The sequence below is a fragment of the Calonectris borealis genome, chromosome 11 (genome assembly GCF_964195595.1).
Source record: "Calonectris borealis chromosome 11, bCalBor7.hap1.2, whole genome shotgun sequence".
In the NCBI taxonomy this organism is placed as follows: domain Eukaryota; kingdom Metazoa; phylum Chordata; class Aves; order Procellariiformes; family Procellariidae; genus Calonectris; species Calonectris borealis.
In genome coordinates, this window is record NC_134322.1 from 9,290,901 (window position 1) to 9,429,128 (window position 138,228).

A 138,228-nucleotide genomic window follows, 5' to 3' on the forward strand; every position below is an offset into this window, starting at 1 on the left:
TCATACTCAGTGGTTTGCAGGAATTTCACGTGGTGGCTCAGATTCTGCTCCTGTACATGGGGTGTATGTCAAAGAGATTAGCAGGAGAGGTAGGAGCACACACAAATATCTCCTATACGTCCTGCTATGCCCAGCACTGTGGCCAGTGGGGGGACAGTGGCAATGCATCCTTATGGTCAGAAGCCCACTTCTCCCTACAAAACTAGGGTGGACGGAGCTGCTTTTAACCATTGCCACTGCACATGCGTGTAAGGCCTGGCACATGCTGAGCTCTGCCTCTCCCCAAATGCTCTGCATGCCCATGCATCTTGCCCACGCACCGCGCCCTGCTCCCTAGCTCTCTGCCTATACCACTACCTTGCATACCACCGCCAGCCTGGCTTTAGCCCTAAATCTACCTGTTCTGGGCTCAGCACTAACTGTGGTTATGGTGTAGGACCTGCCATGGAGATGGACCTTTGGTGGGACAGCTCTGCCTGTGATGGAAAGGAAAACTACCCCAAAGTGGCCCAAGCTGATGGGAGCCTGTGGGAGAGGGACAGATACCCAGCGAGCCTGGGGACAGGCCTGCACCCTGGCAGGCTCCTCTTAGTCAGGAATAATTAATTACCTTCTTGAGGATCTTAGCTTCAGCCCTTCCCTGCTCATGCCCCAGCCCAGTAGAGGAGGGAAGGAGGAGACGGCAGCGAAGAGGGTAGAGAATTAATTGGACATTGTGTTGGGAATCGCCTCCTGGTCGCTGTCAATCTTGGGAGTGAACAGCCTCTTGTCTCACTCAATAGGAACTTTATATGCTCCTTTAATCCTTCAGTCCGTATTGTCAGAGCTTCCCCCCTCCTCCTGTCTCTCCTTCCCACCGCAGGACTTTTGATGACCCCAGCTGTCTGAGGCAATACAAAGAAGCCCCTTAACTAACACCCTGTGATCTATACAGGCAATAAAGAGCTCCCCTTGACAAGGATTTGCAGGCAGAATATATGCAAATGCTGGGAGGTGCGCGGGTGGGGAGGTGTGCCGAAAAAGCCGCCGCGCGGCAGGGCACGGCTCGCGGCCCTGGGGATGCATTGGCCCAAGCGGGGATACGGTGCAGGTGAGGGATGGCCGGAGAAAACCAGAGCTGGCCGGGGCTGGCTGGGCATTGCACACCCCGCCATGGGCGAAAGCAAACAGGAGTGCCCCGTTCGTCTGGGCTGCACGGCCAAGGCACCCGTGGGCACATAGACGGGGGGCTCCCGGCCCGTGCCCCCCTGTGCTTTGCTCCTGGATGGCCACCTCCCGAAGTCAGGAGGCCATGCTCCTTCCCACATTAGCACATGAATGGGGTTAGGGGTGGGGGGAAGGCGGGAAGGGGGGCAAGCCCCCACTGTCCACTCAAGCAAACAATTTGGCTAGCAAATTGACATAATTACAAGGGACAGAGAGAAAAGAAAGGCGAGCCCCCTCCCCTGTGCTCCAGAGGGCCCGACCCCTGCCGAGTTACTTAGACCCTTTGTGCGACTCAATGCTAGGTACTGATGAGGGGACGTATGCCCTTTTCAAGGGCCCTAAGCGACCGGCTGCCCTAATCTGATTACAATTTACAGCGCTCCTTCAGAAGGGGCTGGAGCGGCGCTCACGCAGCCGTGGACACGCCGGGTCCGACACGCACGCGCTCGCGCTAGCGCAACGGTAGACGGACGTGCAGGGCAAAGGTAGATGGATGTGCATAGCGATGCAGCGGCCGGCAGGCTGGCACGTGTGTGTGAGGGCACGCCGACACCGCCAGCAACGGGGACAACGTGGTTTTCAGTGTGTCGGCTGCGCGTGGTCAAGAAGGCACGTGCGTGGGGACGCAGGGCTTTGTACGCATGGGCGCACCACCAGCGGGAGATCTGCTGTGGCCAGCGCCTCAGGCATGCAACGAGCCCATTTCAGCCCAAATCTGGGGCTTGCACCATGTACCTGCACCCACGCACACCAACACACACGTAGGCACAGATGTAAGCACACAACCCTCCCCCCTCCCGCGCAGGCCCGCAGATGGGGACCCTCTGCAGAGGCATGGGGGTCCCCACCAGGAGTGGGGGACAGCAGAAGCGAGCAAAGGCCTTCCCCAAAATCTCTGCAGCAGCTCGCAGGAGCGGGAGTGCAAGCAAAGCCCACCACCTGCTTATTAAAAGCAGGATTAAACAATGCTGTTCCCCCCCTGCCCCCTTCCCGCTTTCTCTAACATCATCCCCTTGGGGAAACCACCACCTTTACATGAGTTTTTCCTTTTTTTTTTTTTTTAACCTCTTTTCTGCTCCATGCCCCATAGATCCCAGGGGATTAGCAGCCAGGCTGGGCCTTCCAGCCTCCTTGAAGGCGAGTTGTTTCAGCCAGCCCCCCCATGGGAACCTGCCCCAGGACAACTTTGGTCAATGCCTCCGGTGCTTCCCAGCCAATTTGTACCACCTAATCCCCGCGGGTATCGACAGCCCCTTTCTCACACGTCCTCCCGCCTGCCAGAGCAGCCCAATCCTCTGCTCTCTGCGCTCCCCCGTTGAGAAGCCCTCTGTCCACCGCTGGGGCCGCGACCGCACTTCAAACGCGCCAGCCCAACCCCGGCATTGTTTGCCAGGGAATTAAAACTGTGAGGCCAGCCCCAGCGAGTGATTTAGGTACTGAGACCAGACTGAGCCCCGCAAGAGCACGGGCAATAAAACGCTTCGCTGCCCAGCAGCCTGGGCAATTTAGGTGTCTTCCCACGAGGAGGAGGCAGAGCCTGGAGGGATGGGGAGCGGCGATGGGACTCCTTCTGCCGGCATGTGCGCACGGGGTAGGACCATCTCCTGGCACTCACAGACCTGCCCCAGCTGAGATGCGGGCTGGCCACCTCGCTAAAGCAACGAGAGTTGCTCAGTCTTTGCAGTTACTGATCCCCGCAGCCCCTTGCAAGCTGCTGGGAGGAAAGACCAGAGGCCACGGGGGCTGGACACAGTATCCCCACGGTGGGACACTGCCTCCCTGGGGGCTGGCACGGCTGAATGCTGGCTTGTCCGGGACGTGGCCAGAGGCTCAAATGGGGGACAGAAGGGCACTGGTCCAGTGAGGGAGTAGGAAATGCAGTGCCCAAGAGGTCTGCTTCTGCTTTCAGGTGGTTTTGAAGAACTTGGGGCAAAAAGTTTAGGACTCCACTTTTGAAATGAGATTGTCTACAGCGCCTGTCAGTAAATGTCCCCGTGATGGTTTCTGATGGGCTCTGTGGATGAAGATGTGAACAGAAAATGGCTGTTACATCCTTTCCCCAGTGCAAAGGGGCTGGGAGAAGATCTCCTTCCTTCAGCAGATCCCAGCACAGGGAAATCAGGAATTGCTCCCCATTTTCCCATCCCTGCCCTAGGGAGAGGGTGCAGCTCAATGTACTCTCAGCCTCTGCAGGGATCATTCTCTGGAGACCATTTCTAACCCCTGTCAGACATCTCCTTTGCCATCATAAAGGAATATACAATATATCACCAGCTGGCAAGGGGGCTAGAGCTCCTGACAGCCAGCTACAATATTTCTGAATTTCCCCTTAGCCAACAAGCCCTTTCCCTGCATCCCACACTGCTGCCGTGCTCGAGACCTTGCCTACGGAGGATTTTTGGCCTTTTCTTATTTTGTTACTCTTCTTTTTTCAACGGCCAGGTTGTCTCAGGCCAAACAGAGGCAACGCCGGTTCAGAAGAGAGCATCTCCTGCGCCTGGCTGTCCCCGTCCCTGCGCCATGGCAGGGGAACACAGTGTTTCGGCGCCTCCTCCTCTGTCACAATGTTTTTCAGCTCCACCAAGCAAAGTGTCCAATTAGAGCAGAGCGTCTTGCTTCCATCTTTGCCGACATTTAATTAACATGCTGCTGCTGGCAGCCGCTGACAAATTCCAGAAACATGTTGTAAAGGGTTTTTGTCTTTACCCAGCATGGAAAATGAGGGTGTCATATCCCAAGGGGATATGAATAGCTACTTTTGACTCCCCCCCTCAGGTGTGAGAATTACAGCTCGACGCGGTGAAGACACCTATCAGCCCTCCTACCTCCTCTTTCCCCCCCCTTTTCCTCTCCTGCTCCTCATATTGTATCATCCTGGAAAACATGCAGGTTTTGGGCCTGATTTTCATTCCTGTCTCCTCCAACTCTGGCTGAAGCCTGATGGTCCGGTTAAGAGCTGGGGGCTGTGCTCTGGCTTTGGGCTCTTCCCATCAGGATAGCACCCGTAAGTGGAAGGAGTGGTCTGATGACACTGGAAGAAATGGCTGAAACCAAAGAAGAGGAAAGGGTCTTGCCAGCCTGCACCGTACGTGCAGACAAGGCTCCCAAGGAGCTGATGGAGGCCTCAGTAGAGCAGTTGAGAAGGTGATGGTGGAGGCATGTAAAAGTGTAGCCAGACTCAAAGCTGGCCCTTATCCAGGCCTCGGATGGCAGCGTGAGCACGGCGACAGCCACTGCACCCCACACCCCCCCTCCCCCAAAAAGCACCAGCCCAGGCTGTGCTTCCCACAGAGGCTTTCCCCCCGCCATGGAAAGCCTGCCTGCTGCCTCCAGCTGCTCTATTTTAAGGTACCAGGTCTGAAGCCAAGCGTCTCCACAGCCTGCGCTATCCCCGCGTTGCCATCGCTCGTGCATCTGCTGCGGCCCCCGGGCACCGGCAGCGTCCCAGCGCCTGCGCTTTACCCCCAGCAGCCAAGGGCTCTCCCAGGAGCTGCTCTATGCCGCCAGCGGGAGAGACGGGGTCTGGGGGACATCCCGTCCTGCTCCACTACTCACACAAGGGAGCACAGGCCTGGAAAGAAGAACACGTTTTTATTTTATTCACAACAGCTTGTTACAAAAGCGGGAGAGAAGGGCCAGGCCGGGTGCCTCGTCGCCATGGGGAGAAAATGAGCCTTCGCTCCCCCCCAGGAGTGGGGCCCGGTGTCCTGTGGTGGAGGAAGAGGCGGTGGGGGCAGCCCCGCGGGCGGGAAGATGGCGGGCAGCCCCGCCGGCCCCCTGAGGAGGCAGCGTCCTTGGCGGGGGGCGGCGGAGGGCTGTGGGCGGCTCAGGGCGAGGCGGGCTTGTCGGGGTTGTGCATGTGGTACACGTCGCTCTCCTCGTCCTCCGGCACCTGCGGCGCGGCACAGCCCCCTCAGCGCCGCGCCACAGCCCCCTCAGCGCCGCGCCACAGCGGCCGCGCACGCCGCAGGGCGACAGCGCCATCTTGTGCCTCCCGCCCCACTCCGCCCCGCTCCCGCCGCCGGCCTCGACCCCACACCCCGCCTCAGCGCCTCGGCCCGCGGCCGGGCCAGCCCGCCCGCCCCCCGCCTCACCTCCCAATAAATGTCGTCCTCAAAGCAGTTCTCGGCGGCGGGGTCACCCCAGACGGGCAGCTTCAGGATGGCCCCTGGAAGCAGCCGGGCAGGGCGGTGGGCAGGGGGCCATAATGCGTGTGGGATGCAGGTGGGGTGTGGATGGCCGGAGTCCACCCGTCGCGGCAGCAAAGGGGGGAAACGCAGCCCTGGCACAGTGCTTGGTGTCCATCCCCCCGCTTTTCTCCAAACCCATTTGAGCTTGCTCCCCCCTTGGCTCCCTGGTTTCCCCGGCTCCTGTGGGCTTTGGGGTGGTACCGCTGCAGGGCATCCCAATGCGAGCAAGCCAGGGGCTGCAACCCTCGCAATGCAAGCGGGAAGGACGCATCCAGCCACAGAAGGACACCTCCATTTCAGCCACAGGCTGTACTCAACCCGCCCCTCTCTGTGCTCCCCTCCTGCTTACCCACAAGGGCCCCCCCGGCGAAAGCCATCAGCAGAGACACTACAATGCCGGCTGCCTGGAACCCTCCTTGGACACTGGCTGTCCGCGTCCGGTACGTGCCAGTGAAGTCAAACGCCTTGATAAACCTGCCGAGGGCAGAAATGGCGAGGATTGCTCCTGGCAGGAGATCTTCCCTGGCTCTGGAGGAGCCGTATGGCCCTGCTCCCTCAGGGACTCCTCCCTAGCCCCATCCCTCTTCTGCAACGGACCAGGAGAGTGTCGCAATGACACAAAACACCGCTCCTTCCTTCTCCTCTGGCCCCTGGCAAAGCTTTACCTAGGAGGAGCGCAATATATAAACATTTCTTTTGTATTTCAGACCTTCAGCCTTACCTGACCCCCCAAAACAATGCAGGAATGGAGGGAGGAGCACTTCCCCGCCCACCGTGCCCCAAAATAATGCCAAGGAGCTGGGTTATGGCTCACTTTTTGAGGCCACCAGAAGTCAGCTGAAAGAGATGAGTCTTTTACACTTCAGTAAGCCTGACACAGTCAGTTGAAGGGGAAAGGGACAACCCTGGACAATTAACAAGGGCTGTTAATTACTCCTTGCTCCCAGCCCAAGGACCCCCAGGTAAAATCTATTCTCAGGGAAGATTTTCAAGCTGTCTTACCCTTCCTTTCCATATACATCCTCCGTGGCTGCAGCTGCAGTGACGGCCCCCACAATGCCCCCAATAAGGCCCGGCATGGCGTGGAGGTTGTGGATGCCACATGTGTCCTGGATGTGCAACCTGGATTCCAAAAAAGGCTGAGGAGAAGGGAGGTACAGAAAGATCAGGGACGTGAGCGCAGCCCTGGAAAGGATTAGTTCCTTCCGTGGAGGACTGGGATAAGCAGAGAAGGAAGAGTGATATTGTGTCTCATTTAAATGCTAAGGGCTCGTAGACAAAGATGTGAGCCAAGCTCAAGATAAATAACAACATATCCTCCAAACGCTCTCCTGTTGGGAGACTGAACCTTCCTGAGCATTTTGGGGCAGTAAATGGAGTCAGAAGTGCATCTATGTAAGGGATGGTGGAAAGCAGGAACCCTCAAAGAGAAGTGAATCCATTTCTGGTCTCCTTAGCAGGAGTAGGGCTGCAGACCCCTAGAGCAGCACTCACCGTGAGGTAGACATACCCCACTGTGGACACGATGCCACAGATGAACCCGACAATGAGGGATCCGTATGGAGTTAGCATCATCTCCGCGCTGGTGCCCACGGCCACGCCACCCGCCAGCGTTGCGTTCTGGATGTGGACCTGCAGAAGTAACCACCCTGTCTTGGCACTTTGGGGAGATTGCAATTGCTCAGGGATGGTGCAAATGGTAAAGCGGGAGAATCAAGTTCTGAAAATACTTCGAGAGGAAATATCAGGGCCCATTTTCCTGCTTGTTGGTGAAAAACAAGAGAACAGGCAGCCTCTATCTGTAGCACAGGTGCACATAGACTCCCACTCCCTGTACCACACACATTCTTTGCATCCACAAATCTGGGTGGGGAGTTGTGATGAGATGGAAATTGTCTCACCCATGTGTCACACAAGCTCCGCTGTCACAGAGACATGTGTCACCCACACACATAACACGTACAAGTCAGCCCCCCGATTGCTCACGAGCTGCTGCGCAGGCCCTGCTCAGAGAGCGCTGCCAAACATGGCTCTGCAACATGCCCATCAGTAGCTCTCCAGACAGAGCAAGTCCAGTCCCTGCTGTGGCTTAGGTCCACCACGTGCAGGGCATCACCCTGCACCTCAAGCACTGCAGGACTCGCTTTCCGCGTCCGGTACGTGCCAGTGAAGTCAAACGCCTTGATAAACCTGCCGAGGGCAGAAATGGCGACTGCCCAAAGGCAGTCGAAGGTGTGAATGGTCATGGAGCCACCCGCGTCCCTAACCTGCAGCCATGGGAAAACAGAGGTTTGCTTCTGCAATCACCACTCATTCTGGAGCTGAGGTCTGGTTTGCATCGTGCCCAGCTTCTCTGCCCATGCATCCTTCCAGCCTGCACTCAGTCATGGGGAGAGGTGGACAAAAATGCTTTGGTCCTGCTATCTATCCTGCTGTTTATTCAATAAAACCTCTGGGTTTCTGCCTAGATGCTGGTTGCACCATCATGCCCTGAAACCTAGTATCAGTTCAGCAAAGGACAAGTGCCAATCGTTTCCTGGACCCTTGATCCACCTCATTACAAGTCCCCTGGGCAGCACAGGGCTCTCTGCTCCCAGCTTACCATGTCAAGCTTGCCTTTCTTCTGCAGCATGCTGGAGAAGGCCATTGTGGTGAGGACACAAGCAGCCAGCGAGCAGTACGTGTTAATGGCAGCCCGGTGCTGGGCATCCCCGTGCTCAGAAATTGCCGAGTTAAAACTAGGCCAGTACATCCATAGATACAGGGTACCTGGTGGGATGGGGAGAAGGGGATGAAGAAGAGAAAGGGAAAAGAGAGAATACAGGGATTGAAAAAAACTCTGAAGAAGATCTTTCTGCACAGGGGGAAGTTAAATCCCGTAGTCCTGCTGCCCCAGAGCTGCACCCCCCATGATGGGACCAGCATCAGGAGGGGCTGGCAGAGAGGGGGAACCAAAACGCGTCCTTGTCTTCCCAGGCACCATCTCAGCCCAGCCACTGATGAAGGGAGCTGAGTAGCTCTGCAAGGTGGAAGACCGGGATACAGAGCTTCTCAGCCCCAGATCCTGGTTTCAGTTTGATTTTCCCAGAGACACAGGAGGGACTAGCCCTCTGCAGCCGAGTGGTCTGCATGTACCAGTGCCCCTGAGGCGGGGGCTGACTCACCGATCATAGCGAAGAGGTCGGAGTGGTACACGGAGCCCTGCTTGTCCTTACTTTGCTCCAGGTTGGGTCTGTATAGGATGCGTGTCACTGTGAGGCCAAAGTAGGCTCCGAAGGTGTGAATGGTCATGGAGCCACCCGCGTCCCTAACCTGCAGCCATGGGAAAACAGAGGTTTGCTTCTGCAATCACCACTCATTCTGGAGCTGAGGTCTGGTTTGCATCGTGCCCAGCTTGTCTGCCCATGCATCCTTCCAGCCTGCACTCAGTCATGGGGAGAGGTGGACAAAAATGCTTTGGTCCTGCTATCTATCCCGCTCATTTGGTCCCGTGCATGGTTCCTCTTAGCTTCCCCTTGGAAGGCATCGAATCAGACGGGAATTTCTGACCTGCCCTAATGGCAAGTGGGTTACAGTGATAGCCAGGTTGGCTCCCATGTGCACTCAGGTCTTCTGGGAGCTCCTTTGCTTCCCAGCCCCCAAGCCCTCTCTTGGAGGGCAAGAACCCTGCCTCCCTCAGCAGACATCTTGTCCTCTTTGCCACTTGATTTCCTTCTACAACGCCCATATTCTAGCAGGGAAAACAGATGAGAGGAAAATCTCAGGCACGAAGCAAATGACTTTGCTAAGACTCCCTGTCTGCCTCGGGAGCCGCAGTGAAGGGACACAGTGCTCTTGAATTGCCAAGCTTGTGTGTAAAACTCTGGGAGATCTCCCCTCTCAGGGAAGTACCCCCCACTGACCCCCTCTTTTCTAATCTGTCTACTTTTTCTGCATTTCAAATTCTGCATTCATTCTTGCATTCCAAATGCTTATGAAGGCAGTGGCTTGGTGGAGCCATAGCAAAGGGGGACAATTTGGAGAGACGTGGAGAGGAAGGAGCAGAACCAAGTGGGTGTTGCCTAAAGCCTTACATGAAGCAGGTTGAGGAGGATGTACTCGTTCACTGCGAAGAGCGTGACTTGAAACAAAGTCAGGACGAGGAGCTGTATGGGGCTGGTTTTGCCCAGGATGGCCCCAAAGGCAATGCACACAGAACCCACACAGAAATCAGCATTGATCAGGCTGGAAAAAGGGAAGGATAATTGTGGTTTAATGAGGAAATACTCTTCTGTAACTCACCCTCACCCACCCCCAGGTCTAGCGATCCCACCTGAAGACAAATAGGTGATTAGAGGCCAGCCATGGATTTCCCACTGACCTTTCTCCCATTCTGACATACTGTCCAGGAAAGGTGCTTCCCCCCAAATTATTTAAATAATGTGGATTATGTATGTTCTCAGCACCGGCGTCCATGCTTGGGACTAAGTGTACTCGTCTCACATTTCCCTTTGAGCAGTACCACCATAATGGCAAGTACCTTTGGGCTCAAAGGTAGAAAGCAAGTGGAGGTATGCAGAGGGAAGACGACATTTTAGACTTGTTTGCACGTAACAGAGGGACAGGCGCTGCCAGCTGCTTGGCTCCTGTCCCAGCTCTTCCACTGGCCAGTCAAGAGGTGGCATCCCAGAGCCCATCTATCTCCTCCTTACTTCTCCACTCCAATGAGGATCTTCCCGCTCTTGAAAGAGTGGAACCAGCCTTGCATCAGGAGAGCCCACTGGATCCCAAAGGCAGCAAGGAGAAAATTGAAACCCACGGCTCCAAATCCATAACGCTTGAGGAATGTCATGAGGAAGCCAAATCCCACAAAGATCATCACGTGGACGTCCTGGAAAGCTGTGCAGAGGGAAGGGACTGTCAGCTCTTTAGGGAAGGCGAGTGCCATTTGAAATCGGTGGTGAAAGGAAACTAACCACATCAGTGGCAGTAGGGGGGAAATTCAAGAGAAAATGTGTGTTTATCCCATGTCCCCACATTTCTAAGTCTGAAAATGTCTCTCAGCTTTCAGAAACTGGCTTTTGGTTAAAAGGCTCAGTCTTGAAAGTAAGAAGTGTTTATTAAAACCTGCGTGCAAGAGAAGATCGGAGACTAATGGAGTGTACAAAGGAAAACATTTTTGTATTCAGATTGTTTTTTCCCCTTTTGTAAAAAATTTAGAAAATGTCATGTAAAATGAACAGTGAAGTTTTGTTAAAAACACATGAATGGTCATTTTGGGTAGGTCCATCCTATGCAGGGTCCCGGTGATGGCTCAGAGCAATAAAAGTACACGAACAAGGGAAGTTTACAAATACATTTTTAAATGCTGCTGAAATCAGTGGCAAAATACCCTTGAGACCAGGATCCCACCTTGTGAGATTTTGAGTGCTTAAACCAGAGAGACCCAGTTCTTCCCACAAATGCTCAGACCTGCTAACTCGAGCCCCTCAGATGCCCTTCCCCGGGGGAAACCAAACCTGTGTGAACCTCTTGAAAGAACTTCTCGGTGCAGTAAACCCGCTGTACTTTTTAATGCTGCACATTTCTATCAGATAAGCATCGCTTTGCAATTAAGTGAGGTGAAACACTGCATACTTACAAATTGAACCATGCAAACCCTCACACTGGAGGCCACTCTGCCCATGAAAAGAGCTGGGTTCCCCTGCCGGGAGACTCCCACCAGCAAACCCACACTGTAGAACAGGTAAACACAGCATCGATGGAGCTACGCCAGCAAGTTCTGCATTATGCAGCGCACAAACCATTATAGCCACTATAACCAGCAACGTCTGTGCACCCCAGAGAAGGCATAAGCTCAGGGCAAAGGAAATTCAGTGACTGAGAATCTGCTCTACCCCGAACCTGTGCTGAAATCCAGCAGCCCCAGATCCGCTCCTGCAGGGAGAGTGGGATTGTATCTGCTGCTTCGACTAAGGGCTGGGTGAGGTTTTGGGTGAGGTGTGGCTCTGCAGAAGCCTTGGCTTTTGTCCTTCGGTGCTTTACAAGATCTTGCAACTTGTATAAGGACAAGCATTTGGACAGGCTCCAGCAATGTAGTGCCATGTTGCAGGGACAGGTTAATCTGCTTGTTTTTAAAAATGCCCCCCATGCCTATGAAATCACTCGTTAAAAAAGGAAGGAGACAAGATCTGCAGCTGGCACTGTTCAGCAGAGGTCACTTCAAATGCACTTCTCCACATGTCCTAAGAACCAGTCTTTCTAACTCTGGTTTTACCATACAATGACATAGACTTTCTCTCTGCAGCTGTATTTATTCTCCCTACCTTTCTTCTCCAGTGTAAGCAGCACAATACACAGCTAGAATTATCTGCCATTTGCATTATATATTCCCACTTTCATCGTAAAAGCAGAAATACACAGGTCAGAGTTAAAGCTGCGGACTGTGAGGATCCCCACTGTGTGTTAGACCCTGTACAAACCCAGGCGGAAGAGCAGGTCTTTCTTCAAACTGCACCCAGCCTAATGCCTTTTTCTAACCCTTGCATTTGTTCTCCCTTGGGAAGAATAATGTTGGCATCACTCAGAGGCAGCCCAGGCACTGCCATGCCCTAAAGGTTTTGTGACCCTGCTTTTGCGGGAGGACAATTGCCATCACTATTGAGAGGAAGTGTTTGGGCTTTGGGAATGCTGCTTGTGCCGAAGAATCTAATTTCTTTTCCGTACGGAGCAGAGGAGTCACCCATTAGGGAATATCAATGTGTGATTCAAAATGAGAAGGAATTGTCACACTGACTGGACCTGGCAATGGGCACCACTGACACAACCGTGCATAAGCTTCCCTCTGCCTGCCTTCCCAACCGCCTCTGGGCTTGGAGGACTTGTCAGTTTGTCACTCCTATCCCACTGCCATTGCGGACAGGTCCTATGGACAGCAGTGGTCGCAGACACGTTAATACAAATGATCCTCGGGTGTTCAACCATCACACTGTCTTCTGAGCAGTGCTGGATGGACACAGGGATCAAAATGCCAGGGCTCGGTCGCCTTGCCATGTTTGTCCATCTTTGCAGAGATAGAATATTTCTGATTAGATAATGGAGAAAAAACATCTGTGCTTTTGGGCACGTGAGCCCTTCCTCAGGTCTGAAACAGAAATGTAATTCAAAGCTAAACTGAGCTAAGCAGTTGCTCTTAGGTTGATTTAGTTGTGTTGAATCCATGAGGGGGAATATTTGGCACTGTGGAGCAGGAGCGGGATATGAGGACAGAAGAGATGTTACGTCCTTAGCTCCTACAAGCTCCTTCTTGGACCCCTGATGTCCTCTCAGCACATCAGTGACAAGAGCAGCCCTCGGGCATTGCTGCTGCTTCACGCCGACCTGCGTGGGGTTAGTCCCAATGGCAGATCTCGAGGGAGAGCCCAGGGCAGCCACGGCTGTAGACTAACTCGGAGGCTGGCTGAGCAGCGGGTTTCTGTAAGCAAATCCTTTTCTGAACTAGCTAATCCTCAGCAGCTACAGGTTTCTATAGCTCCTTTGATTTAGCAGGTGTTTTTAATGGAAATGTTCTAAATAGATGCATGACTCAGGCCTGTTGCTTCCTTGGAAACAATTGCCTACAGAAGCAGCCTGTTCTGAACGGCTCACAAGGATGACCAGCCCTGGAGACCAAAGCTGGCCAAAGGCACTGCCTGGCCAGAAGGGCTTTAACCTGAATAATTCCCGTGGGAATATGATGCAGTGACCCAAGAGTCCTGGGAACCTGGCAGGTTGGGAGGACACCGGCACCGAAATGCCAGTAGCTAAAGGGTAATTTACTAGTGAGGGGGAGGATGTAGGAAGGGGAGGAAGATGTCACAGGATCTCGACAGCCGTTCCTCCGTATGCACAGAAAAGCTTGCTCTGATCCAAAGCCGAGGGAGGGGGCAGCAAACCGAAACTTGCAGGGTGCTGGGAACACGTCAGCCCTATTCCTGGAAACAAGACGTCATGTACTGGTGTCACGGTACCCTGCTGACAAAGCCCCAAGAGCACTGGAAGGCCATGAGGCTTTTCTCTTGCTCTTTGGTGTGCCCCAAACCAGCCTCAAGGCAAGAGCCCGACTTTCCAGCAATCGGTGGAGACGTCCCCTCTGACAGGCTCTGCCATGGGATGGGATGCGATGGGTTGGGATGGGATGGATGGGATGGGGACCAGCCAGCACCAGGACTAGGCTTCCCAAATACTCACACGGGTATCGGAAGTAGAAATCGTTCTCTATGTCGCTGGTCAGGTTCATCTCTCGCTTCTCTTCCTCCCAGTGCGCGTCAGCTTCAGGGCCAAAGCGCACGAAGACCCCAAAGAGGACGATCATGGCCACCTCCCAGAGGAGGCATACGAGCGGGAGCCGCCAGCGCATATACGTGTTCTTCGCCATCCCCTGGTGCCTCGGCCGCTCCATCCGCAGGGATCCCCGGCAGCCCAGCAGACCGTGTAAACCTGTGTCCCCCCGCGCGCGGCCAAGGCAGGCGACATATATAGGTTGGAGAGGGTGAGGTGGGGCCCAGGGAGGTGCCTGCGTCAGGATCACATTTCAGAGCACGGGAGCTTCGGCAGGCTTGCTCCCCTCGCCCTCCTTCCTCCCGGGGAGGAGGGACAGGTCTCCGCACCTTTTCTCCGAGCAGCTCGAGCACCTCTGAGCACTGCCTCCCCGGGGACGAGTAGACGTGGAGGCCAGTGCAAGTGGGGAGTGGAGCCCGGGCGTCCTGCCCCCTGCTCTGCCCGGCCCCACACCCCTTCCCTTCCCCTTGCAGCAGCACCCTGACCACCACCGCCCCCAGCGCCCTCCCTCCCTGCGCTGGGTGCTCCCCTCACCACCCTCCCGGCTCTGCAAGCACCCTTCCCCAGCTGGCACTGAGAGTGAAGGCAGGGTGCCCCTCACTCCAGCTTTTAGCTGTTCCCCCCCCGTCTTGCGGGGCACAGCAGCAGCCCCAGCAGACTCTTCACCTCGGGGTGAGACCATCCTGCTCCTTGCTTTGTAAAGTGCATCCGGACAGTCGACCGCACCGTGCGAGTCAGGGTGGAGGTGAGCGGGGACAGGCTTGCCACCCCGTGCAGGGCAACTCCCAGAGCCTCTCAGGCAACAACAAACTGCCACGGGGGCCCGTTTCCTCCCGGGAGCCTCTGTCCTGTATGTGGAGATGGCAGGGACACAGCCCTGGTGCAGTGGGGGTCTGCCTGGGGCTGCCCACCCCTCCTCAGAGCAGCTGGCTCTCTTTGAGAGCAAATGGGGCTGAGCCCAGGGGCCATGCTCCCTTCTGATGACCAGCAGAAGATGAGCTGTGGGGCCTCCCCACATCCCTGCCAAGGCAGCCTGAGTCACTGGGTGCGGGTCCCACTGTGGGACAGTCTCAGGAGGAAGAGGAAGATATATCCTTCAAACCAAATGCCAAGATCCTGCATGCATGCACAGACGTGCAACGGCCCTGACAAGGCTGCCATATATCTATAAGGATGTAGAAGTGACACATGTCCCATCATTTCCCGGAGTGATTTACCCAGCGCATCCTCCCATCAAGACAAGCCGGGCTGGGGCTGCATGAACCAGGGCGGTACTCTGAGATGGTGCTGGAGATGGGGCTGGAGACCTCAGACCTGCAGCCTAAATGTCCCCTCCTCTGATATGGGGCTTCCTTTAATTAATAAATGTAAACACAATGCTCCTTTCTTCCCATGGTTTTGAACCATGTGCTCTTTCCCCAAAGAGCTGGGTGAGACCTCCAAGCAGATCCCAGCTCCTTCCTCTGCCTGCAGATCCCCGAGATGCCTGTCAGTCTTCAAGAGATGAAAGACTGCAGCCCAGGCAATCTGCCCACATTTGCTGATGGCATCTAATTGTGGCCCGCAGGCTGAGCAAGAAGCACTGATTTCTGCGTTGATTAGGCAACAATTTGAGTTTATTATTTTTTTTTTGTTTGCTTTCTTCTCAAAATGACAGATGGCAGAGAAATCCTGTGGATGGTCTTGAAGTGACTGACAGCCACACAAAAACATTCTCCAACCTTATTTGGGCCCCGTGCAGGCAGCAGGGCAGAGGTAGCTTTGGAAAGAGCCGGGCAGATGCAGCTCAGGAGCACTTCTGTATGGCAGAGGAACCAGCTAGTGATCCAGACACACCAGGGAGGGTCCGCTGGGAGTAAGGCAGCAAGTGAACCCAGACAGCAAGTGAACGTCAGACCATGGGAGAGCATCAGGGTGCAGACTCCTTCCCACAGCCCCAGGGGAGCACTGGGAGGTGGGGTCGCAAACCAGTGCTGTGCTTGGCAAGGGTCCAGACCAGCACCCCTCCACTCTTGTCCATGCTGGAGCTGAGGAAAAGGGAACCCCATCTGCCCAGCCCTTCACTCTGCATGAGCAGAGCTTCAGCCGGCTTTGGCTGGCCTGGGGTCACTCGGTGGGGACACCTAAAGCAAGTCGATGTTGTTGTTGTCCTAAGGACAGGTGCTCCCTCGAGCGATGCTGCCCAGGGCCCACCCACTATGTTTTTGGGTCTCCCATTACACATGGTTTCTGCAGGGCGGTCTCAGCTGTACGCACCAGGAAAGAAGGGATATCCAGCTAGAAGGAAGCTGAAATCCCTAAACAATACCTGACCCCTAATTGCTAGAAGCAGTGTTGATAGTTGCATGTTCTCCTGCCAGCTACGTGATAGGACCAGTCTTCAGCCCTACCCTAGAGCAGCTCTTAGACACCTTGAGAAAGGCAACTCAGAGACACAGAGGAACATTTTATAACACAAGGGAACTTGCTAAGGCCTGGAAGCGTAGCCACCAGCAGTTATGCTCTGCGGTTACCCTTTAGCAGAAGAAACCAAACTGCAGAGCTTTTCTAATCCATGGTCTCACTGAAATGGCAGCATCCCCAGAAAAGCAGCTTGCAAAGCCCTTGCACAGCCCAGGAGGCAGCGGCTCTGTCCCACCTGCTGTCCCCAGCCCCTCTCCTCTGCGTCCAGAGGCCGAGGACAAAGGCTAATAGCTTTTCCGCTGGCCAGATAGTCTCACCTTGCTGCACTGCCTCGCGCTGCTCCTCCTTATCGACCTGCAGATCAGCACTTTGCCACTGCAGTCCCATCGGAGCCGGCATGCTCCGTTGGCTGCCCACGCTGTGAGAGCCCATTAAAGGACCAGCTTCTCTCCAGGCTTCTTTGCAGGGCCAAGGTAACGCTGGAAAGGCTGACAGGGCCGTGCCAGCACAGGCGCCTGCAGCGATGCAGGCAGAGCCCTTCCTACGGTGGGTTAGACCCAATCCTTTGCATCCATCCTACAAGGTACCTAACTGCGTGGCAGGATGCATGGGGCAGATTTCACCATGCCCCAGTCACAAATATCAAGCTGCTTAAAAGCCCTGTTGGAAACTCCACGCCGGTGTGAGCCAGCGCCGTGCCCGCTGGAGGCAACGCTTGCCTGCTCCCCCACTGAATTTGGCCCATCACGTCCAGTGCCCGTACGAGCGGCAAGGTTTGCCAAAAAAATCAGTGGGATGATGCTGGGGGAAGAGGGGCAGGTATGTTTGTCCTTCTGCTCTGGAGACGTGGGACTAGGGCTGGCAGCGGTCAGGTCTCAGTTGCCTTGGGAAGGCTCTGGATGAGGGTTGTACTGTACTGGTCCCAGCTGGGTCTCTCCCAGTTTCTCACTTTTACGAGCACTAAAAATACTTGAGAGATGTAAAAACAAAATCTAAAGCGCACAGAAATCCCTCCCTCTTGCCTCGAGGCCTCGGGGCGGCTTCACCCTGGAGAGGAGGGAATGGGGGCTCCTTGGGTCACTGTGAACTGTCTCAGCAGATCTTATCACAGCTACCGCGGGGCCAGGGCGCTGTGCCAGCTCCGAGAGGTGGCCGCAAAGCCAAGCACCCCGGGGGTCTGGAGGCGCCCAGGGGAGGGCAGAGCTGGAAGCACCATCTCCACTGCAGTGTTGCGGGCGCTGTCTTGACAGTCCTTGGCTGCTTATCCTCGCCTTTCCCTCCTTTATCTCCTGGCAGCTCCAAGGATTCACTGGAGTGAGGAGAACAGGTAAAACCAGGCAATACCAGAACTTCTCCTGGGGGGCACGTGAGGCTGGGCTAGCCCACACGCAGCAGGCAGTGATCCTTGGCTCCTGACTGGATTTACGCTGGAGCTCATGCTGGCTTGCCTAGCTCACTGGCGAGCAGAAGGGAGGCAGATCAAATTCTCTTCCATTCAGACAGAGAACCGAAGAATGTGCCTCCCCAGGAGGCACCAGTGACCTCTCATGTCACGCCAGGGCCAAGCCACCCCAGGACTACACCCAGGCCAAGTCACCTCTGAGGACTTTAACGCCCAAGAAGCAGAGCCAACCCTTCCTTTCCTGCAGCTCCCTCCCTTCTCAGACGACTGCCTGGAGATCCACCAAGGAGCCCTTTGCCCAGCTTGACTTGCTCTCCAGAAGTAGTGGGCAAAGCAGCAGCAGCCACTACCAGTAGCCTTTGGGCATGTGGGGTGGAGAGGGCACTGGAGGATGATGATATGGGGAGGCTCAGAAGCCTTTACACAGCACAGATGAGTCTCTGGGCATTGCCCAGCCTCAAAGGTGACTCGTTGCTTGTGCAGGTCCTTGAGGAGTGTCCTGAAAGCAAAGCATCTGAGTCAATCCAAAAAACAATCTTTTTTGGCTGGCTCAGCCGAATGGCAAACAACCCTTCCACCGGGGCGGGACAGAGTGGTGCTATGGTGGGAGATCAAACAGTTCCTTTAGGTCTGGGTTTTCTCAGCCCTTTTTTCAGCCCTCGCCATTAAATATCACTCAGAGAGAAATGTTGGAAAAAGGTCAAAATAAAGCAAGACTTTTTTAAGTTAAAAAAAAACCCTATCTGGATCAAAGCGCCAACCAAATGTGAGCGCAATTTACAAATGATTTTTCTTGTGCCCTCTCCTTCTTCTCAAGAAACCACATTTATCAGCAAGTAAATGATTGTCCAGAGAGAACCCAAGGGCTCTGTTTGAGAGAGAAGTCAGTGTCCTTGGGGAGCAGGCAGAGAGGGCGAGCGTCTCCGCGAGCAGCGCAAGTGTGGGACAGCGCAAGAAGCAGGGACGTGAGCCACTGCGGCTGTCATGCTGGGAAACACGCGCGTCACGAGGGCTCAGCCAACATCTCTGATGGCTTTCCCGAGAGCTGGATGAGCTTCAAGAGCAAATACGCTGGAGTGGGCAGGAAAGGAGCAGGGGCTTGAGCAGCCAGCGGCAATTCCTGCGTCGGGAGTTGCCAGGCTTTGCTGGGAAACTCCCCCGTGCCCCGAGTTTGTTTCTGGTCCCAGGTGGACCGTGATAAGGCAGGTTTTGGTCACACTCTGCTAAGTGTCCTCGGCGGGCTGCTGGGACAGATGCCAGCTGCTGGGCAATGGCAGCAGGATCACGGTGGGGTTGGGTCTTCTTCAGGGCTTCTACAGGCGAGTGATTTATTTACAAGCAGCATGAGATGTCTCACGGGGCCAAGAGCAACGCCCAGCCAGCAGGAGGGACCCACAGCTCCCGAGGAAGCCCACATCCCCAAGACCACAGGGCTGCCCAGCGCCCTTTCAGCCAGGGAGACCTGGTGTCCTTCCCTTGCTCTTGGTGGCAGGTTTCTCCTGCGCACCCGAGTGGATCAGCCCCTCGTTCCAGCTCATTAAACCCGCTTGCATTCATAGTCACCAACAAAGCTGAATGGGTGGTTTATTGCCTGCTTGTCTTTGTTGCTTTATAAATACGACTGGCTGCTGGTGACACTGGTTTAGGCTGGGGCATTCAAGCTCTGGAGAGAAGGGTGGTGTGGACATCTGGGCGTCTCTAGTCTGTGGGGCTTCCTCCTCCCTGTTACCTGGTGTGATCCATCCACACTTGGATCACACCCTAACTGCTAACACCCGTGGGATAAGATGTGCTCCAAAACCTGCAGGGAGATGATGCTCAGGGACAAGGTGGTCAATGATCTGGACGAGGGGATCGAGTGCACCCTCAGTAAGTTTGCAGATGACACTAAGCTGGGCGGGAGTGTTGATCTGCTCGAGGAAGGCTCTGCAGAGGGACCTGGACAGGCTGGATCGATGGGCTGAGGCCAATTGTATAAGGTTCAACAAGGCCAAGTGCCGGGTCCTGCACTTCGGCCACAACAACCCCAGGCAACGCTACAGGCTTGGGGAAGAGTGGCTGGAAAGCTGCCCGGAGGAAAAGGACCTGGGGGTGTTGGTCGACAGCCGGCTGAACATGAGCCGGCAGTGTGCTCAGGTGGCCAAGAAAGCCAATGGCATCCTGGCCTGTATCAGAAATAGTGTGGCCAGCAGGAGCAGGGAGGTGATCGTGCCCCTGTACTCGGCACTGGTGAGGCCGCACCTCGAATCCTGTGTTCAGTTTTGGGCCCCTCGCTACAAGAAGGACATGGAGGTGCTGGAGCGTGTCCAGAGAAGGGCAACGAAGCTGGTGAAGGGCCTGGAGCACAAGTCTTATGAGGAGCGGCTGAGGGAACTGGGGTTGTTTAGTCTGGAGAAGAGGAGGCTGAGAGGAGACCTCATGGCGCTCTACAACTACCTGAAAGGAGGTTGTAGCAAGGTGGGTGTTGGTCTCTTCTCCCAAGTAACTAGCGATAGGACAAGAGGAAATGGCCTCAAGTTGCTCCAGGGGAGGTTTAGATTGGACATTAGGAAAGAGTTCTTCACCAAAAGGGTTGTCAAGCATTGGAACAGGCTGCCCAGGGAAGTGGTGGAGTCACCATCCCTGGAGGTATTTAAAAGACGTGCAGATGTGGTGCTTAGGGACATGGTTTAGTGGTGGACTTGGCAGTGCTGGGTTAACGGTTGGACTTGATGATCTTACAGGTCTTTTCCATCCTAAATGATTCTATGATTCTGTGACAACCTGGGGTCTTCGTCCCCGGCCATCTGCCCCTGTCCAGGCACCCCGACCTCTTCACCCAGCATGGGCCTGGGTTGGCCTTGCTGTCCTCCGAGGAGGCTCAGGAAGATAAGCCCCGGGGTGACGTCTCCCCCGGTCTGCAGGACCTTCCGGGCAGAGGGCAGGGCTCCTCCCTGTCCCTGTCCCTCCTGCCCTGGGCTCAGCCTGCCCGCACACGCCCGCTCGGTGACGGGGCTGCAGAGGGGCCGGTTTGCGGGTGGGCGTTGACCTCTAGCGACGAGCGGCAGCCAGCCCGGGCGCAGGGCGGGCCGGGGCCGCAACTCCTGCGGCTCAGCCCCCAGGCTGCCCGCCCGCCCTGCCCGCTGCCTGCTCTGCCACCGCCCTGCCCACTCTCCGCCCTCCCGCCCTGCCTTAGTGAGGTCACGGCGGTGACATCATGGTGGCGTCACCGCCTTTACGCCCAATGAGGAGAGAGGAAGGAAATGACGTCATCGCCACGGGCGCCCCGCCGGCTTTAAATTTTAAATTAGCGGCGGCGACCAATCGGCTCGCTCCGGGCGCTGGCCTCGCCCTCTATTTTTCGTCACGGACCCTCGCCAATGGAATGCCGCGCTCCCCGTACGTGCGCCGCGGCCGGCCAATCAGCGGAGAGCGCCGCTCGAACAGCCGGCCCCGCTCCTCCCCTCCGTCCCCCGCCCGCCGCCAGCGCGGGCGCCGTATTGCGCAGGCGCAGCACGCCGCTGCCGCCGCCGCGGTCCAATGGGGAGCGAGGAATGGGGGGGGCGGGCGCTCGGCGGCAGCCAATGAGGGCGCGCGAGGCGAGGGCGCGAGCAGTTGTACCGGGCGATGGCGGCGGGCGCGCTCTGACGGGGCCCGCGGGCCGCGCGTGCGGCGGGGGCGGCCGCCGGGCCGTCGTGAGGCGGCGGGCGGGCGCCATGGCGTGCTCCCACAGCGTGGTGTTCCTGCTGGACACGGCCAGCCCGGGGCGGCGGGCGCGGCTCCAGCGCGGCGCCCTGCGGCTCCTCAACCACCTGGGCTGCCGCTTCGGCCTGCCTCGCCTCCGCTGGGCCTTCAGGTTCTTCGACTCGCTCGGGGGGCGCGGCGGGGCCTCGCGGGGCGGCGGCTTCCGCCCGCCGGGGCCCCGCGCCTGGGCCCGCTTCGAGGAGGAGCTGGCGGAGCGGTTCGGGGCGCGGGGACCCGCCGCCGTCCTGCCCGGGCCGACGCCCCGCGCCGCCCTCACCCACAACGGCCTGAAGGAGACGCTCCTCGACTTCCAGTGGGACCGCCCGGAGATCGCGTCCCCCACCAAGCCGCTCCGCAGGAGCCGGAGGACGGGGCTGGCCGCCGGCGAGCCCCCGGAGAGCCAGGCGCCCCCCGAGGGCTTTGTGAACGCCGTCTTCCTCTTCTCCCCCTGCCCCCACTCGCGGAGGGAGCTGCGGCAGTTCGTGTCTGGGAGCGACGCCCCTTCCTCCCCTGGTGAGCCGCCCACGGCTCAGGAGCTGGCGGAGAAACTCCTGCCCAGGAGTGTCCAGGAGCTGATTGCGGAGCAGAAAATCACGCTGTTCTGGGTGGACACTGCCGAGTGGTCTCAGGTAATGAGATTATACCGCACAGCTTTCAGCTGCGGGTACTAGCAGGCCACCTTCTACGCTACCCTCCTGTATAAGAAGGGAGAGCAGTTTTATGCTGTAGTCTTTGAGTGATAGAGAAAGGTCTCCAGTTACTGCCACATAATCTTGTTCAGCAGGAGGTTGAAAACTGGAATGGTAGCTCTCTCTGTGGAGATGGAGATATATCAGCGATGAGTAACTGTGCAGTGTTTATTGTTGGGTTGTCTTGTGGTTTGAGTTAGGTGGGAGTTAGAGCTATTCAGAATTGCAGATAAGCAGTCTGACAATTCCGGCATCTAGACACATGCCTGAAAATATTGGCTACTGCTTAATTCAGTGGGAATAGTATTTTCTTTGTTGGGTTCCTGATAAGGTTAATAAACTCCATAAAAATGCTTGGAAAGCACTGTGTTAAGATGCTCTGTATACATTTCTTCTGCTAGTTTTTCTAAAAGCATGCAATCTGTTTGTTCAGATGGAGGTTTTCTCACTGCCAATGTTAACTTGAGACCTCTCTGTTACTTTATTTCAGCTGATCGAATCCCCAGATCATGTTGGATACTGGACGATGTTTGAACTGATCCATCAGATGGGAGGCACCATTTTGCCAGCTGAAACCTTAGTGCAACATTTGAGTCACCACAGGGCAGATCTTGCTCATGGCTTTCTTAGAGATTCAAGTTCTCCAGTGCTACAGACTGTGCCTTGGACCATGCTCCTGCCATTGGATGCGACTTTGAACTGCTTGTTCTCAAAGCCCTCTGTATTTCGAGCAGTATTCCCCCAGCAAGAAGGGACATTGTTTCTCAACATGCCTGGTAATTAAAAAAAAAAAGTTAGGTGCATAGTAATGATTGTGATCTCTCATGCAGAGTCCTTGATGAGTTTCCCTTGTGAATGGTATGTGTAGAAGTAACTTCACACGTTTAAGAGCCTAAAAGAGAAAAAAGTCCTGCATGTGCCCTAGTTCCTGTGATATGAGAGGTATTAGCTCATATTCCTGATTTGGTCTCTCCAGTTTTCCATGCTTCCAGAAATTTGGATGCAGGAAGAGCTTTTTGCTGGCTCTACCTTATATAGGTGTACACCCTTTTCTTCTACATGTTTTGCTTCAGCTTCAGTTTGGCTAAACTGAAAACACAAATATAAAGCCCTTCAAAAGAAAGCAGGTTAGCTTTAAAGCAACATGCAGTGTGCATTGGCTCTTTCATTAGTGGTCCCTTCGTGCACTTAGCTCCTTCATGAGAGCTTGGGGAGATCAGTTCTGCAATACACTTACTGTAGAGCTGTTCCCAGTTTAATCTCGGAATTTATTTTTCTTGCATTGAAGTTGTCTCTTCATCTAGATGAAAAACCCATTTTACATACTTTGGAACTTTTGCCTTATCTTATCCTTGCACAGGAGGAAAAAAGCAGGAAAGCTGTGCTGTGGTCCTGGAACCTGTAGCCATGAGCCAAAGACAACTGCATTGTCCAGTCAGCATCTTCCTGAAAGGTAGTTTGACGAGTTGGAGCTTGATGCAGGCTGGCCACTTTCTCACCGAGAGCTGGATATTGCAGAGCTCACAGGCTGAGCAGGCAGAACGTAACAGGTCACTGTTTCATCAGCTGTTAAGGAGTCTGGTGACTGAAGAACTGCACATGGTAAATCTTTCTCTTTGCCTTAAACTAATGTCTGTTCTGAAATGAGCTGTGACAAAAGGGGTGTTGTGAAGATTATAATAGCGGTATCTGTTGCACTGCAAATTACTCATTTGGAGCTAAATTCAGAACATTCTTTAGAAGATCATGTAAGTCTATAACCTGTTTGTAAAGTATCTATACTTCTTGGGTCTCTGTATTTCTAGGTAATGTAAACTTTTATCTTTTTTTTTTTAATGTAGGTTGCTGAGGTGTCTTTATGTAAAACTTGGTGCCCCTGCACTGCTGTTTTATCACCACTTTCTGAGAGCACTGCGGTTCTGACTGTACTCGGTACTGAGAAGATTGCTGAAGTTCAGCGATGTGACCTTGAAAGAGCTGTAGTGGAGAACTCTTCCCAAGACCATGCTCTTCACCTCCCAGATGTTGTGAATAGTGTGTTGAGTAAAATTAACACATCGATGGAAGATTCTCTGGCCAGTACGGGTAAGTGTCAGGAAATGCAAAACTTATCATCTTTTGATCATCTCTAGATCTGATTTGGAGTGAAAAAATCTAAAGCTAATGATTTCCTCAGCAAGCAGTCTCTCATTTTTGGGACTTGTTAATTTTGTCTTGTCTTCTGTGGCTCAGGCCTTGTGATGTGATGCAGAAATCTGCACTGGTGTACCTTTCTGTTTTATTGACAGAGCATTAGTTTCCATTAGCTTGTAGATAAAGCGCAGCTGCTTGTGCCTGGGGACAAGTTTTTAGAATGAGATTTCCTAAAATGTGTCACATAGGCCATCCCTGGCCAGTAAAGCCTTTGGGTGTGGCTGCAAGGAGGCTGCTTTTAGCTCACCTGTTTTGTGTTATAGTGAATCTTCTTATGAGTCTCCCTGCCTGATGTATTGGCTATGAAATTGCCCCTCCATGAGCAAAGGTTTGGAAACCTCTGCTTTAGAGCCTCTTTGAAGGCTGGGACCTTCTGCCACTTCATTTAGTTTTCTTCTGATTTTTTTTTTTTTGTGTGTGCCTGCTCACAGGAGAAGAAGCTCCTATGCCAGAGTGGGTCCAACGGGAACTGTCCCATACGGGGGGCTGGCATCCTTCAGTGCTTGAAGCATGGTATCCTGCATCGAATGCTTGTGGAGCGAGCTCAGATCTGATGGAGTCATTCAGGTATTTTTCTGAAACATGTCTCTGAGTAATAATCAAGAATTTCTGCTTCCTGTTAAGGGAGTATGGCTTAGCGTTGCTCAGATTCTAGAATTAAATGCTCCTTGTAGTGCTTTTATTTCTGTAGTCAGTTTACTGTGTGCTTTTGCTTCATTATGTCTTGGTGTATGGACAAAAGGAACTGGGACTGGGATGTTTGGGTAGCAGTTTGCATGGGTTAAGATCTTGACAGTTTCAGGAGTGATATAGGTGACTTAAAATGACCTAAGCTACTTGGGGAAATGTCAGACTTCAGCAAGATCCACTGCAAGATACTGGAGATAGTGGTTGTGTTATCACAGTTGATATTTAGTAGGAATGAATAAGCCTGCTTTCTTCAAAGAGCTTGCTGAGTGAAACATAAAAAAAAAAAAAGCCTAATGCAGGACAGCTTAGATAGCACAAAGCCGCTTGTGTAGTTTTATGGCATGGATCAATGGCATATCCATTGTACATCAGGCAACTCCTGTTATGCTTGTTTTCAACTTGGTGTGACCCTTTTAAGAGGGTGGTTTGGGATTTTTGTCTCTTTTAAGTAAGAATTTTGGGGAGCAGGTGTTGGAAGAGTACTAGCATGTGTTACTTGCACTATATTGCTGTGGACTGGCATCTAGAAAAAACTGGTTCCTGTCCACTGGGAACATGGGATATACCACCCACTACCACCTTTTTTGATCCCTGTATTGAATGGCTGTTTTATATAGGCTCCTGCAGGTTCCTTGTGCTAATGGGAAGGATGATGCAGACCAATCTGAAGTGGAACTCTCAGAAAGTCTATCTGAACTGTACCAGAGAAAATTCAGTGAAACATCTGCTGCAGCTGGACCAGGAAATAACAGAAAAAGACGTATGTATACTTTGGGATTATATGTGCATGTTGTCAATTTAAGATGATAAAGACTTCTCAGCAGGCCTTTTTAATGTATGAACCCTAGAGATCGGTACTCTCCTGAGTAGTGGCACGCTTTAGATTTTTTTTTTTTATTTAGAGACAGCATCATTTACATATTAATATTAGGATTGTCCTTTTGTACAACCCAAATGACTCTTTAATTCAAGGTTGCGCAGTGACTGATAAAACTGTTAAAAAGCAGCATGCAGAGCTCTGCAGTTTCACTAGTTGTTGAAATAGGGGCCACTCCAACTACTAGTAAATATTGCAACCTCTCAACTTTGTTCTAATCTGGAGAAATAAAACACTTTCTCCTAGAAGATTTTAATCATTGCATTTCACCTGACCTGCATATACCTGGACCTGCTGTATCCCTAAATCTTGCTGGCAGCTATTTCTATTTCTGTGACATAAGATTGCTTCCTATATATGTAACTTCTAATTATACCTATATAAGTTCTTATGCAGAGCAACAGTTTTCACCTGCTTTTTACTTAGAGAAGTAGCTCCCTGCTCTGCTGTCTGTACATTTATTTCATGGAGAAATACAAACCTTTTGGGCCATGTTTTCCACTAGAAGGTTACTAATCGCACCTGACAGTGACACAGAATTCAGTATTATGCTCTACCTTGGGTGGAGTTCCTGCCCTGGTGTGTCTGACAGTAGAACTCCCTTTTTGTGGCGTTGCAGGTGGGGTTCCCCGAACTCCAGTCAGGCAGAAGATGAAGACCATGTCCAGATCCTTGCAGATGCTCAACGTAGCAAGACTGAATGTAAAAGCTCAGAAGTTTCAACCTGATGGTGCGCCACCGACAGTGAATGAGAAGGTTCCACAGAAGCTTTCAGCAAAAAGATCGGATGAAAAGGTGGAAGAAAAGGAAAAGGCACTTAAAATATCAATAGGTATGTGTTAAGTTATCAGTCCTGAGATAAATATCAGTCGTGATATTTGTAGGAGGTCATATGGGATTTTTATGGAAGGGAGAGGGAAGAATAATAATGGAGTATTAGGTGCTAGGAAGCGGATCAATGCTTGGATTTCTCTATCTTCAGCTTGGCACAGAGTGGTTATTTTTTTTCAAACCTTCTCCTAGTTAGTTTTTATAAATGTTTACAACCTAGTGTTACAACTAATCCTGGGGTTAGTTTCCTGCCTTGTCTCCATCTGAAAAAAATGATAAGGAACTATCTTTTTTTTTTTTTAACCAAAATAACTAGAGGGAAGCACCCATCAAGGTGTAGTAGTCCTATTTACTAATTATGCAGAAATAAAGGGCATTTGTTGACTGCTACAGTAGCCCGAAAGCTTGCTGATCTACTTGGAACTAAACTTACCATTTGTCATGGGTCTGGACCTGGGACTGCTTTTGTTAGTGTTCTGTGGTCTGGATGCATCTTTGCTGGAGAAAATCTTTTTGATGACCTCCTCTGTTCCCCTCTTCAGTTGGAATGAGTATTTTATCAGTAAGGCATGGTGAACAGGCATTTAGTTAACTTAGAACACTTCCCTTGCAGACTTCAAAACAGAGGAGGAACTGCAGTCCCATTTAATTGCAAGCTACCAGAAGGCTGTTGCTGAGGGAGTTCTTTCATCTGCGTGTGCCCAGAGTATGATCATGGCCATTAAAAGGTTCTTGAAAGTACAAGAAGCCAAAGAGAAAGAGGTAGGTAAGAGCGTGTGGGCAGGGTTGTTACTGATCTGGAAATTGAAGTTTTTACTATTTCAGGCCATCTTTCCTTCATCTTACCTGAAGTTTTTATGCGTAGTTGCACACAGAAGTAGTTAGTGTTGTGGTTTTGACTATCTGCATTGACTCAATAGTGAAAAACTGTAGGTAGCTGTAAAGAATACAGGAAAATCCAATTCAGTTATCAGTTTACATCTTTGCTAAAGATTGCAACAGATGTCTTTCCTTTACATTGACCTCATTCTGAATTCCAATTTCACTTATTTAAAGACAGTATCTTAAAAAATACGTTCTTGCAAACCATATTTTAAAAAAGGTGTGTCTTCTGGTTTTGCTTTACATGGCAAATCTAGGCCTGCTACTTCTCCAGGAAAGAGAAATAGTTCAGGGTATTTCTTACAATCTTTAACACTATTTATAGACTTAAAGTAACTCACTGAAACCAAAATTGGTAAACTTGTGAATAATTGGAAAAATACTGTGAAAGACAAATCTATAGTTACTGAAGAAGGCCTGAAGCTGCAAGCAAGTGACCTCTGTGATTTCAAGCTATAAGTTGTGCTATGTCTCATGTAATTGTGACTTTGCTACTGAAAGAAAAAGAGAATTCCTTTCCTTGAAGGAGAAGAAAAAAATTCTGTTTTACTATATCTCCCAAATATAATTTTGGGAGATATTCCACATACGTTTTGGAATATCTCCCAAAATTCTTGGGAGCTATTCCCAAAAGAATGGGTCAGGAGAGGAGGGTGGGAAAACCTGTTCCGCAGACAGGGAACAGACTTGAAGTTTTTGCTGTAATTATGTGTCTCTGCAGGTGGCCTGCGTGGAAAGAGTCAGAAACCATCTCCTGAAGACCAGCAAAATGCTCAGACAACAGCATGGCTCACAGAAGGAGACCAAAGTCAGAGAGTATGAGACACTCTATTTATTTCAACTTCTGAGATACTGTGGAGTTGGTTAGCAATTTTTAATGGTGGCTTTTTTGTACAAGTGGAAAAATATTTACATGGGGTAAATATTCCAAGGATAATCTCTGGTCACAGTAAAAACATTTCATTAAATTCAAATACACATACGCTGTGTGATAAGCATTGCAGCCTATATCTGAAATGAGGCATCTTTCCTGCCGCCAAAATGAAATGCTAACCAAATCATGCTGTCGATAGGAGCCACTTCCCTTCCCATTGCTTTTTTGAGCATACCTTTTGCAGTAAATATGCTGTTTCCACCAGAAGAAAGGCAGTGAATGATTACTTGTTTTCTTAGGTGCCGACTTCAGGTATTTTTGCGCCTTGAGTTATGCCTTCAGTGCCCTTCACTGCAAAGCAACACTGATGAAATGGAGCAGCTGTTAGAAGAGGCAAGTAAATTATAGACCAGGTTATGTTTCTGGATGGCACTAGAAATGCAGACCTGGAACCTATAGTTTTCCCTTGATTTTACTGTAACACTTTATATTCCTTGCTAAAAAAAATCTGGTGTTCCAATTGTCACAGCTTAATCCATTTCCCACCTGACTTTCTCTTCCAGATGACAGATATGCTGCGCATTTTATGTCTGACTGAAGACCCAGGGTATCTTACAAAGTTTCTAGAGGAAATAGTAGAATTGTAAGTTCTTTAGCACGACTTAAGTGTTACTGGGGACTGTGGTTTTGGTTGGATATCTTCTTTGAGTAAACAGCAATCTACAGCTTTGATATACTGCATCTTTGTAATTTTCAGAAGTTTAGACACGTTCTGTTTGTTACACTTATATCTTGATTAAAGAAAAAGTAGCTGATAAGCAAGTAAAGAGAAAAACCAGTTGATTTTCAGTTGTTTTTTTAATTGACATTTAAGAACAAAGATTTAGTTCAAACCTTGGGATTGAAATACCGACAGTTTTTGGAGGGATTGTATTTGATCTGGGTTCTTTCTGATGCTCTAGGTATATGAATTCTATACCGAAGACCCTTGGAGATATTTATTATGGTCTCGGTACACAAATACCCCCGAAGCTGGCATCTGTTCTGCCTTCAGACTTCTTCAGTGATGACTCTGTGACTCTGGATAGCAAATCTCCAGGCCTTCCACAGTCTTTATCATCTGCCTTAACTCCCAGCGCTGCTTGCCTACGCACTGAGAGCGAACAGTTGGAGGAGCTGCGCACCAGATCTGCCAAAAAGAGAAGGTAATAATTCCAAATAGGAGGCAGCTTGTTGCAGCCTGGGCTGTGGCTGAGGAGTTATTTAAACTACAGCTCGGTCGTCTTTGTTCCTGTTGCTGGATAGCTAGTTGGGGCAAGCTGAGAGCTGCTGATAGCTCTGCAAGCTTGAGAGAAATATTAAGATCTCCTATTTTTCATTTTAACTTGTCATTGTTGACTATATAAAAGTGTAATCTTGATTCTGTATGTGTATCTTCTGCACAAGTAGAGTTCATGAGCATCTTCTATGAGAGGAAAAGGATGTTCTACTGTGCAGTAGGTGACCCTCTATTGTTAAAGTAAAAACTGCGATTTACTGTAGACGTCTATGTTGGGGATCCTGTGTACATTTTAGCAAATTCTGAAATGAGTTTTAATACCAACCTTAAAGTTAGGTATAGCTATTTATATTGCAAATCATCTTTCAGTGTTGTAACATGAGTGAGGTACCAACGCAATTTGCAAACTGAATTTAGGTAAAGACTTCCTATCTCTAGGGTCAAACCTAAGTTTAATTGTCATTAGGTTGATAACTATGCTTCTGATCTTATTTTAACTTAATCTTTGTATACTTTCTAAAGGAATAATGTGTTAGCCAGACACAGGAGCATGACAGAAGCACCACAGAACTTGCGTCAAATTGAGATTCCCAAGATAGCCAAGAATCCCATCAGAAAGGTAAAACTCTTCCAAAAGGATTGTGTGTGGGTTGCTTCTGCAGGGGTGCAGCAATGTTGTGAAGTGACACTTGAGTGCAAAGACTCTTGCTCTGTATTCACTTAGTAAGTATGCCCTGTATTAGCTGTACAGAGATCAAAATCATTTTGAAGGAGAAATTGAAATAATGTGTGGTCCAGAGCTTACAGTTAATATTCATAACAGTTAAACATAACATTAAACTGCCAGTGAGGCTAATTTCTTTTTTGTTTCAGGAGAACTTGCGTTCTTACCTTGCCACTGAGAAGTCCCAACAGATGCCTTTGTTGCAGAAAGAAGCAGTGCAAGGTATATTGACTTCTAGCTTTTCCATGGAAAGGTGTGTCTTCAGCACATGTTCTCCCTGTAAATTTTAGTGAGCCGTGATGAAATTATGCTGAAGCATGCTGGAAATAAGAAGGAAGTTTTGCTGAATTCTGAAAAGACTTTGAGGAAAAAATAATCACTGTATTCTGTGTGTGCTCGCATGCAGAAAACTTAAATCATATATCCTGAAAAGAAAACCTTTCCATTCTTCCTTGAATCTTGCAATTATTTCCATCTCCTCTTTCCTGAAAAGGAAATGAGGACAAGAGTGAACTCCTATATCTGGAAACAGGATACCTCTCTGCAAAATACTTAATAAAATTAAATCCCACATGCGTTCTCTGAACCAACATGTGCTTCAGTTGAGATCTTGTAGCTCACTTAACATTGCTCCATCTGGGAGACTGACTGGCTGCTTTTTCTGCTATGGCATCTGCTAGCAGCGTATTGCTGGAATAATGCAAATAATGCAAATTTGTAAGAGAAGTCCAGGATGGATTTAGAGGAGGACATGTTCCAGTAGCAGAAAAACACTTTTCAATGCTTTTGGCCTCTAAAAAGTTGTTTTTCTATGCTGGTATGTGATGTTCCCATCTCTAGCGGCCTGACAAAATTATCTTCCTGTGCTTCCCCACCCCTCCTTTTTTTTTCCTCTTTATCTGATCGTTTCTTGCTTTGTCTTGCCTCACAGAGGTTACAAAGGTAAGGAGGAACCTCTTCAATGAAGAGATACTTTCACCATCGAAAAGATCTATGAAGAAGATGCCTAGAAGCCAGTCAGTATCTGCTGTGGAAGGCTTAAGATACAAATGCACTGATGAAGGCACTAAAGGTAGGACATGACTTGCATGGGTAGGATTGTTGTGGAAGAGCTTTTGCTAAAATTCCTATTCTTGTGTCCTCGTTTCTACGAAACAATTAATTATGATATGTTTTTAATGAAGGAGAAAAGATTTTAGATCATTGCTATGGTGTTTGGAGGGTGAATAGGATGGTATTGAAAAACTGAAACCTATTTTTTTACTGAAGTCTCTACGTCTCATAAAGAAAACGAATGTTAAAAATGCTTGGTTAAAAAAGATCTGTGAATGAGAGATGAACAATGAAAGTTATCTCAGTAGGTTAATTATGTCTGACACAAAGTCAGTACTATTAATAATATTGAGGGAGTTGGAAGGAAGTGTAGACACTGGACTCTGAAATGATGATAGCTTATGAGTGCTGGGAGACTGATGCACAATGATTCTATATTGGCTGTCATTCTTAAATGGAAGCCTATACATTTATTTGTCCTAACTGCTTTATAATTGTGTGATGTTATAGCTCTTGCTTGATTTTTAGATCATCGCAAGTTACTGACCAAGAGAGTTGCAGAAACACCACTACATAAGCAGGTCTCCAGGAGACTACTACATAAGCAGATCAAAGGCCGGTAAGTGAGCTCTTTCTGAATTTCGTCAGTAAGTATTGGATGTCTAATTAATGGCTGTGAGAACAAGAACCAGGTATCTTCTTTGTGGTCGAAGTGTCATCTTCACCTAAGGCAGTAAGAGAACCAGTGGAGGCTAAGTTCCGTTGTCTGAGTGGGAAGAAATACTGCTTGTTTCATTGTGCAAGTCAGGGTGCTTTAATTCCTGCAGTTGAATTCTCTTTAGGTTCAGTTGCTGTTTTGAGACCTTCTGAAGAAAAGGCCTGTGCTATATTTTGTGGACTCCAGGCTGAAATTTAGCATTGACTTCCATGTAGAACTGTTACCTATACAGCTAGACAGTTACCCATACTCAATCATATGTTAATAGGAAGCAAAGGGCTTACTAATTGCTTACTTAGAATAGCCCACAAAGAAATATATTGTTGTAGAATAGAGTACTGCTTTTCAGTCTATGTAGTAAGTTCTGTTTTTGTAAATGTGAATAGTATGCTAAGTCCAAAATGTCTGCTGTTTCTCAAGGTCTTCTGATCCAGGTTGTGACACCGGTGTTGTAGAAGAATCTCCAGAGAAGGCCATAAATGGTAAGCACTAATTTTTGATTAAAGGTGGTTTTGCTGTGTTGTAGCTTGTAAGATGAGCATGCTTCAATTTAGGTAATTCACAAATAGTCAGTACAAGAGTACTGCTGGTGGAGCACAGCCTCCTCTGATAGAACCACTTGCTGCTCACTGCTTTGACGACCCTGGGTAGTAGAAGTTGAGGAAGAAAGGTAGATAGTAACTCCTTTAAATGAAAATACGTGAAGGACTTTGAGGGCGAACAAGATTCTGAGCTGCTATAATTACTGTCAAACCAGCACATGCAGGGTTTTTTTTGATGTAACCTGAACATGTTGTGCTGTGACCTTAACATTGCTCTGATTTCTACTGTAACAGCCACCTGGCTCTGTGGAGTGCCTGTGTGTTATGTTGGCTACTGCTGTTTCTTACGCCCAGGAAGGAAGAAGAAAACGGCATGGTTGGGCAAGCAGGAAGGTGAAATCACTAGTAAAAAGAAACAAGAGAATTAACTAATCATTTAACCTGGACGTAACTTGAATTGAACACGGCTTTTCTAGCGTTCCTTTCCATATAATTGCTAGAGAGGGATGAGAGTAATCATGACGTAGAGGAGGGGGCATCACGATTTGGAAGGAGATTTGTATGCATTAATATTCCAAATCCCCAAGAAATTTGAAGCTTTCTTCTTTGCATGCTTGCCTCCCTACATGAGATAGTTTGCTGTGTGGAAGTTTCTTCTTAGAGTGTGTTTTCAGTTACAAACTGTTCCTGAAGATGTCCCCATTGTTGAGGGAGAAAGAAAGCTCAATCTCCAATATCCTTTTTCAGAAGCAGGTTTGAGAAGAAGCCCACGCATCAAACAGCTGTCTTTGAATAGGACCTGCTCTGGTGTTTTCTATTCCACTACACAGCCCAGCTCTCAAAATTCACAGCGAGTCCATCAGGGACAAGAGGAGAGCTGTACACTGCAGGATGTAGAAGGTACTGAATGGGATTTGAGCAGGCTGATATTGCTGATCTGAAAAACTGGCATGATAGGTCTGAGCTCGATTTGATTTGGCTCTACAAGAGATTGTAAGAAGCTACGAGCTATCATGTAATATCTTCTGTAGACAGAAATTCATCCCCAGTAATTATTTTTGAATTGGGAATCTGAATTTGGAGGACGATAAGGCAGCTATTTCTACGATGAATACACTGCCAACTTAAGAAACCAGTCAGGCCCATCTAACAGAATACCACTGATTGTCAGTCTTCATTACTTAAATGCAGTGAAATCCTTCTAAAATATGGGTCAGAAATCCTAAAGCTTACTTTCAGTCTCCTCTGTGGCAGCATAAAGCGATGACTGATGGGATCTTCTTTGCGGGCTTTCTCAGTAGGATTATCAGCTGTAAATGGTGACATTTAGCTCTTTATATTGTACTTACTAGAATCCTTAGTCATGAACCAGAACTTTCTTAAGCTACAAGCTATAAATAGAATAAGAGGCTGAGCTATTGTACTTTTTTTTTCCACTAGAGCACTCTTTCTACAGATGGATATTAGTTTCATATTGGGAAATAATAATTCTGGTGAAGCTTTAACATTTGGTTAGAAAAGAACATGCCAGGGCTGTAGGCTTTGTACGCTACTTGTCCATACATCTGAAGTGATTGAGACAATTGTTCGTGGCAGGTTACTTGGTGGTAGTTGAACTGTACTGTTCTACTTTATAGGCATTAAGCGGCATTCAGAGAGCCCCACTGTCCAGACTCCCAAGAGGTTTTTCTTTGGTGCAGTCATTGACTCTTGTAGCTCTGCAGTGAAGCATTCACCTGGAAGGAGGAGAACAAGAAAAGATTCCTTACACTTAGAGGAGCTGACTGCCTGTCAGGTAGAAGCACTTACCCCGCCTGCTCCCTTCTCTCTCTCTCTCTTCCCCTCCATCTCCTTTTTCTATTCATGTTTAGTGAGACCTACATATCTTAAATTTAGTGTTTCTGTTAAGTCTAATCAAATGGCTTTTGTGTTTTAAATCTGAAGAAGTAAATATCAAGAGGGGTAGATAATACTGCTGGAATAGAACAAGCATGATTTTTTTTTTTTCCCCCTGCAGACTCCTAGAAAAACACCTCATAAATTTGCCCAGAAGCCACTGAATTCTGCCAGTAAGCTACCAAGGAGATCACCTCGCATTCTCCACAGGACACCACAGAAGCTGGAGAAGACTCCTGGCAAAAGTCCAGCTGCTAAGCAGAGTGCAGCTAAGTGTTTGGGAAAGTACTTTTCTCATCCTGTACAAAGGGTCAAGTCACCATCTATGTTAACTGAAAGTAAGAAGGTTCACTTACTGCAAGTAACTTCTAAGGATTGTTCTCCAGCAGAAAGACTTTCTCCTCCTTGCAAAGAGGCTGGCTTACAAATACCAGAACATGAAGGGTTCGCAGTGCTCAGTGCCTCATTATTACCTCTGACAGATTCAAATCCAGCTGCTTCTTCCCCCTCTGCCCTCCAGGAAAGATTTTTTCCAGAACTACAAACTCCAAGACGTTCCTTGAGATACCTCTCAAAACTAGCATCTCCAGTTGGTACTCGGAGGCAAATCCTCCCAAAGGAAATTCGGGTGCAGTCAGATCTGTTACCTCAAGCAACTAAAAGTACTCCCAGGAAACCTGAAGATCCAGGTTCAAAATTATGTACCAGCCCACTGAGTGCAGAAATACCGCAGCTCGCTGTGAGGCTAGAGCCTCCCTTCAGTTCTCCTCTCTGTGAAAGTTCCACAAACACCATGGCAATCTGCTCTCCTTCCCATGCACAGGCTAGGGAGTCTGACTGGGAACGCAGTGCATCTAAACCATCTTTTCAAAAATCTCCAGGTATTACTGGCACTTCACTGAGGTCCCTGCTTCACACATCCCAGCAGGCCAAATGTGAACCAAATTCTGGAGGAGAGAACCTCACACTTGCATGTGCAACACCTTCTGAAAATAAGGACAATCATCATGATAGTGGTGGTAACTCTTCTGTAGAAAGCCTTCAGTTTTGTCAGTCCCAAGTTACTGAAAATACCCCTGTGTCGGAGAAAAATAAAAAGATGGATGTAGTGTCTCAAAAGTCTTCTCCAAGAGAGGACTCGGAAAACTTGGAAAAGCATTTGTCTCCAAAGCCTTCTGCTGGGGGGCAGGTACATGCACAGAATGCTGAGATAGAGTGTGAGCAATTGGTTAAGGAGGGGAATGCCAGTGCAAACAGCTGTGAGTCCTTCCTAATTGGTTCTCAAACAGTTAGTGATGACTTGGAACCAAGAACCCTGCTGAGAGAAGAATATACGGGGCTGAAGGCTCCAAGTCTTAAGAGACACTCCAGATTTGCCCTGAATACTTCGCCTCCTATGCCGAAGTCCGCTCCTGCCTATTCTTTACGCTGCACTGCAGACAGGAGGCAGCGGGAGGCTGCAGCACGGATGGGAAATCCTCAACTTCCAGCTAAGTTCTCTACTCCTAAAAGTCGTTGCAAACTGCCTTCTGCTAACCCACCCACTTACGAAGTTGAACTGGAAATGCAAGCTTCAGGCCTGCCCAAACTTCGCATTAAGAAAGTTGGCTCTTGCTCATCGTTGGAAGTTCAACCTGAAGCAAGTGCTAGCAAACCTAAGGGAGGAGAAAGCCCCTTTGGTGATCTTGCTATGACCTGGTGTAGCAAGCACCCAGGAAAACTAGCAGCTGCCTGTGTTTCACCATCCTGCTTTCGCTCTTTCCACAGTACACCTGGGAAAGGTGGAGGACAAACCTACATATGCCAGTCGTACACCCCAACAAGCTGTGCCTCTAACGCTACCTCCCCATCCCCCTTGGAAGCAGGAGTTCCTCGGACGCCTTCTCCAAAGCAGAAGGGGAAGACTACCCCTGATGCTATCAACGACTGGCCTCGCAGAAAGAGAGCAGCAGGCAGCACTGCTAATGCTAGCTATGGTCAAAGTGAGAAGAATGCTGATGAACAGAAGAGAATGTCAACAGGCAGAGAAGGAGAGATGACGATCTCGGAGCATTGCAGCAGCAAAGTAACAAATACTCTTGGGGAATTTGAACTGGAAGGGATTTACAGGCTTCAGGATCAGGCATCTCCTAGTGACTCTGAACCCAGGGCTGATGAGGACTCCACCATGGGAACTTTTGACTTGAAATCTCGGAAGCGGGTCTTTACGTATCTATCACCAGAAAAGGAGGAGAATCATGATGCCAAGAGATCTTGCACTGATAGGTGCAACTTGGATCTCACTGGCTTTTCCACAGATGAGGACAACCGAAGCAAATCAAGGACGGACTCTGTACTTCCTGAGAAACCGGGAGCATGTGCGCTCATAACTCTTGAGCAGCACAGTTGTGTAGGGGATGAAGATGTCTTCCTTTTGTCAGGTAATTAAGTGGCACGAGTGACACTCCATTGAAATTCAGAGATGGTTAAAAATGTGGGGTAGACAAAAACAAGAACACTGTTTTCTGTCTGACTGTCTGAGAGAGAATGAGGTGGAGGGGGAGAGTGGGTTGTAAATGACGTGGAATTATGTGGAGAGACAGACTGGATGTGAGGAGTTCATCAATGGAGTATTAATGATGGGAGAGAGATCAGAGAAATATGAAAGAGCAGGAGGCTGGAGGAATTAAGGAAGTTTGAGAACTTGGAGGGAGGATCCCAACTGCATCCAACTAGCAATTTATTTGGGTTTGTGTTGATGCTGTTAGCTGTTTCTGCCCCAGCACTGAAGCCACCTGTCTTAAGTCTAAAGCTTGGCTGCTTCAGTACAGACTGGAGCCTTGGCTGGGTTAGTCCTGTGGATGTTGGTATTTATTGGTGCTCCAATTTTTCTATCTGCCTGTGGTGGTGGGTCCATTTAAAGTGGGTATCAGAAATTATTGCCTTGCTAGCAGTAATGTTGTATCGGTAGGTATTTAAGTTTAAACTGCCTCTTTCCTTTTGCTGTGGGTACAGATGATTCAACTGACCTTGGTGAAACAGACTCAGCTGTCCCAGCTCTGTAAGCAAGGCCTTGTAATTTCAAATGCTTAACTCCGTGTTGTTCTAGAAACTACGTATTACAGGGGGCTGTGGCAGATGTTGTTCTATAGTCGTTGCATGCCCTGAAGCATTAAGCTTCTGTGTCTGTTTCCTCTTGCAAGGAAAGGTTTGTATACAGACGCAGTGTCTTACTTGTTCAATGGGTATCACTGAGAAAAATAGGCAAACTTTAAAGCAACATTAGTCCATATTCAGGACATGAAATAATAGCAGTATTTAGCCTTAAGCTGGTCCTGTAAGAGACTGTCTGTACCTACAGACCTTGGTTTTGTATTTACAGACCATCATGGTTATAACAGTTTTCTTCCAGGACACGTGAGTTAACTGAAGAGTAACTATGTTTAATACAAGTGAAGCACTTTTCTCCTAAACCACCTAAGAAAATTAAATGTGCTAAGAGCTAATTCCAGACTGCTGTTTACCTTTCTTGATACCAGAAACCCACTGTGCTAGCGTAGGTTTTGTTTCAGATAAACTCAAAGTATCACTTGTACTGATGGAAGTTTCGAGGTAGAATAAAGGCTGTGTATGAGACTTACCTGAAAGCGCTCTTGAGTTGTCAGTTTGCTGCAGCATCTCACTGTGCTTCTCCAGGCTCAACTCCACCAGTGAAGAGCTCGCTCTCCGCTAGCAGCCTCCTAGCGCTGACCCAGTCTCCACTGCTGTGCCAGGGACAGACGCCGCCATCTCGGAGGAAGTGTGTTCAAGGTAACCACCTGTGCTGTAAGGAAAGGCTGGGCTCGAGCAGACTAGGTATGCTCTCTGCTTGCCTGCAACTAAATGAGAACAAAAGCATACTGTGCTAGGGATTGGTCTTTGTGCAGAAAGCCTGTGTATCTGCCACTTCTGTATTCAGCGTCTCCATCTCACACGCTTCCAAGAAACTTGGCATGAAGTGGGAAGTTTAGAAGGGAGGGGAGGTAGCAATGAATAAAGAAAGTAGCTTAGTGGGAAGTGCAGCTTACTGTTCTTGTTGTTTCCAGTTGGTATTTGGCTCCTTGGAGTCACTGGTAAACTTTGACTTTAATTTATTCTTTCTATTTTGTAGAAGAGGAATCTGATGCCTTCCAAATTACTGCCAACCAGGAGCTGTCTCCATTCCACATCCTGGCGTCCAGGAAGCGTCCCCTTAGCAGGACTTACTCACGGAAAAAGCTGCTCAGCTGAAGTTTGGAGCCAGAACAGTATGGGAAACTTTGCATTATCCCAGCTGTACAACATGCTTTTTAACAAGGACCTTATATTTGGTGCTGGACTGGAGCTGTCTTGTGTTGGTGGGAGACTGGATGCAAGCACATGACAGTGGAAATAAGGACCACTCTAAAAGTATTTTTTTAAACCTCAATTGCAGCATCTCTCCATGCATTCAAAACCTAGCTCGGTCTTTCTGGCGTGTGGTAGCCGAGTTCTGCAGTGAAGGTTCAATTCTGCTAAGTAAAGAGGGAGAACTGTCACTTTTTTACAGCTTTCTTGTAAAATAAATGGATGTGAATTTTCATTGTGTCGCTTAATCAGAAATCTGTCTTTAGCCCAAGTGATGGGTGAGGGATTGGGGCCGCAGGAAGAAGGGTGCTGGAGGTGCATATGTACAAAACAAGCTGCATGCTCCTGCTATGTATCTTGTCCTGATACTAACTGGATCCCTCTGTTAGTTGCATCCAGTTTGTCACAGCTTAGTGGGAAAATAACAAGCAGATTAATTCTGATGGATTAATGAGTAAATTACTCGGAAATACTTGACAAATACCAAAAAGAGTACAGAGGAGGGGAAAGATAACTTAGCTGGGAACGGGGAAGGAGAGGAGTTTGACTCTTCCTCTTTGCAGATCATGAATGGTTTGGTGTATCTGCTCCTGGCCACTGCTGATGGTAAGCAGGTGTTGATGGAGGAACTTCGTTGTCCTTTTCTGCACACCTGCAGTGAGTTGGAGAGGACTGGCTGGGGAAGCTTCCTTGAGAGGTAAAACTTGATGGACTAACTGGAGATGACAGTTCAAAGACTACTCTTTACCATACTGAGTCACCGATTAAAAAGCGACTGTTGCCTGGGAAACACGTGCTCGCATTCTAACCCCATGAAGATGGCAGGAGCTGTGATTCAGTGCCTGAGACATAGCCCACAAGGGGCTAAAATTGTGCATTGTCTTGGAAGGGCTGAGTTTTTCCTTTAGGATAGCAATCGCTTTGTGCACGGCAGGGTATCGGGGAAGTCACCCCATTGTGTCTAGCGAATGCAGAGGAAGAAGAGAGCTATGAAGATAGCGTGAGGTCATCCTGAAACCAGGCATAGCAATGCAGAAGTTTGTTACATGGCTTTAAGGCTTTGGGGGGCTAGATGGTGTTGAATGGAATTTCTTTCCTGGAAAGACTGTTGCAGGAAAGCTGTTTCCCTCTGCCAAGAGGAGGAATAGTGTGCTTACCAGTGGTGGTTTTGCTTGTGGGAGAGGTGCACCTGCTTCAAGAATGTGGATTGATACACAAGCGTGGAGCTCCAAGACTACAACTTACTTCCAAGTAGGATAGATTCTTCTTTTCTCTGCTGATGATCTTTTGTTTTCAACAGCAGAAAATAAAGGCTCTGAACTTAAATCTTGTGCAGCTCAGCCACACCCAGAGCCCTGAGTCATGTCCCCCCTCAAAGCTGCACCCCTACAGGCAAGATGAAGTATGTAGGAGGAAGATCAGGTGGTTCCTACTTCAGATGCTGGCTTTCAACTTGGTGTATGTTACTCCTCAAATGGGAGCTGTGGTAGCTGTGCTCCTCATGATTTCAGGCTGAAGCAGTGGTTTGCTTTTTGGGGTCAGGTAGCCAAGCCACCATTTTCCCCCCTTGCCCTTCTTAAAGCAGGTTCTTTCATTTCTTGCTTTCATTTCTTGCTCTGCCAGAGTTAAACTTACGTCCCCCTTCCTGAGGTGGATTGTGTCAGTGTTAAGTTGCTGGATTGTATTTAATCTCCCTTACATCCAGACTGGAAGTTTTCCCAAGAGTAGGAAAATGCTGCTTAAAGCAGCTTATACACTGGAGCAGAAAATGGCACTGAACCAGGGTTGCTTTTATCCTTCAGACAATTCTGCTGCTGGTTGGAGATGCTTTTCCTGCAGCAACAAAACGTAGGAAGCCTACCAGCTCTGACTGCAAGCACTTACAAAGCAGGTAATTAACCATTAAGGCAACATGTGGCAGAAGCTGAGTTCCCATGCAGTGAGATTTAAATAGAACTCCTTTCCTATGTACCCAGAGTAAGTGACGACTGGAGCCTCTGACAAGTGACTGCTTTGTAAAACTCACTCTGCTTTATTAGAAAAGTTACAGTAGAAATGTAAAAAAACAAAGTTACTACAAAAATCTATGTACAAGTTCTGCAGGACTGCAGAGCGTCTGCCTCCAAGGCTGCTAGGGCTGAGCGAGCCCTGCAGCAGAGGCTTCCAAACTGTAAACAAGTTTTTAGTGTTAGAGGCCAGGGTGGGAGGTATCTCCCACTTCCCAGTGTTTAAGCTGCTGAGGGTGCAGGAGGAAAGGTGTCCAGTCAGCACTGTCTAGACTGGCAGCAACACGGGGAATGTAGGCTGATGCTTATTTCCCTTACGATGAAAAGTCATGTCTTTTTCTTCCTCAGACCTCCGAAATGTAACAGGTTGGTAGCCAGGCTGGCTTGTGGGCAGAAAGGCTCTTAATCTCATGTCAGCAGTATCTGCTCCTTCCTGCCGCGTGCCAGGTAAGTGTTAAGCCTGTGTCTAGAGTGGGTTTTTCCTCACGTCTATCATTGCTGGGGGGTAAGGCACTGGGGTCACATTCAGGCTGGCTCTGCGCAGCTCCCGGCGGGGCTTGGAGGCAGGAGCAAGGCTCCGTGGTGGGTGCACCTCGTGGGGCTGCCCCGCTCTCGGTAAGTGCTCGGCATCCCTCTGCCGCAGGTCCCCGGGACTGTCGTTGGGCAGGGAGGATCGCCTCCATGTCGATGGCAAAGGGGCGTGCACCAGATCCCTGCTCTCATCCCTGACCCGATGGCTTTCTTCAGGGATGGCCAGAGGCACGGGCTGTTCCCCAAGGCTGGACTCCTCACAGGTCCCGAGCGCAGGGGGAGCTCTGTCCCCAGCCCCGTGAATGCTTCTCTCCAGCCCTGCTGGGGAAGATTGGGGGTACAGTGAGACGAGTATCAGGATCTCTACTTTCCTCATCAAAATCAGTGCCTGTAGAGCACTGGCTCAAGGCCAACAATGACCTGCAGCCATGCTGCTCCTGACTCTGCTCCAGGCTGTCGCTGCCAGGGAAAGGAATTTAAACTCCCTTCCTTTTAACTTGGTAGGAAGAGCAAAGCCCCAGCCTGGGTCGCCTCTCACCTTTGGTCTGTCCAGGATGGAGGTTCATGTTACTCAGCCTCTGGTTCAGCTCCTGGTTTGCCCACATGTAACGGCTCAGCTCCTTTTCCAGCACCTGAATCCTTGCCTCATACTGCAGCTTGCTGCTGGCCAGCCCCTCATCCATGTGCTCTACAAGGAAAAACAAGGCCATCTCAAGCTGCAAGCCCTGTGAAAGACAAAAGCTGTGCCACTGCTGCCCGTTTCAGGAGCTAGGTGGTTACCGCGGCTCTGCTGGAGCAGTAACTGCATGTTCTGCTCGTGCTCCTTCTGCTGCAGGGTGAGCTGGCGATCCATCTCCAGGCGCTGGCGCTCCACAGCTGCCTCCAGCCAGTACACCAGCTGCTGCTGCTCCTCCAGCTGCATCTCCAGCTCTGAGAAGGCAATGTGCTGCCTGTGCTGATCCTCTCGCAGCGTCACCACCTGGCCAGGGCCCAAGAGCAAGAAACATCTCAGCTCCTTCAGAGCCTGGAAGCTTTCCTGCACCACCGAGCCTGATCAAGTTAGTTTTTTGGTATGGCGTACAAAGGTTAGTAGTTCTGGGATGTCACGGCTGCCTCGCGGAGGGCAGAGAAACGTGTGGCTGGACTGATGTGGCAGAGCCACCGCAGGGATCCATGCATCCTATGACTAGTTAAGCCCCTCTCCCAGGTGTTGGGACAGCTGGGGATCATGGTGCTGTGGCTTTGTGGCCTGACTTTACAGGGCAAAAGTACAGTAAGAGGCAGGCAGAAGGCTTGAGGCTGAGGAAACCAAGAGTTTGGTCAGATACTACAGTTCCCGCCTGCACAGAGGGTAGTTGTCTCCCACCTTGTCAAAGTACTTGCAGAGCAGAGCTCGGGTCTCGGAGGAGGAGAGGTAGCTGAGCTTGGCCATGAGGTTCATCTCACACTGGGACAGCAGGCTGGCTGAGGCACGCAGGACTCGTTGCCTGCATGTAATGGACTCGTTCTTGTACTCGATGGCTGCATCCAGAGCCTCAATTGCCTCATCCAGCTGGAACAAGATCCGTTCTTCCTGCCAGGGCAGAGCTGCAGTTACCAGAGAGCAAAGGGTTCGCTCTGTCTCACCCTGCCCTAACCTCCCTTGTCATCTCAATAGTGCTGGCAAGAGGTTAGGGTACGCACAGTTTGGGGAGCGTCTGCTAACGACCCCACGCTCAGGTCTTTACTTCTCTCTCACTACCTCATGCTCTTGCAAGCAGAGCAGCCCAGCCCAGCCCAAGAAGAGGTACCTCTGGGGACAGCAGGGTGCCCTGACGCAGCTTGTTGTCGAGCTCCAGCCTCTGTTTGAGCAGCTGGTCCTTCTCCTGGCGCAGGTTGTTGATCTCCTGGCGGATCTGCTGCTGGTCGTGGGCACTGCCGTGACGCAGCTGCCCGTTCTTCTCAGTCAGCTCCTTCTCCAGGTGCTCCAGGCGGCTGGACACACGCACTATGTCATCTGTCAGGGCCTGCAGCAGAAGATGCTCAAGGGGACCTGCTCTAAAGGCAAGTCAACCCCCCAGCCCCTTTCTACTCCCTCCATCGGTCAAGTGACCCCCCTGCACACCTAAGCCAAGGGCTATCAAACCAAGGAGCTCAGAGGCACAGCATAAGCAGGCTCTCCTGTAGAGGCAGATTTGCTACGCACTTCCCAACACCACCTCATCCTGATCTGCAGTCCTCTGCCAGACCCAGGATGGCACCCAGGTCTTCCAGCCTCCCACCTCTGCTAGAAAGCAAGCAAGGGACTGAGGTGTCACACTCTTGCCCTACCTGGCTGGAGCGCAGTCTTTTGCTCTCCAGGCCGTTCTTCTCCAGTAACAGGGCTTCCTTTTTGGCCACAATAGCTTCCCGCTTCCGCAGCTCATCTTCCAGCTCATCCAGGGCCTGGCGCTGCTCGAGAACTTTATCCATCTCCATATCCAGCCACTTCTTCTGTTCCTCAATTTTCTGATGGAAGGAGATGCAAAGGGCATGTGCATGCATGCAGACAGCAGCAGCAATGCCCAGGACTGCTAGACTAAAGAGCAATGGGGTTGAGAGCAGAGAGAGAGTCTTGAGTCCACCTCTGCTAACCCCTATAGCCCAGACTTCACTGGTTTTATGCTTCCAGCTGCTCTGAGAGGCAGAGCTGAGCTAAATCCACAGCTGCCAAGGAGTCCGGGGCTGCATCTCCCACCACCCTTCTTCTAACAGACAAGATTTCACAGCTTCTTTACCAATGCTAAGATTTGGAAGAGAATCTTGGTCCTGGGGGTAAGACAAGATCTAAGTTCTCTGCTATTAGATACAAGTGACATTACAGACTGTCCTCCAGGGCAGGATGGGCTATGTCCCACCTCAGGCTGAAGCCCCTGCTTCCAGGCCTCCCCCGTCAACCAGCAGTCTGGCACAGCAGTCCCCTTTGAACAGGAGGGAGGCGGCAGGCTCGCTCTGCCTGTACCTGCTGCTGCTCCAAGCTGATCACGGAGCCGTTGCTGCCGCTCCGCCGCTTCCTCTGGAAAGCTGCTATTTCCTCTGTTTTGATGCGCAGGATTTTCTGGTGCTGCTCGTGCTTCAGTTCCAGTTCCTGTATGGGAAGGAGCAGCTGTGAGCCTCAAGAGGCTGTTTGCCCTAGAGCCAGGGGCTGAAGGACAGGTTATGTTCTCTGCTAGCTCTTTGGATACTCTTAAAAAAATCCTCTGTCCATCCCCATGCTCTCCAAGACAACCTCAGAGCTACTCTTGCCTGCCCAGCAGCTTGCACAGCCCAGCCATCGTCATCCTCACAAATACCACAGTAGCACAGCTGCTCCTGCCCATTCCTACCTTGACTTGGTGCTGCCGCTTATTCACCTCCGTCTCCAGCCGCCGTTTCTGCTCGCTCTCCTCCCGCAGCCGGCGCTGCAGCTGGCCCTGCTGCCGCCGCATCAGCTGAATGTTCCTCTCCAGCTCCTGCACTCGCTTCTCGCTCTGCGCCGAGAGCGACACCAGCCTCTCCGTCGCCTGCTTCTTCTTGCACAGAACCTGCCGGAGGGCGAAAGCTGCTCTTGGGCTCGGCGTCTCCCCCGTCCCCTTTGCAGAGATGCCCCCAACTCCTCCCCTGCCCACCTCCCTGGGTGGGCAGAGCCCTTCCCACTCACCCGTGCCTTGCTTTGCGCAGCCGCCACGCGCGTGCGGTATTCCTGCAGCTTGTGCTTCTCCCCGGGGTCCCACGGCTCTTTGCCCTCCAGCTCCTGGAGCTGCTTCTGGCTGTCGCTCAGCTCTGCCCGTACCTGCTCTGCCTCCTGCTCCAGCTCGCTGATCTTCTGGCAGTACTGCCTGTTCAGAGCCTGGGCGTCCTTGCCTGCAACACACCCCCCTCCGCCGTGACCTCCAGGCCCCCTTCCCTGGCAGCCAGGATCCTGCCGAGGGACGGACCTTTCCTCTCTCTTCCTCAAGAGACTGAACACTCCCTTGCCCTCAGCTACTCTGGGGAAAGGATTTGGGAAGAAACCAATGGGAAGGGTCTCACTCAGCTGGAGGGATGGAAAAACAGTTCTCTGCTGCCTACAGGGGAAGGGACTGGGCATGGACAATACAGGGAGGGAAGGTGAGGATGGGAGACCAAGCATCCCAACTAGAAGATTTCATAGGGAATGGGTGCATGTTCCCACCACCAGCTCTGCACCTGTCTTAATGAGCTCCGTGATCAGCTCCTCCTTCATGCGGATGTTGATCGCCAGCTCTCGGATCTTCTGCTGTGCTTGCACCAGCCTCCACTCGGAGTCCTTCCTTGGCAGGCACTCCCAGGGACTGAGCAGTGGCTCCTGCCTCCTGCAGACCTCTGCAACACAGATTCCCCGGTAAGGAAGGTCCTGCCTTAGCAGCCAGGTGACAGAAGGACAATCCAACCTCAGATCTGTAATCAAGAACAGTCACAGCATCGCCCAGAGTCACCCGCAGCTTCCACCAAAACACGCAGCTCTTACCAGACCCCAGCAGTTCAAGTTTCTCCTTAACAAAAGCAGCTAGACTGTCGTCTGCTCCATTTTTGTCCTCTGGGCTCATCCAGGTGGGACATGTTGCCTTCCTATCAACAGCACCCATGAAGCACCCCCAGCCCTAGGAAGGCTGTCCAACAACCTACAGTTGCCACTTGCCTTTTGACAGCTCCAGCTGCTCCTCCTGCATCGAGGGGGCATTGCCTCCGCTCGGCTCCTCGCTCAACTTGCAAATCTCTTTCTTGCGCCAGCTTTGGATCCCGTTTCTAGAAGGAGCAGCAAATTTATCAGTTGGGTCTGGGCACTGCCAGAGCTGTTCCCAGTAAGGACCCTCATGATCCACAGGCTTCAGAAGAAGACAGAAATAGTAGCTGTGGTCAGGAAAGATGGTAATTAGCTCCCCAGCGAGCAGGCAGCTGTCTCAGCAGAATCATTGACCCCAGAGGCAGCGTTTGCTTCTACATCCTACGTGAGAGCTGAGACGTGGAGGTGGGACAGCCAGGTCGGGTAACTGCCAGGGCACTGCACAGTGCTGGGACAGCCTCAACTCACCGGCGCTGGGACAGGGACCGTTTCTGTTCCCACTCCTCCTCCTCCTCTCCTGAGGACAGCTCTGCCGGCTTCTCCGAGTCCTGGCTGAGCTCCCTCCTCAGCACTGCGGCTTTGATCTCTGGATTGCCGGTGGGGCACTGCGTGTGGTTCAGCTGCCAGCCTGCCAGGTCCTCCTCTTGGAAGGAGGGGTTGCTGTCGAGCTGCTGGGGCAGAGAATCAGAAAGAGAGGAAATGTGCTGCATGAGAGCCGGTGTTAGAAAAAGCGAAAAAGCAGCTCTCAGCTAAGCATCACTGCTAGACACAAAGAAAAGCAACAAAATGGAGTTGAGCGTGTTTTCAGGAGCACTGGCGTGTTGCTAGACCCAGCTGCCTGGCCTCCTGCCTTCTGCTGCTCAGAAGCTGAGCAAATCTGGGACCTGCCTGTAACATGGAAGTAAAAGCCTCAGTTTTGAAGCTGGGCTGGTTTTGCTGGAGTTGTGAATCTCTTTGGACATGAACACTGAGCGCAATCCTCTGCACTACACCTCTGACAAGGTTCACGTTCAACAGTGGGGGGAAAAAAGCAGTTCCTACAGTGGAGGGCACCCAAGTGAAAAGGCAGCAGCTCCTCAATGGCACAGACTTGCACCCTCACCTTCCTGCAAAGGGCTCTTCCACTCTGCTCGGCGGGAAGGAGCCCCGAGGGAACCCCGCTGAGGCCATGGGACGGGGCAGCATCCAGCGGGGCCGTGTGAGGTCTCTGACCGGCAGTCACCAGGTGAAGGTTTTCCAGCAGTCCCGGCACACACAGGTTTGGCATTGCCATCTCCAAGCGCACATGCAGCTCTGAGATCTTATCCTGCTGCTCCTGCAGCTTGTCGCTCTAGGAGGCAACGAGAAAAATGTGGTTTTGTACACGTGGATCCCGAACCTGCTGCAGAGGAACCTGAAAGCTGGGCTGCGCTCTCCTGGGGAGGAAGGGGAGGAGTGGGGCAGGTCCCTACAAAGAGAGCAGAGCCCAGAAATACCTGCAGCTTATACTGCTCCATGGCATCCTCCAGGGCAGCCAGGAAATCGCGGTTCTCCTCCTCCAGGCGCTCCACTTGCCTCTGCAGTTTGGCCACCTGCTCCTCTTTGACGGACTCACACCCCTTCTCGGTGTTCACCTGCCCCCCAAAATACAAGAGAAGCAGCATCAGCATCCACCTTTGTCCTTCCTTTCCCATACTGGACTCCGCAAGGGCACAGCAGTTCTGCAGACCCAGATTTTTCCTATGAAATAAATCTCTTGGCCGCAGCTGAATCCAATGTCTCCCGGCCTGCTCCGAGGGCCACATCATTCTGCTTCCCTACAGCCTCTTGGCCAGGTTGCTTCTCCTCTCCGTCTCCTGACCCTTCCACCATGCTGAGGCTGCTGCGTTCAGTGGCCATCACATGAACCCCACCTCAGAGCTAAACCACCGCAACGGTTACCTGGGCTTTTGCCAGCTTTGAGCCTTGTGCCTCGGGGCTCTGGTCTTCCGCGGAGGTGCTCTCGATGCCGCTATCCAGCCCGGCCGAAGTCAGCTCGCTCCTCTCGCTCTCCACCGCGCACAGCCACTCCTTAACCCGCAGGATCTGCTCCACCGTCAGGTTGCTGTCCTCCTGCAGCTCCATCAGCAGCCGGTACGCGGCGTCGGTGCAGGTCCGGTAATGCGCGCACTCGGCCAGCAGCCGAGCCGTGGGGTCTGGCGCGCATCGTTTGGCGGTGGCCGAGCGGTTGATGATACGGGTCTCGGAGCGGTGCCGCTGTTCCAGCGCCTTCTGCAGGTTCTTTATCTGCAGGTGAAGCTCTTCGACGTGCTCCGTCTCCTTGCGGCAGTTCACCACGGCCTTGTTCTGGATGTTTTGAGCCCGGCTGGCGTAGTTCAGCGTATTGAGGCTCTCATCGAAGTCAGAGGAGGATGGGCTGACACAGGCTATCATCACGGTCTGGGCATTCCCCCCCAGAGAGTCTTTCAGGATCCTACGGAAGAGCGCAGCGATTAAAATAGTTGAAATTCAAAATAATGCGGGATCCAGGAGGTTTCCAACCCTTTTCAGAGGTTAAGCACAAGGAAAATGATATTCTCGCTCTGTGGCCAGTTCTGCCCTAGCGAAGTGAGCAGAATCATTAAGCAGAGGAATAACACTTTGCACCACGGCAAGTTCCCGTCTGAATAACTCCCAGTGCTGGGAGCTCCCCGACTCCGCGATCACTGCTAGGTGCACGCTGCACGGGAACCTGCTGGAGACTGCAAAGGCCACCGGCTCGTGCTAAAAACTAACTGCAGACCATCAAACAAGCCTACTGGAAGTGTTTTTTATTCACTGCCAGGCAGGAGGGGGCAGGATAATCCACGCTGACAGCCCATCTCGGCTTTGGCAGCATGACTTAAGCAAGGCTTGTCTTCGGCAGCGCTGCGACGAGCTAGTCCGTCATTTCCATCCTGGCCTCATTTCTCCTCAAGCTTCCCTACGTGAAGACCCCCATAGAGGGTAGACCTGTTAAACTGCCATGAGGGACCGTGGGTGAACTGGCCCTGCCCCATCAGTCAGTCAGTCTGAGAGCCCCAGTATCAGAGCGGAAGGGACAACTGGCCCTGCAAGCTCCTCTTGGCTAGCCTGGGGACTCTGCCACCCAACCTGGCAGGCTGGGCATGGGGAAGGCAGGGAGAAGCATCACCCCCCTCCTGCTGGGACAAGAGCCCGCGAGACGTGCGGAGCGCGGGGGTCCTGGTCCCAACTGTACCTGGTGATTTTGGAGTCCCTGTAGGGGATGTGGCTGCTCTTCCTCCGAGGGTCTCCCAAGGCACTGATGACGTTACCCAAGGCCAGGAGGCCACTATTGATCTGGATACTCTCCTTCAGCCTCTCCCCCGTGTTTCCCGTCTTCACAATTCGCTCTGAGCCCGCCAGGTCCACAAAGTGAAACTTGGAAACGAGGACCTGGCCCGAGGCGGGGACAGAGGGGTGCTGGTGGTGCAGGGGGAGGCGGCCAGCCCCGCGCCGCTGTTCCATGGTCACTGTGAAGATGGTGTGCGAGCGGCTCGACTGCCTGTTGACGTGGGTAGCTCCCGTGTGCTTGGCTGTGTTCCCCATCTCCAGCAGGCTCAGCACCTCGTCCAGCCCTTCCACTTCTGACTCCTTCACACCGCAGAGCACTGCAACGGCAAACGGAGCTGTGGCTGGCAGGAACGGGCTGCCCGAGGACGCAGATCCTCTGCACAGCCTGGTGCCATCACCCTGCCCGTACAGACCGGCTTTTCAACACCGAGCAGGACTAAGCACAGCAATCTGCTGCAGGAGAGGGATGGAGGGAGAAGACGTGGCTCTGCCCTCAGGGGCAGAAAACCAAACACTGGCCTCAGGCATGGGGAGAAGAGGGAGCCCGTGAGCAGCCACACATACCAATGTTCCCCTTGTCATCCTCCCGGATCTGGATGTCTTTGCTGGCTGTATCCACCTGCAGCAAGTCCCGAAACTCCTCCTTGTACACCTCCAGGTAGGACACTCGGACCGTGTAGTCGATCAGGTCATTCTCATCGATGAGCCTGAAGGTCTCGGCCATGGCTCGTGGGATGATGCCCTGCTCATCTTCATTGATGGAAGCTGGCGGAAAGATGCACACGGTCACGGGGAGCAGCAAATGCCCGGGGAGCCCATGTTGGCTGCGGGCAGGAGCCTGCCTCACAACCCTCCCGCAGCTCAGCCCTCGCAGCCTGGATTAAACATCCCTCCGAGTTTTTAAGCCACAGGATCTTGGGGCAAACCCTATCCCTCTGCTCCCTCACACAGCATGGTGGCTTCTAGCAATGCTACTTGTTTCCAGTCCTTCCTTGAGAAGAAAAAGAGGCATTAGCATTTCAGCAGCTACAGCATGCTGTCCTTTGAAGCCAGCACAAGTCCACAAACTTCCCCAGCTCGGAAGAAGTTTTTTAGGTGTTTGCAGCCTGCTTGTATCTGGCCACAGCACCCTGTCCTCTGGATTTTAAATGGTTTTGCTTTTGTCTCCAACAGCCGCGTACAAGGGCAATCCCCAAATTTGATGCAATGGTAGCCTGAACTGGGAAACTGAAAATAGAGGCAGATTGAAACTATGGAAACAATTTAGTGTTTACAAATTATGCAATTAATTAAGGTTGACCAAAACATTTACAGTACATCCTCCGTAAGATACCAATAATACCATTAAACCAACACTTATAGGAGGGAAAGGTTTTATCTTTCCTCCTCTCCTCCACATAAACAAACTAAACAGCAAACCCCCCTTCTTCAGGACAGGCTTCTTTCAGGACAAAGCTGATAGATTCAAGCCAGGCGAAGGTAGCAGTGCCCTCGGAAGATCACCACCACCTCCAGACCAGGACACGGTCCTCTTGCTTGTGGTAGAGGAGAAAACCTACGTGCTGTGATCTCAAAGAAGGTGTTGTCCACGGGGGGTGGTTACAGCAGCGTGGTGGTGGGGAGGAAAGGCTGTTGGGGTGGGCAGGATGGGGATGGGTGGTGGTTGGGTTGGTGGGGTTGGTCTGGGGGGGCTGGCAGGGTCAAGAGGGAGGGCAGGGTGGAAGGATTGGTTGGGATGGTGATGTTGGAAGTGATGGAGATGGTGATGTTGGTGGGTTTGGGTGGAGAGAGCAAAGCTGACGAGATGGGTGGGGACGGCAGCAGGTTGGTGGGTTGGAAGGGATGGCTGGGACAGTGGCGTCGGTGGCTCGGCTTGGGATGGAGGGAGGTGGCGATGCGGGGCTGGCGGGGAGAGCGGAGGACGGTGCAGATGCTGGTGGGACAGCGATGCTGCCGGGATGCTGGCGGGCACGGCGCCGCCGGCCGCGCCGCGACTCACCGACGCTGGCCTCCCCGATGGTGTAGGTCTTGCCGGAGCCGGTCTGCCCGTAGGCGAAGACGGTGGCGTTGAAGCCGCGGAAGAAGGCCCGCAGCAGCGGCTGGACGCAGGCCCGGTAGACGGCCGCCTGCCCCGCCGCCTCGGGCAGCACGGCGGCGAAGCGGAAGCGGCGGCGGCGGCCCAGCGCCACCTCGCCGGTGGCGGCGTCGCCCCGCAGACAGGGCCGGTGCCCCCGCAGCGCCTCCCGGGGCAGCAGCGGCCGCACCCGCACCGCCACCCGCACCGCCGCCCCCTCCGCCGCCATGGCGGGGCCGCCCCGGGGAGCGGGAGGGGCCCGGCCCGGCGCGCCGCGATGGCGTCAGGCGGCTCCGCCCGGCGCCGCGGAGGGGGGGCGGCCCCGCTGGCCCCGGGCTCCGGCCGGGGGGGAGCGGCGGGGCCGGCCGGCCGGTGCGCACCGCCCCTGGGGCAGAGGGGCAACAGGCCGGGAGGGAGCGGCCGGAGTGGGCGGTGGGGCTGGGTGGCGTGGGGCGGGGGACACGGGTGGGCAGGCGAGGGGCGAGGGGTGGGGGGCTCCCGAGACGCTCATCGCTCGTGAGATGCTCCGTCATTCACAAGACACCCCATCTCTCCTGAGATGCTCCACCACTTGTGAGACAATGCTCCATCACTCGTGACGCGCTCCATCACTCGTGAGACAACACTTCATCACTTGTGAGATGCTCCATCACTCGTGAGACAATGCTGCACCACTCGTGAGACAACGCTGCATCACTTGCGAGTTGCTCCATCGCTCCCGAGACGCTCCATCGCTCGTGAGATGCTCCATCATTCACAAGAGACTCCATCTCGTCAGATGCTCCACCACTTGTGAGACAATGCTTCATCACTCGTGACGTGCTCCATCACTCGTGAGACAATGCTCCATCACTTGTGAGGTGCTGCACCACTTGGGAGATGCTTCATCACTCACGAGTTGCTCCATCACTCCCGAGACACTCCATCACTTGTGAGATGCTCCACCACTTGTGAGACAACACTTCATCACTGACGCACTCCATCACTTGTGAGGCAATGCTCCATCACTCATGAGGTGCTGCACCACTCGTGAGGTGCTCCATCACTTGTGAGACAGCGCTGCATCACTCGCGAATTGCTCCATCACTCCCGAGATGCTCCATCGCTCGTGAGATGCTCCATCATTCACAAGACACCCCATCTCTGGTGAGATGCTCCACCACTTGTGAGACGATGCTCCATCCCTCGTGATGCACTCCATCACTCATGAGACAATGCTCCATCACTCGTGAGGTGCTGCACCACTTGGGAGATGCTTCATCACTTGTGAGACAACGCTTCGTCACTCCTGAGTTGCTCCATCACTCGTGAGACGCTCCACCACTTGTGAGACGCTCCACCACTCGTGAGACGCTCCACCGCTCCTCGCAGGCAGGTCCACGATCGCTGCGGGGAAGGGACAACTGGCTCCGTGGCTCTGCCAAGGGACAATGTGCTTGAGGCGCCGGCGTGGGCAGCCTCCTGGGATGCAGTTTGCGGAGCAGCTGGTGCAGCCAGCTGGTGCTTCCCGGCCGCCTGCCGCGCCGGGAGATGGCAGAGCCGGCTCCGGGCACTGACGTATGTTTGGGATGATCTGAGCGATAACAAAGTTTTTCATCTGGCCGCCTGCAGCTCCCGCTGCACCGCCCCTGCGGCTGCGGGGAGGGGTATGGCCCTCGCGGGTCCCCTGGGTGCCGTGGGAAGCGCTGGCTCCTCGGCTGTGTGGAGAGGAGTCGCAGACGCCGCTGGGAACGCCGGCGAGGCACGACCGAGCTCGGCATGGGGCTCCGGCTCCCGCTGCGCCGGAGCGCCAGCTTCACCCCCGACCACCCTGCCCTCATGGACGTGCCCGGCCCCACCGCCCTGAAGATGGAAGCAAACGTCCTTGTTATGGGAGCGGACAATGTGGGGAAATCAGGTAGGAAGTGACCGTGAGCTGGGAGCAGGGGGTTCCCAAGCAGGGAGATCCGTTTCTCCCCCCGCAAAAAAGGCTGAAAACTGCAGCAGCATTTGGAGAACAAACTGCAGAGACCAACTCTGCAAGCTGGTGCGGTGGGGCTGAGCTTTCAGGGGTGCTGGTGATTCGAGGTGGGGAAGCTGAGCACAACCTTGCAGGCAGCGGGCGAGCGGCAGGGGAAGGTATTTTCCGCTGAGCTGTGGTTTGCTGATGCTCTGGTTCGTCCTGTGCCTCTGCTCTGCTCGCAGATCTGCCAAGGGCTGGAAAACTGGAGGTCGTTCCTGCTAGGGGGAGTTCACAGGGGGATGGTGCCTGACTCTGCTCTGGATTTAAAAGGAAAAATCCTTCAGGTTTAGGGTTATTCTGATGATTCTTATTCTCCCCTCTGCAGCTCTGACTGTGCGTTTCCTCACCCGGCGCTTTATCGGGGAGTACGGAGACATGGGTGAGTGCCAGGCCAGGGCCAGAACGGTTCCCGTTAGAGACCGGCGTCAGAAGGCGAGCCTGCTTCTGCCCGCGGGATTTCATTGCTTCCCATCCTCTCCTGTCTTTTTCCAGAGCCTTCGCCTGCTGCCGGGGGGCTCGATGGTTGTATTTATTCAGTGACCCATCTCTTTGCTCCAGAACTGCTTCTCTGGGGTGCAAAAGGTCCTGGGTGGCAGCTGGTGGCACCAGTGTGCCTGGACTGAACGCTGGGGTGGAGGCAGGCTGGGGTGGTCACAGCCCTGGAGACCACCATGTTCCACGTGGGTGTTGCTGTATGAAAAGAGCCCTCGGACCTTGCCTTGTAGAGCGCGGTCTCCCAGGGTGGATGTGACAGGCTTGTCCCCAGGAGGAGACCGGGGTTGAGGGAGCTATCTCTTGGGTCTGTGAAGATGATCATTTTCGTTCTCATTTTTTGGCAGAATTCATCTACAGCCACAACCTGACTGTGGACGGCCGAGAGATTCTCTTCCACATCTGGGATGTCCCCCATTCCCAGGTGAGAGGGCTCCTCTGCCATCACCTGTTTTCACCCTGGGGAGAAAAAAACCCTCTGCTAAAAGTTTCATGGGGGGAACCATAGGCACAGGCAAAACTCTCGTGTCAGATGGTTTGTAGGGAACTCAACCCTTCCTGCCTGCAGAGCACAGGGCAGCAGCATTGCTGGCAGGGTAGCAATAGTCACCGTAGCCCGTGGTCCTCTGGCTGAGGGTGTTGGGGCTGAAGCACTAATGTTACCAGCCCGGATTGAGCACAGGACTGTGCTGACAAAGTGGAAGTGCCGCTCTGAGGTCCCCACGCTGTTATCACCTGCAGCCTGCAGTGCTTGGCAGCTGGGTGATGAGGTGAGGACAGTGATGCTGAGGCCCAAATCGTGTCCCCTTGGTGAGGTCTGCCACGTCCTTCCTCGGTCCTCCTCTTTCTCTCTGCCCTTCTGCTGCTGCTCGCTAGCTGTTCCGGCCCCGACGGGCTCAGGATTGCCGTGCCCTGTGCTAGCAGGGAGGCGTGGGGGGAGGGAGCTGGGTAAAGAAACCTTCCTTTTCTCTTTCCCCAGGAGCAGGCAGAGGAGAGCTCCTCGGAGGAGAAGCGAATCCAGTGGGCAGACAGCTTTGTCCTGGTCTACAGCATCTGCGACCGTGCCAGCTTCAACATCCTGCCCCTCAAAATCCAGTTCATCAAGGCGGCCAAGGAGGGACAGAGCCAGGAGAAGGTGCCCATCGTCATTGTGGGCAACAAACGTGACCTACACCACCAACGGGTGGTGTCCAGCGAGGAGGGTCGGCTCCTGGCCCTCTCTTTAGACTGTGGTTTCTACGAGGTCTCTGCAGCTGAGGCTTATCATGGGGCCCTCATGGTCTTCCATGGACTGGCCGAGCGCATCCCTGACACCAAGCTGGCACTGAAAAAGGGTACGGGGATCCGTGGCATCGTCAAGACCATGTCGGCTGTGTTTGCCCGTAAACGAACGGATTCCCTCTGAGACACAGCCTGGGTGTTGCTTCTCTCCACGCTGCCCAGCTGGACTGAGCCTCCTCCCTGGGTGCCCGTGGAGATGGTGTGCATTTCCATAAGTACGGTGGGTTCCTTGCTGCCCTCCTAACCTCAGGGTCTGGGTCTCCTGCCATACGTGGCCAGTGCAGCTGAGGACTGTAGTGCCTTCCTCTGCTCCCTCCTGTAGAGCTCTTGACTCCGTGGGACAGGTGGTGGGGCAAAGTCTCTACTCTTTGCTGTACCAGATTTTTAGGTGCCTCCTGCTTTCTTCTTCCATCCTCCAATGCTGGAAACCACCAGGTGATCTTGCTGCCGCTCCAGGCAGCATCATCCCCAGCTCCTTCGGCAGGAGCTGCCCAGGCTGTCAGTGAGCAGGGGGACATGCTGCTTCTGCATGGACACCCAGCTCAATGTCACCCCCTCCTACCCTGGCATCCTTATTCCTGTTTGACGCTTATCAGGATCCTCTCTGGTAACCCTGGAGCACCCACGAGCTGGCAATGTGGGGGTTTCTCTACTGGGGAGCCACAGGCAGTTCCCATGTGTGCATCACCATGACCGAGTGTCCCAGAGCTTGCGGCACCAGGTGACCCCCAAGGACCTCGGTGAGGTGCCCATCCCTCCCACCTTGCTTTTGAACCGTCCTGCTCCTGGTCCTCTCTCCCACAGCCCTTCAGCGACTGTAGCAGTTTCCCTTGTGCAAGCGCTGATCAGGCTGTGCCTGGGAAAAACCAGGCGCGCGGCTCGTTCCCAGGATGGGGATCGCACCGTGCGCCTTCCCAAGCCGCTCCTTCTGTAAAGCTGCCTCTCCCCGGGGAGGGCGGGAGGTGGGGAAAGGGGTCGCTGGGCTCATCGCCGAACCCTTCCGCTGCCGGGAGGTTTTTTTCCCTGCTTCTCCCCAAACCCTTCCCCTGCTGCGCCTGGGAAAGCAGTGTGTTGGGTTTGCGTGTGCAGTACGGACAGTGATTTCTCTGCTCTATTCTGGAAATGCAATAAATCGTCTTTGGCAGGAAGCCCCCAGCTCCTCGCGGCTGTGAATTTGTACTCGGGGCGTGGGAAGAGACACGTACTGTGCTGGGCACGAGCCCCCACCGCCCCTGCGGCAGCAACCGAGGGTGAGTTTCCCGTACCTGCTCCCTCGGCCCTGGGCTGGTTGTCTCGCCCCACTCTGCTCCCTCATTTTGGTGACTCCCTCTCGTAAAGCAGCCAAGCAGATGGGGCGAGCGGCAGGTCGGGAAGGTTTATTATTGCAGCGGATACAACAAAGTGTTGCGGGAAGCCAGGCGGTCCTGCGGGAGAGAGGGGCTCCAGGAGCTCCACTTGTTCTCACCGGTCTTCTTCCTGACCCCACCATCCCATCCCACCATCAGCTGGGGGTGGGTGCCCAGGGCTTTCCGACTCATGAGTCCTGCTGATCGGTGGGGACTTTCAGCTCCTCCATGGAGGAGCGATCTGTGGCCAGGGACGGGCCTTGAGAGGTGGGATAGAGGGAGAAAGGATGGGGAACCAGGCTTGCTGTGGTGATGTTTGATGGCTATGCTGTCCTCCCTGCTCTGTCTCAGCGCTGTTCTCAACGTGTAGCCCATCTAAGTCCACGCTATCTGCTCAACAGACCAGGGTGGCCCAGTGCCAGGCCGGGTTGGTCCCTTTTTCTCTTTTCTGGTGTCACTGCTCTTTCTGCATCTCCTTTGCCTCTCCGGTCCCCTCTGGTCCCACCTCCCCCTACCTTCTCCTTCCACCAACAGAGCTTTTGGCTGCCTTTATCCCCCCATCCTGGCCCCGATGCGCTCCAGAAGAAGACATCCCATGGCATGTCTACCACTTTGAGCTCCTGTCCCGGTACAGGGGTGCGTGCAGGCAGCTGGCGGGGGCCTGGGCAAAGCATGCTGAGGGGGATTAGAGGGGAGCCGGGATGCGCTCATCCTCCCCGCCGGCTCAGTCCTTCTTGAAGGCAGGGCTGTAGAGGTTGGTGTAGTAAGCCCGGCTGTACATGGCCTCGGGGCTGAAGCGGTAGGAGCCCTCGCTCACCCGCCTGTTGTAGGGGGCGAAGGCGGATTTCCGCGGAAGGGGGCACTCGGGCTCGAAGGCAGGGCTGCGGTAGAGGTTGTGCCGCAGGAAGAGGGGGTCCTCGAGCCCCAGGAAAGAGAGGGGGTGATGGCCGCGGTACAGCCGCCAGTCACTCCTCAGCTGGGATTTCTCCTCTGTGGAGGGGGCGGCAGGCTTGGCGTCCTCCTCCTTCTGCTCCGTCTCCGGGCTGGGCTTGCTGCCCCCGGCCTCCTCTTCCTTCGCCGACTGCCTGCGGAGCTGAGAGATGGGGTGAGTGCCCGGCTGGGCTGCACCCGCCTGCCAGCTCCGCTATCCCTCGGCTACACAGCCCCCCCCAAAACCTCAGGACAGGCCAGTTTGCCTCCAGAGGGGTCCCCAGCAGAGGGGAGTGGGTGGCTGCAATGGAGAAATAGTCCTGGGGGAGCAGCGGGATGCGGGGAAGGAGAGGGGACACCGTCTCAGCCCGAACTTCCACCTTCCCAGGAATTTGTGGTCCCGCCCTGGCTTGACCATGAACCCTGTGAAGGTGCCACCACCGGCTGACTTGCCAGTTCCATGGGGGGATTCCCTGTCACGGCTTGGGGGATGCTCAGGAGGAGGGTGGGACTGAAGTGTCCCAACAGCACCCCGTCTCCCTGCTCTGGTACCTCCTGAACCGCCCGGCGCTATGGGGTGCTCATGGGAGGAGGTTGGGCAAAATGGGGTTTGCTGGAGATGGACAGGACCTGGCTGGGGACAAACTCACCGGCACGTAGCTGTACAGGGTGCCCAGCAGATGCTTGGGGGCACTGATGAGGGTCCCCCCGAGAGCATCCACCGTCTCCATGGCCTTGGACAGCCTGCGGGGGGTGAAGAGGATCAACCCCTCCGCCGCGTCCCAGGCCACGGCCGGGACCTTCTTCACGCTGGAGATGCCGGAGGCGCAGGCGGTTTGCAGGTTGTGTGCCACGCTGCCCACCAGCCCGGGGCCGTCCCCTGCCTGCCGAGAGAAACCAGCTCAGCCGCTGGCCCCGGCCTCCGGGCAGGACAGGGGAGGCCCTGGGCTCTCCGTCCCCTCTGCAGCTCAAAGCCCGTGTGCTTTCGGCTCGCCGCTTTGCAAAAGCCACCACAGCCCTTTGCAGCTCCCTGTCCCCCCGCTCCCAGGCCCCCGGGGACCCCCTGCCCCAGGCTGTGCTTCCGCTGCAGGCAGAGGCGAAGGGCGGCGACCCCGACCTGCCGCTTCCCGTCCCTGCATCCCAGCGGAGCTGCTGCTGGGGACTGTTCCCAGCCCCGCCGGCTCACACCGCCCCTCGCTGCTGGGACAATGCCGGGGGGATTTTTCGGGGGTGTTCAGGGGCTCGGTGGGGCGCTCGGTGCTGACACCCCACGGCGGCAAAGGAGTTTGGAGTATACAAGCCAGGGTGACCCTGCCAGGGCAGAGGCTGCCCACAGCCCCCAGCTTTGGGGAGTCAGGGAAGGGGGCTGCTGGGGCTGCCCCGCTGCCAACCCCCCCTTGCCTCGTCCACGCTGCAGTTTGGGGCTCAGCAGGGCTGGGGGCCTGGTCCCCAAGGGTAGGGGGGGACATCCCCCATGCTGGCATGGTCCATGGGCAGGAGGATGCCTTGGGGCGCTCCCGGCTCACTGCTCCCCTTTTCTCCATACCTCCTTGGTGTGGTTGTTGTCTTTCTTTCCCGCCTTCTCCTGCTTCTGCTCCGGCACTTTGCTCTGCCGCCGGCTCAGCCAGCCGGCCGCGGTGCTCTGCCCATCACCGTGGACCCGCGGCGCCTCGGGTGGGCTCGGCTTGGCCAGGCTGCCCTGGAAGGGGAGCAGAAAGCCACCGCTCGGGGAGGGCTGGCAGGTCCCATCCACCCCATCCTGCTTAGCCTGAGGATTTCACGGTGGGCCCTGGGGTGCACAGGGAGCAGAGGGGTTCATTTATGCATGTGGGAAGAAATCCGAGGGCAGCTGGGAGCTCCGGGATTTCAGCACAGGCCGGGAAAAGGTTCCCACCGCTGGGTGGGAGAGCAGAGGTACCTCCTTCTCCCCATCCTCTCTGGGCCACTGGGGGGGTTTATGCTTTAGGGAGGATGTTATGGCAAGGCCATAAATCAACAATATACATTGGGACCCAGCTAAAAATAACTCGTCCTGCTAACGCGGTGCAAGGTTGCGTGTGAACGTGCCACGGGAACCGCTGGCCCCAGCTCTTCCCGCTGAGCGGGGGAACAAGCAGCGCCCACCACTCTGCTCTCGGATGTGCTCCAGGGAGCCTGAAATGTCTCACTGAAAAGCAGAATCAGCCCAAAAAGAGGGTATGGGGGAGCAGGAACCTGGCAGGTGGGTTTTGGCACTCACCAGGATGGGGATCCAGGTGGCCAGCTCCTGCCCTTTGGCTTTGGCACGCTGGAGGCTTTGGGTGGTTTGCTGGTAAGCGCGGTGGGAGACATTGCTAACCAAGGCGCCAATCCGGCCCAGGGTGCTGGGAGCATTGGGAGCACTGGGTTGCTGCTGGGAGACCTTTACTGCTGACTCACGCGTCTCTTTGGGCTTCTGATCTAAAGGCAGAGGAGCACAGGCAGAAGAGTGGTGGGGGGGTTATGTCGTGGTGGGACAACCCTCCTAGGCAGCCCTGCACCAAAATCCAGAGGCTTCCTCCTGCCATGTGCACCCCACGAGCGAGGTGCCACCCCACATGCAGCCAGCCTCCCCAGACACCCTCAGAGGGGATCAGGACTACCTGCTTCTTCATCCTCCTCTGGCAACAGGTACTCCATCAGCTTCTCCAGCCCTCCCAGGGCCGTGTCGACCCCTGCGGCTGCCATCTGGCTCACCGAGTTCCTCCTCGTGTACCGTGCTGTCGTTTCCACCGTGCTCTTGGTGGCCTCGTAACCCTCTGCCGCCAGCTCCATGATCTTATCCATGGAGTTGCCAATGGTGCTTTTGGCACTTTGGAGCGGAGAGGAGATGGTGCCTTTCAGTTCGGACGCGAGCTGCAGGCAGAGAGATGGAGAACAGCCCTGCTGGTGTGCTCGGGGTGGCATGGGACAGTCAGAGGGACCATGGGGACCCCAGCCATGGCCATGCCGGTAGACAGCCCCGAGAGGGGCATAACAGCTCTCTCTAGCCTGGGCTGGAGTTATCTGGCAGGGATGGGACACAGGATGCTGCTGACCTATATTTGGAGCGCCCCAATCATCCCCTGGGCTGCAGGAGCCCCTGGAGGAGTCCTTGCTTGGAGGTGCTGCCCTGTTCCTCCCTGAGTAGCCCATCACCGTCCAGAAACAAGACCAGAGGAGACGTGCTGTGGGTTCTGCAGGGGGGCTGAGGGGTCCCAGACTGTTCTGCCTGTGACTTACCTTGTCGACGGGATACTGGAGGGCAGGGATCTTCTCCTCCAGGTGGTCCAAGCCCCGGCAAGCCAGGTTGTTAGCCACAGCGACTGCCTTGGGCAAAAGCATGGGGGTGGGTTAGTAAGAAAAGCTGTGCTAGGAGGTCTCACGTGCTAGTGCCAGCGCTGTCCCACCAAGGGAAGCTCTGGTGCCTCCCCCTGCCGTGTCCCCCCCGGTGGATGGACTTACACTGAGGCTCCAGCCTGCGCACCACGGGCTCCACGCTCCACATGGCCAAGGCACTGGCACCCTGCACGCCCCGCTCGTAGACCTCGCACACCGAGGCCATGAGCGGGTGGGCCTCCTTGGTGCTGGCGTAGGTCCGCTGGAGGCTTTCACAGGTCGAGCTCACCACCGGCAGCTGCAGGACCCTCTGCAGCACGTTCTCCTGCATATGGCAGACGGGCATTTGTTAGCCAACAGCCGTTCCCCAAGGAACGCCCCATCGGCCACACACCGGTGGCATTTGCAGTGACCACAGAAGACCTCAGCTCATGCTGAGGAGGGCATTTCTCAAACCCCGTTGAGGGTCTCCCAGCTATGCTGTGTACGGCACAGCCATGGACAAGCAGGCTGGCTGCTGCTGCTGAAGGAGCAGGGACACCATAGGCAGAGTCGGAGGGGTGATGATCCCCACTCCCTCCATCTCCCAAGCCCGACTGTCCAGGCGCTCCCTCTGGCTTTCCACCCTGCTTTGCTGCTTCTTCCATCTGACCCAGCCCTTGCTCCTGTCCTTGGACCAGCAAAGTCCATTTTGCCTATGTGGCACCTCTGTCCTGTCTGTCCTGTCACCACCGTGACAAGTAAGGGATATGGACCTCAACAAGTAGAAGGAGAGAGGAACGGGTCTGTCCTTGATGGCACAAAGGGCTTTGGTAGGAGCCATTGAAGAAGAGGGGACCAGAGCTCTCCGAGGCAGCAAGGCACTGCGTCCCCGCACCCTGGTAGCACGGGCGACGTGGGATGCCAGTATAAACCAGCACAGCCGGCACCTGTGTGTGCTGCCAGTGCCAGAGCATGGCTGGAGGCAGGTCCCTCAAAGCTGGGTGAGCAGGATAAACCTGCAGCTCCAACCCTCCGCTCCTCTCTCGCCCGGCACCCAGCTGGTGAGGTGAGACAACCGAGCGAGACGCTGCAGCCCCAAGGGAGGAACGGGGCAAACGTTGGCTCATCATAGCAGCCATGAGGCAAGCGCTCTTTGGGTTGCACGGGGCAGAGCAGAAGAAAAAGCTGAACTTTCCCCGGATCACCAGTGGGTGAGAGGCTGAGTTTGGCCTCACGTCCCACTTGTGACCATGACTGGGCCGTGAATCTGCATGTTTGATAAAAACGATATTGTTTTGTGCTGTATTGTGCTAATTTTGGCTTGACGTGGAGTCAGCTCTCTCACAAATCTGGCAGTTTTTAGACTTTTTTAGACTTTTTTAGACTTTTTTCAGACTTTTTTAGACTTTTTTCAGACTTTTTTAGCAATCCTGGAGCTCTAGCATGACTGCTGGAGGTTTGGGGTCCACAGTGGGGACACAGACGAAGGACAGGCACTGCCGGCAGGTATCACCGAGGGCTCACACCGCCCAGGGTTAACTTTCTTGATTCTGGACTATTTAATTTCAAGCATGCAAAAGGTTTTATCCCTTCCCTTTGATGATGCTCTATATTACTGCAGGCAAAGATCCATATAAAGATAAGAAGGGGACACGTGGGACAGCGTCAGATGTGACTCGTGTTCATCCAACAGAGCCGGTAGGAGCTACCTGGTGCCCTTGGCACACCTCTGCCCTCCCCCCTCTCCCTCTTCCCGCACCCACCTTGGCACTTCCATTCTGCAGAGTCTGATTCTTCTTCACCGTCATCGCGACGCATCCACCTGCAAAGCAAAGTTGGGAGACGCAGACCCCGCTCACTGAGCACTGTGTGGGTCCCCTCACTCACTCCTGCACCCACCGAGCACGGCGGGGCCGGGAGCTGGGCTGAGACACACACCTCCCATGGGTGCAATGGATGCGGTGTTGCCTAACGCTTGACTTTTTACCAGTTAAGCTGTAAAACCAATGACTCCACACAGCCCTTCCCAGCTAGTGTGTCTTAACACTCAAAAATGCAAAAAATTAGTTGAGAGGCATCTGGTTTGGAGGGGCTACAGTACAAGGCAGGATAAAGGGCGTTGGCAGAGCTGTAAAGCAAACTCAGAGCAAGCGGTGTACTAATAGATGTGCGTGGGGGCCAGGGTGAGAGGTGCAGGCTGAGAAGGGGTAAGAAGGCAGGACAGGAGCAGAGAGAGGAGCTGCGGGTAGGAGCTGCCCAGCTGCCATGGTCAGCATCCCCCTCCCACACCTCTGCCCCGCAGCTCTGCTGCTCGCGATGCCGGCGCTCGTCCCTGCGCAGCCCCAGCTCGATGCGGGGGGCAAAAGCACCGCAAAACACCCATCTCCACTGCTCCCGGCTGGGTGACACCTGAAAGCACACCTCCAGCTCCCACCCCCGGCACAGACCCCCTTTTCTCAGCAGCAGATGAAATTCAGATTTACGGAGTGCGGGTGATCCCTGCTCTCACCCACCCCGGTCCCGCTGAAGCTGTCCCCGGAGCGCCCGGTGGGGACAGGCTACTCACCAGGCTACTCGGCAGAGCAGGAGCAGAGGGTGGTGGCTGCACCGTCCCTTCGCCCCGGTCCTCTGAGAGCGATGCACGGTGCCCCGGCCACTACCACCACGAGGCCCCACCTCCCAGTTGCGCGGGTTTGGGAGCTGGCGGGTTGTGGTGGAAACTGGCCAAAGAGCTCCCTGAAGCCACCGTAATTTGGAACAGATGACGGCAGAAAATCCCCTTCATCGTCTTCCCTGCGGAGACGAGAAGTTGCAGTACAGCTGGGATGCACCGGGGTTTAATGCCACTCCACCAAGAGAAGATGAAAAGAAGTCACCCTTGGACCTCACCACCTCAGAAGCAACAGATCATGAGCAGCCGGGGAGAAGGTGAAGAGTCAGGCAGGGTTTGTTATGGACAATGGGGGGATGATGAGTGTGGAAGAGATGAAAACCTTCCTGTATTTCTGTAGCCCCTGTTATCCCCCGTGGTGGACCTGGATCCTATCCTGTTGGGAAATGCAACACAGACCAAGAATAATAGTTTCTCCCCAGGAGAGTTTACTAAGCACGAGGAGCAGAAGGCAGACATGGGGGACACATCCTGCACAAAACAATCTAGTTTGGCCAGGTCTGCAGTCTCTAAAAGAATCCACAGAGGATTTTGGCGAGGAGGCTTTCACCTGAGGGTCAGAGCAGACATGGCATTAGGAAAGCTCTAGGCATTTGGAGTAGACAGAAATGGAGGAAAAAATCAGGTTGGAAGTGATCTCTGGAAGTCACCTCATCCAGCTCTTGCTCAAAGCAGGGCTACCCTCAAAGCTAGATCAGGCAGCTCAAGGTCTCATCCAGTCAAGTCCCAAAAATCTCCAAGGATAAGATTCCCATCTCTCTGGGGCCCAACTCCAGTGCTAACCACATGATAAGCCATTTTTTCCTTCTGTCCAACTGGAATTTCCTCTGTTGCAATTTCTGCCTGCCACCTCTTATCCTCGCTCTGTGCACCTCTGAGCAGTTTGTGCTCCAGTCTGTGCTGGTACCGCATGTGTTCCGTGCCCCTGAATGTCTTACCCTTCTAATCATCCTCTGCTAGACCATCTCCAGATCGTCAAGATCTCTCCTCTGCTGGTGGGGCCAAAATGGGACACGGCTCCCCAAATGTAGCCTCACAGGTACTGCATGGAGAGGAACAACTGCTCCCCTTGACCCACCAGTGATGCTGTCGCTCCTGCTGCTCTTTCGCGGCCAGCCTGCCTTGGCGTGTGGGAGGCACCCTGCCAACTCACATCCTAATTAACAAATCCGTTTGCGGTTTTGATTGAAAAGAAAGAAGACACCACCTGTATGAAGCTGCGATGGGTTTTGGTTATTGACTATGGAGATCACGGACGAGCCACGCTGAAGCGACGAGGACAGCATGGTGGAAAGAGGACAAATGCCAGAGGAGAAAGCAATAACCCAAGGGGATCAGTGGAGACGGGAGATCCAGGCGGCCTGCCGACACAAGGCTGCTGCGTGTCCTGGACCACCCGGCACAAGGCAGCGAGACCCTTGGCGTGCGGCTGCCCAGCATCCCCGTGCAGGACACGAAGGCGTGCGCCCGGTGTGCCTGCGTGGCTCCCTGCTCCGGGCTGCGCTGCTCGTACGTGGGGGTGGGAGACTTCTCAGGGACGTGGGAAAGCCACGCACGGGAGGAAAATACCCCCTTTCCTCCCAAAGACCCTGGAGTTCGCTTCCAGCCCGGGGCTCTGCAAAGCCCGCAGGCCTGCCTGGTAGCTGGGTACAGAGGCACATGGGTGTCCTGGGCTGCCTCCAGCTCGGTGGCGGGGTGAGTCACTGCTCTCCAGACAGAGGGACAAAGGGCAGCAGCCTGCTTAAAAGTTTGCTCTCTTGGCACCGAGACATTTTCCAGCCCTGCTGGCCTTGCTAAAAGTGCAGGGGGCACGTCAACCTTCTCTCTGCCTTGGCTGGAGTTGGGATCAACAGACAACACAGCCTTTGCCCTACTAACGCCTTCGCTCGTCCCCTCCCCTTCCTCCGGGGCAAAGGCTGTGCCAGCCCCGCGCTCTGCAGCGCAAAGGTACCACCGCCTCCACCCCCGCCGCTCCACCCCACGCCAGAAATACTTTCTGTGTTTCTGCAGGCAACATTTAGAGCTTACCGGATCAGCTGGGTGCAGGCAAGCAGAGTTTTACACCCTTGTCTCCATAGTCTGCTCCGTAGCCATTAATATACCATGGTGAGGGATGAGCCGGATCCCCAAAGACCTGCAAGGTATCTTTATACTTAGGTCTGGGAGGGGGTTGGAGAGGTAACTAATTTATTTCCATGCCCTATGGCAGGATCAGCACCCCCTAAACCACTGCTGGCAGATGTCTGTCCAGTTTCTTTTTAAGGACATTAGTCTTTTATTTTACTTACAGTTCAAAAAAAGTCACCTATGTGACTTAATTCTCCTTTGCTGCAATATAAAGGTATTACCTCCTGGATGGATAGAGACCAATTTATTGCCTTCCTCTTGGCAGTCAACCTTTTAGACACTTGAAGACTTCTCACACCCTCCCCCAGTCACCTTTCCTCTACAGAACCGGTTCATTCGGTCCCTCCCTGGAGGTGCTGGTTTTCAGGCCTTTGATCCTTCTTGCCACTCACCTGGGAATCCCAAATGGCTCACGCATTTCTTGAAATATCATGCCAGGCATGGTATTAACATTAGGAAGGTCTTGTCTGTAAGCAGAGTAGATTACTTTGCACATCTCACACAGGCCACTCTCCTTTTAGCTGTTTCCATTATGAAATGTGTATGACACCAGTCATTCAGAAGGAAACTCTTGCTAAAACGTTGCTGAATGCAATGCTTTATACGTTGTTCAGTAAGTGACATTTTGGAGCTTCTAAGTTCACAAAGCTTTTCCTGCAGGGGATAGGAGCTAACAGTAAGCTCGGTTTTAATGGTTATCCCGGCTCCATCCCTCCCCGTCTCAGCTGGAGATGTTACCCTTCACTCCCTGCCCTGGACAGGCATTTGTTGTTAAAGAGCTGCAGCGATTTGCCCTACGACACTCAGACCCATCCAAATGAAAGGTTGTTTATAAGATATTAAAATGCAGGTGTGCCCGTTCCTTTCACCGTAGCTGTGCCTACGCTGGGCAGAAGGCTCCAGCTCTCTCCGCTGGTACTCAAGGGCAGCTGATAGCAATCCGCAAAATGTCATTTTGCTTCAGGGCATGTCATATGCAGTTTTACCAGGTACTCACATACTTACTTCTTCATGTTTTTGCAACTGAAATGGGGATTGTCAATGAGTCTGACGAATCTGGCTGCCACCTTGCTACTGCGAAAGGACAGCTTTATAACCCAAGAGCAAATATAGGCAATGTTTCTTCAACAATATCATCCTTCATAAAATTCAGAGATGGGAGGGAAGATTTCTCCCTCAGCATCTCTTTTCCCCACCCTCTAAGTCACACACAGACACAGTGCAACACTCATCTCAGTTTATTGCTTCTGTTCAAACAGCTGTCCTTATTCCAACTGCGGTATTAGAAACAGATACAAAAAAAAAAAAGGCACTAAAAGGATTTTCTCAATTTGATTGTGATTCTATGGCTTCAGTCACATTACGTTAAGGTACATTAAATTGCTACCCTCCAGCTGGGGAGCAGAAGGCTGAACATCCAGTAAGGAGAGTTACTCCTGTATGCTCCAACCCACGTCATGTAGAATGGGACAGGTAAGGCTGAGACAGGCTGAAAATTCACTGCCCCATCTCCCAGGTTAAGTCTGTACTTGCTAATCCATGCCAGTCCCTACAGGAGAAACATCAAAGCCTGCCTCATGCTTTGCACGGTGTTTGCCTGGCACAAGGGAAAAAACCACCCTTCTCCCTCGGCAGGGCACAGGGAGGTGTAGCTGGCTAGGGGCCATATCAGTAAGTTAATGCATTTCCCTTTACCTACAAACTACAAGGGAAAAAGAGAAATCAGTTTGCAAACCAGAGAAAGAAGTATTTTGTATCTGAAAACTCCCCTAAGAGGAATTAAAAATGCATTTTTTTGCAAGAAGACGAAATTCTGTAGACAAAGGGTGGCCAAACCTCCGCTGCCAGATCATCAAGACTCCTCTTCCTTCCTTACAGTTGTTGCTACACACGGGGATAATGATCAAATCTGACCAAGGGAGGGATGGGCCCCACATTGCCAGGAGCTCAAAGGCAAATGGAGTAAAGAAACAAAAAGATTCCATCGTTAAAAAGGAGAGGAAGCCCTTGCAGACAACATATCCCATACATAATGCTCCATTATGGTCTGAACTGCCAGTACGCTCTACTTTTAATGGTATTCATTTCCATATTAAAAAGAAGAGCTGCCGCAGGCCACATTTGGTCTTCAAGCACACTTAATTATCCTGCCCAGCAACCTCTTTTTTCAAACACTTCATTGGCAGGCTAACGCTTCAGATTCAAACTGGAAGTAATTCCAAGCCTGACCACAATGACTTATGGGAAACTGGGGCACTACCTTACCGTGCCTACTCAATTCCACAGCCTTCTCCTTTTAATAAAGCAGACCAGCACCTTTTAATTTTTGTTTTCAGACAGCATCAGAAATAATAAGAGAGTACCTTGGTCCAGGTTAGAGTAATCTCTGCTCACATCTCCTGAGAGATTAAACAAGGAGCCCTTGCACCAGAAAGTAGCAGAACACACAGGCCTAACTCCGACAAAGAAAAATCATAATTTTATCTCCTATATAATGTGCAAGTTTTTCTCAGATGGTGTCAGAACTGGTACTCTGCAAAGTCAGGAGCAACAAAGACTGCATGCCATGTAACTGTTAGACAGCTGGACACAGCATTTCTCCTTTAACCTAGATTACACTGCCAGGCAATCATTCCCAGCAAGGTAAGCGATGAGCAACAATGCAGTTGCAGGGCAAACGTAAGGCATTTTCAAATGGTAGAACCCATTCAACCAGCGAGGGAACACACAAGAAACCTTGTGGTCATGAAAGGGAAGGATAGGGAGGACCAGACAGGAACATCTAAACCATGAATGCCCAAATCCAGTAACAAGCTTTTCTTCTCACAGGGGATTCTGATATTATCACGACCAACTCCATTCCCTTCCCTCCAGGAGCTTACACAACCAGAAACACACCCTTGCAGTTTTTCTGACTCAATGAGCTCTGAGGCGGGCTTCTCTCCTTAACTGCAGGTTCCAAAGCTCCTTATTATACTGGAATTTTTCATGTAAAATTAAAACAGCCAAACAAGCTCCTTATCACAATATGATTAATAGAAAATTGTTGCACTTGGAATCACAGGGGTTTGGGAGTTAAGGTGCGTGTGTAATGGGAAGTTTAGTGCTTGTGAGTAGTTCCAGATTCACAGCTTTGGAAACCCAGTTCCCTACAAATCACAGCATCATCAGTGCTCAGACAAGCTTCTCGCACACGCTGTCCTTCACCAAAACCCTCAGCTATGGCCTGCTGGAGAAGTCAGACTCGGTAGCCGACAGTCCTTGGCTCACATTATTGAAGGAAAAGAAGAAAGTGCTGATTTCCTGGGACACCAGTTGGCACTCACAAGACTACAGATCCAGCATCACCAGTACATGTTATACAGAGATCACGGGACGGTCAGATCATGCCACTCTTCAGTTACCATCACACTGCATTCAAACCACTGCCTAAGATAACAGGATCCATCAACCCAAACCCATCAGAACACTCGTACTTGACTTCAGGCCATTTTACCTGCAGCTCCTAACTTGCCAGAGTCCACGATAGAAAATCTGACTGTAGGAACCTTTAATTGGTGAATTCCAGCTTTCCAGTGTAAACACGATTAGTTATGAGTCATATACCTATTACAGTTGTCTATGCAGCTGTTTCACAACCCTGTATTAAAATATAGGAACATCAGTATTTTCTTATCTAGCAGCCATGTTCCAAGTCCTGTTTCTGTTTGTGAAATACTACTCTGCCTTCTCGCATCTCCACTCCGTCAGGGAGTGTGTCATGGCACCAAACTCGTCTGCAAAGACACAGAGAAGGAAAAAGGGTAGAATTCACTTATTCAGAGGACAAAATTAATCTTGAGATTACTGTGAGACATGCTCATTTTGAAAGTGCCATATGGAGGATAAAAACCTATCAGAGGATCAAAGCTGTTGGCTCGCTGCATACTATGCAGATCCTTTTACGTCACTGTTTCAGCTTCAGATGTGGGCTTGCTAATGTGAGGATCCCCACCAGGGAGGAGAGGATGCCACAGAAACCAATCACTCCTGGGTTGGTCTTGTAGATCCCTAGCGTATCCAAAGGACCTGAGAGATCACAGAGATTCTTCACCAAGTCCAGCAGCAAAGGAGGATGTCTCTTCAGTATTTGAAACAGCAGGAGGAGAAAACCGTGCAAACCATCACATTTCACACCGTTTAGTTCCTGATTGTGTTTGTCCCAGAAGGAATTCTCCTTTGTCTTTTCTTCCTGTACAGCTTGTTCCAGCCTCCAGGAGATCTCATACCAGTCCCTGGCTAGATTCATCAGGAGTGAAAAGTAGTAACACTTGGTAGCCCAATTCCGCCACTTCGGCTTATCGACGTCAGGTTGGAGCCCAACGCTCTTCAACCACAGGACCGCATCGCAGACGAAGTACAGCGCACGGGTCAGGTTGGAGGCTGTAAGGCAGAAGCGAGGAACCACATCTGGCAGCTGTGTAGTTCTCCTGGCTGCTACCAAGGCGTGTACCATGTTGCCCAGTCTGAACACTGCAAGAAACCCCACAAAGGTTAGCGTGGCCTGGCCTTTACCGCAGAGACACAGCCCTGCGCAGAACAGCTCGTCATGTCATTGTCCACATGTACTTTTAAAAAACTTAGTGGGCTTTGGGCATTTGTACATTTAAGCATTTTCTTCTCACAGCGTGAGATGCTAGTATTAGCGAGGAAAGGGGTGTAAACGTCTCAGTTCTGTCCTGCACCAGCCCAGGACCTACACACAAATTTTGCCAATAGTCAAGACTTGCAGCCTTCTCCTGCCGCTCTGTTCTCAGCGCCCGGGTGCCCTCAGGACCAATATCACCCATGGCTCTGAACAAGTCAGTGTCAGCAAAAAAGTGACACAAATAGAGCCTCCAATTTCAGCTGTACGCTGCACTGGATTTCACCTACCTCTGCGGACAGGAGATGTTACTGCACTAACCCCGTTGCAACCATGAGCTGCACCTTTCCTAAGCTTCTGCGAAAGCTGGTGATTCACGTGCCGAGCACACTGAGACCCAAGTCCCTCCTCAGCCATGAATTTGTCAGAGGTACACGCGAACAGGAACACTGTATTCCATTTCAAGCTATAATATATGGCAAGCCTGATTTCATCCGCTGCACAGTTTAGGTTTCACCCGTGAATATTAATACAGTATTATGCATAATACTTTTCATAACCTGCTGCAATGTCACAGTGACAGATGCTGGCAGCACCCAAACTTAGTGTAATTGCAAGAGTCCTGAATTTAGGCCTGACGTCTATTAGAGATTTGTTTAGCAGAAGCAAGAGAATTATGGCTATGCTGATAAATCAGCTGGCCTCTCTGCTAGAAATTACCATACTCTCGAGCTAACTGGAATAATAAAACAAATCCATGGTAACACATTAAATTAGTATATTTGCCTCGTATATTGGAGTTGTTCCAGGATTGAGCAATTGATAAGTAGGTGTAAGATCAACCTGAAAGCAAGCAATACAACCACAGCAACAGGGTAACTGTAATGGATGCAACTGCGACACAGAATGAAGTGATGCAAACGGTTAGACTATGAGAAAAATATGGAAGAGTATATGATTTAGTAGAGTATAAATGCTAAAGAAAATTAATATGTGAAGTAGGATATAAAAAGTCATAGTGAAAGATGGTCCTTCAGAGGTGATTTTATTGGGACGATGATCTTTAACGTTAGGCCGTCTCAACCCATTAGCTGGAAGGACTAATGAGAGCGCAGTAAGCCAGCCTTGCAACGTAACTCAATGGTCTGCCCTTGAACTGAGATGACAACTTGATCTCTGCAGCAACAGCTGACTGTTAACTTATTTCTCCAGTTGTCCCAGCGATAATTCAGATTGCCTGATCGGAGAGAATCATAGAATCATAAAGGTTGGAAAAGATCTCTAAGATCATCGAGTCCAACCGTCAACCCAACACACCATACCCACTACACCATGTCCCTAAGCGCCTCATCTACATGTCTTTTAAATACTTCCAGGGATGGGGACTCAACCACCTCCCTGGGCAGCCTGTTCCAAGGCCTGACCACTCTTTCAGTAAAGAAATTTTTCCTAATGTCCAATCTAAGCCTCCCTTGGTGCAACTTGAGGCCATTTCCTCTCGTCCTATCGCTTGTTACTTGGGAGAAGAGACCAACACCCACCTCACTACAACCTCCTTTCAGGTAGTTGTAGGGCGCGATGAGGTCTCCCCTCTGCCTCCTCTTCTCCAGGCTGAACAAGGAGGAGGCTGAGGAAGTAAAAAATGTCTATATGGCCCTATCTAGCCTGGCAAGCCGAAGCAGGGATAAGGTCTACTGACAACTTTGAATATACTAGAAGAGGTTTTGTGGCTCAAGGTAAGTTAAGTACAGAAACGCAAGGCCAGGAGCTGTTTTGCTGGAAGGAGCAAGTGAAGAAGCACTTATCCCTCTAGACACCAGGTACTTACTTTTCCGGCCAGAGCTCATGCTAGATTCCAACTGCTTGAGTTTCATTACCAGCTTCTCTTTATCAGCCTTATGCTCTATTAAATAGCTAAGCAACATGCATGTGTACTGAGTGGCTCTGGAATGGAAAAAACGAGGAGAATGGCACACAGGTGAAACACGGACACTTCACGGGAACGGCGGCAGCGGGGCAGCGCTTATTTCCGAGCCTAAGGCCACCCCTCTCGCACCCTCCCGGCGAGTTATATCCAGGGGAAAGGGCAGAAGCGCAGGAGGGGCGGCTGAGGACAGGCAAGGCGGCGAGCGGCGAGGGACCGGCACGGCAGGAGAGGGGCTGCTGCCGCCCGGGGCCTGCTGCCCGCCCGGCGGGACCGGGCAGCTCTCCCGCCTGAGGCGGGGGGCCCTAAAGCGGCTGGGGGCTGCGTGCGGGCCCCGCGGAGGGCCCCATCCCCCAGAGGGGCAGCGGGGACGCTCCGCCTCCCGGCGCCGTTGGGCCCACGGGGGTCCCCGAAGAGCCGGCACCGCGGGGCCGCTGCCGGGCGGGCTGAGCCGCCAGCCCGGCACAGGGAGGCTGCCCGGCCCCGCACTCACCGGAAGAGCTGGTCGCGGCCCTGGCTGCGGTTGGTGAAGTCCACGAAGCCCTCCATGGCGGCGGCGGAGGGGCGGCAGCCGCGGGAGGTGTGCGGGGGCCGCGGCCGCTCCGCCCCGCGCCGCCCGGGCCCCGCCCCGCCCCGCCGTGGGAACCCTCCGCTCCGGTGCGCGTTTCCGGCCGGGCCGCGCCGCGCCGCGCCGTTCCCACGGCGACCATCAACAGCGCGGCAGGTGTCTCCGCTAAAGGCTCCCCCCGGCCGCGGCGCCCCGGTAACCGCCGCCAGCGGTTGCGGCGGTTCCGCTCGGGGAGGCTGGAGGGGGGCGGCCCGGCCCTCAGCTCCCGCTCCGAGGTTAGGCCGCTGTGTGGGGTGACGGCGGTGGAGGTGAGCCCGCCGTGAGCCCGGCTTTGACGTGAGCTGCCCCGGCCCCGGCCCCGGCCCCGGCGGGGAAGCTCAGAAAGCACCCGGTGGCTTGGAAATGAAGTTTATAACTTCTAGTGAAATCACCTGCTTTCCTAATTAGTTGTTGGGATTTTATGCAGGCCGAATAGCTCTTTCAATGAAGAACAAGCTAATATTTTTGAATGCTTTGTCATAATTGTTATACAAACTCGTGCCAAAGCTTTTACACTCCCTTTTTCTGTAGGAGCCTACAGCTGCCTGTGTGGCTGATATTCCCAGAGCAGGACAAAACCCCTGAGTAACAGAGGTAATGCAGCAAGTAGAAATGAGCTATATAGAACAGGGTTGCTCTGGCTAACTATACTGAAAGGAACCCCCCTTCCCCCTTAGAGATCATTAATCACCTTTTTCTTTTCCCCCGTTACCTCATGAAAGTAGATATTGCACGATTCTTCGTTCTTCTGCATCTGCTGTGATTCCTGCATCTGTGGTGTGTTTTGCATCTGGAAGAGCAGAGCCATGGCTGTGTATATCCGGAAGCATCCCCTGGAGATTCCTCCACCATCTGAAAAGGACTGGCTAAAGGATGATGAGGAAGATTTCTTCCTGCAGGATCCCGATCGAAAGCGTGATGCGTTGCCTCAGCCCTTCAGGATGATCAACAAACTGGTGATGCTGGTTTTTGAGAATGCTATGGAAATCATTGAAAGACGGGAGATGCTCCGAGAAGCGCAAAAACTGAAGGTCCAGCCCATAAAATGCTTTCCTACAGCTGAATTCCAGGTACAGAGCCCCTCACAGCAGAGATAGCGTTAATCACCATTGCAGTTTTTCTAGAGAATATCCATTCAGTTGATCTTACATTCTTCTGTTCATCACCGTCTTCAGAATCCGCCACCATCTCACTGATTCACTTCAAAAGGCTGTCGCTTCTAAGCTTGTCTGACAGGTTCTGCTTCCCACCCAACTATCACACCTCTCTGAAAAGAGAGAAGCAGATATTAAACAGCACTAAATTCACCTTCTGCTTCTCAGGCTGGCTCCACCCTTGTTTGCCTAGGAGTAGGTAATTAGTCAGCAGCATATAAACGGGCAAACTCAGCTCTGTGTTATGGTGAATACCCTAATGGGAGCACTGTGAGCAGAAGGGCAGCGCTGCCTTCCTCATCCTTAGGTGGAGGCTTCCAGGAAGATACGCTAGCGTCTGCGGGTGTTCTGCAATTGCCCGGAGGAATGCAGCATCCCATCGCAGCTCTGTGTTAGCGGCGGGAGGGCTGAGTGCTCCTGAGTTCTTGGCCTTTAAAGCCCCTTCTGTTTCTCGGAAGGGGAAAGGTGGGAGCAAACTTTCTCATTCCCAACACAGAACAACCTCTGTGACAGAGATGAGAGCCCCTTCCCTACTCTTCTGATGAAAGCTCATGCAAAAATTTTTCCCTTGTAGAATAAATCAGCATTTTCTGTTGGTGAAAGGCTAGGAGTATATCGCTAGTATGGCTGGTGTATCCTCCACTGGGGAAGCAGTTGGGTACACTCATCTTTTCCCTTTCTTGGTAGGTAACTGGAAGAGCCAATTGCCTTGCAGTGTCTGGAAAATACATCTTTGTCGGTCTGTCCGTGGGTCTGGCTGCCTTCAAGGTGTCTGACTGTAAGGAGGTCTGTGCTTGGGATGCAGTCAAGACAGAGATTTGTGCCATCCATGCCTTGGATTTGGGGAACGAGCGCCACGTCCTGCTTGCTGTGGATGAAATGGGTTAGTGTGACGTGGATTTCCTTGACCTGCCTGGGATAGCTGTGCTCTGGAGCTGAAGAGTTGGCAGCTGCATTATGGAAGAATGCTAAATCAGGAGGAACGTTAGAATGGCTGACAGGTTTCCTAGAAAGCCCTGCAAAGAGGGTGTTAGATAACAGGATGTAGGGTGGCAGAGTGGCCCTAGGGCCTTCTGATTAGTAGAGGGTGTGGGTTTGGTGTCCTCTCTGGAGCAGCAGATGCAGGTGCAGAGCTGAGGGTGAAGCACAGTAAATTTTAGGAACACCTTGGACTGGACAGAAAGAACCATTGCTTGGTATTACCTCCTGCCTGTGCTTTGTTTCTGCACCTGTAATTGCACAGCCCTGTGGTAAATAGGTTGGTTTGTTGATTCATCTGAAACCTATCAATTCTGGTGGAGATACTTTTCAAACTGGCTTATCCATCTCTATGTACAATCGAAAGTTTGCTTGTGCTGACATAAGGAAGACAGGAGAAGTTTAGTGCTGGAAGCAGTGGGATATTCTTCCTTGAGCCCAGGAAAAAATATAGTCCTGTTCACTCTCCTGCACATGTTGTAACAGCCATCTCCCAAGAGCATGGCTACCATCTGTTGACTTTTCTCCTCCTCCTACTGCTACTTTTGTATTTCTATTCCAGGACTAGTCTGGCTCTTCTGCTTTCACAAGGAAAGCTTCCTACTTGTTAAAATCCTAAATGAAGTGGTAAGTACTGAGTTAATTCCATAGACACTGGGCACAGGCTGGTAAGTAATCAGTCCTGAGGAGTACTAATAGCCCTCAGGAATTTCTGTCATGGGCAGCAGCACTCCAAGAGTGCTGCCCAATATTTATTCCTGTTCTTCCAACAATCTGTCTGGCCTTCACCCTGTTGAGAACTGTGTAAGGCCATGGAGCGCTCTGAATGGGTGATCTTGCTTTGATGCTAGCCCATTTTTCTTTGGCAGGAGGATATCAGCCAGCGAAGTACTTGTGTGGAGGTGGTGCTCTCCCCCGGAGGTGATTACGCAGGAGTCCTGCTGCAAGGCAAGTGCAGGAACATGGTGTGTTGGGTGACGGCTGTTGTGTTCTAGCAGAGGGGCCAGCAGCAATGCTTTTAAAACGCTCCAAGTGTTCTGGGTTCCCAGAGATCCTGTTCCTAACCCTCACAGTCCCTCCTTCAGCTTAGAGAGCTGATCCTGCCACCCTCTGTCCTCTCCAAAAGGCCTGATATGGATCAGGCCTGATTCCAAAAGTGATCAGGACTGATCCCAAAAGTGAGCTCTCTGGAACTGGTCAGTGGAGTTCCCAGCTCCCCGAAGGCTCAGGGAAAGCAGGTTTCCCTCCCCTCTCCAGAAGTACCAAACTCAATTCTTCCTCTGGTTTGCTATGGCTCACTTTTACACTGGAAATAGGTAGACCTGAAGAATTTTCTCTCCAGACATAAGCCAGACAGCATAGAGACAGTCTCTAAAAACACTACAACAAACTCCTTGCTACAACATTCTTCTGTTTCACGGCAGCTACCTTTGTCAACCCATTTGCTGCTAGCAGGTTTTCTGGACCCATGTTTGGTGGAATCTGCCTGGACATATGCTGAGAATGAGATATGTAGCATCTACACAGAACCAGTGTGAGACTACGTCTCACTTTCTACTTTGCCTCAGAGGCTACAGGTCAAATTCTTTGAGTAGCTTCATGGTATTTCTTTGGTGCATGTGGGACCTTGAGGACTTGAGCTGGAGGCTGAGATGTCAGTCTCAGTCAAGCATGTCAAGCCTTAAATGGGAGGAGAGGTGGGCTGCATGGAGTTCACAGGGATTTTATATTTCAAAAAATATCCAAATCTTCTTTTAAGGATATAAGATACAGAGGCTGCTTGCTTGAAAGACCTTTTCTCCTCATTTCCAATTGCTTAACACGGTTTCCCAATGCAGACAGCACAAAAGCTTGGCTGGAGATCTACCGATTGCCTAAGGATTCCTGGCTGAAGGAGATGGAAAAGAGCCTAGGAGCTGCAGCAGGGCTGGCTTGCAGGGAGAGGCGGTCAAGCTGCACATCTGCGGTACAAAACAGTTCCATCTCCCACTGTGCTATTTTTTCTTATACCCTTTTGCCTACAGGTCTTTCCCCAAGCCTTGCTCCTGCAGACAGTGACAGCAAGATACAGGCTGAACGAGTCTGACGGCCCAGGGGGATGGAGTGGTGTCTCTACAACTGCTACAGCCGCCCATCCCACATTTCATAAGTCCTTTGTGTTATTGGGACATGTTTACTCTCCCAAGACAGGCTTTCCAACCAGGTTTCCTTGGTCCCAGGGCTAGCGTTCCTGCTGCCCCTCCCTGAAACTGGCAGCTCCTTTCCCAGCAGTATTGCCCCATCTGAGGAGGCCCCATATAAGGGTATTCCCACAGTGCTTCTCCCGTATGTTACTGGGGGAAGGTGAAGGGGAGTGGGAATTGGGCCTGATACCTCCACTTGGGAGTCTGGTCCTGAACCAGAGTTCGTGGTTTAGACTACCTACAAGAGGAGCGTGGTGGAGTCATGGCCGAACCTGCCTGAGCACGGCAGGGTCTCTGCCTGTTTGCACTAACCACTGTCACCTCTGGTTCTTTGGCAGAAGAGTCTGGAGCTGCATGGAGACGGTTCTGCAGAGATGGTAACTGGCCTCAATGAATGTCCTGAGGGGAATTTTAAATGCTGAGTCAGTGCTTAACCCTCTCCTGCATTGCTTTCGCCCTGCTAGATTTCACCTCTCAACACACAGGCACCTTCTGCCCAGCACCTCCAGCTAACCCTCTGTGATACCTGCCTCATCACCCTTCCCTCTTCCTTCAGCGAAGACTTTCCTGGCCATTTAAGAGAGAGCTGCTTCTTGGCCCTGTCTTCAGGGCAAACATCCCCCTTAACTTAGCCAAGCCAAAAGTAAACACCCAGGCATTCCCTCTTTGCTGATTCCATGTAAACTACCCAAGTTCCTGCCTCTTCCTTCTCAGACGTGGTTGATTATTTAGCCAGACCTTTTCTGTTTAGCCAAGTGTCAGTGTGTGTGGGGTGGGATGGTGGTGGTAGTGGGGACACCGGTGCTGGTCCCCTGTTACGATTTTCTGTTCCCAGCCAAGCACATATATGACCTCCTCCAGTCCTGGGCTCTCTGAAGTAAAATCTAGTTCTTGTATTCAGCAGCACTCTGCAACCTTTAGTCCTGCTTCTTCTTTTTTTATTTTTTTTTATTTTTTTCTGAGCCTTGCTGTGCCCCACCCGGGCCTGTGCTGCAAGAAGAGTAATTCAGAGAGATTAGTAAGATCAAAAGTGGAGGTTATTTAGGACAAAGGCGGGAGGTGTCTGGGCAGGACATCCTTTGTAATGTTGAGAAAGTAGTGACCTCGCTCAAGCTTCTGTGTTTTGGCCTGAAGAATGAGACTAAAACTAGTATCTCCTAGGCAGTGTCAGCCAACCTTTGCATACACTTCCTTTAGGAAGCGTTTGATTCCCATGAACAGGTGAAAACTTAGCAGCGTAGGGCACAACACAGTTCTCAGGCTGACATTTTTCTGTTGCAGGAATCTGCTGTGTCTGCAAACAAAGCTGATGCAAAGCTGAGTCTCCCAGTGCTGCTGCTGAAAGTGAAGCCACCCAAACCCATTACAGGTCAGGACTGATTCCATGCTTGCAACCTGCAGACTCCTTCAGGTGACAAAGGAGTCATGGCCCTTATGACTACAGAACAGGTCAGAAAGTTTCAGTAATGTGCTCCCTGGTCCCTTCCTGATCTGTCTTTTTCGTTACATGTAATCCTGTAGTTGGAGTTGCTTCTTATCCGACCATCTCACGTGTCACCTTTGTTAGAACAAAATACTTCAGAGTGTCTTGAAGTGGGTGTCATACACCCTTGGCTTCATTGTCATCAGAGACGGGGGAGGAGGTTGTTTCCTAGACCCTAGCAAGTTGACAGCACCCCTAGTTTGTCACTCTGAGTCATGGATTCAGAGGAAAGTGCTGAGTTTGAGGAGGGAGCAGACCTTATGCTGGGACACTGTCAGGGAGAATGCCACAAAAAGGCAAGGTGAGCTGGGTCCTCAGATGACTTGCCCTAGTCCCTGCCTTTAAATACTGGAAAATGAGCTAGTGGTATGGAAAGTCCCACAGAAGATGCAGTGTGTCCCTCTTCAAGACAATGCCACCCTGAAGGAGGGATGGTCAAAGTGCCTCTGAGCACTCCGTGGTGTCTGCTCCTCCAGAGCTGTGCCTTTTCCCTTTGTGTTCCCAATCCAGGCAGTAGTTTTAAAAGCCCTTTGGATGCCTTGAAGAAAGTGGATGATGGGAGCATGCTTGGCTTGGGGTACAATCACCTAATCAAGGACTCCCAGTGGGAGCAGCAGGAAGCAATCTTCCGCAGCACTTATCGGGAGTTTCTGCAGGCCGAGGGTGAGAGAGAGAGCAAGGAGGAGATCCCCAGGTGAGTGGGAGCACCAACCAGGATTTCAGTCCATGAGACATCAACACAGGGCACTTTTCAAGTGTAGATGGAAGCCTCTGTCTTAGCTTTGCCTCCTTCATCCCAAAGCTTCAGGGCAGGAGGTCTTGTAACAGTGCTGCCTACTTATCAAAGCCTTTCTTTTACATATATTTCTTCCTTTTTTTCAGACATGCTACTTTTCATTTTCTCCTGCCTAGCCGGATCCTACAGGTGGGGCCTGAAATGAAAGTACAGCCAGGTAATCCAAATGGGCAAAAAGCTGTTAACCTATGAAGCACATCGTTGCATGACATTGAGCTCCAGTTAGAGCTCAATGGCTCTGGCTTGGGTTCACTATGTAAATTCCATCTCCAGGGACATAAACCTAGATAAAAATGTCAGCCCTAAGACTTATAAGTCAGTTACCGGCATGGCGTCAAACAAACTTAGCTCCATAGTTAAAAAAACCCACAAAACCTCCCCAAAACACCAAAAAAGATGAGGAGGCACATAGGCAAGATAAAAATAACAAACAAGGGGAGAGTTTGTTCTGGTTAGTTCCTGTGTGAGCAGAGTTTCTGTGAGTCCCATCAAGGAAACCGTGAGAGCTCTAATGAGAGCTTTCGAATGGTGTTTTGGTGCCCTGGATTGTTCCTTTCTTTGTCCCCAGTCGTCTTGTCTCTTTTGTCGTTCCCTTCTCTGTACCAGATGTTCCAGCTGGCATCAGTGTGCACTGGGATGGAAGCCACAATCTCTGCTTGTACTTACTTAACTGTCCACTCAAGGAGAAAGTGGGTAAGAAAGTCTTGCTTTCTCTAGCAAAGCACTCGGGGGGAATGGGAGTATTCAGTGACCAGTGGCTGTCATTCAGCCAGATCTTCGTGATTCAGGGAAACGATGAATGGGGAGGAGAGCTGCCTCATATCTTGTGGGTTAGGCTGGCATTTGGATTATGGGGCTCCATGTTGCACAGACTGGCAGTATTTTTAGTGAAGCCACTCTGGCAGGAGACTGCAGAATGGTGCATGTTTTATTGGGAAACTGGGTGCTAGTACCATGAGAGAGAATGCTCTGCACCTTCTTACAGTTGTCTCTCGTCATGTCCTTCTGTTTAGACTCTGATCTGAAACCTGATGTTGTGTGGCCATGTGCAGCTCCAATTGCATGCTCGGCTGTCAGTTCCTGCTCCAGGTACCTGGCACTGGCGTGTGAAGATGCAACAATAACTATTTGGGATAAACACCTAGGTGAGCTTGCCCTTTGGGACTGTGTATTGGGATCACTGTGGATAAATTGTTCCCTTCCCTAGGAGTTTGAGGCTTTGGGTTGGTGTGAACAAGGGACTGGCAGTGAATCTGAAAACAAATCTGAAAATAGTTTGGACACTCACTTGTTCATTGGATGCTTGGCCAGAAGTTGCCCTAGCCCTTGCAGAACCATTCCCATCCACAGCAATGCGGGGGCTGTGAACTGCTGCAGGGAGGACTGACGATCATCTTGCCCCGAGGCTGAGACAGTGACAGTCACTGCTTTGCCACTGCACCCTCAGGTCATCTTTGAGGCTGTTGTGGCATCACAGTCCAGGCTGCTATCAGTGCTAGTGTCATCCTGCCATGATGCAGGGATTCTCCTGGCAGAAGAATCTTCTTTTGCCATCAGGATTGTTCTGGTGGCTGCTGCTCCTGAGCAGGCCACAGTCCAAGCTAAACTTTCCTTGGATAAATTGCCAGTTCCTTTTTCTTCCTAAACCGCTGTCTTTTTTTTTTTTTCCCCCTGCTTTCCCAGGATACCCACTGTCCGTGACTGCCATTCTAGAGGAACGTCTCATCCGTAGTATCCACTTCCTGCGGAGTTCTGCAGCTGCCAGCGATGAGACACCTTGTCCTGGTACAGATCCTGCCTGTCCCATCGTGCAGCTTCTAGTGCTATGTACAGACAGCTCTTTCTATTTGGTGAAAGCACCCAGCATTGGGAAGTCCAGCATCATGCTCCTGGCAGACAGGTGAGGTAGACTCTGATAGACCTCACTGCAGCCAAAGAAACCATGTGGTATAGAGGTCAGGTCCAGCAGGGAGCCCCAGATTTCTGTGGAGTAGAGAACTTTCTACTGCTTTTACCCAGATAGCTTTGCCATGCTGCTGTCAGCAAGTGTGGTTTTGCTAGAAGTCAGTTCCACTGCTAAAATCCAACAGTTATGCCAGAATTAGGAGTGTTTCTGGGTTCTTCTATGCACCAGAACACAAGTGCTTGTAGCAGTGCTCCAGGGCTGATGTTCGACTAGCTGGGTCTGCCAGGTACCCAGGGGAATTTTTTCTTCTCTCTTCTGCCCTTGCCAGAATAACTTCCCCCTAGAAGTCAGAATAAGCATTTCTTGCCATCTTTCTATCAATTTTATGTTCACTTATCCCCTTGGTTTGAGAAGAAGGGCCAACTTTGGGGAAGCTGCTGCGCTGAAGGCTACGGTTTCATGCCTCCATGGTAGGCAGGGGATTTGTATCTCCAACATAGTTCCTCGGCAGGTTTGCACAGGGATGGGCCTTGTGGGTTCCTGCCCAGGAGGAGGCAGGCTTTGTCTCCGTAGGGAAGGGGCTTGGCTGGAACTTGATGCCAGCCCGTGTGCCACAAACTGCCGTTGTCGTTATCATAGCCTCTCAGTATGTGCCAGGTACATGAAACAGTGGCATAAGCCTGCGTCTGTTTTACAGGCCTGAAGATCCAAATCTTGCTGTCAGCGCGGCGGTGCCTGTCCCGGCATTCCCCAGTGCAGTGAGTATTACTGCCAGCTCTTTTAAGAACTGGGTGAGAACACAGGTCCTAAGATCCTGTTCCAGTAATGGCTGTAACTGGGTGCCTAGAAGATAAAGAACAGGTCAATCAGATATGGTATTGCCCTCACATCCTTTCCCAACCTCCAATTATTTTTAGCATGGGGACTTCCTGCACCAGTTACTGGTCTGTATGTAGCTGGTCACTCTCAAAGGATTTGTCTTCCATGATCTTACTCAGTATCCCCTTGCATCCATGTCCTTTAATTGACCACTGAGGTGGGAGGCACTGGAAGCCCTCTGCACATGGACAGGTCCAACTGCAAAGATGAGGGGGTTCAGCCATGAAGCTTCAGGCATCAGGGTCAAATATGAGAGGGCGTCATGGTGAGGAGAAGTTACAAGCAGAAGTCCAGCCAGACTTTTCAAGTGGCCTCAAAAAGTTTTCAGGCATGGGGAGAAAAGGACTAAAAGCCGCTCGCCAGAGCCAGCCATGCAGAAGGCTGGATCTAGTTCATTTCTAACCTACCCTGCTGCCCTTTTCCAATCCCAACCTGCAGCAATTCCAGTCCAAGTTCCCTGCACAGCCTGTTCTTGATCTGCTGTGGCCCTATGACTACTGGTCAGGCAAAGAAAACAGCATCGTAGTTGGGGATGTGAAATCCTGAATGTCATTCCATGTCCTTTCCAGGAAATGCTTTTCACTTCTTTTACATCTATTTCTAAGTGTCAACTTGCTGTTTCAGGCCCTGGTCTTTTCCTGGGATGGCACAGTGTCCCTGATGAACACTGCCACATCACAGATTGTTTTCTGCTTCAGTACCCCACCTTCTCATGCTGTAGCATCCCCCTGGCAGCCAGTGTTCACAGTGGATAGTGTGAACTGGTGCTTGCTGCTTCGAGGTGGGTAGCACCTTGGAGTGGTCTTAGATACATGGTCACTGGGTGCATTCAGCTGTGTGCTGATCCTTAATAGTTCTTATTGGATGACTCCTGATCAATAGCCCACTGTTCTTGTTTCTGTCTAGGAGATGAGCAGCAACAGGAAGATGCACTGGCACAGAGCAGAGCCAGTCACAGCACCATCTTCCTTTTTGACTTCAACTCCTACCCACTGAAGGAGGCTTTCCCAAAGGAACCAGATTTGTCTCTCAAATCCTTGCAGAACCTGCCATGGATTGAGAGATGTAACATTTTCTTACGTGATAGGTAAGGTTCTCCTTCTGCCTGATAGGTAAGTGCACCTGCATGTTGTAAGCTGTGGTGTTGCTCAGGTCCATGCAAGGTCTCACCCTGGAGTTTCTGGGTTCTTCTGTGTGCTGTGACAGATTTACGTCTGGGTAAGGTTGATGTTCAGGTAGCTGGATTCCTGACAGCCACCCAGAACCCTTCCTCCTCTCCCTTCCGTCCTTCCTAGAACAACTTAACAGCTGTAAGTCAGGATGCCTGGGGCAGTCTTGTCATTCCAGGTAGAGAGGGCTTGCTAGTTCTAATGTGCTTTTGTGCAACACAGATTGTGCAAGCTTGTCAGAGAATATGATCGTCACTTAAGTGTCTGTGTCTTCCTTTTGACCCCATAGCCAGGCAGAGCTGGGATCTCCTGGTACCTTGCTCTTCCCCTCCACTCCTAGGTTCATTTGATGTTTAAGCAGATTTGTGTTGGAGGCTTCTCGGTTTGAGAAGGTCCCCAGCACCCTCAGGCCGAGCTTGCAGTCAGAGCTTAGCTGATGCATTGAGTTCATGCCGTCACTAGATGGCAATGTGACATCTCTTATTGGGTGACCTTTTCCTTGAATTATTTCTTTTGGGAACCTGGAGCCGGATCCATGTCAATGATATTCTGTTTGGTTTTTTTCACTATGCCTTAATTCTCTAATTTGAAATGGAAAGGTGGGTGCAGATATGACCTTACAGCACTTATTCGCTGGTAGCCTTCCCTAATTCCTTGTCTCCAGGGTGAATCCTGTGGTGTTGCCTGGCTGGTTAAGTGCAGAAAAGTTTCATCCTATGCTACCTGCCACCAGTTCTGTCCCTCCCTCTCATAAAGCTGGAGGGGAGACTCTTGTCTGCCTTATACCAGAAAAACTGGAGAGACATCACCTCCAGGGATATCTTGCTCCCTGGGTACTGTGAGCTCAAGCCAGAGCAGAGCAGGTACAACTGCAGTGAGACCTGTGTCTACAGAGGCTAACAGGCAAAGAGAAATATGGAAGTTGTTGCTGTCAAGAGCAGTAAACTTGGGTGCTGAGTGGCATGAGGGAATCACTGAGGTTTTTCAGACACAAGAAGTCTGAACTGCTTAATTTGTAATGAGCCCCAGGGACCCTTGGGGGAACCAGGCTAGGGTTGTCTGAGCACCGGGGGAATAGCAGGGACTATTTTAACCTTCCTTTTCTTTCCTCGTTAGGCAGCAAAGCCTGCTGGGACTCAGGGAGCAGTTGCCTGAGTACTGGAGTCGGCTGCAGGCACAAGCAGCTGCCATGGACAAGGAGAGACAGAACGTGAAGGGACAGAAGAAGCCGTAGTCAGCCTTGCGTCCTGAGGGCCAGGCTCTGCGCTATCACAATCCTGCAGACCCATGATCCAGCACTGATATTTTGACAGCGACTCTATTCAATCTATCCTGCTGCTCTCCAGCCTGGGGCAATTTGTCATGTGAAATAGCTGCTTGCCTGCCACCGCTCAGCCACAAGGATCTGTGCCCTGCCTCTCTCCTTACCTAACCCTCAGCCTGTTCCAGCAGGGTTCAACCCCTCCTCATCAGAGACAAACACTGCTGACGGATGACTGTTGAGGTAGGAAAGGTCTCTCATTGAGGTGGCAGGCCCAACCCCTGTGTGGCTCAGCTAAGGATTTGTGTTGGATCTCTGAGTCCTCCCAGAGACCCGGAGCATCAGAGCAATGTGGTATGTTACAATGTCCCTCCTTAATAAAGCCTTTTCTCCAGTAAATGTCTCTTATTCTTCACAGGACTGGCATTTCATCAGACTCTGATGTCCTGTCCTTCTGTTGCTGGGGCTCACCGATGTGTCTCATCTTCTGCTCTGACCCAGATGGGCCGAGAGCAGCATCCTTGTGCTTAGCAAGAGACCTGGTCTTTTCAAACCAGGCAGCAAATCAGCCATGAAGGTGGCATCCTCCAGAGCAGAGCAGCACCAAGCAGCAGTGACACTGCAGAGTGTGTCAGGCCTGACCTATGCTGTTCTGCAGTCTAGTTGTTTCTTTTTACTTCAAAGCAGGCAGCTTTGGGATAAGACTACTTAGGAATTAAAGCCTGCAAATGTGCAGATAAGCTCACTGGGTGAAGGTCAGGCTAGAACTGGCGTTAGAGCCAAGAATTGATGTCACTGAAGAGCAGGACAGAAGCTGGGGGTTCGGAGAAGTCAGGGCTGTGCTGAGCCAAAGACAGGCCAGGAGCATGGCCAGCACGTTGGTCAAAGGCCATAAAAAGCTGAAGCATCCCTCCTACAGGCAACAGAGGACAAAGAACCAGCAGGGTCAATGCAAGGCCAAGCATTCACGTACTTGTTTCTTACTCCAGAAGTGTATTAAGTTAGTAGCTTGCCCTGTATACTTGACAGATGGGACAAAAAACTATGCAGGCTCTCCGGTCAGTCTGTCACTGGTCAGTATTTTCAGGTTCGTAGTCCTGTGGGAGACTGGCAGCATCTAGACGTTAGCTGCAGAGTTTGATTGCTCAGTTGGGGGCTGACAGCGTAACAGCGTTTTGCACTGGGCATCTTTGTTGCTGTTCAGGCAGGGATCCTCTGGAACTTGAGGGGCTTTAGGGGAGGTGACCCAAAACATCCATTTTCAAGCATAGCAAACATGCTTTCTTGAGCATAAAATCCATGAGGAAGCCTCAGTCTTTTTACAACTGATCGTGCTTCCAGGATGACTGCCTAATCCACAAAGAATCTGACAAATCTGCCAGCAACCACTCCAATCTGTGTGCATGGGTGAGTGGTATTTTTTCCAGATCTCCCTCTCATGACTACCCCAAAGGTTCAGCAAAGCATCAATGCAGGGTGCCAGGGATTCAGCACAGACTCTGAGCTATGCAGACACACCCATGCCAAGGTCCCATTTCAGTTTTTCATAGCAAGTTGTCTTGTTTTGGACTGAGTTTTGATGAGAGGTCTCAGCTCATCCCCTGGAAGTAAAGTCAGCCAGTCTTTTGTGGAGATAGGAAAGGGGAGAAGCATTCCACTTGTTTCACAGTCTCAGATGCCTGGTTTTGCTCTGGAGAAGGACAAGCTATTTGAATTAAACCTTCCTATTTGCTACCTTTGTGAAGGGCTTTGAGGGCCATAGTAAAGCCTTTTGTGCTGTCATTTTCCATCTGCCACAGATTACAGCTTCACAGCTCATCTGATTGTTATGGATATTGATACTGGGTTGTGTGAGCACTTGCCATCTGCTTCAGTGCAAAGTCAAGCAGGTTTGCTCAAACCACCTTCAATGCCTGTTTAAACTGAACCACCCGCTTCAGCACTGAAGTGAACAAGGAATAATCCTTGATCCTTTCTTCTGTTCTTGCTGTAGTAACAGCAACTTAATTTTTTTGTTTCTGTGGTACTTTAAGAAACAATGGACCTTCTGCCGTAACTGGGCACAGGGTATTACTCAGGGCAGAAATTCCTATTCCTGCATTGCTTCCCGCACTGCAGAGAGCCTGCACAACTAATACGTGGCCGCTCGAACATCACTGGGTCTAATTCTTGCTATTTGTGCAAGTGTAAAGGGCTTGGGGATCTGTGCCCTTAATCCTACCCCTTCTGCTTTCCATCCAGAAGAGGGGCAGGGCTTGCCTAGCATCAGAAGAAGAGGCAGAACAATATCTGCTAAACAGTTAGATGTACTGTGCATCCACCAGTTTGTGTGTATTCATCTCAAGATGTGCTTGTTTGTTCGCAGTTTGAATTTGCTCTAAAACCCTAATCATGTGCTTGGCCAAGATAACCAGGAGCTGGCAGGCTCCACAGAGAAAGGAAAACAACAAGCAGCTGCAGGAGGCTGATGAAGAGCCTTTGTTTTTACTCATGACTTCAGCAGGGGACCATTTGTTTCCTGCTTCTTTGAAGGGATACAGAAAAATTGGTGTGATCAGTGTGTTGACATGTGCGTTGGTGATGGAGCTGTATGCTGAGCTCCGCAGCACGTTCTGGAGAGGACCAGAGGCACCTGATTGCTTACTCCGAAGACGATGCCCTTGCCAGCTATTCTTCCATTCCCGGTCACTCCGTGAGCCCTAGGCAGCTGTAGGTCTGAGCCAGTTTGAGCTATCCTGCTGCTGGAAGCTCTAGAAAGGCCTTGAGAGCTATCATAAATATCACCATCAAAAGATGAAACTGTAAGAGCTCTGGCTGGGCCAACTCCTAGCTCAGTGCCAAATTCAGTGAACTCGGAGGCGCTACCTGGGTATAATAGGAGCAACTTGGCTCCGTACTAAAAAGAAAAATTGAAAAAAAGAAAACCGGTGCATTGAGAAGGATTGTGAGAGGGAGGAAGAGGAGCTCAGATCCACAGAGAGGCGCTCGAGCAGCATCATTCCAGCGGAGCCAGGTTACTGCCCAGCCACGCGGAGATGGTTTCCGTGGGAGAGGAGGCTGTTCTTTAATCTCGCTAAATTATCTGCTGTTCTCTGCAAGAAGCCAAATGTCATCTTGCTTCTTTGCGTACTTGCTTGTGCTGTGGAAGCAGAGGAAATCAGAGGCTGATCTGATAAGATTCCCCTACTCCCGAGGGCCAGCAAAGGTTCGGGCTGTTTGGGTAAGCTATGTCTGTGCTGTTGGAAGGAGTGTGGTCCTCAGAAGAGCCGAAGTGTTGTGTGCTCAGGGAGCTGTGCTCCTTCATTCGTGTTGCCAGCCTTAATGCAACAACTCACACATGTGCCTCACCATGTACAACCTGAAGCCATCCTCAGGAGGAATCTGCAAAGACCTCTGTGTGCTATCTGGGCAAGTAACGTCCCTGCAAGACACTGTGGAACATGTGGTGGTGCTTAGGGCAAGGCGGTCCCAGCAAATGCTTGCTCTGGTTGCTCTGGAAGTAGGGGCATACTCGGGTGTAGGGGCATCACAAGGCCAAGCTTCCTCCCCTGCTCTACAAGTTTGTGTCTAGATCTAGGTGAACCAGGTACTGCATCCCGTTCCTAATTGCTAAAATAGCTCTCATTGTCCAAACTAGTGTCGCCTCATTACCTCTAATGCCAGTTCCCTGTACTGGGTGCAGTTTCTCATCTTCCTTTGAGTCCAGGCTATAGCTGTTGAGTTATGCTGTTCAGCCAAGCTACGCAGATTAGCTCTTTCAATCTTCCCTAATGCATTGTGCCAGACATCTCAGTCTGGTTTAATTTTGCGTTTTTGCAAACCCCTTCCAGTTTGTTCATGTTTCTGTCCCAGTTTTTTGTTGTCCAGTGTTTCTGGTACTGCTCTGTCTAGGACCTGGTACAATATTCATGTGTGGTCACTCACAGGGCAAGGGGAGCCTGGTTCAGCTGGCCTTCATACCTGATTTTGCAAGAGCAGGACCATGGGCTGGGATGAGAAATCAGCTGTGTTTTCGAGGCCAAAATACAGGAGGAAGTTGGCTGAGCCTAGCTGAGGGTGCTAGAGAGATAAGAGATTTGCATGATGACTTGCGTGATGCTGTGTTTTGGCTATCGCCCCAGGGATTTACAGGCACTTCACGCAGCTGAAGACAGACAGGGTTTGTGCTGTGAAGAACTCGCACCCTACCTAAGGCCAGCGCTGGGGCCGGGGTGTAGCGCAGCAGGCTGGTCGTACGGTAGGGGAGGATTCGTCATCGCAAGAGCCAGGTCTTCACGTGGCACACCTCTGTGCAGTGCCATGTGTTGGCTCGGCCCCAGGGAAGTCCGTGCTTTAAGAGGAGGGGAAGGCGAATGACTCACGTCACTGCAGGGCTGCTGATGAGGCAGGAGGGAAATGTACAGTATCTGAATGGCAAATTGGCCTGGGCTGCCAAGTGTGAAACACTTTAACCGCCTCGAGTGCGTCAGGCTGAACAGCTCGTTTTGCTAGAAACTTCGTGTCAGCCTGCTTGAGCAAACAGCAGCTCTTCTGCACGCGAAGGGCTGGATTGTTGCCACGGGGAGAGGGAATGTGAGGGGATGTGCGCAGGAGATGGAGATCTGTAGGGGGAAAAAAACAAGTCCCGCACTGAGCTATGAGGAAGAAACATTAATTAGGCAAGGAAGAGGAACCTGTCAGGTTGCAATCCTGACCTAACAACCAATTATAGGATAATATAGCACAGTAATGCGGGGTAAACACTAAGTAGAGGATGTTTCTGGATTAATTCATTTTTGAAACGTAGTGATCATTTAAAAACATCCGGTACCCTAATTTTAAATTGCCCATCATAGACGCCAGCAGAGCCTGTGGTAAATTGTCCCAGTTGCTAAACTGCCTGTGTTGTTTGAATTTGCACCCTGTTTCTAATCCAAATAGGTCACGTTCCAGCTTCCAGTCACTGGACCTTGCTGGATATTTGGGAGATGGAAGAGCCCACCAGCAAAAGGTGTGGTTCATGTGGAGGGACTTACAAGCCATGTATGTGTGCAAAGCAGACGTAGGGAGACTAAACAGTTCTCAGTGTCCATGGTGGAGCAAAGTAGTGGATTCAGGTTAGGTATGAGGGGAAATTTGTACTGGCTGTGAGGGCAGCACTAATGTAGTTTTTCTGGGGCGTCATGCAGCGTCCATCAATGGAAGCCTTCTCAAACATCTGCCAGGAATGGCATCGTATAGACCTTGCCCTGGCCAGGGAGATTCCCTAGTATGGAGGGAACTCTTGAGTTCTTTCTAGCCCAAATTGCCTGTGATTCTCAATTTCTAGCTCGGGTCCTGGCTCTCCATGAAGATTATAACATACTCTTACTGTGGCGGAGGAAAGTGAGAAATGCATTTCACCCAACTCCTGGGGCAGTACAGAGAGGCAACAGGAGAGGGGAGACAGACCAGGAAAAAGATTTGCAGTAGCCCAAATGGGAATTGAATGCTCAATTCCATTACTAGGAGCTTTTGCCCTTTATGGATCTCCCCATGACAGACTCCTGGCAGGGACTGCGGCAGTGATGGTGGATGAGACAGGACTAAACAGATCTGCCAGGTTGTACTTCCCTCCCACTTCAATAGCTCTTACCCTTCACAGTGCTGCTTTGCAGTGGGTAGGCAATGGATACTATGGTTTTGTCATCTCTTTTTTTTTCTCCTGGTGCTGTCTCTGTGGAAGTTCATATTTTGGCAATTCATTTTCTTAAAAATATTTCTGCTAAAAGCATTACCAGAAGGTCCCTTGGCGCTGGTAAATGTTTGCAAATGCCGAGTTGTGTGATCAGCATTGCGGACAAGCACCCTTCCGGCAGATTAAATCGGAGGCAGTGCTGCTGAATGGAGTAACAAGGGGTAAAGAAGGTATGAGTGATAAAAGGAGGAAGCCCTGAGTTATTTGGCTTTGCTATGATCACTTTAATCAGCAGTTTTCAGGAACAAGTTTTATTTTTCTTCAGTGCACATTACCAGCGTTGTAAATCATCATTCCTCAGGGATCAGAGAGGCTGAGGTTATTTACTTGTTGGAACCAGAGTGAACAGATAAAGATAGAGACTTACACATTTCCTTTGCAAAATGAATCTGAATCAAAACCCGTCCTCTGTATATTCTCCACCTCTTGAGGGAAAACCTGAAATCCAGATCTGGATTTTGCATCTCTCTATGACCACACTGATCCTAGTTTTCAGATGGGGGAAGAAAATATAGAGCCTAACTGTCATTTAGGCTACCTGTTCTGCTTGTGCACTTCCATTTAAGTCAGTCTTAGAACAGCTTCTCTTACTGAACACATTAGGGCAGTCTCACTATAACGTAATTATTTTGTTGAAAGACATGCATCTTGTTGCCTCATTCCAGAGCTGATACAGAAAAATGCAGGAAAAATGCTGATACAGACTGCAGTTTGATTATCACTGTGGTGACAGTTGTTTTCCCAGTTAATTTTGACTTTGCTTTCATTCTTTGGGAACAGAGCAACTGCTAGAGTCCCTCTCCCTCTTTCAAAGATGCCATCCTGCAGCTAGGAAACATTTAGCAAAGCACAGGGGCAACAGAACAGACACATAAAAGGCACATAACGAAATATAATGAACTGTTGGTGAAAAGATCAACCAATTAATGCTTTCAGCTGTTGCGGTGCAAAAAAGACATATTCCCTCCCCCAAAGGTAGATCGAGTACTGTTATGAATTCCTAAAGCCTCTTTAGAGAATTTAAATGCATCTCCAGCTCTGTGTGGACTCACGTAGCATTCCAGCAGTAATATTTTCCCAAGGATGAACTGTTCCTGAACAGAATGGCCATTGAAGTGCATTTCATATGTGAGGGATTTCAAGTTAGCAGGAGCTTATAGTTCTATAAGTAAGGAATGTATCATCTGTTGGAAAGTTAAGCATTTCCCCAAGAAGTTTGAAAAAAATCCTGTGAAGACGTTTTCAAATTTTGAGTACAAACCCAGTGTTTTTTCACTTGTCTTTATTATCTAATTAGAGGCACAGGGTGAAGAAGGAATAAGAACTCTAAGGAAGTAGGTTTTATTTTTTTATTTTTCTCAAAGGAGAAATATTGCAATGTTTTGTTTCATTAGTTTAAAAAACCACAATCCTTTTCACTGAAATGGTCTTTTGAGCAAAAACTTGTTTCAGCGAGCTCCATGCACATGCTCACTATTTTGGGAAAGAATAGAGGTATGGTTTTAAAAAAAAAAATTAGTGATCTTGGATGCCTTTACCTTGTGATACCCAAGTAGAGTTCCTTCAAATGGACTGTTTTCATTGTCCCCAAAAGGCCTCCTTCAAATCAAATCAGAGTCTTTTAAGGTTTTTCAGATGAACATAAGATATTTGCCTAGAAAATGCACTGCAGATTTGGCTGTCATTCATGAGAGGAAAAAACTAAATTTTCCATTGCCCCATAAAATTGCACTGGGCTAATGCTGCAAGGGCCATTTGACTTGGACAGTCTCAATGTCCACCTGAGACTGTGAAATGAACTTCCCTGGATCAAATTCACTCCTTGCGTGGCTTCCTCGAATGTGTTGACTTCAGCGGATTTACACCAGGGAAAAAACATTTCCTATTTAAATCAACAGGAGTGAACTTCAGTTACCTGCAGCCACGCAGCAGATTTATAAGCCAGCAGAAGGTGAGTTCTACTGGAGCACCTTCTATCTGTCCCCCAGGCATTGCGTCAAGGATGTGTTTGCAGAGCTTCACTGGGCTTCGCTGATCAGAGCAAGGTCTGCTAATCCACAGCGGCTCTCGGCATCTCCAGGCCAAGGCAGAACCTCATGGGCTTCCAACCAAAGCCCTTCCACTGGAGCAGCATGGCCACCCAGCTCTGAAATGCATCAAAGCCACGATTATGTTTAGCAGCCCACTTGAACGTTAAGTTCTGGGTAAACCGTGAGCTGAGCCCTACGTTTACTGCAACCCCTTGGGCAGAGCCAAGGGCCTGGAATGAGAAAAGCTGAACGGGGCTGGAATTGTGGACACATCTGCAATGGCTGTGCCTGCAGAAGCTCCGTGCCGGTGACGAATGGCTCACGGGAAGGAGATCGGCCAGCAGAGAGGGTGCAGGCAGTGCCCAGGCAGGGGCAGGCGCCTGGGAAGTGCCTCCCACTGGCAGCACGTTGCTGAGAGAGCGAGGGGGGTTTGAACTACATCTGCTGGAGACTCAGGGGCCTTCTGGGAAGGGTGCTGAAGAGGGCAGGGAGCTGCAGGATATTCTCTTTTTCAGGAGCAAATGCCTTTTATGCAATCATTTTAGACCCGCTCTTGGCTTCCGTGCCCTCCCCACGACGGTGAGGCTGATTATTTGTGCTAATGTCCTCATCTCTGGTGAACAATATTGCTGCTATATTTAATATGAGAGAGGGTTATTACAGTATTATCTAGAATGAGCCATAACCGTTATAGGTTTCTCTGTATCTCGAAGCTAGTTTTAATTAAAACTGCCAATAACTTTTGAGGTCTTTGACTTCTGGAGTTGAAGCAAAGGAACAAGATGCTTAGGTGGTTTCATTTGATTGTACAACTAATTATGAGGAGGGTGGAATCAGGTTCGCTGGCAGCTGAGCCCTGCAGTTTCCGTGCTAGCTGTAAGAGTACATCAGAGCCCGGCGAGGCTGACCTTCCCAAGACACGTGTGTATTTGTGAGCAGGTTATCATTTCCACAGGCCCATGGAAGGGAGATGTTATCCTCCCTCACTCCTCTCAACTTGATTTTATTATGAGCCAAAACTGTGGGACTTCATCTTGCCTGGGATGCTATTTGATCAAATGCCCTGCTAGCCAGAAATAAAGAACTGGTCCTCAGCAATTGCTGGGTCTGGAGTAAATGCAGAGAGTTTTCCTGCTCCATCCCAAGCTTCAGCAAACCCGGACATCACATGTGCTGCTCTACCAACACGTGTGACAGAACAGGAGGTCGTGCCTCCCTTTACCTGCAGAAAGTAGAAAAGAGCCTCACAAGTGCGATATTAAAAGCCTGAAATGAACATGCAATTAGAGATCAGAGAAGCCTTCCTGCAGGAAAGTGCTAATTAGTCCAATCAGAGATTTCTGTGTCTCTCTTTCCCTGTGCACAGCAGAGTTCAAGCTTTTGATAGTCACAGTAAACTTGGAAAATCCATTTATATCCAACACCTGATGTCTGGTGTAAGCTATGTAATCAATCTTTACTTAGACCTTTGCCTATGACCTACACGCGATCAATACGCGAACGCAGCCGAGGTGAGCTCGGGGCCGTGGCTGGCACTGAAGGCAGTTTGCAGTCAGATACTCTCGTTGGTTTGAAGCGATTCCCCCTTTTACCACGTCCCTCTGTCACCCTCTTGTCCTGTGAGACTGTGGACATGTTTGAAAAGTTACAGGTAACGCATGGGGCAGATTTCTAGCAGGGAGAGGGGAAAGGGACTGGGATTTCATGCAAGTTAATGCAGCTTTGTGAGGAGGGGACCGCTTCAATCCCAGAAGCAAAGGGACATAATGAAGAATTAAATGACCTTTTCCTCCCACTTCCTCTGCCCATGCTTCGTCTCCTGAATATCACCTGGTACGTGGCAAGTTTTCTTCACCGATGTCAGCCGATGGGCAATTTCCCCACCTCAAGTACGGATGGATTTCCACTATTCACTAGCACCTCCCATGTGCCAGCACACTTAGTACTGTAATCACTACCTCCAGCAGAAAAATCATCCCAGATTTACCCTCACAGAAGATGTACACTCAGATTTACAGCCCGTCCCTTTCCTTGCGGCGTAGAGACAATCCTACACCATTACAGGGCTTGAGTAATCTGGAATGCCACCAAATCATCCATCCCATTGCTGCAATGATATGATTAGAGGCCTTTGTAAGCAACCGTGTGTACTTTGGCTTTATTTTGGTATCTAATCAGTTCACATTGAAGCAGAATTAGCACCGTAATATGAGGAAAAAGACAGCATATTTGTTTGGGAAAATAAAGGCAGGCAACGATGGTACGTGTGAGTGATATTCCTTCTTAACTGTGCCATGAAACATTTTTTTCTCAGCCTGAAACTTCAGTCTCGATTTCCTTAATAGCCAGTTCTTTCATTTTGTTCTCCTTGTTCGGCCTTAAAAGTTATTTACAAGGTACTTTTAAAAGCGGGTGATTTAGGCTGCTCTAATGCTTGGTTTGTTTTTGTCTCATCAAATTGCCTGCTGACCTGCAAGCAGTGGCCAAATCAGACTGAAATTAAAAAGGTGGTGGAATATGCCCCAGTCTCTCCTCGATCAATACCAGCCTAAATTACTGCAAACCTGGAGCCGTGGTGCATGTAATACATCATTTTGTAACCCCATAAATTGCTTTTAGCCAGTCTCTTCTGATTTCTTTTTAACGGCCTTTCAGCTAAAATCAAGTGTAGCATTGGTTTCGCATCAGCTGCGTACCCTACTCGGGGACCGTCTCACACTGGCACCGGGATGAGCTCAGCCAGATGTTGTAACCCCTCGGTGCTGGTCATTTTGAAGTTGCTCTGAGATGCCTCCCCTTTGCGAATCGCATTCAGAGAGGCAGGACTTGCCTGCCACGGACTGCGAAGTCCTGCCCAGGGCTGGGTTCTTACTTATCTCATCCTTGTTTTAAGAAAGGAAGGAAGAGAGGTGGAAAGAGGATTTTGGAATTTGGGATATAACCCCTGGGTTACATATCTCCAAGGCACGAGCCCTTCCTACAGTTTCTTTTGGGCAAATGGAGCCGTTTCAATCCCCAGTGGGATTGAAGCCGTGGTCCTGCAGACCTCTTGCCATGGTCTCCAGAGACCACAGCTGGGGAGGAGGTGTCCTGGGCAGTGCGTCTCCCACTCCTGGATCATCCCTTTGCTTGCACGGAGCCATGTGAGACTCGAAGAGCAGGTGTCGAGCCTCCCCTCCCCCCGAGGTGGCCCTGCGGCTTGTGCTGAGATGGAAGATCCTCACCATCTGCTAGCGTTGCTGGCCTGGCCTGGCAACTCTCTTCCCGGCAGGTACATGCCTGTATTGCAAAACCTGCTGCAAGAAAGGCCTCGACCTGCCTTTAGACCAGTCGCCTCCGTGGCTGAACTGGAAATACGATGGGCACTGAAGGAGCAACTTCATCCCCTCCAGTCATCCTTTCTAGAGGCTCTGTCCACAGAGTTATTTTCAATAACTTCTAAGAGAGACGAGTTAAGCCCAACCCAACCAGAAGCAGGACCAACACTGTATCCCTTCAAACAGGACTCTCTCTTTTCGATGGCTTTCCCCATCCTCAATCCTCTTTTCTGTGGCTTTTGCACAATGCTCCTGGTTTCAGGAGACACCTCATTTCCCTCGAATTGTGCTGCAGAGAGACATCTGCTCTGGGTGCAGCCCCTTCATCTGCGCCTTCCCAAGACTTCCCACTTAGGATACCAACTCTTCTATAAAATAAAGTATATTCTTCCCTGGGCTTAATTTCAAGGGAGGTGTTGGAGGAATAGGAAATAGCATGTCCTTTATGTTATGCAAGTCCACTATCCCAGACCTTCCTGGACATGCGTAGCTGGGAAGAGAAGTCAACTGGAGGTTGGCTACTCTGCTTGCTCTGAACATTAGTTGAAAATAAAAACTTTTCCTCTAACTTCAGTGACATTTATCTCAGTTTTAACCAGAGGGGTGGGTGCAAGGGAACAAACAAACTTTTTACCATGGATTTTCTTTCCTGATTATGCACCTAGAGCCAGTCATAGAGCTGGGTGGAGTTTCTCATGCGTCTTCCCCAACGAGGCGTATTTCTGCCACCTAACAACAAGCTGCAGGTGGGAGCTCGAGGGATGTCAGTCCCCATCCCCAGACCTCTTCTGCAATCAGAGCATGGCTTCAGCCAGCTGTTAAAATCGTCCTCCTGGTCCTGCCATTCCCCTTCTCCCTTCCTGCCCCCTTGGGATTGTTCCCCAGCCCGTGCAAACACAGGGGACCTGGAAGCAGAGCTGTTCCGAGCGGTCACGTAGGGCCCCTCGTCCGCTGTCAGCCAGGCACCAAACTGGGAACATGGGCTTTTGGATGCAAGTGTTAAATCCTGCAGCAGATGCTTCTGGGGGGTCACTCTGGAGGTGCTGGACACCTCCCCCCTTTTTACCCTTGCTGAGAGCCAGCAAATTTAGCCATTCCACTGGTGCAAATGCCATAAGAAAATCGAAATGTGCTCAACAGCAGACAAAAATGCAAATGATTGTGACAGATAAGAAGACTAAGGACTCACTCGGGATGGAGGTCTAAGGGTCACACCCACCCATGCACCCTCCCTGTGACACCCACACCCTCCCCACGACACCCATCCACTGGCCCTGCAACACCCACGTGCTCCCACTTGCTTCTGACGTGACCCGCTGGGGACTGGCAGGCTCCTCTCTTCAGCAAATACAATATAAGGAAATTGGAAAGATTTTCTAGAGCTCCACTGCAAAGAAATAGTTTTACAAGAAAGTAATGAGAACTTTAGAAAGAAAAGGTTTAACTTTTAGGAAGAAAAGATAATTCGTCTGTGGGTGCTTGCTGAACGGCCGACTATGCTTGGCACTGACAGCAGCTCCTGTCCTCCTGGCTTTTCTCTTCCACTTTTCCCCGGAGATTGTCTTAAAGAGCCATTAGGAAATTTTGGAAGAACTATGGCGGTAGCTGTAATTAAAGTACAGCCTTGGTCCGTGTTGGTGCAACGTGCAAGTGAAGTGATTCCCTGGGCTGGGAGACACATAATGAACTGAAATACCCATAAGATGCTTAAAATTTGTTGACTTGATCTGTGCAACTTGTAGCAGCGTGAAATGAGAATGTAGGCTGCGTTGCAAAGAGCTCAAAACACTTTCAGATGTTCAGAGATGGTCAGAGATCAGATTTTCCTATCAGAAGTATCAAACACCCCCTCCTTCCACCAAAACACAACCTTTTTAAAAACATCTTAATAGGAAAACTATGCCTGCTATTGGAGGGCAGAAATGCAAATGTCCTATTTCAAGCTGGCATTTTAAAATGAAAACTTCCATTTTGGCTTGTTTCCCGTTTTCCCAAGAGGAATGCCAGCATTTTCCCACTGGAACTGCTGGCTTCCTTTCAAATGATTTTTAGTTCGGAAGAAAATTAATTTTTCTCTCGGGACAGTTACAGGGTCAATCTCAAAGGAAACAAAACACTGCTGAGACTCTGGGAGAAAATGCCATGTTTCCCCCTGCGTGCCAATGCCCCCGTTACTGCATGTGCCACTTGTTTCCTTTCACATAAAAAAAGACGCAAAGGGCAGCGGGTGTGTTGGGGGAAGACACGGGCAAGCAGTGGCAGGGCAACCCACGAGTAACTGGCCTTTATTTATCTAGGACCTTAAAATTAGATGCTACCCCAGGGCAACCCAAAGCAAATCAGGGTGGGATTTCCCAGCTCTGGCTGCGAAGGGAGAGAGCGGCGTAACCGCTCTGAGGCTACTTTGAGGTTTGCTGTAATTCTGCTGCCTTTCATCAGGAGTCGACAGAAGTTTCAAGGTGACACGGAGGGGCCATTCCTGTGGCCTTTTCCTCTTGATGGGCTTCAAGTGGATTAACGGCTGCCCAGAAGTCACCGCACTTTACGAGCGATGCGGTTCTGCGCGTGCAACCAGGATGTTGCTGGCAGCTTGGGAGGAGGGTACCACTTATCACTGTTACTCTCAATAGGGAGTCTTAAAGCTCCTCAGATCTTCTGTAACTGAATAAAATGCACATCCAGCTGCAAACTTAATTCCTTTTCCTTTCTCTCTGAATAACAGGAGCAGCGTGCTATAGGTAGGTAAGCCCCTATGCCATTTTAGATATCTTTATTTGAGGCTGCGGTATTTAAAACTTTCTGTTAATAAAAGCCCTCTTAATTAATAGAGCTGGTAATAGCGACACTGGCATACAGCGCAGAATTTGACAAGCGAAATTACTTCTGCAGAAATGTAATAATGAACTTGTGTGCAGATCACAATACTGATAGGCATAATGTACTGCATCTGGTTTCAATTTGCAGGTTTGACCTTTCACCAAAAATGAATTTTAATAGGCAATTGACTTAAATGATTGGTATGTGTTCAAATCAATATTGGAACCTGATGGCTAAGTGGTTAAAATAATTGAGGTGTATGCAAGAGTTTTTTAAAGATTTTCAGATTCAGATCAGAAGGACGATGTTTGCGGAGATCGGAGCTCAGTTCTATGGCTCTGCTGTCACTAAGGCACTGTGTACGGCCACCACTTTGGCAAAACTACTTTTTTACCTCCTGGAGTTCTCCCAGCAGGGTGAGTGCTTCTCCCAGCCCCACAGAAACGGGCTGCAGCGCTCACTCCTCCTGCTCTTGCGCAGGGGTTCTGGAGATGAGGAGGACGCCGTGCTCTCTGGATTGCCGTGGAAGGGAGAATCCGGATGCACATCCATCCCGGTGTAAGTTAGAGCCCCTCGGGGACGCTCTAGCAGGCACGCGGCTGCCCCGAGCTGACCACACGCAGGGGTTTTGGGGCTCCAGTCCTGCAGGTAACGCCTGTGTGATCTTAGTGAGCTCACGTTTTGCAGAGCAAAACCGTGTTTTGCAGAACATAGTTTCTGCAATGGTCCACGAGGTTCCCTTTGATTGTAAAGCATGGCTGTTACTCTGGCTTGCATTTATAATGCATGGATAAGAGTAGGGGATGCCTCACTGCACCCCAGCAGCAAGTGCTGACAGGTATGTAGTGTTGGAGGCTGCTAAGGACCTGGTCTCTCTTCTGAAACTAATGCAAACGAATTTAACCCTGCACGTTAAAAACAGGTCCTGAAAAGTAAAGGGCAAGACAGCACATTGTGGTTCGAGATCCCATTCTGACAGGTCACTGCTGCTACCACCACAGCCGGGCTGACGACGCCGAGCTCTGCTCTTTCTGCCTTGTCCACCCCGGCTGCAGCGGGGGCTGTCTGCACACGGCAATTTTGCTGGTGATTTATGAGGCCGAGTAGACTCCAGGTTGTTCTTCCATCGCTGACCTGGCTCTGCAGATGGAGCAGCAGGGCCGGTTTGTCGTTGGTGGCATAGGCAGGTATGCCTTGGTGACACACTGGCGCTGAAGAGCAGAGCGAGACGCCGATGCTTTTATTACATCTGTACACATGTGTTATTTTTTTTAGCAGAAGATGTGTGCTTTGCTGCTGACTCTGCCCCTAACATCTTTATATTTCTACCACATAGAAAAGTTTCTTTCTTTGACCAGCAAGGAAAAAAACCCAAACCACCAGAAGTCTTTCCACTTGGACACTCTGTCGGCCCTTTCCTCTAGGTTGGCCTCTCCTCTCTCTCCCATAAAGGAACACAAATGATTTGTTGTGAAAGTCACACTCCCTGGGACATCCAGGAGACTGGGGTAAGAGCTTTCAGGTGGGGAAGATGGGCTTTTTTTTGGTGCATCAATCCAGACCACCTGAAAAACATTAAGAGCTGTGAGTTTATAAAAGGCTCTGCCCCAGCTCAGAGGGATGGTGGTGGGTGAGGAGCTCAGGCTGGAGGCTTGCAGGATGAAGAGCCTTTGCAGAGGAGCTGCTCAGGAGCCTGGGTGGTAGGTCGGGGTGGTGACTGCTCTGGTTTTGTTTGTGCTTGAAACAGCTGCTTCACTTTGGGGCTCAATCTCTCGTTGTGGGGTGCTGAGGAGCAGGAGAGGGCTTGTGCTTGAGCAAACCAAGTGAGAAAGCAAAGCTACTTAAATGTGGTCTTTGAGGGAGCACATTTGGGGAGAGCGGGCTGTGCCAGTGCAAGCTCTTGCAGTTCAAGCAGCTTTCAGTAGAGGTGCTCCAGCTGGTGCCAGGGAAGTCGAATGTTGACCCGAGTTTGTAACGAGCACCCAGGAGAGATTTGTAGGTACAAAGTGCAGCGCTGGCTCTGTTGGTAGGTGGCAATGTGGTCTGTGTCCTGGCACAATTTCTCTTTTGATGTGCATTGGTATCAGGAAGAAGAGGCTGAGCTGCTGCAGAGCTGGTTAATGTGCTCGACTCGGGAGGTGAGCTGGAAGGGGAAGGGCTGTGGACTTTTGGCTGTTGCATTTATAACAAATCCTGTCTTCCGTCTGTTTTACCTGTCTGCTGCAATTTGTTTGCTGGCTGCAGAGAGGTGACTTTTGTGGAACATATGGACATGTGTTTCAGCTGTTCAGGAAAGCTTATAAAAAATAGTAAACCCCCAAATCTAGGGGCTTTTGCAGCTGGCTAAGACTATGTGACAAAGCCACCGGGTACCCCTGGGGCAGGTCAGATGAGCTGCCTTGCAGTGCTTCGTGTCTGACTGGTGAGGGTGGCTGTGCCTGGTTGGGGGTGGCCCAGCAGAGGACCGTGGTGGTGCTGGGACCACGGGCTCTGCGGTGTGTGTGATGCTCATGTGCACAAGGGCAGCACGGAGAAACCCCGCATCTCCTGGGAGGAGCTGAGTGTGCCACGGTGGGTGCTCCCTGCCAGGAGGCATTTTGCTTCCAGCAGACCAGCCTCATTCAAGCAGAGTTTTGCTGCATCTTCTGAAGCTAAATTTAAGAGACTATTTGCAAAGAGTTGCACCTATTTTTAGCCCAGATCAGTTCCTCAGTCTGCTTTTGCTGTGCAGCTGCACTGGGGTGATGGAGGGAGCAGTACGGGGTTGAAGGCAGGGGAGGGATGAGCAGGGGTGTCCCTATGACTGTGCCCAATTCATGTGGGGGATCTGAGCTCTCCGTGGGTTTGAAGTGGGGGGAAATGGTAAGAAATTTGGTCTCTGGGGCTGATCTGACCCTGGGTAGCTGCTGCAGCTCTGCCATGTCCCCAGGGATTTTCTGCTGCTCCCACGGCTGGCACTGGTGTCTCTGCTCACCCCAAACTGGGCAAGGCTCAGTCTCACTTGGGAAACCAGTGTGTTAAGTGCAGGCTGACTTAGTGATGGTGTAACCCAGCTCCAATGTGTAAATCCAGAACGCAGCCTCTGACTTGGCTGGACGTGCAGCAAGCTGAGGCTGAGCAGCATCTGGCTCCAAATGAGATTTCTCTCCTCTTCCATCTGCTCTTGGTCTCAGAGTTGAACTCTCATAAGTAGACTGAACAATGACATCAACATCGTTGTCTGTATTTTAGCAAATACTTCGTGCTTTTAAGACTCTCCTCTTTATTGAAAAAGGTGGGCAGGAGCTGAAGGACTGTGAGGAGAGAGACATGTTTTGCACACACTTTTTGGTTTTTTTTGAAAAGTTGTAAATTCTGCAGATTAGAAAACATTTTTAGCTATATTTGCTCTCAAAATGGAATGGCTGCCAGCTCAGATATTTTTGTGGTGCTTCTGTAAATAAGGTTCACAGGTATGACTGATACAGCAATCTATCATCGTGCCAAGTGGCTGTTCCACTCCGTGACCGCAATTTGATCCTGATGCAGAATAACTTCTTTAATATATAGGGGAAATAATCATAGCTTGTTTTCCCAGGATATCCCTTCTCTAGAAAGATAAAGAAGCTAAATCCTTCAATCAAACCATGTTTCTGCTTAATTAATGCATGCTGCAGACCCTTCGGTAGAGTCGCAGTTCCCAGGCGTGACAAAGAGGAACGCAGCAGTGGATGGCAGATGGGTCTGACACGGATAGAAGGGCATAAAGGGAAAAAAATTACCCTTTTCTCTTTGAGTAACTGGACATCCTCAGCAGTGCATCCGTCATAATGCTGCCAAGATAATCTATCTTCCACAGCCTGAAATCTGATAGGATTTGAGACTGACAGTGTGGAAAATAGAAACTGTCTTGGCATTGAGCAGGCTGGCAGGGAAACATCTTCCTGGGGTGGGATTGACAGTGTGGTAAAACCAATTACCGTGGACCCCGGGCTCGGCTTGCAGGGGCTGCGCTTGTGCAGACAGTGCTACTGACTGCAACGGCTCCGCTGGCGCTCAGGTGAGTGGTTGCCGTATGTGGAGGGCTGCAGCTTTCGGGGCTTTTGCAGTATTGAACTGCTGTATGGAAGTCACTTTTATAAAATGCTTTTTGTGACTATACATTATGGACTTGAACGGTTCTCCAGTGCTAAAGCAATGCCTGGAGGAACGGTGCCTTCTGGAAACATCATTTCACTCCTATATCTTCTGGAAAGTTCATTGCTGCCTTGACAAAATTCAGTTTTTATTAAAGATGATTAATGTCTATGAATTTAATCAAGATGTATTCACACAGCGGTGGCTTTACTATAATAGTTTGATTTTAAACAGCTTGTGTCCTGATGCGTGAGGTGCGTTATATTATTTGACAGCGGTGACATTTATATTTGTAATTACTAAATGGTGACAATCCATTGGAAAGCCTGCCCCACTTGAGGGAACGAAATGGATGGAAATGCACGGCAGCGAAAAGCACAAAGTGTCACAATACATCAGTGCATCCCGAGATTAAAAAAGCTGGGGATGACATTCTCCTACCAACAAAAGCACATACATGTTCCCAAATAAATTGCTGGGTTTTAATTATTTCTTCTGTATTCACGAAATATTCTCTTCCTGCTTATTGACTGACAGTGTTGCCTCTTCATTTCATAACACAGGAGCATCTCGGAAGCAGAAGATGTTGTGCGCAGGAGTCATGGGCCTCTTGGGGTTTGATTACAGAACGCTGAAAAATTGGGCAAGTCAAGCTGGAATAGAGAACCCAATTCTGATATAAATCTTGATAAATTGGTCGGGGAAAAATATGTTTGGAGCTGCTGTTTTTAAAGTGCCGAGATGTAGGATAAACTTATCAGCTGGTACAAGCTATTTTGAAAGTGGCTTTAGAATATTAACACTTTGCAGATGTGATCCCTCCCCCTGCAAGAGGAAACTCAGTATTTATCGAAGTGCCTGAGAAAGTGGAGCAGTAGGGAAAGGAGATATCCTCAGGCCTGCCGGTAATTAATGGTACTTATCTCCTAGTTAAGAAAGAGCTGTTGGATGAGATCGCTACCTGGATTGTGCAGATGTAGTAAGAACATGGAGATCTAAATGAAATTCATATCTTGGATGGTTTACATCACCTGCTGGGATGTCTGGTGACACTGGGCTGCGATTGTCCTTGACAGCAATCTCCTTTTCTCATCTGCATGGTCTATTAAGGCATTTCTAGTCCAGTCTGTCCTGGCTGCACATCAGCCCCATAGGAGAAAAATAGATCTTGTTGGACCTGCACAACATGCAGAAACCTCCTGCAGAACTGCTCCTCTGGAAGATCTAATACCTTTTCTTTTCCAGCTAGCCCTCCAACAACCTTTGAGCTAGTGCCCAGCTGGGGCTTGAGCATCTGGCTTTGGTGCAAGGAGCATGGACAGGACCTGGGGACCAGATACACCCAGCAGCATGTGGGAGAGGCTTTTTCATATTAGCTGGATTATTAAGGCAAGACACCAAGTTCTAGAGCTATCCCAGGTCATTGCAGGGTCTGACAAGGTGGTCTTCAGAGCAGGGGGGAGTTACCTGTGAGAAATTGGGGCATGGACAGTCCTGCCAGGTGGCTGGAGCCAGGCTGCATGTCAGACTACAGGTGGAAGATACCTGGGAAGCCAGGGGCTGGCACACAGACAGCACGGAGCAGTGGGGGTGGGGGGAAGACTAGCGAGAACCCCAAACCAGGGGCCTCAGGAAAAGCTCTATCAGAAGCGTCCCATACTGGAGGAAGGGGTTTGCCTTCAGGGTCTCCCAGGCTGCTTCCCCAACAGCTCGTACTATCTGGGGGCTTTCTAGGAGATCTCATGTTAACTAACAGCTGAGGAGGATGGGGCCCCGACTGGCAGGTGGCTGGAGACAGGCTGTGCAAGGAGGATGCAGCAAAAGGTTTGCTACCCCCATCATATTTCAAAAAGCTTGCACCAACAGGGGAGCCACCCTGCCTGGCCCTGGCAGAGCTGCTGGCCCCAGAGGAGACCACTGCGGTGGGTGCTGCAGCTCAGGTGGGGGGACCCTATGACTTGCTTTATGGAAGGCACTGAGTGTTGTGCTCTGGAGCTGCCTGCCCCTGTTTCACCCTCACGGCCTCTGCTGTCTGCATGGTGCTGGAGCTGTGCTGCTGCCCTTGGCAGTTGTGTAGGTGTTGCTGCTGCTCAGGAGTCAGGGGTTGTTTAGTCTGGAGAAGAGGAGGCAGAGGGGAGACCTCATCGCGCTCTACAACTACCTAAAAGGAGGTTGTAGTGAGGTGGGTGTTGGTCTCTTCTCCCAAGTAACAGCGATAGGACGAGAGGAAATGGCCTCAAGTTGTGCCAAGGGAGGTTTAGATTGGACATTAGGAGAAATTTCTTTACTGAAAGAGTGGTCAGGCCTTGGAACAGGCTGCCCAGGGAAGTGGTGGAGTCACCATCCCTGGAAGTATTTAAAAGACGTGTAGATGAGGCGCTTAGGGACGTGGTGTAGTGGGCATGGTGTGTTGGGTTGACGGTTGGACTCGATGATCTTAGAGGTCTTTTCCAACCGATTCTATGATTCTGATACATCTGTCCTTTGTGGATGTGTGATTCTGCCAGGAAGAGAGTCTGTAAATGTAGATTAAAACTAGCTTGGTGCACAATGGAGCTGGGCTTGCCTACCTGTGGTGGTGTACACCCACCTTCATGGTGTCTAAGTAGGTATTAGTCTTGGTTTTTTGCAAAGCTCCAGTTGCTGAACAGGTCTTGCTGTAAATAACAATCTTGTGACTTCCTCAAGTTTGTGTTGCACCTGGATTTTTTCTGATAGTCGTAATAGATATTTTCTCTTTCCTTATGTATTGGATTTATCCTTTGCAGGTGCTAATTTATACTGATTGCAGCTCATCAGTCTTGCATCTTGTCTGCCACAGGGTTTCTTATGCTTTCTAATTTTCTGAAGGAAATGTGTATTGGCATCTCTCAATGAATTCCACCATACAGGAGGTGCATGTGGTGCTGAAACCTTGCAGAACAGCGAGTCCCAGATAGTCCCTGACAGTGCCTAATGGTTTTATTCTCATGTAAATGTTTCATTATATTAATCCAACAATGGCAAAAGTAGCGCAGTACTTATGATAGCCCTCTTAGTCAAAATAAAAACACTACCAAAAATAAGTGACCTGTCTGTCATCTTGCCGTGGGTTCTTTGGTAGATAGCTAAAACTGCCTTTTAGATAAGACTGAAGTCCTCTTTCCCAAGTGGTTTTCTAATCAAACTTTGCTTTCAGGAATGATCTATAAACTCTATCAGTATTTATGTAAAAAGAGGTTCATAATTCAAAATGAAGAAATGAAATATTTAGGTAAGATTAATCCTGAAAACATCACTGCTTTAGCTGTATAATTAGTCATCTTATGACATGGACATATTTGTTTGGCTACTAACTTTTCCTTCGAAAACATCTAGTTCCATTGCAGCTTAAAATATTAAAGGGGGGAGAAAGAGAACAAGTTTTGCATAGGAACAGTATGGAAATAGAAGCTGAACCGTTAAACCAATGGTAAAATGCCATATGTCTGGCACAGGAACAAAAATAATTAAAACCTCTATGTTTTGAAAGTGGTCCCTGACCATATGTACCCACTTAGTGCAGCTCTACAGGTTGCCGTCTGAGATGTCCCTGTAGAGGCAGCAGGATAGCGTATTCGCATTGCCTTTCTCAGTCTGGGGGAGATGCTCTGATGGTCCTTTTCATCCTGGGGCAGGCTAAAACTTCTAAGGTGAGAACTACCTAAAGGGCATCTTTGCAGCAAAGACAGTGCTGATCTCTCCAGGGTACCGTTTGGTACCTGGTGGGTCCCTCCATCCTGTGGGTGCCAAAGCCCTGTGCTCCTGTGCCGTTTTGGGCTGGGGCCACCGTGGAGCTCACGTGGGCCCCATCCTGCTGGGCGGTCGCTGCCTCCAGCAGGCATCGGCGTGTGCCTCGCTCTGCCCGTGATGCTGCTGAGCACCGCGGTGGATTGCACACGGCTGGCTTTATTAGATGAAATTGAATCTCGAATGTCCCGAGGCTGAGAGATATTTTGCTTACTTGTCTATAGTATTTCCAGACCTAAAACCTGATTGCTGTTGTGGCAACCTTGAACTTTTGCAGTTTCTCATCTTCCAGCTGAAATGATTCAGTCTGGCAGGAGGCTGGTGAGGCACTGAGCTGCTTACGAATGCATAGCTTGTATCAATAAGGGAAATTAAATAATTCCTCAAAACCATGCAACATGTCAGTTTTGCCACAGTTTAGTCAGCTGTTCATTTTCTTGTTGGCTTTTTATGGTTGAAATTTTCTTAAAATGCAGTGTGGAAATTATACCCTGCCCAGTTTGGGGTTACTGATGGTGCACAGGCTGAGCTTGAGGTTTGAGTGGGGTGAGTGACTGGCAGGGATCAGTGTTCCTTCAAGTGCAAGGTCCTGTGAATCCTGCTGAGAAATAGATATGGAGTAGAAAGGTTTCACTGAGCAACTTGATGTGCGAAATCAAAATCCACCCAGATCTCAGGTAGTTGGAGCCACGTGGATCTTCCAGAACATGTTGAATTCCCATCTTGGGACAATCAACTCAAAACAGGGCTTCAAAGGAGTACAGGGACATGGGGCTAACAGGGATCAGCTGGCACGCTGAGCTCAGGTATCTGCGCAATAAATCTCTAGTCCAGAAGATGCACAAAATATATCACATATCCCTACAGGTCTGGGGATTAAAGCACAGCAGGTCTTGCTGGTTACGCAAGCTCCAGCACTAGCGGTTCTGTCTCCTGGGTGCTGCTGACAACTGCTTGGTGCAGAGCCCTGCCCTTTTACAGACAATCTGGGACAGGGCTGAGGAGGCTGGGTAAATCCTGAGGATGCCAGCTTCCCTGGCTTAAACACCTTGCAGTGCTTGAGTAGTTGCCTGTGGTCTACAGGAGGTCCTCTAAATGCAAGTTACCAAAAGGGGAAATCAATGTATTAGTCCTGGCTATCTCAAATCTTGACTTGCCTTTGTGCTGTGCTTGCTACTGTCCCAGAAAATGCATGAGATTCATAACAACTTGGATTTAAATGGGACAGTAACAGCTATGTCATGGCAATGCCATTGCGCTCCAGCCAGGTTCAGTGAGATCTGAGGGCTCCTGTTCCCCTCTGCATTATCCACTGCCATCTGCTCTCCGGTGTATGGGAAATTAAAGGTATCTGTGTCTCCAGGGCCTTAAGGTTTCAGCCTTTGAGGATAATGGTAGCTGAAGCATCTTATGGGGAAAAATTTCACTTTCCTGTCTTGCGCCGCCTGCTCTCCTCTGTGCTGTGGTGTCACCTTCTGCTCCCCAAAAAATCTGGATGGGAGGTCTGGTGCAGGGGTGTGATTAGCCGAGCTATGCTGTATTTTCAGAGCATTTTAAAAAGAAAGTGGAGATCCTGTAAAATAGCAACACAGTTAATGCTGTTGGGATCCCTCCGAGGGCGAGTGGTGGTGATGGAGCTGCTAAATTATGGTCATGAGCTCATTTGAAGTGGCTGGGGGGTGGTGGTGCCCTGCGGGTGTGGGTTGTGTGCCCAGAGCCTGGGACGTGCTGAGGAGGAAAACCAAGATGGTAATGAGGGAGCTGAAGGGAGATGTTGTTGCAGCTGGAATGGATGCCATGTGGAGAGGAGTGAGGGGATGGACCAGCGTGTTGGAAAAAGGAAAGCTGTTCCTCCTGTCCTGTTGAAGAGCTGCAATTGCACGAGCCCCGAGTTATTGCTGTGTGTTGGTGACGCTGTGCTGAATGCACAAACCCAGCTGAGATGTGCCCATCCTAGCTTTGTGTGGTTTTGTGCCCACTTTCAAGAGCAAAGCAGTTGTACAGAGCATGAAAGCAAATGAGCGCTCGGGTGCTGTGCTTATCTCTGATTTATCCTCAGAAAAGAGCATCCTGATGTCAGTCCCACAGGGGAAGCTGCTGAAACCAGTCGGCTGTATTTACAGCTTGTGGGGCTTTGCAGCGAGCCTGATCTCTGCTCCACGGCAAAACCCTTTTGTGACGCAGGATGGTTCTGGAGTGGAGATAAATTAAAGGCCTGAGGGTTTTATTAGACTAAGTATGAATGATAAAATTGCACTGGCGTTCCCGCAGTTGTATAATTTAACATAAGATTCAATTAGTTTTATCCTGCCCTTAAATTTTTAATTTTTCAATATGTTAAACTTGCTCCCCTCCCCTTCCTCTTCTGAAAAACTTGCAATTGCTTCATGGAAATATTCAGTGATGAGGAGACTGAAAAATATGAACAGCTTTGCAGATGCTGCTGGGGCTTTTGGTATCTACACAAATTGCTGTGGGGGTCAAGGAAAAAGGAAAGTAGCTGAAAGTTTAACCGAGTGCCTTGGGTCAATCCCAGTCCTGTTCAGGGAACTTGCAAGCAGGTGCTGCTGCTGGGCTGGGCTCAGACAGCCTCCCGGGGAAAGACGGTCATCAATGAAAAGATAATGACACCGATGTAGATGTTGTTGTCGAAGCAAGAGCAAATGAAGTCCAGACCAGGCTGCTACTGGCTGTGCCACAGTGTCACCCTCTCTACATAAGATGCCCTTTAATGAGGGATGCCTATTTCTCCCTCTCCTCCTATGGGAAAGCTTTTCCAGGTTTGCTCTCCTCTAATGCTTAGACACTTAACTAACCAATGACTTTGTGCTGGAAATTATATGCGAAATTCCTCTTGTGCCAAAACTGCTTTTTGTCTTACACGTTGTTGGTGGAGGCAGGGATCACTCCAGCTCTCAGTGTAAAAATAGGCAGGGTCTGATGCTAGTAATCTCCCTGATCTATTCAAAGACTGTAATTGTACCCCTAGTCTTTCATTTGCAAACCAAAATGAGCTATTTTTAATCTCCTTTTGTAAGGTTAACTAAACATCTATGGTTCTTTGTGCCTGTTCCCGTCTGAATTAGATCTTTCTTGAATTGGGGTGCCTGGGCTTGCCTGTTTTTCAGATCCCCTACTGCTGCCTGAGCAATGACGCTAATCTCCAGCTTCTCCTGAGAAGACCTTCTGTAATAATTGCAGAAACTCATTAGCCTCTCTTGTGGCCCAGCCATATCATTGGCTTGTTCTCCTATCAACAAATACACAAAGGTTGTCATCTTCCCGGGGGCTATCCGTTACACTCAAATAGAAACTATTTTTTCCTGTGTGTTATATTTTTTCCTGTCCCTGTTTCAATAAATTCCCTGAAATGAATACATGGTTGTTTCAGGATCTCTGCAAGCATGTGGGAGACTCGCAGCCATCAGTACCGTGTGTCTAAGAAGCACCTCTTGCAACCGAGAGGGCGAAGGATAACGGGCCAAATTTGTCAATATTGTCCAGCAATTCTGATGCCTCGATAGCAAGTCAAAGCAGCTGGGTTAAGGTTAGTGTCTTGCTGCCCTACATGGTAAGAGATTCAAGGATTACTCTGTAGATGCTGGGAAGATGCCTCCATGGTGATGGTTTTTCTCTCCCTGTGTGGGTATTTCTACAGACCCTTCAGGTGTCTGGAGGGAAGGTTGGTGTGGGCTTCCTGGCCTTTTCTCTACCTGGGTTAGGAAATGGCTGGTTACCTGATGTAGGAATTTGAATGTGTGAAGGTGGATCTGTTAACTACTCTTGTCTGCTTGGAGACTGTGCTGTTGTCTTTTTGAGAAGAAAAATCAGAAGGCGTTTCTGTCCCTTGTCAGGAAGGCTTTAGAGGCAGCATTGTCATGACCTTAGGGAGCTGTGTGGAGCTGCTTGGGTTTGCATGGTCCAGTCTGCCCTCTGCACTTCCAGCTGTCACAATTTAAAGCTATTTAAATAATAATTATGACAGTTCTCCTGCAAAGTCAAATGAAAAACAAATGTGTTGTACCGTCATTTTTAGTCAACAGTAGTACTAAGTGATGCTTAATAGGTCAGGTTGCCTTAAGCACCCAAAATTGGCCCCTCATAGCAAGCTGCAGTTGTTTTTTCTTGCACTGGATGAAGTAACACACAGGGCATCGTCTCTAATAATCAGGTCAATTCCTGTGAAAGAAAATCTGATCAAACCCTTAATTTATCTTCAATTGATTAGATAGCACCGGCATGTTGAGAAGACACTTATAAAGACCACTTCAACCTTAATAAATCTCAGAGAAAAAAAGACAGTTCTTAATTTTCCAGTTGGCTACGTAGAATTTGTTAAAGCCATATTCTGTGAAAATTGGCTTACCCTAGAGAGCTTCCAGTCAATCACGGTGTGCCTTAACCAAGGGGCTCGGTAAAGCAGCAGATGAGCACTGAAGACATGAATGGCTGAGTGTGGTAGGTGGTTTAAAAATTACTTATTAAAAGAATTGTTAGTGCCCTTGTGAGTTGAGTGAGTGATACAGCTGCTTTAGAGCATTCGGTGCTCTCCAGAAAGGAGACCTTGCTATCAGCAGCAGGAAATACTCATAGATTCAGCCAGGACAGGTGTGTTTTGAATATGCAAATTGCTTTAACTCAGGGTTTATTCAGGGTCTTTAGAGAAAGTTATTACTTCTGTTTTTTGTGTTGGCATCTAGCCACCCAAAAATGCAATGGGGGTTGTGCAAAATGCCTGGGCCTCGTCGGCGACCCACAGATGTCCAAGTCTGTTCACGACTTCCAAAGAGTCAATCCATGCGAGATGGAGCTGCTCAGGGCACAGTACGAGGCATAGCTAGTTTTGTGGGTTCTTATTTACAAATAAAGACCCTTTCCACTGACTTCAGTGAATGGTCTCATTCCTTAATGGAGCAATTACCTTACCAGCAATGTAAGTTCCTCATGATTTTCTTTTGTGGATGTTTTGCTTTATATTGCTTTTGCAGTATAAATCTGCTTTATATTGCTATTAATGAAGCTGACACCCATATAGAGGGGACTATTGCATGGCAAGGGTATTGTGGAAGAGCGGGTGCTTTATGTATGGGGATGATGCATCCACCTTCCAGCTGCTGTTCTTGATTCCAGTGCTATGCGGGGCTACAGTATTTGTAGAGCAATCCTTTCAATATTTGTTAAAGCTGCCCACAGTATTGGGTAGGGCTTCCTTTTCTGTTGAAATAGAGTTACTGAATGTATGCAGAGAGATGTTTCCAATATAATTATTTTATAAAGCAGAAAATAAACTGAAGCACTGCCCAGCTTGAAAAACATACTGGATTTTTCTTGAATGCCTACTGAATATAGAAATTAAGGCTATTCTTAAGGAAAGAGAAGATTTTTTTTCTTCCTTTGCAAGGCCAAGTCTGATCTCTGCCATTTTTTTTTTCACTGATTTCAAGGAGCACTGGGTCCTAATTTGTAACCACAAAATTCCTACTACATGAATTAGAAGTAGTAATTAAAGTCTAAACGGGCTATTTCTGGCTGGAGTCTGTGGACTTCAGATGCTGCAACTGCTGAAGGGAACATCTTTTAATCAGCTGTAGTTGAGCTTTGTTCCTCTTTGGGACTTGGGGGATACGGGAACTCAGTAAAGAGGAAAATGCAAAATTTAAAAAGCCTTATTGTCGAGGGCAAATATTCTCTTCTCTTCCCCACATTTGTTACCATTAAAGTTGTTTTTTTGTGAAAGCAGATGAATGAAGGCTGTTTTCTGTGAGGAGTGGGGTGGATCCATCAGAGCAGATTAGGAAATTCAAGCTATGGTCTACTTTCCAATTTGCTTTTGGTGACTTGAAAATGAATCCAAGTTGGAAAAGTTAAGGTAAACCATATTCCTCTTGATCTAGTGATTTAAAATCAAAGGTGAGGAGTGCAGGTGAACACCTAAGATAAGCAAAAAAATCTTGTCTTGTTGTGAACTGTGTCTCACCTCTGTCTTCTACAGGTGTGTGGGAATGTATGATGTGAGATGAGCTCTGGCTGGATCCTGGATTTTCATCCTTCCCCACCTTGAGCAAGGTGTTCTCAAGGGCAAGTTGGGAGCACTGGAGCATTTTGCCTACACTGCAAGTATTGCAATAATGAAAACTTCAAATCATTGCATAACTCCAGGACAATTGGACTTCTTTCATTAAGAGCAAGTACATTTCTAGCTCTTGTGGAGAGAAACCTTGAGCAAGTATAGCCTAAAGCATTTAAACAGACGGCAGATGAAAATAATGCAATGGTTGGAGCTTTTTTAATAATGACTCTTAGGGCTTAATTCATGTCTTTAAACCTCTTGGGATTGGAAGTCTGAGGACTCCTGGGGTCTGAGGCACATCAATAACAGTAATAGCCTTTCTATGGATTGATGAGCTTAACTGAGAAATGAAGGAAACCAGCTGTGTTCAGTAATGATGGCAGATACGTCACAACTTTTGAGCAGTGCCCTGTCTGCATGTACCTGGGATGCTTCTACCTGGCAAACATGGACCTGGACGGTTCAGCAGGGTATCCTGACCCAGTGCAGGTAGGCTGTGATTCTCAATCGAGTTGGAGACTTCTACATCTCCAGCATGTGCATGTCCTTAAGGAAAACAGGCATCAAAGATGGTGTTCAGGTCCTTCAGAGTGCCCCCTGCTGATATCATGGTCCTTCTTCTAAATGGAATCATGTGGTCCTGGTTGGTGCTCTTGAACCTCCATGTCAGAGCCATCACCTGGGGATTAAGGCATGTTTTGCATATCAAAGGGCTCTGCTGGAGATGCATGAAAGTCAAATCTCTGGACCTAGATGATTAATGGTAGGAGTTGTAGCTGCAAATCCATGAATTTTGCTCTCAAAAAAGGAGTAAGGCAATATATCCTGGCTGTCAGGATAGTGGTAATTCAAGCAGGGCTGCTATTGCTAGACTGGAAAGCTGTTCCTTTCCAGCAAACAGCTGTATGAGATTCCTACTGCCTCCTCATCTGAATGGAGGAAAAAAACCCAAGCCACCCTGTTTAGCAGGCAAGTCAGCTCTCCCGCAGTCTGATAAATACTCCAGGCTTGATAGTCCTGCTTCCTCCACAGAAACGCTAGTAGCCATTTGCCAGCTGTTTGCTCTGACCTACACTCATCGGTATCTGTCAACACACTGTTTTTCAGAGGTGACAATGTGAAATCTAGCAAAAATCAAGTAACCTGCAGCGTTGCCCGAAGATCTATTAGGCAAACTGAGCAAGGCAAGAGCCAGAGCTGGAAATTGCCTTATGCTTCCAGTCTTAACTGCAAGAGGTGTTTAAAAAAAAAAAAGACTTTCAAGTCAGATTAAAAAAACCACTCATAAGCTAGGCTGCCTAGAAACAGCTTATATGAGAGCATCTATTTGGACTAACGTTGATTGGATTTAAATTAAAATATAGGAGGGAAACGGAGCTGTTAAGTGGGCTTTTATGTGCCTTGTGCATAGGAGCAGGACAACTGTGAGTTCCTCCAGCTAAACTAAATTTCAGATCGGTTTCCCAGGTGAGATTTGTTTGGTGAAGGCTTTGCTGTATGCTGGATAAAGTAATGCTGTGGCTGGAGGGCTCTGGCTGGTGCTGCCGTGGCTGGGCTGAGGCTCTGTGGCTCTGGGGGGAGCCTGGGGGCTTTGAAGCAGCGGTAGCCCTGTTAGCTGAGGTCCCTTTGCAAGGTGACACAGGGTCCTCTGCCTCCTCGATGCCAGCCCGCAGGGGCTGTTGCACCCCAGCTAACAGACCTTCATGGACACGGAGGAGTACATATCTCGTACAGCTCCTACCTGCCCCGGCTGATGCCTCTTGGCAGCCCTGGTCCCATGCAGAAGGGGGGAACTGGCCCAAGTGTGTGCAGCAGAGGTGCCTGTTGGACGTCTGTGAGGTAACATCTGTACCTTGTCCAGACAAAACTTCTCATTGGAAAAAGATCTATCCAGGGGAAAGAAGTCTGAGCTATGCTGAGTATATAGATCTTTTTTTTTGCACATCCCATAAATATTCTGCAGCAAATAGCAGCGGCTATAAAACAAAAACGTATATGATTTCGTTATCAGCAAAACACTCATGCTGTCACTTGAATTCTCCTCAATCAGAAACTTTGCCAAACCAGCAATTTTTTTTTATTGTTGCAGCCGACAAAGTTTCTTGGAAACAAAATCACACTCCAGAATTAATAAACGCTGATCTGAAAGTTCCCTTTCAAGGGGATGATTTGCTGGGCAGGAATTCAAGTTCCCTTGTTCGTCTGAGGCAGCTTGTTCTCTTCTGAAGCACTATGTGCATCCCTATGCTGCTGTGAGCAGCACCTGTGTCACCGAGGGTGGCTCCCACTGGGATCTGGGACATGAGCTGTCACCAAGAGTGGGATGGCAATACATGGCTCTGTGTCCAGCTCTGCAAAGCAGCTGGTGCCCTTGGTGGCCTGGCTGCTGGGCACAGCTTGCTGTTGGTTCAGCATCTCTTGCAGGAAGGAGGCTCAGGTTCTCTCTTTGTCTTTGCCAACAGCTTTGATACAATCTAGGAAAGTGGCTTTTTCTCCAGCTTCTTACAATGTTTCTTCACCTTAGGTGGTGGTGGTTGGGGTTGAAAAGCCTCTCTCTGTAGGGACTCATATGAGTAAGATGGCAGCACAAACTGAATGCATGTTGGTGCAAAGCGTGCTGCTGCAATCTATGCAGACTATGTTTTGGTTTTGTTTTTTCCAATCATGTAGTGTGAAGAAGGTACAAGAAGCCCAGTGTGCTTCTGGAGCTCAGTGCCTCTCTGAACCCATTCTTTCTGCCCCTCTAAATTCCTTGCACTGTCCCCACTAACACATCAGGTAGGGATTGGCCAGGTCAAAGGCAATGGCCTCTTGGATGCCATGAGCTTAGGGCTGAAAAAGCTATTTTCTGTTTGAATGTGGAGCTGGTGGCACAAGGCAATGTGACATGGCAGGCGGCAGAATGTCTCCTGGTTTTATAGGGCAAGGGATGCCCTTAACAAGGATCCCCTTTTCTCTTAAATAAATGTTTTTGATGACTAAAAGTAGGTACAATGAAAATATCCAAAAGCCATTATGTTGGAGGAATGAAGTAATGGCTTTTTTGGATTTCCACCCTCTTCCTAAGTGTCCAGCTATATAAACTGTCTTTAAACCTTAATATCTCCTCCCCCTCTTTCCCTCTTCTATTAATCCCATTGTTGCTTAAAGAATCTGGAATAGTGAAGAAACTTAACCCAGGAGAGCAAAGGAAAACCAGCACTGGTTTAAATGAGTTGAATTTTCCAAGGTGGAAATCAGTGGTCTATCTAAAGAAATGACTCTTCAGCTGTTGCAAAGGAGTGCAGAGACCTTGCTGCTCCAGCTCCTTTGTGACACTAAGGCATGCTGGTGAGCTTGTGGACAGTGTTTGCAGGAGATGTGAGGAAGACTCGTGTACAGGCAGGGTGCAGCACGGTGCAAAGCTCCTATAATAAGCCAGAGCTGCTGCATGGAGAGAGAGGCATCTCCCAGTTGCTGCAAAGCTAAGACAGATGTTTGTGACTGCAAGTCCCTGCTGTGAGTGCCTTGGCTGATCTCCTGGTTTTCCCTGGTCTCCCTGTGTTGTCCTTTCCACATGAGTTTGCAGGAAAAGCTCCTTCTTGCTCACTTCCCATTCCCAGTTGTGCCCAGGCTGCTCTGTTGGGATCCTGATATGCAAAACAAACTGGTATTGAACCTGAAGAGCTAATTTCCTACTCTCTATTTAGTGCTGACACTTGAGGTCATTGGCTGTCTTGTGTTAGACCCTTAATGAACTTAAGTTCAATTACCTCTGTCTTTAAGCCAGCTAGGTGTCTCTGCCTGTAATTACATGGTCTGCATCTCTAGCACACTTACTTTCCTTACTCATTTTCTCAGCTTTCTTTGAACCTTTTGCTCTGCATGTTCCCAGGGACCCTGGGTCAGACCAGCAGCCCCTGTAAACCAGACCAGTTCGACCTGAGCTCTCTGCTGTGCTGGGTCTAGACTGGCTGTGTTGTCCCCTGCCTGTGGTCCTAATTAGAGGTACCCTATTGTAATGCCAAACCTGTCTGCCTTGGAATGGCCTTTTAACCCTTCCTGCTCCCTATTGCCTAATAGCTCACCTGATGCTCTTGCAGCAGGTATTCATCCTGGCCAGTGTGGACAAGTCAGTCCAGCCCCCTTGTCCCTCAGCTGCCAGCTACTGTCACTCAGATCACTGCAGCAACCAGCTGCCATCGGTAAGGTACAAAATGAGAAAGATTTGAGGCCAATTTGAGTCCCCTAAACACCCACCCCATGTGTTCCCATCTCACAGGTTGATGTCAGGCACCTCGACTAGCCCACAGATGTGAGCCTCCATCCTTGTGACCCATTAACAGCAGCATGAAGAGACATCGCAATGGGGGAGTTGGAAAGCTGTTCAGCAATGCAGCTGGGCTTTAACCGTGTGTCACCTTCTGAGCTACAAGAGCTTGTTCAACAGCCATGGGTAATTTCTTTGGCTTAAGCATGCATCGTAACTCATTTTCGTGAGTATCAGTTGGAGAGCTCTCGAGGTTACGGACGTACTTCAATAATTCTCACACTCTGAAGTGCAGAGGAAGCATCTTTGATTTCCTATTTTCCCTGATACCTCCTGTCCCCCTCTTGCTTTCCCTGCCAGATAGCAGGATTGGCTGAACTTAGACTGCTAGGATGAAAGCCTGACAGAGAAATCTGTTTTCATACAGCAGCTGACGGCAGAGGCACCTCACCTCGATGGGCTGGTGTGCTCTGTACAGCATGAAGGTGCCTCACCTTGCGGCTCTCATTTGTACCTTCAAGGATAAGCGACTTCAAGCTGAGAGAACCACACTGGTGGTGTCACTGCTCCAAGCGCTGGGCTCTGAGCTCCCTTATCTGACAGCAATAACAATGGGCTGTGGCGGGCACTGAGATCCCTGAGGTTGGAGTTTCAGGAAGCACACCTTCTGCTATGGACTTGGTGCAGATGGAGGCCAGCACACGTGTGCAGGGACCTGGGCTGTGTCCTTGCTGGTCATCTTACCTGTGCTAGCAGGAGCGGCACTATGTCTTGCAATCACACCCTTCTCTTGTGAACGACACAGCGTCTTGCAGAGCCTTCATTGGCAGGAATGCTCAATGGATCTCAAAATATTTGCTGTCTATCAGCTATATATCAATAGCCCCCGCCCCCCCAGCATGCAGAGTAAGTGAATCCAGGCTAAAAGTGCCTCCTTTCATGGGGCAGTACAGCAAAACCCAAGCTGAACAGCCATGGCCATCTAATTCTTGGCTGATGAATGAGCCAGCAGTTTCCCTGAGAGTAAGTGCAGGTTTATTTTCTTGGGTTATCCTCATCGTTCCTCTTTTCTGTTGTATTGCTTCTAAACCCATAGCCTACAGCAGTAGGTTAAGAAAACAACTCTACTTGGTGAGATGCAGCAGAGCCTCTTGAAAACACACCCATGGAGACGGTAAGCTGATGTCTGTATTTTGCAGAGTAATCTGCACCTAGTGCTTTGGGAGTGCTCTTGGCACTGGCTGTTTGTGTTAATTGGGCATCACTGCTGGAGCCCTAAAATGCCTCGAAGACACAATCCAGCCTCGTAGCTTTGCACTGATCCCTTTTGTCTCCCTGATTTAAACAGCAGAAACCTGTAATGGTGATGTTTTACGTGTGTTATATTCCCATGTCGTATTGCAAGGCCTTTAGCAGTGCAGGTCAAGTCATTGGCACTGAATAGTGCCGGTGTCCTTGGGGTGATGAAGCAGGTATATTCCACCTCTCCACCCAGGCAATCGCACTGCTTACGTATGGGTAAGGAGCCCGGGGATGTGGGGGTTTAGAGGGCTTCCTAAGGCTTCTGCTGCTGCTCGGGACCACTTCTCCTGCTGGTACAGACTCTTCCCTCCCTTTGGCTTATCTGTCCTTTCCCCTTACCTAAGCGACTATTAATCTGAGTCTTGTTAGTGCTTCTCTTCCTTTACTGAGACTCTTCAGTGGCACTGGCTAGGGCAATATTGCTCCATCTTAAGATCTGGTCCAGTTGATGATGTCCAGCCTTGATTCTTCCTTGTCCAGCTTTGACTTGAGGAAGTTATGCCAGCACAAAGCTTCACGCTAGCTGACAGACTGCTGTTGCCCTTTGCTGTATGCTGCTAATAGCTCCCAAAGAGGTCTATGCAAAGGATGTTTCTTAAGAGTTGAGCATCAGGATGCTTTCAAGTGCCTGTGTAAATCAAGGCACAAGCTGTGGCCAAGAACCATACAATGGTGAAGTGCAACCCAAGTGCAACCCAACCAGTGATCCTTTGGGATGCACACACTGGAGGTAGATTTAACAAAAAGACCTTGACTTGCTCAGTCTGTGGCCATGCAGTGAGCCCTGTCCCGTTGTGAGACACCCATGTGTACTCGCAGCCATCCCTGGTGCATGTGGGGATGGGAGAGCCAGCAAGGGAACCCCTTTGGGTGCCCCACAAGGGAAGATGAACCCTGGACCTCTGCATATGTAACTTATTTTCCATCCTTTAGGAGATCTTTGGAACAGTAAAGTTCCTCAAGAAATGTCTTCACTAATGTTGGCGTTAATCTGAAGGAAATACTAGACTACATCTCCCAACAGCAGACTTTAATTTTAAGAGATACTGTATTTCAACCTATCAGAAGTGTTGTTTGGGTATAAAACAAAAATTAATTCCTCTGAAACTTACTGAATAAGCATTAATTATTTTAAGTTCATTAAATGTGATATAGGTTATTTTCAAGGAAGCCTTACTTGAAAAAGGAACTGGGGTCTTTTAACTGCTTATCTGCCAGTCTTGGCCAATTATTCTCTGTAGCCAGGGTTAAAAAGGATTAGGTTAAATATCTTTCCATTGAAACAGGGTGAACACGCAGAAAATGAAGAGCCTTGGAATATCCTTGCCTTAGATTTCAAAGCAGCTTCTCATCTGATAAGATAGAGCTGGAGATACTCCTGGAGTATGATAGTCTCATCCAAAGCCTTTGAAGTCAGTAGGGCTGCGGTGGGTTGTGAGAACATCCATAAAGTACTACCATGGTCTGCCTCGCTTGCCTGAAGCATTTGCTTGAACACTGAAATCAGTATTTGATCAAGGAAGAATTCTGTCATCTTGTACAGGACCTCTCTGTCAACACTGACAAGGACCTTGGGCCACCCTGGAAGTAATGCTCAACAGAGAAGGCATTTTGCTGCTCTTGGGCTGAGCCTGGGGAATCGGTTGGACTTGATGGCACGCAATAATAACTTCTTCCGACTTGATGTCCAAGACTTCTGGAAAGATTTCCAAATGCACTTCTCAAATCCATAAAACCCTTTCTGATAAAACCTTTTCCCAGTTCAAAAAGCTGTGAAGCATTTTAAGGACAAACATCTTTTACCTTCAAATATTACAGGGGTTTAAATCCTCCTCCCACTCATTCCTTGTGCTGTCTTTTCTGCAAAGCAATTATCAGCCTTTGCTAATTTTTATCAGCATTATTAAATACTCCTAGCCTTAAGTAGGTCTTACATTCATCTGACTAGTGAACACTCTTAATATTTAAACCCTCTCCCAGTTTTGAACTCTGGTCCTATTGTACACTTGGAACACGTCTGTGCTCCCTTGATTGCAGATTTTGCAGCAGGGATGATTTGCTGGTACCTCTGTAGCACTCTTAGCTATTTCGTAGTGCCATGGAGACCCAGTTTTCATGGGTGGTGTCACGGGCTTTCTTCAAGATGCAGCATGGCTCTCCAGTGCTCGAGGTGAGCAGACGCTGTCAATGCAGACAAGTGACTTGCTCCTGTTGAAAAGCACGTGCGGCTCCTGCTCTCCAAACTGATTCTGTCACAAACGTTTTGCCAGGCTTCTCATCAGCATGATGTGCTGAGTCAGAAAAATGTAATTCACCATATATTAGGAAGAATAAGCAATTATCCCTTGTGAATTAAGCCTTCAATCAGTGCATATAAACAGCTAGTGATGCAGAACAGTCTTCACTTAAAATTAGAGAACCTTTTTGGAGAGCTTGTTCATTTCTATATATTTACCAAATTTTCTTCCTATAAAAATATCATGTCGTCTTAAAAAAAAAAAAAAATCTGTGACTTAATCCTCTTGGTCTCCAGGGCAAATGATGTATTTTTAGGAGTGACTAATTAGCGAACATGTGGAAGGGGGGGGATTTTAAAGCTGCTCTGAAAAAAGCGCTGTCACTTGAAACGTTCGGGTGATGGTTACTGGTTATTATGCGTTGCCAGCTGTTTCTAGCTTGGATGGACGAGGCCGGGCTGCTGAACTGCAAGGGCTGAGCACTTGCCTGCCGGCTTTGCCGGGAGCCTGATGCATGGGAACTAGCTGCAGGCAGACCCCGGGAGGGAGCAGCCTCGGGGGGCGTGGGGTGGTGCTCCTCGACGAGCACGGCTAATAAGCCATTATAAGGCAAAGTGTAGCATGCATGGCAGTTAATTTTGGCTTTAATTTTGTTTAATAGTTCATAACATTTAATTTCAATATTTAACTAGCTTAAATAGAATGAACATCTTGTGCACTTTTTATGTTAATTGGCAATATTTTGCTGCTGACTGCTTCTGTGCTCTTAGTCCTCCTAAATCTTTCTCTTGACCTTAACTGATGCTCTTCAGGCTTTCTGTTGTGACACAACTGAAACAGATTATTTCTTTCTGCTGTTTGTTACCACCTTTGAATAGAGAATATTCACCAAATAGTGGGGAAATGATATCTGCGTCCCTGGTGATGCCTCCTCGGATGGCTGCGTGGAGAGGTGTCTGGTCAGCCAGGCACCAGACACCTGCAAAATCTTTGGGGAGAATTTTTGCCCTTCCCCTTGAATGGCAATGCACCATTTTACTTGCAGACAACCAATATTTCCAAACATAAATGATTTGAACCACCTGAGGCCAAGTACAGGCTGCAATTCCAAGTGGAGGGAGGAAAACTGCAGATCTTTTCTGACTAATATGCTTCATCTACCAAAAGAAGTTGAATTTATTTTGCTTTGTTAAATTGCTGCTGTTTTAGGCCAAAATGGACTTTACCAAGGAGTGGAACAAATTACACCATTTTGAGGGTACATGCAATGGATGGCTTGGGACATGATTGGCTTTTGGGAAGAGGTAAAAGTGAATGAACAGCTCTCAGAGTCTATTTTGTTGGAAAAAATGCCCTCAACCCTCGCCCCCAGCGCAGCAGTAATTCTTCTCCACCAGCACAGCTGAGCAAGGATCATTTTTCTCCTCTTGAGGGACGACGGGTGGAACAGCAGCAAAAACCCTGTGCACCGTCTTCTGTCTGATTAAATTTTAGTCAGAGAACTTCCTCCTGTCCACAGCCTCTCTTGCCTACCACTCATAAAATGAACGGAGTACAGTAATTCATCCGGCTGTGTTCCCCTTAATAGGCTACATCATATTAGAGGGTCTACTAGGTACTGGGAGCACTTCTATATAACTCATCAGTATGCTTATGGAGTGCATTTTCCCCTCACCTTTCTCCAGGGTATCTGTAAAAGTACGGATCCACGGTTTGTGCTCATTATTAAACCAGAGGTAGTAGGTATTATGCTTCTCATGGGATTGCAGAAGTACGGGCTGTGTAAACTCATTTGCACCAGCCAGAGGTTAGAGGCCTGTATCTAAACTTCATCTTATCACTGGAGTTAATATATGGTGATAGGTGCTGATAGCAGAATGATTGATTGACTGAGGTTAATTTGTGCGCTGACTGAGGGATATGGGTAGAGAAGGAAGACGTCCATCTCACGAATCACATGAATGTGTGTTCTATATATATATGTACTGGGATCAACTGCTGCTGCTCAGCTTGTCAGGAGGAATAGAAATTTGAAGCTATGTCAAACAAAACCAGAATTATTTGTCTCTGTCACTGCTGCTCCTTGCCTTGGCTGGATCAGCCTGCATCGAGTGTGGGACTTGCACGGGTTGGGATGCAGAGGGGCTGTGCCTGGAGGGCTCCCTGGGGTGGGACACGTTTCCTCCAGCAAAATCCAGTGTGCGCAGAGCTGCTCCATGCTGCTCTCGGTACAGGGGATTGCAGGGTCTCACCCCTTCTGCCCTTGCCATGCTCCTGCATCATCAGCCGCTCTGTGCTAGCACCGTGCTGGGATGACTCCAACAGCCCCAGTCCAGCTTTCCTCTCTTGCCAGAGGAAGATCACGCGTGCGGAGGTATCGACTCCTCTTGCTGCAAAATGAGTGCTCCTCATCAGTCAAGTCCTGTGCAGCACGTGGGCAAGTAATACCCAAAACCTGTCTGAGGCTCCAATAATGCTACCACTAAACAACAAAGTGTGCATTTTGCTTGGCTGTACCCTTCAAATAGGGAAACTGGGCAAACCCTCATAATCCTTACAGCAGTGATGGCATGCCCCATGGCAGTGGGGAGGTGTTGGTGGTACCTCTTCCTCCTGCTCTCTGCTCTTCCCTCCAAGAGTTTCCAGCTCGTGAACAGAAATGCTTAAAGCCACGTACTGACTTGCAGAGTAAAATGATTCATTACTCCTCCCTGGCCTATGAGTGAGCCCTACAGGAGTGACCCATGCCATGATCCTCCATCCCGGTGTGTTGCTGAAGAGCTTAGCGGGACTGGTCCTCAGTGCTTGGAGCATCTCTGCAGCTAAGTTCATAATGAGCTCAGCTCCCGGCAAGGGAACAGAACTGATCCTGGGTGGGAGAAGCATGGACCATGCCAGCCGAAGCTGTTTGTTCTCCATGGGAAGCAGTGTTAACAGAAATTGAAATGTATAAAACCCTGCTACACAATTATTTAAGTGTATATTAGTGTCTCCCCTTTTCTGCCTCTTCTGGGTTGATGCAGTCCCTGCTCTGCTGGGACTCCAGGGGAACCAGATGACCACTACCATCTGTAAGAACTCTAGAGCAATAACAGGAGCAACTGCAGTTTAGTGATTGTTAACTATGTTCTTTATTGAATTTTGTTATAGCTGTGCAATTAAGCTCAGCATAGTAAGCTACAGCTAATGTGTTTATTAAGAAATCTAGTGAACCAAGACAAACATATCCATACCTGATCTGACAAACTTGCTTTCCACCAAATTTAATTAAAGAGGAGGATTCTTCCTGACTTAAATATCTTCTTGCCTTGCACCTTAAAACCAGCTAATTTTAAGCTAATTGGATTGTTAACCATTCTCAACAGAGAGCAATTCTGACTGCAGGGGTTTCCCAAACACACGGGGACATAGTGGGCACCATGCAGGTTAAGCAGGACGGAGCCTGGTGCAGGACAGCAGGGTAGGGTATATTTTGACGTATAGATCAGGTGGCGAGGGGGAGGCTGGTTCTCTGAAGCCAGGAGCTGAGATGCCCAAAGAAATCCCAGGGGGATCTTGGCTTGAGTGAACTCAGCACTAATCTGGAGGCCATCGGTTGTCTGTGGACTGCTGCGTTTTGTCTTCGTCTCGGGGGAATTTTGCTGTCTCTGCAATACCATTCAATTTAGCAGGCACGCTGGTTTTTGACAGCAATGTCTCTTTCAGGTGGATGTTATTGCAGGATGGTTATACCATGGGAACTTTTGTGTCGAGGTGGAGCCAGTTTCACGGTGTTCAGCAAATTCTGCAAACTCTATAAATGTTCATATGTCTAGAGAAGGAGGTTTGCATTATCTGTATTAAGGTAAAAGAAGCAGTGAGGATGGTTTCCAGGCAGGTATGTTCCTTCCTATTTTGCTTTTTTCCTAACTACATCATTGTTCCACTAAAATATAGTGCTGCTTCCTAGAAGCCTTGTGTCTCACTCATAGACCAGAGGATATTGTATTGATTTCCTTAAATCCTCGGAAGGGCAGATGTGCCCAAAAATGTGATGAGTAGAGCCACTGTTGAACACCAGCACCTGAGCCGCCCCAGCTTCCCCAGTGCCGCACAGCCCAGCAGGAGGACGGGCATGGGGGAAGCTAGGGCTGTGTCCTAAGGAGGCTCAACCGAAAGCCAGAGAGGGAAAAACACCCTTAGGCAGGCTTTTTCGGTGCTGCTCTTGTGACGGTTGCTGTGGGTCTGGGGTGGCTGAGCCCCGGGAGGTGCCGGGGCTGCGTTCCCCTGCGGCTCAGCAGCACGAGCATCCTCTGCCTGCGCCAGCACTGCAGCCCGGCCTCCCCCTGCATGGTGGGCACGGGGGCCCGCGGGCAGCAAATCGCTGATTACAGGCAGGGTATGAAGAAAACCGGAGTTTTAATTGCGGGTGTGTTATTAGTGATCCCATAAGCTTCACTGAGGCTTATGGCTGCGTGCTCTCTGCAGGACTGTGAGGCTCCAGCTGGACCAGGCACTGGAGAGGGCATCTGGGAGACTGGGGAGCAGCCAAGCAAGCTGCCCTTGTGTCAGAAACAAAGCGCTCTCTTCATCTCTTTGAAAGAAGGCTTTTGGTGAAAGCTATCGCAGTTTTTCAGTGGAAATATTTCAAGGTATCCCTTTATAGGCATGAGCAGAAATAAAAAAATCCTGATTACCAAGGTTACGTATTGCCTTTTCCCATAATTATAATTTCAGTTAAATATCAACTCTTAGGACAAGATGCTCATATTCTCCCCAAAAACTAATAGTAGTAAGAAAATAATTAAGAGAAATAGTAAGAAATTGATTTATAAACTGTATCAGTGTTCTTGTGTCTTTTTGAAATCTTGTATTTAACTTTCTGCAAATAAAACTTAATTGTCTTCTATACATTTCTGACCATCTCCATGTGTAGCTGATCTTTCCCAGAGGGCTTCTGAGGCAGTGACTTAAACCTTTGTAAGCAAACTTTGTTTCCTAAAGACCACTGAAGAGATACTGTCAGCTCTGCCATTTTGTCCAGCTTAATACTGTAATCTCTTCAAAAGCTGTCATTGCATCTGCCACCTGTTAAGTAAGAGTGATATTTTTTAATAGCGAGAAAAACATTTACTTATGTTTGAATGTCATTTACGATTAAAAACTTTATTCAATTACCTTCTGAATTGTACCTCAGTATGATCTGATGATATACATGTAGTAATGCAAACTGATTTGATTTTCTCTGACTGAGATATTTATCACAGGAGGTGAAAAAACAAAATATTCTTCAGCAGTAAATTAATATATTCTTCCTCCTCTCATAAAAGATCAAATACTTGTGGTATTCATATATTTTAAGCTTGTTAAGATTCAAATTGTGGATGGTCTTGTAAAGTTTTCTATTGCCCTTTGTGAGGAGTAGCTGTTTATTCATTATTTCTGTAATGAAAAGTGAGCTCTGGCTCATCGACATCGATTTCCATTTCACAATGTCTGAACCTCTGGTTTCAGGGAGGGCAGAGCCGTGAGTCAGTGCATAGCTGAGCCTCTTTAAAGCAGTTAAATCACATCAGGACTGGACCTTCTTCTGTCTCCTGTTGGGAAGCCAACTTCTAATTTTAAGTGCTGGGCTAATTTTAAGTGCAGGTGCTTTCCAGGCTGGTTGGGCACCTTCCCACTCTGCTCCCAGCCTCCTCCCTGCCTTCTTCACCACACCCAGAGGCTGCAAGACAGGCCACAGAGAGTGCAATTAAACCAAATTACCTTTAGCACCCTTGAGTAAGCGATGCCCTGGAAAGCCTGGTTTGGCCATACTGCTTGCATCTTGTCTGTATTGTTCCCCTCTGGTCCGTGCAGCGATGGATGGAGATATTAAAACACAGAGACACGTGTGTTTCGGGAGGGTAGGAGACCCAGCTAAGGCTGCTTGGTGCAGGACTCATCTCTTCTGTAATCTCTCTGATCGCTTGCATGCTGCTGGCTGTTCCTGCAAATAGCTGCTGAACCTGAGATTGGGATGCTTTTGATTAGAGCATGCTGGGATGGAGACAGAATGTGCCTGCCTGGTGTTTCCAAAATAGGAAACCTTCCTAGTACTGCCACATTATGGCTTTGAGATGGGAAAATTATGCATTGGCTTTCTCAGGAATTTTCATATTGTTTTTCCGCTACAGCACTTGAGTCGCTTCCATTTAATAACCTTACTTGGGGTGGGTTTGGGGGGAAGTTTGTGCGATGTAATGCGGGCTGATTTGAATTTCATAGCAGTTTAGTACCACTTGGTGTGTGCAGCCTTTCCTGATTTTATTTCTTTAATAGCCATTCAGACACTTTCATGCCACTGAAGTATCTGCCACTTTGCTAATATAGGGAAAATTGTGCCTTCTGGGCACTGGCTTGCGATCGTGGAGCTGAAGAGCCACTGTGCCTGGGGAAAACTCGGGGTGGGAGCGTGCTCCTGCAAGGAAAGAGAAGGTGCCTTGGTGGAAATGTCTCCCAAGCAGCAACACAGCCAGCTATGGTCCAGACCAGTGTCATTCCTGTTTGGTATTGGACTTGCCTGCCATGGCCCAGGGAAGTGGTGCGTTGGGCTTTTCCACAAGTTTGACTGGTGCTAGCACAGTATTGATTAATAGCCATAAATAAACACTAAATTTCCCCATTTGATGGCAGGAGAATTGTCCAGGTCCTTTCCTTTGCTAATAGGTGTCTTTTTCTAAACTACATTCGTAGCAGTTTTCAAGGGGTTCCCTCTCAGTTATGAAGAACCACCGTAAATGTTGCAAAACGTCACTGAAGTGAGTCCAGCTGTGGTGGGGGCTGATGGTTTGCCACACGCTTGATGTCCATCTTCGGTGCCGCAGCAGTATTCATAGCTCAAAGCTGGGGATGGAGTATCTGGATGTCGTCTTTGTCAGCATGAAGCAAACTTCACATCTTGTCGTTTGCAGCGATGCGACAACTTGCAGAGAAGAGACAGAGGATGGACTGAAACCATGTGAAGAAACAAAGTTGTTCTGCAGCTGTGGAGAGAACTGCAGGCTTGGGGAGCATCAGCAACTGGATGTTTTGTGATATAAAATTTCCACAGAACTTTTCTAAGACTAAGGACATTTATACCACTGTCCTTGTCTACTTCAAAGGACAATAAATTGTTACATTCCCTGAAAAAAGCTCATTCCGCATGTAGGTTTATTAAGTACCTGAGATGTGAGAATTGAATTTCATCAACCATAGAAACCCAGCAGTGGCTTTAATTTTTTAAGGTTAGTATAAGATAAAGATGAGGAAGCAAGAACATAACATGGAGAAAATGTTTTGTTGGCAATCAGTCTGTGCCAGGTGGGATGCAGCTATCAACTGGTGAATGCTGGGCTGGGACTTGTGTGTGTCACCAGGAAGGATCTGTTGGCTGTTTGTTCTCAGCCAAACACAAGCTGAGGGGGATTTTGGTTGGTGGTTTTTGGTTTTTTTTAGAACAGTATTGCTGACCTCAGGGTGGTGGTTTTATAGCCATGGCTAGAAAGGACATCATGCATGTCTAAGTGATGGGTGGCACTCAAACTCTCCAAAACGTGAGCGATGAAATGGTGCATACATCCTTAAAGGGCACCTTGCTGCTCTCTTCTGTAACACTATGCAAAGGTTTTGGGTAACTTTTAGCAGAAATTCCTGACTTGGTATGTTTTAGGACTGATTTTCTCTTTTTCATGGCTACCTCTCATTTGATGTCTCGTGTCTACTCTGAGATGGGCTAATGTCCTCCCTTTCCAACTCTCATGTCAGACTACAGATGCTCATTAATGCCTAAATGTATGACTATGAATTTTAGAGATTTTTTTTTTTTTTTAATCCTACTTTATTAATGCAGTCCTGGAGGTCACTCTGTGGCCCCTGTGCAGTAAAGCCCAGCCTTGCTGGAGCTGGTCTCTCCCACCCAGGTTGCCATCAGAGTTCGCAGTTGTCCTGCCTGAGCCAGCGCTGGCACTGGAAGTGCCAGACAAGGTTGTCCTCAAGCTCAGTCCAGGAGAGCCGAGCCTCCTCCAGGACCAATGTCCCTGTGTGTATCCTGGTCACCTCCTTGGTGAGTTCCTCACCTGCTACGAATTCTTGTAGCATCCTCTCTTTTTTCTAGTTCCAACTAGCAATTTCCCATGCAGTTTTATTACCAAGTTCCTTACAGATGTCCAAATAGATTAGACCTACCACATTTCCCCTGTTGAAAACCAGTTTTCTTTTTAAAGAAAGATGTTGGATTCAGTCTGGCATGAGTTTCCCTTTGTAAACCCATGCTACATTTTATACCGTTTTCCATTAACCACTGTGTCTTTTAATTATTGTTCCCTTCATAACTTGTCTGGGAAATCTTGCACACTATTGCAGTCAGATGAATGGGCTTCTCTTAAACACAGTTTTATGTTTGCTGTTCCCTAGCACACACTGCCATTTATGCCTTGATAGGTTTATTTTTTTTAATTATCATTATCCTCAGGAATTACCCAGTCCCCCTAACATGAATGTGTTAAGCTCTGGATTTTACTTCCACTTCAGATGGGGGTGATTTCCATTTCTATTAACTCATTCGTATTAGTCATCCTATTTGTGTCCCAGAGCTCAAAATCCACCTTTTTGAGTGCAAATTGAAGTTAAGCGTTCATTTAGTTTTGGGACCATACCAAGTTATATTTATTTTTATTCCATTCCTCCTGTGCAAGAGCCCCCCCATGGTGGATGCTGCATTGAAGAGACCTCAGTTGGTGGCCTGCGGAGATTGTGCAGAGAAGAGTACAAGAGAAGCAGGGCATGCAGTGACTCTTCCCTGGTATAATCTTCCAGTCTTTAGTGATTTGCTTTGAACCTGCCTGCTGCCACAATGAGCCCTGTGCCTCTTTTGCCACCTGCTTTATATGCCCCACAGCATCTCGATGCTTGCTCTAGTTTGTTTGGGCAGCAGCATTTCTATGACCCTAGGGCTCGCTTTGGATCCTGCTGAAGTCATCTAGATCCTGAAGGTTCTTGCTCAGCATCTTTGTATTATCACGCACATTCCTTGGTTGTTTCTCACTGGCCACGTTCAATTCCCTCGACGAGCTGAACTTTCGTTAACTCCATCACCACTTTGAACGTGCTTTTTGGAACATCCCTGGGGTTTTTCTTCACTTCCCCTCCCTGTGCTCTGGGACCTTAGCCCTGCTTTGAGTGGGGGAAAAGCAACACTCCGGGAACCCACCTGCCCCTTGAAAAGTGATGTTTGAGATGCAGGAAATTCCCAGGTCTGCTGTGACATTAGTATCACTTTATATCTTGCATTCATTTTCTCCCTTGTATTTTGATGTCCTGTCTTATTGGCCCATGCGGGGCACTCCAAACCCCTACAAGCAGCGCTCTCCACACATTTCCACTGATTAGTCCAAATGGATAGGTGTCAGAGTGTAGTAAAAGGCATTCTTTCTTCTGATGAATAGTTCTCAACAGCTTCCTTAGGCCCCCATACCGCACACACCATGTGCTTTCATACTCCTTCCTACAAACCATTACTTGAATGATGAAGCCGGAGATGCCAATGGGAGCGATAAGTTCAGAATAGTAAGAGGACGGAAGTGTCCCTGAGGAAGGCTGGTAAATGGGATGTGCTCAGGGAAGGGCAGGAGGTAATTGGGGAAAGGGAGGGGAAAACAGACTCCTCCTGCCAGGACTTTCTGTAGGTTGCTGCCATGGGAGGTAAAGAAGTTGTTTAGAAAAACCCAGCACCCACTGGGGTATTGAGAGCAGGACATTTTCTGATTAACCAGAGTTTCCCAGTCCCCATGCTTGGCCAGAAAACAAGTTTCTGTTAAAAGAGGCGCTGGCACTGTGCCTCAGAGCTGAGCAAGAAATGCCTTTGGGGTTTCACCAGGGAGAAGACGAGGAAGAAAAACGCCATCCTTCCTGATCTGATATTCAGTGCAGCTTGTTCCGTGTTTCTTAACGCTGCCTTAACACGCTCTGGGAGATGCCGTTCCCTCCACGCTGCTGTTATTTGCTTTATAGTTATCATTTATTTCTATATATGCTGTCTAAACTGCTCCAGACCTGGGCACAAGTACAAGACACATTTTAGAAAGGGAGGAGGATTGTCTAAACCATCTGGGCATTTCTGAGCTGGGAATGGCCTTGAGGTGACAGCGGAGGTTTGCCGGGTCAGGCCAGCCACGGGGAGCGGGATGGATCTGGAGGCAGGAGCCGAGCCCTGGGGCTGCAGCCCACCTCCCGCCCTCGCCCTTTCCTGAGGACCAGGGGGAAACCTGGCCCTGGTAGAAACGCAAAGACCTTCACGACGTCTCCTCGCTGCCGGGGTTTGCTCCTGCGTATATTGAATCACAGCTCTTCTTCCTCATCGGGCATGGGACTTTGCCTTCCCGGTGCTAGGCTGAGGTTTGTTAGCAGGGGGCAGGGAGGCACCGGGGCCCGGCTGCAGACACATAACAATGCAACCTCTAACGATGCCAGTATTGACCAAGGTGCTGGGCTTTGCCATAACTCTTCAGAGGCCTGACTCCAGCTGAGAAAGAGCCCAAAATGTCCCATCAGATGCATCTGAACCACCTGGGAAAGGGCTGGGGCTGAGCCTGGGGAGAGAATTTAGCTCTCCCCCCTTTTCCCTTCCCTTCAAGAAACTCCTTGAAACTCTCTAGTGAAGGCTTGCTCTGGACTTCCTCTAGGTAAGACCTTTTCTTGTGTGAAGGAAAGCTTTGCTGTTGCTACATCTCTCTCTTTGGGTGGTTTTAGTGGATGCTTCTCAGGGCCAGTCTAGACACATGATTGTGTTTACTAGAAAAACCCATTTTTCTTAACAGCACTTTAAAAAATGGTCTTGGCTAATGTAGTTTGCTGCTCACTGTGGCAAAGAGGGTAGCAGTGTTATTTAAAGAAGACAAAAATTTCAATTTTGTATAAGGCTGAAATCTGCCCTGGAAGAAATGTGTTTGCAATTCTTTTTTTTTTTTCTTCTTTTTCTTTTTTCTTCTTCATACGGGAAAACACGAGAATGCAGCTTGAAAGAGGCCAGAGTCTCATTGTGCTTACAGGCTTTTTCTGTGATCAAAAGCAAGTCCTTTCAGCTCCTTATCTGCTTTATATCTAAGCCCAATTTGCTGTGGTTGTGCAGTGCCCCAAAATATGTTTTTGTTGGTATTTGCAAATAATTAATTGTGGGGTTTGTTGATGCTATTGCATATGTTAAAATCTTTTAGGTAAAGGGAGAGCATCGAGTTTCATAGCAGTGTTAATTAGGAGAAGAGAAAAGAAAATTGCAACAAGTAGAGAATCGTGTTAGCAGCCTTCTGGGGGTGGATCTGTTCTCAGCGACAGCCGCACGCGTGGGGCACTGGGAGGGTTGAAGAGCCAGAATAAGCAGGACCGCAGATCTTTCTGTGCTCAACAGAATAATAGTAAAATATATATGATTGCAAAACACTAACTTGAAACTGCTTGTAGTTATTTGTTAACAACACTTTGTCTGCGCGTGGAGGGTTTTCCTATTACAGCTTGGGGGCGCGGGATATGATGAAGGGAGACTTTTTTATTTATAAAAAAAAAAAAGGAGCCCTAGTCTAGCTCAGAATTTTTTTTGTACAGCAAGAAAAAAAAAAACCAAACAAACTCTGCTTGCTGGATCTGCTGAATTGAGGATGCTGGGGAAGTTGTACACAAGGAGGGTGGGTATACAAATTGCCTTGATGAGATTGCTTGGACAGAGTAACATTGAAACAAGTCCCTGAGCAAAATATTACTTAAAAACATGTAAATGAAACCTGCAGAGGGTTGAAAACCGAATGCAACCCTGTGATGTTAGCACTAGGCTGGAATAACTCTGTGGGTTGTAATGCTTCCTGAGCACTCCCCTCTGGACCTGCCTGCCTGGAAACACCGCTATCCTTTTACTGCTGTAAGTGCAGGGGTAATTCATCAGTGTGTTTTTCTTTCTTTCTTTTTTTCCTTAAACATTGCTAACCCTGCAAATTAAAAAGGGGCTCATGAGTAATTAGGCTTTTCTTTTTCCTTTGTTAAGTGAATAAGTGATGGTGACAGCTGAAAAATGCACATGTTTTTTCTATCTGAGTCTACAGACCTTGAAGGTCCCTGAGTGCAGGAGAAAATGTTCTGAGATACAGATTTTCTTGGATTCACCACAGAATATTTTTCTCTGGCTTTTCAATTGTCTCTGTCTACACAGGTTATAAATCTAGTTCAGTAGAAGCAAGACAATTTTTAATGGAATTTTTTGTTAAAACTAATTAAACATCTGCCTCCCTCATCACCACAAACGGACAGAAGATTAACTACAAAGTAATGGCCAACTTGGAATTTGAACAAGGAGGTTTGGAAGACTTAATAACTTGCATTCACCTTCTGCTTTATCGGTTACTGTGTTTTCTGGCTGTTACAGGAAATTACTGGGAACTTAGGTTTCCTTGGTCACTTGTAAATGGCCTGTAGAATAGACCTTACACTGGCAAACATTCAAGGAATGGAAACTAATTGATTAAGAACACCGTCTCCAAGAGTGATTTTTATTCCCTTAATTATGTCTTCATCATCTGCAGTTTGCAGACAAGTCTTGACTTCACGCATCACGGTTCTGTCAAAAATCGCACTGTCTGTTATGGAAATGCTGGGAGGTGCTTGACAAATTTGGATCAGGCACCTTTATTTCACTTTGACATTTTGTTGTAGGCAAGGCCTAATTAGGTTTTGAGAGTGATCGCCGTTCCTGTGGATGATGTTTTCCCACAAGAGATGTTTACAAACCGCTCTGCCGCGTTAGGCTCTTAGCATGGATAACGAGAAGCTCTTGCGTTTCATCCCACCTTCTTGGCTCTTTGCTCCCTAACCCACATCGGTTATTTGTCTTTGGTGCTCTTGAGTTGAAACTTGGTGTTGAGTCGTCTTCAAAGCAGGCTGAGCTGGCAAATGGGTGGGCTTCTCTGGGAGATGGTCCGGACCTAACGCTGGCTCCATTCACACCTCTCTGCTTTCACACTTCTCATCTCCATTTGCTCCTTGGGAAGGGGTTGTTGACTGTTGCCTAAGCCCTGAATCTGAACTGATCTACATTCGCTTGTTTTAGTTCCCAGCTAGCACCACGCTTGTCCCTTCCCCTGCTTTTAGACATCTGCAGAAGATGCTGTTCCTCTAGAGCCTGGCACCTGGGGGTTATGGTTTCTGGCTGGTTGTGAAATGCTGACAGAGTAGTGTCCTCTGGTTTTGTTGATGGTGAAATTTTACACCAACGTGCAATGGGAAATCAGGCTCCTCCTTGTTCAGCAGCACCAGGACACCTGGCTGACGGAGACCTCTGCTCCTGGGCTGACACAGTGTAGGCAGCCTTGTTTTCCCAAAGACGGCAAAAGAGGGTCAGACTGCATTGCCTTCCACAGTGAGAAGGATAAATAACTGTAAAAACATCCTTCCTGGCAGTGAGGAGGGCTGATGGCTGGGCAGTAGGAATTCCCCAAAACGTCTCCCAGAAGGAGAGCGCTTTGCGCCTGGCCCGGCGGTTGGAAAGGCTGTGAATTAACTGTTGCTTGGTGGCTTGTGGGTGAGGGTGTTTTGCTTTCCCAGACCCAGATCTTGATTAAAACCACCTCCCTCTGCTTCTGCTGGCCTGGGCCAAGGGGAGCTGCTCTGCCAGGAGGCTACAAGAAACGCTGGTACCAGGTTTTGTCTGTGAGCTGCTAAACTCCCTGCTTGTCCTTGATTCGGGCAAGCAGCAGCAATCCTCTTTATATCTGCTGAACTGCAGATGAGCTCCATGGGCTTGGGGCACTATCTTCCCTCCAAGTTATTGCACGTTTTGGGTTGACCTTCATTTGCTGACCTTTCTCGGAAAGAAGCAGCACATGTCCTCATCTGGTGTCACAGCTTCAAGGGACGGATGGGAGGTCAATGGTTTCCCTGCTGGGGATCCGCTGCCCAGATGTAGAGCCCGTGGAGACCCTCCTCCTTCCAAAGCAGGGAGTAGATGGCTTTTTGTCCTTCCCATAGTGTCCTATGGTCTTGGGAGTAGGGAAGAAGTTATTTGAGTTCAGTCCTGCCTCCTTCCCTGTCTGCTCGCCCTGTCGTGGTGCTGGGGACAGAGAAGAGGATTTGGCCGTGCCAATCAGAGCCTGTGACCCAAACAGGACCCCTGTCCTCACGCTGCCCAACAAGGGAAGGGTAACTCCAGCCCCTGAGAAGCACTTGGGCTCTCGTGAATAGTGGGAACGTCTTGGGATCACAGCTAAGTTTCTTCAGTCAGCATTTCTGTTCACTTTTTATATTGTTTTTAATTGTTCAGCACATTCATTAGTGTTTTCAGTCCTTTTATTCTGTGCTGATTTTCGTTCTGAAAGTCTTTCAAGTGATTTTGGCAAGAAATCCACGAGTGCATTGGCTCAGTATTCTCCCATGTTTAATATATTTATGTAGCTTTTTTATTTCCTTTTTCTTGTTTCTTTTTCTCTTTTGGCATCTCAACCTTCATTTGTTAAATAAAGAAACCTTCAAAACCAAAGAATATTTCTTGTCTATAATGGCGTGAATAAATGAACGTGAGCTCTGTGATTAATGTGCCTTTATACAGTGTATCATAGTAGAAAGGGGGGAAAATGCTTTGTACTTGTTTTTTAGAGTGCGTGCAGGGAGCTGGGGACAGTGTCCCGTACTTTGGGAGAAGGTAACAGAAATAAAAGGATGAGGATGCTCTGAATGCAGAAGCAGCTTATTACAAAAAAACAATCATCGCTAGGCTTTAAATTTAATGAGCCTGAGGCTTGTGCAGGACAGAGGCTTTTCCCTCTATCGTTCGACAGAGCTGTCATCTTTCAAACTGAAACTGTGGTTACAAGCCATGAGGGTCGAGATGTGACCAGCACGGTTTGGTCCCGCTGTGCTGGTGGATGGCAGTGATGTCCGTAGTCATTTCAGTACAGAAGCAAGGCAGTGAATCCATGTGGAAATCACTTTCCCCTCCAGCCGGTACCTCTGTGTCCCCTGGAAGCACCGGGAGGATGCTCCGGGGACCTGAGGGTGTCTCCTCCCATGGGATTTTAGCTGCCCCAAGTACTTGGGCTGGCACTTGCCCTCCAAAGGGCTGAGCTCTGTGAGCAAGCAAAACCAAACCAGAAAGTGGCACTTTGACACTAAACAGAAACCTATAACGTGGTGCCAAAACAGAGTAGATCCAAACGCTATAAAAATAAAGGCTGGAGCCAAGATCAATGTCTCTGACATTCAGCTGCTTTTAGCACAGAAATCACATAAGATATTCACTTAGTAGAAGAAAACGAGGTTAAAATGGTTAGCTGAGAGAATAATTAGGCAATCTGCACTTCTTGCCCCCCTCCCCTCCATGTATTAAACAAAAGCAAATTCAATTTTCTGGCTGTGCAGGCTCTTTTCCATTGTTTGTGCCTGACCGAGGGTGTGGGATCAAATATCCCTGCTTCCGAGAGTCTCCCCGAGCGTGCGGCAGGCGGGAGGGAGCCTCAGCGGGGGATGGGGCACTGAGGTGCTGCTCGAGGGGTCCCTGGGCAGGGCTGCCCTTGGCGCAGGAGACCTCGCGGGCAGGAAGGACGAGGCTCCCTTGGAGGCTGGGTGGGCACAGGGTGAAGCAGCCATAGGGCTGCTTTATCTTTAGGTTCAGCTGCTATATGTCCGTAACGGATATTTCAAGCTGCTGGGGCAGTTGGGGACTGGACTTACTCTTGCACCAAGCTCTCTCTTTGGAGGGGAGATGGGAGCGTAATTTCTTAGTTGGTTTGTTCCTCTGCTGTATAAATGCCTCCCACTTTACAGGGTTGGAGCGTGTCTGTATTGCAGAGGTGAGCTAGGTATGAATTATATATGTGACGGCCAAAAAACAGTGCAATTCACTGAGTTCTGGCTGCAGACCATGATCTTGAAACTGGATGGATTTCCTCCTCCTCCCCACCTCCCCCTATTAAATCTAAGCTATTATGACATTTCAAGAGACTTTTAAATAAAGCATGGCGTGGATATATTTTACATCATACCATTCACTTGTTATCCTGAAGGATGGTGTAGCTTTTGTACTCATTTCCTTGGCACTGTCTGTGATGGATATAACTGCCTTCATCTTAGTGAGTTCTTTGAATCTAGCAAGCCTTGACATCTAATGCAATTTGAATAATCAACAGAAGCAGATAATGAAATGCCAGTGTTGAGAGGAAAATTCCCACAGCTTAATGTCCCAGTGCAGAGCACGGTGAGAATGTACCAACAGTTTTGTAACCTGCTAAATTAATAACGGAGCCAACCGAGCCATACACATAAAGTATCTTCTAATGTGCCTAGAAATTAACCTTTAAAAGCCAGCGGATTTTGTCTCTCGAAGTCTATGACTTGAGGCTGATGGGTTTCTTGTAAGATTTAAAGATGTTGAGTTCATCAGGTGACGTAGAGCTGGATGAAGCTTTGGGCTGGTTTGCCTAGGAAGACTCAAGGTTTCCGAGTGCGGGTTTTTTGGTTTTATTGGGTTTTTTTTGTTGTTTTTAAGGGCTATTTTGCCCAGTGCTGAGTAGCATGGATCAGGCTGGATCCCTGATAAACTTCCCATAGCCTTAGCATCCACATCTGTGAGCATTCAGGAAGGCGTATAGTAATATATGGCAAGAGGCACATCTATGCTTTAATAAAATCCCTTTGTTTTGCCTAACAGCACTTCAGATAACTTCAAGCTGAAGTTTACCTAGTTATCCAGATTCTCAGTTGTTTGGTTTTTTTGGTTTTGGTCCCCTCCCCGCCCCCGAAAAAATAAACTTCCAAAGGAGCTGTAAAATAGTTCCAGTCCCTTTGGCATAGGCAGCATTAAAAACCAGCAGTTGGATTTTAGCATTTTCTGGGGAGAAAATAAACATGGAGGAAACAGTAACAAGCAAGGGCAGCCTTTCAGCTTCTCTTTCTCAGAGAAAGCATGGGCATTTGGGCGAAAGCCAGGCCAAGTTTTGTGCCGGTTGCTTTACCAAAGGTCCCAGCAGTTCCCTTGCTCTGTCTCTATCCTGCTGTGAGTGTCCAACACGTAACAGGATTTGCATTTGCTGTTTGCAGTCACAGAGCCAAACACAACTTGATCTGAACATTTTTCTGGGTTTTCCAGATGTTTGAAATCCTGATGCAAACTCACATGTCACTTGTACAAGCAGATGCAGGACAGGAGGAGAGAAAACTCATTCTCTAAATTGGCTGGGGGCAGGTGAATGAACTGATTTAATTATGTTTATGTGGGTTTCCTTAGTCCATTTGAGTTTTTAATATGTTTAAATTAATGCATGGCGGCATTAACAAGACTCCAACATTGATTGCTGACCTGTGTGATAACTACTAATAGAGTCTCCAGTTGTTTTGCAGTATTTTCTTTTGCTGTGCTCTTCTATTGGCAACTAATCTCTTTTATGCTCCATATAAAAAAATCCTTCTCCAAAATAACATGTTTCTCTTTGGAGGCATTTCAGACACATTTAAGAACAAGCTTGCCCCAGTGACTTATTGCAAGCCCAGAGGAATTCTCTAACGCCACTTCCATACGGCATCTTTTCTCTCTCTTTAGCAGCTGTTTTCTCATTTTTTTCTACCCGCGAAAGACAGCCTTTTCGAGCCAGGGCCGCATGGGAGCTGTCGTTTGTGCTTTGATTAACCCTTCCACCACCATGGGCAGCTTGTGCCTGCTGTGATGGAGTGAAGTGCATCTTTTAAGCTCTCCCACACCTTACGCTGCCTTCTGCAGCCCTGCACCAGCTCCCCTCCCTCATCTTTTCCTACCTGCTCCCGGGCACCCGGGTCACCTCCTCACCCGGTTTAGGTCTGGAATTGGTCCATTAGATCCAGTGGATTTGGGTTGCTTTGGGCAGCTGAAGACGATGTAAAACACTGGGTGTGCATAAGGGGCTTTTAACATTCGCTGTCTCCTGGGCTGTGAGCTGGTAGGTGCTCCTAAAATATGAGGATGTTTTGTAAACTGTGCTAGATGCTGCGAATATCCCTTCCAGAAGAGCCTGGGAGATTAGGAAGCCTGAAGTCCCGTAAGAACTGTCCATGCTTGTGTGTTTTTGGAAATGGGGTGCAAGGCTCCTAACATCACCCTGTAATTACCCATTCAGGAGTCCAGGGTTTGCTGGAGAAATAATTAAGTGTTTT

At 49.9% G+C, this 138,228-nt stretch overlaps 7 protein-coding genes across 7 annotated transcripts; 3 read left to right on the plus strand and 4 right to left on the minus strand.

Annotated features, from left to right (window-relative positions):
* Positions 1-4,789: 4,789 nt before the first annotated feature.
* Positions 4,790-13,815, minus strand: RHCG (Rh family C glycoprotein). The gene is made up of 10 exons (XM_075159507.1): positions 13,605-13,815; positions 10,088-10,274; positions 9,470-9,620; positions 8,561-8,708; positions 7,999-8,165; positions 6,891-7,028; positions 6,399-6,535; positions 5,746-5,870; positions 5,301-5,374; positions 4,790-5,098 (listed from the first exon to the last, which is right to left on the minus strand). Exons 1-10 carry the CDS (start codon positions 13,813-13,815, stop codon positions 5,033-5,035), a joined length of 1,404 nt encoding a protein of 467 aa, XP_075015608.1. The 3' UTR covers positions 4,790-5,032.
* Positions 13,816-21,179: 7,364 nt separating this feature from the next.
* Positions 21,180-39,947, plus strand: TICRR (TOPBP1 interacting checkpoint and replication regulator). Its single transcript, XM_075159912.1, has 22 exons — positions 21,180-21,851; positions 22,402-22,687; positions 23,272-23,513; positions 23,753-23,996; positions 24,536-24,671; positions 25,412-25,554; positions 26,291-26,503; positions 27,116-27,264; positions 28,106-28,200; positions 28,558-28,651; positions 28,822-28,901; positions 29,221-29,463; positions 30,060-30,156; positions 30,411-30,483; positions 31,193-31,333; positions 31,843-31,933; positions 32,453-32,514; positions 33,322-33,474; positions 34,212-34,369; positions 34,592-36,890; positions 38,146-38,259; positions 38,600-39,947. Exons 1-22 carry the CDS (start codon positions 21,195-21,197, stop codon positions 38,716-38,718), a joined length of 5,889 nt encoding a protein of 1,962 aa, XP_075016013.1. The 5' UTR covers positions 21,180-21,194; the 3' UTR covers positions 38,719-39,947.
* Positions 39,948-40,824: 877 nt separating this feature from the next.
* KIF7 (kinesin family member 7) lies at positions 40,825-51,563 on the minus strand. Its single transcript, XM_075159913.1, has 18 exons — positions 51,245-51,563; positions 49,810-50,010; positions 49,151-49,562; positions 47,854-48,385; positions 47,409-47,546; positions 47,036-47,263; positions 46,402-46,604; positions 46,009-46,115; positions 45,537-45,692; positions 45,010-45,212; positions 44,696-44,893; positions 44,332-44,457; positions 43,662-43,838; positions 43,142-43,357; positions 42,718-42,924; positions 42,132-42,330; positions 41,890-42,039; positions 40,825-41,672 (listed from the first exon to the last, which is right to left on the minus strand). Exons 1-18 carry the CDS (start codon positions 51,546-51,548, stop codon positions 41,287-41,289), a joined length of 4,143 nt encoding a protein of 1,380 aa, XP_075016014.1. The 5' UTR covers positions 51,549-51,563; the 3' UTR covers positions 40,825-41,286.
* Positions 51,564-52,687: 1,124 nt separating this feature from the next.
* LOC142086650 (ras-related and estrogen-regulated growth inhibitor-like protein) lies at positions 52,688-56,248 on the plus strand. Its single transcript, XM_075159914.1, has 4 exons — positions 52,688-53,216; positions 53,647-53,700; positions 54,161-54,237; positions 54,793-56,248. Exons 1-4 carry the CDS (start codon positions 53,078-53,080, stop codon positions 55,216-55,218), a joined length of 696 nt encoding a protein of 231 aa, XP_075016015.1. The 5' UTR covers positions 52,688-53,077; the 3' UTR covers positions 55,219-56,248.
* Positions 56,249-56,460: 212 nt separating this feature from the next.
* On the minus strand, positions 56,461-63,249 carry PLIN1 (perilipin 1). The gene is made up of 8 exons (XM_075159915.1): positions 62,452-63,249; positions 60,833-61,031; positions 60,611-60,693; positions 59,992-60,244; positions 59,610-59,809; positions 58,917-59,069; positions 58,021-58,254; positions 56,461-57,533 (listed from the first exon to the last, which is right to left on the minus strand). The coding sequence occupies exons 1-8, from the start codon at positions 62,494-62,496 to the stop codon at positions 57,165-57,167; spliced, it is 1,536 nt and encodes a 511-aa protein (XP_075016016.1). The 5' UTR covers positions 62,497-63,249; the 3' UTR covers positions 56,461-57,164.
* Positions 63,250-66,713: 3,464 nt separating this feature from the next.
* Positions 66,714-72,653, minus strand: PEX11A (peroxisomal biogenesis factor 11 alpha). Its single transcript, XM_075159918.1, has 3 exons — positions 72,528-72,653; positions 71,939-72,054; positions 66,714-69,998 (listed from the first exon to the last, which is right to left on the minus strand). Exons 1-3 carry the CDS (start codon positions 72,581-72,583, stop codon positions 69,433-69,435), a joined length of 738 nt encoding a protein of 245 aa, XP_075016019.1. The 5' UTR covers positions 72,584-72,653; the 3' UTR covers positions 66,714-69,432.
* A 717-nt stretch (positions 72,654-73,370) lies between these two features.
* On the plus strand, positions 73,371-84,846 carry WDR93 (WD repeat domain 93). The gene is made up of 16 exons (XM_075159917.1): positions 73,371-73,711; positions 74,483-74,678; positions 75,336-75,400; positions 75,643-75,721; positions 76,612-76,739; positions 77,295-77,333; positions 78,238-78,325; positions 78,950-79,133; positions 79,322-79,392; positions 79,842-79,928; positions 80,249-80,380; positions 80,919-81,135; positions 81,839-81,899; positions 82,645-82,801; positions 82,927-83,107; positions 84,306-84,846. Exons 1-16 carry the CDS (start codon positions 73,448-73,450, stop codon positions 84,421-84,423), a joined length of 2,067 nt encoding a protein of 688 aa, XP_075016018.1. The 5' UTR covers positions 73,371-73,447; the 3' UTR covers positions 84,424-84,846.
* Positions 84,847-138,228: the final 53,382 nt, after the last annotated feature.

Bases quoted from the DNA above. Each gene is read 5' to 3' on its own strand.
- RHCG (XM_075159507.1), bottom strand. From the start codon at position 13,815: ATGGAGCGGCCGAGGCACCAGGGGATGGCGAAGAACACGTATATGCGC. The intron at 8,709-9,469 runs GTAAGGCTTTAG...CCATGGCTGCAG, and splicing joins TCCTCCTCAACCTGCTTCAT to GTTAGGGACGCGGGTGGCTC. The intron at 5,099-5,300 runs GTGAGGCGGGGG...GCCGCGCCGCAG, and splicing joins AGGACGACATTTATTGGGAG to GTGCCGGAGGACGAGGAGAG.
- TICRR (XM_075159912.1), top strand. From the start codon at position 21,195: ATGGCGTGCTCCCACAGCGTGGTGTTCCTGCTGGACACGGCCAGCCCG. The intron at 21,852-22,401 runs GTAATGAGATTA...ACTTTATTTCAG, and splicing joins ACACTGCCGAGTGGTCTCAG to CTGATCGAATCCCCAGATCA. The intron at 27,265-28,105 runs GTAGGTAAGAGC...GTGTCTCTGCAG, and splicing joins AAGAAGCCAAAGAGAAAGAG to GTGGCCTGCGTGGAAAGAGT.
- KIF7 (XM_075159913.1), bottom strand. From the start codon at position 51,548: ATGGCGGCGGAGGGGGCGGCGGTGCGGGTGGCGGTGCGGGTGCGGCCG. The intron at 47,547-47,853 runs GTAACCGTTGCG...TTTGGGGGGCAG, and splicing joins CAAAGCTGGCAAAAGCCCAG to GTGAACACCGAGAAGGGGTG. The intron at 43,358-43,661 runs GTAGGGCAAGAG...CTTCTGCTGCAG, and splicing joins AAAGACTGCGCTCCAGCCAG to GCCCTGACAGATGACATAGT.
- LOC142086650 (XM_075159914.1), top strand. From the start codon at position 53,078: ATGGGGCTCCGGCTCCCGCTGCGCCGGAGCGCCAGCTTCACCCCCGAC. The intron at 53,217-53,646 runs GTAGGAAGTGAC...TCCCCTCTGCAG, and splicing joins GGACAATGTGGGGAAATCAG to CTCTGACTGTGCGTTTCCTC. The intron at 53,701-54,160 runs GTGAGTGCCAGG...ATTTTTTGGCAG, and splicing joins CGGGGAGTACGGAGACATGG to AATTCATCTACAGCCACAAC.
- PLIN1 (XM_075159915.1), bottom strand. From the start codon at position 62,496: ATGACGGTGAAGAAGAATCAGACTCTGCAGAATGGAAGTGCCAAG. The intron at 60,245-60,610 runs GTAAGTCACAGG...CTCTGCCTGCAG, and splicing joins TCCAGTATCCCGTCGACAAG to CTCGCGTCCGAACTGAAAGG. The intron at 59,070-59,609 runs GTGAGTGCCAAA...CTCCCCTTCCAG, and splicing joins CCACCTGGATCCCCATCCTG to GGCAGCCTGGCCAAGCCGAG.
- PEX11A (XM_075159918.1), bottom strand. From the start codon at position 72,583: ATGGAGGGCTTCGTGGACTTCACCAACCGCAGCCAGGGCCGCGACCAG. The intron at 72,055-72,527 runs GTGAGTGCGGGG...TTTCCATTCCAG, and splicing joins GGCCGCGACCAGCTCTTCCG to AGCCACTCAGTACACATGCA. The intron at 69,999-71,938 runs GTAAGTACCTGG...GGTTTCTTGCAG, and splicing joins CATGAGCTCTGGCCGGAAAA to TGTTCAGACTGGGCAACATG.
- WDR93 (XM_075159917.1), top strand. From the start codon at position 73,448: ATGGCTGTGTATATCCGGAAGCATCCCCTGGAGATTCCTCCACCATCT. The intron at 80,381-80,918 runs GTGAGCTTGCCC...CTGCTTTCCCAG, and splicing joins TATTTGGGATAAACACCTAG to GATACCCACTGTCCGTGACT. The intron at 82,802-82,926 runs GTGGGTAGCACC...GTTTCTGTCTAG, and splicing joins CTGGTGCTTGCTGCTTCGAG to GAGATGAGCAGCAACAGGAA.